At 43.0% G+C, this 114,874-nt stretch overlaps 2 protein-coding genes and 1 long non-coding RNA gene across 4 annotated transcripts; 1 reads left to right on the top strand and 2 right to left on the bottom strand.

Moving 5' to 3' along the window:
* The first annotated feature begins 2,143 nt into the window (after nucleotides 1-2,143).
* LOC120930305 lies at nucleotides 2,144-3,068 on the top strand. 2 transcript variants are annotated; one of them, XR_005747695.1, is made up of 4 exons: nucleotides 2,144-2,285; nucleotides 2,426-2,566; nucleotides 2,657-2,814; nucleotides 3,029-3,068. It is a non-coding gene; the product is annotated as an uncharacterized LOC120930305 (long non-coding RNA). The 2 variants fall into 2 exon arrangements; XR_005747696.1 differs by having other exon boundaries at nucleotides 2,147-2,285; nucleotides 2,698-2,814.
* Nucleotides 3,069-15,485: 12,417 nt separating this feature from the next.
* LOC120931578 (TRPM8 channel-associated factor homolog) lies at nucleotides 15,486-57,983 on the bottom strand. Its single transcript, XM_040343160.1, has 8 exons — nucleotides 57,893-57,983; nucleotides 42,090-42,711; nucleotides 39,277-40,232; nucleotides 39,103-39,197; nucleotides 29,867-30,080; nucleotides 26,023-26,262; nucleotides 22,001-22,335; nucleotides 15,486-15,817 (listed from the first exon to the last, which is right to left on the bottom strand). The coding sequence occupies exons 2-8, from the start codon at nucleotides 42,704-42,706 to the stop codon at nucleotides 15,566-15,568; spliced, it is 2,709 nt and encodes a 902-aa protein (XP_040199094.1). The 5' UTR covers nucleotides 42,707-42,711; nucleotides 57,893-57,983; the 3' UTR covers nucleotides 15,486-15,565.
* Nucleotides 57,984-84,381: 26,398 nt separating this feature from the next.
* On the bottom strand, nucleotides 84,382-110,983 carry LOC120931577 (guanylyl cyclase-activating protein 1-like). The gene is made up of 4 exons (XM_040343159.1): nucleotides 110,359-110,983; nucleotides 105,609-105,758; nucleotides 87,453-87,543; nucleotides 84,382-85,291 (listed from the first exon to the last, which is right to left on the bottom strand). The coding sequence occupies exons 1-4, from the start codon at nucleotides 110,554-110,556 to the stop codon at nucleotides 85,164-85,166; spliced, it is 567 nt and encodes a 188-aa protein (XP_040199093.1). The 5' UTR covers nucleotides 110,557-110,983; the 3' UTR covers nucleotides 84,382-85,163.
* Nucleotides 110,984-114,874: the final 3,891 nt, after the last annotated feature.

The raw sequence follows: 114,874 nt of genomic DNA, 5'->3' as shown, positions 1-114,874 counted from the left end.
TCGATCTCAGGTAATTCATAATGAGCTAGTATGCTATGCATACTAGCTCATTATGCCTTTGACTTGCAGGTTGTCGTGTTTTTTTTTTACAAAAGGGTTTACTTCCTCTTTAAAGTGGTTGTAAACTCTCAAAAAACAAACAAAAAAACAACCTGCAAGACAAAGGCATAATGAGCTAGTATGCAATACTTACCTTAGGTTGAAGTTGTTGCAGTGGTCCCCGTACACCGCTGTGACAAGCGACATGTCTCCCGAAGTCATTTCCGGGTTCACAGGCTCCGGCGTTATGATTTGCCTGAGCCGTGATGACGTCACTCCCACGCATGCACACAGGAGCCGTCGGTCACGGCACAGCTCCTGAAGAAACAGCACGAGCGAGCTGTTAATTCAGTGCGCATGTGCTAATGACGTCGGCACATGCAAATAAAGTGAATATCTCCTAAATGGTACAGGTTTAGGAGATATTCACGGTAACCTACAGGTAAGCCTTATTATAGGCTTAACTGTAAGTAAAGGTGGTAGTACAGTGTTTACAACCACATTAAAAATAGCTGGATACATTCCTAAATGCACAAATTATATCTGGCTTCCATTATTTATAGGTAATAACACGTAATTGATCAAGGGAATATCCTGAGAGATCAGGAAGGAGATCACGCTTTTGTTTTTGTTCGTTTTTTAGTTCCTCTGGATCAATTGTGTGTATTGGACTGTGAATATAGAGATTTTCTATATGTTTGTTTTTTCTATTGGTTGAACTAGGTGCATTTGTGTCTTTTTACATTGCTAATTATGTAACTATTTAACATCTGAAACAATTTAGATCATTCTTGGCAGGGCCTTCTGAGGCTGCACTTCTGCTAGATGGCCACAAGAGGGCTGCTAATTTCCCTGTGTGTTATTATCTTCAGAAGGTTAATTCATGTCTAGGAACTCTTGCATTAATGCAAACGTAATTTTATAAGTAAAAGTAAAAAGATCGGCACAGAGATTAATGCATTGATCTATGTCAATTATTATTATGTTTTACGGACTGTGTTCTTAGTAAATAAATATTTAGCTTTAATTTCACAATGTAATATAATAAATCTGCTCTGTTGTGTAACACAAGTTAAATTTTGCTTTCTAGCTGTAGAGTGACAAATTTTAATATGAAGTTTTTTTGTTTTTTTTTTATCTCTATGGAGTCTGGCACACGTGACTCCTTGGTACTTGTGTTAACAGGCTCTAGCAGGTGTGCTCAGAAAAAAGCCAACTGTGCTTTGATGGAGGGAGTATTAGGGCTGGCCACACATGAACCAAACTGTATGTATATTTGTATATTTATTTTTATTTATTTTTCATCCATTCATTCATTATAATTAATTTCTTTTTCTTTATTTTATTTTTTATTTCATTTTATTATTTTGTCTTCTGTTTTCCGTTTTTCTTCTTATTGAAATCCAAAAATCACTTAGGATATTTCCAGATGTAATAATCACTGTATGTTTATCATACTGTAACTTCTTATGCAATTATGTATGGATTGTCTCTCCAAATAAAACTTTGTGTTTAATGATTGTTGGATCTGCTCGCTCATGGATCTCATAAATACAGGGTGCTATTTATAAATATCAATTAGGATTACTATATGTCAAAACAATTTGCTTTATCTACCTTCAAGTAGTAACAATATACCATATTGTTTTATTTTCATTGTATCATTTCTATCTATAATGACGGCACACCAAGGAATGTTTTTCCCTCATGCCTCTGGGCGCAGGATGGATTCAGGAGACCCATACGGACACGTAGGGAGCTGCAGGGGCTAAGAGGGTTCATCATTCCCCTTTCACTATTGTGATTTAGACCAATCACGCCAGCACATCCATCTCCAGCTTGAGTTTTGTGCTTTTTCAGCGCTTCTGCGCTGTCTATTCCATTTGTCTTCCAGCTATCTTGTACTGGAAACTTTTCCAGCCTCCAAAATGGCGCTGATTGCTTTTGGACCGCCCACAGAGACCTTTTCCTTGGTCTCATGTGTGCCGTCCTACTTTTGGCTACATTGGGACCAGCTGAGCTTGTCAGCTGGGTGGATTGTTTTCCTTCTGCTGACGTCCTGGTCACGTGTCTGCACCGCGGCGCTCTGATGGGTCAATCATCGTCGTGGTGGCAGATTTAAAGCCCAAGCGCTGTGGTTAGGCGCTCCAGCTGAGACCAGACCTAATTTATGCAAGGAAAGGCTGCTGTATGCACAGCTATCTAGGTGGCTCTGCCTTTTCATCTTTGGACTTCGTCCCAATCAGGTATTTACCTCACAAGCTGTTTGGCTTTGTGCTAACACACTGTGAGCATTAGGAATTTGTTGCTCTGTGCATTTTTTGGCAGATAACTATCCCTATTTACTCACAATACACATTATTATTTCTCCCTTTTTTTCCAACAGAGCGGATGCCGCTTTCTGATCAGGTTATTTGAGGGGCTGTGAGAGTGTCCTCCTTCCCCTTTATCCTCTTTTCAATCCATATCTATGGCAAACATCAGACTGTCTCTACTGACAATAGGCATTTTTGCTTACTATTGACAGGTATAATTTATTACATACATATTTTTCATCAAAAATTTTTTGGAGTGTATATTTTCTTCACCCCCTGTTGTATAATACAACTGAGAGTAGTTTGCATATGTGTTTCCACATGTGCTTTCCTGATTTTTCAGATTTATTCCATTAATGGCTTAAAATCCTGCTGTGGTTCTCCTGAACTATTCTGTTTTCCCTGAGGACTCTGGTTCCTTCCTGTATGGTCTGCTGTCTTTTGCTGTTTTACCTTTTTGGTAAGTAAATATTATTGTTTTTACTTCCGGCCCTTGTTTATATATAGTTGAGATCCTTGAGCATGCATTATCTACAATAACTGATGTATTCATGATCAATATTTTTTCTTTCCCCCTTTTTTTGACATTATTTACCAAAATGTATTGATATATAAATGATTGTTTTTACAGTCATTTAATTATATGTCTTGTTGTTTTTTCTTCTGATATTTAGCATTGTATGTCTGAAAGCTCCTGAAGAAACTCGTCGGAGTGAAACATGTAGAGCTGACTTAAACAATGCTTCGTCTTGATATCACGTATTTAATCGAGATGTATTTCAAATTTATCGTATTTATGGCATATTAATTATTTGTGTAATAAATTATATTTTTCAATTTTATAATCATTTTTGTCTGATTATCTATTTGCACCATTCAAAAGCCCCGGGGTCCTTTTGGTTACCCCTTTTTCCCCCCTCTTTTCATGGTTGCCCAAACTATCAAGGAATATATTTAAAAAATCTGAATGTTTAATTATTATGTAAATATGTGGCGGATGCAAACAGCAAATACAATCAGGATCTTAACCACTTCAGCCCCGGAGGATGTGGCTGCCCAATGGCCGGGTCATTTTTTGCGATTCGGCACTGCGTCACTTTAACTGACAATTGCGCGGACGTGCGACGTTGCACCCAAACAAAATTGACGTCCTTTTTTCCCACAAAAAGAGCTTTCTTTTGGTGGTATTTGATCACCTCTGCGGTTTTTATTTTTTGCGCTATAAACAAAAAAGAGACACAATTTTGAAAAAAAAAAAGCAATATTTTTTACTTTTTGCTATAATAAATATCCCCCAAAAATATATAAAAAAACATTTTTTTCCCTCAGTTTAGGTCGATATGTATTCTTCTACATATTTTTGGTAAAAAAATCGCAATAAGCGTATATTTATTGCGTAAAAGTTATAGCGTCTACAAAATGGGGGATAGTTTTATGGCATTTTTATAATATATATTTTTTACTAGTTATGGTGGTGATCTGCGATTTTTATCGTGACTGCGACATTATGCCGGCATAAATCGGACACGTTTGATGCTATTTTGGGACCATTGTCATTTATACAGCAATCAGTGCTATAAAAATGCACTGATTTCTGTGTAAATGACACTGGCAGGGAAGGGGTTAACCACTAAGGGGCGAGGAAGCGGTTAAGTGTGTCCTAGGGAGTGATTCTAACTGTGTGGGGGCTGGGCTACCTGTGATACGACATTGATCACTGCTCCTGATGACATGGAGCAGTAGATCAGTGTCCTGTCACAAGGCAGAACAGGGAGATGCCTTGTTTACACAGGCGTCCCCCTGTTCTGTGAAAAACATATTCTAAAACCCTAAACCTAGTGTAATAAAATATAAGCAGCGCTGTAAACAATGTGAGATGAAATATCAGTTTTCACAGGTATTCAAAAATAATGCTAATGTCCATAAACATCACCATGTGACAAAAGTGAATATGTGCACAAATTTCAAAAAATATATATAAATGTGTTTAAATATTAATTAAAATATCCATAAAACGTCCATAAAACACATCAAGTAGGTTTGTGAAAAAAGAATGATAATAGCTTCCAATCTTCCACCACACCCGGTGTCAATGAATCCACTCCTGTCAGATGCAAAACTCACCAACTCAAATTGCCTTACACTCTTGTGTTTGGCGCGTAAACGTGTACAAAAATACCTCACTGGTAGGTATAGCAGAAAATTCCAGTTCCAACCAATTCACTGCCAGAAAGCTCCGCATGTAAATAAAAGAAGTACTCAAAATAGTGTGATACCATAAAATCAGTTTAACCACTTAAAGCGGAGCTCCACCCTAAAGTGGAACTCACGCTGATCGGAACCCGCCCCCCCTCCGGTGTCACATTTGACACCTTTCAGGGGGAGGGGGGTGCAGATACCTGTCTAAAGACAGGTATTTGCACCCACTTCCGGCCACACGTCTCGGGCAAAAAACTGTTTTTTCCAGACTTCCCGTCCGTCCCCCCGTTGTGTGCTAGGAACACTCGGCTCCCAGCACACAGCGTGTGAGCCAATCGGCGGGCGCAGCGAGACTCACGCATGCGCCGTAGGGAACCGGGTAGTGAAGCCGGAGCGCTTCACTTCCTGGTTCCCTCACTGAGGATGGCTGGGGGAGCAGCAGAGAGACGGGCGATCGCTCGTCCTCTGCTGCGGACGGCGCTGGACTCCAGGACAGGTAAGTGTCCTAATATTAAAAGTCAGCAGCTGCAGTATTTGTAGCTGCTGGCTTTTAATATTTTTTTTTACTGGCACATCCGCTTTAAGACCCGGACCAAAATGCAGCTAAAGGACCTTGCCCCTTTTTGTGATTTGGCACTGCGTCGCTTTAACTGACAATTGCGCGGTCGGGTGACGTGGCTCCCAAACAAAATTGGCATCTTTTTTTTTTCCACAAATAGAGCTTTCTTTTGGTGGTATTTGATCACCTCTGCGGTTTTTATTTTTTGCACTATAAACAAAAATAGAGCGACAATTTTGAAAAAAAATGCAATCATTTTTACTTTTTGCTATAATAAATATCCCCCAAAAATATATATAAAAAAAAATTTCCTCAGATTAGGCCGATACGTATTCTTCTGCCTATTTTTGGTAAAAAAAATCGCAATAAGCGTTTATTGGTTGGTTTGCGCAAAATTTATAGAGTTTGCAAAATAGGGGATAGTTTTATTGCATTTTTATTATATATATTTTTTTACTACTAATGGCGGCGATCAGCGATTTTTTTCGTGACTGCGACATTATGGCGGACACTTCGGACAATTTTGACACATTTTTGGGACCATTGTCATTTTCACAGCAAAAAATGCATTTAAAATGCATTGTTTCTTGTGAAAATAACAATTGCAGTTTGGGAGTTAACCACAGGGGGCGCTGATGGGGTTATGTGTGACCTCAAGTGTGTTTACAACTGTAGGGGGGTGTGGCTGTAGGTGTGACGTCATCGATTGTGTCCCCCTATAAAAGGGATCACGCGATCGATGACACCGCCACAGTGAAGAACAGGGAAGCCGTGTTTACACACGGCTCTCCCCATTCTTCAGCTCTGGGGACCGATCGCGGGACTCCAGCGGCGATTGGGTCTGCGAGTTCCGCGGTCACGGAGCTTCGGACCGGGTCGCGGGAGTGCGCCACGGGCGCGCCCGCGACCCCATGGCTGGGCTTAAAGGACAACGTACATATACGTTGATGTGCCCAGCCGTGCCATTCTGCCGACGTATATCGGCGTGAAGGTGTCCTTAAGTGGTTAATAACACACTTGAATCTTCAAATATAGCACTCACATGAATCTCAAATAATAGAGTAATACACTGCACAGCAAACACTTGTTCAGAGATTAACCGAAAACCGAGTATATTGGTCACAGCAGACCCAAGGTGTCAACTGATCGCTCACCACCTCCCCACTGTTCCTTCCTGGATCTCTGCTTCCTTGATCGACCTTGATATGTCACACGTTCACTTCAGATGGTTGCCGCACAGCCACGCCCCAACATGTTTCGTCATAAAGGACTTAGTCATGGGATTGATCCCCCTGTTCTGCAGCTCCATGACACAATCGCGGGACACCGGTGCCCGCACGCAGGAGGTGGTCGGAAAACGGTTAAAGCATCAATCCAGGCAAATTCATTTAAAAATAAAATAGTCCCCAAGCAGGTGCTTAAAATGCAAAGCAACTCAGGAGGCAGTACCCCCCTTCAATCTGGACATGGATGAGTGAGTTTGGGGTAAAGAAACTTGACTGGCCTGCATAGAGTCCTGAACTCAACCCGATAGAACACCTTTGGGATAAAATAGAGCGGAGACTGAGAGCCAGGCCTTCTTACCCAACATCAGTGCCTGACCTCACAAATGCACTTCTTTAAGAATGGTCAAAAATTCTCATAGACACACTATAGCTACAAAGGGTAGGCAAACCCAATATTGAAACCTACGGATTAGGACTGAGATGCTAAGTTCATGCATGTGTAAGGCAGGTGTCCCAATACTTTTGACAATATAGTGTATCAGGAATATGAAATGTTGAGGTAACATACACTTTAACCGCTTAAGGACCGCCGCACGACGATATACGTTGGCAGAGTGGCACAGCTGGGCATAAGCACGTACAGGTACGTTGCTTTTAAGAGCCCAGCCGTGAGTCACGCGCGCGCTGACGCTGGCATGCTCGCAACCCGGTCCTAAGCTCCGTGACAGTGCCCGCGGGACCCAAGGAACCGATTGCCGCTGGTGTCCCATGATCGGGTCACAGAGCTGAAGAACAGGGAGAGGTAAGTGTAAACAAACCTTTCCCCCTTCTTCCTAGTGGTAGTGTCAGTGATCGTCTGTTCCCTGTCATTTTGGGTTCGGACACTGGATTACTTCTTGCTGCAGCAGTGACAAAGCTAGACATTCTTTCACCCAGGACAAAGACTCAGTTTGGCACCCCCCCCCCCCCAACAGAGAAGTTCAAGTGTAATAAATAAACAAATAAGCCATAGGACAGGTTATTTCACTGTTTTAGCAATAGAGACTCGCTGCACATGTAGCGTTAATGCCTACACAATCACCACTTAGGTAAGGTTTGAATGAGGCGATTTCAAGCCTCACTTCCCTAGCGAACTAGGAGGAAAAGTGAGCCAATCTCCTCTGATCCCCCAGCGCTTCAATCCCTATCTTCTCCATGGACTTCAAAGATCCCTGGCTACTGGGACGAGTTTCAAAACAGGTGCGAAGCTGATCGCTATTCCAATCTATCTTCTCCCCTGAAGCTCCCTTGGCACCCAATCATCTCAACATCACAAGTGCTGCGCAGTCCCATGACTAAGAAAGAAGCCTCTCATTAAGAGGCCTATCATTGAGAGGCTCCTTTCTTATCTCCGTATGAGCCCATACAAGTACCCAGGACCTTAGGAGCAATGCAAGCGATACTTGTCCCGGGTGGTTCATCTCTCTAGAGGAAAAAATCACATATTGCTGTTTTTGACTACCTGTAATGGGGGTCAACATGCTCTGGGGAGTAGGATGCATATATACTTGTCAGTGGAGAGAAGATATACTGAGTAAGAGGTGTTTCTGAACACAGAAGTGTTTGCTGGATTTCACAGAGTATCTATGGTACTTCACTTTTTAACTTTGTTATTTAGATTTTTTCTAACTTTATAGCACTTTTTTTATGGATGCACATGCACTTTATTTGAGTGTGGTTAATTAATTTCCAGTTTATTCAACATGTTATCTTTGTTTTGTTTTTTTAATTCACGTGGATTGGTTTACTGTACCATTGGAGGCTATTCCTTTCTTTTCCATATCAGTTGTGATAACTCACGATGAGCAAGTTGGAGATATGATCCATTGACAAGACGTCTCGGAGGCAATATGTATGTTCACACAATCTGAGTTATGCCAGTTATGAGAATGGGGGGCATTGAGCACCTGTGAGTCTTTTCCTGAAGGGAGAGCAATCTCACATACACTAGCGGTGTGGTGGAGAATTTTGGAAGATACCCAGCACTTTTTTGGACTGTTTGAGGACTGTTTTGTGATGTGTATGCACTTTAGTGATCAATAATTGTTGGCTTTCTGCCCACAGCACCACTGTTAAGTTGGGGTGTTATTTATTAGTAAATTAACTTTTGGTTCATATACACAGATATTTAAACCCAGCCTGACGGTTTTGGTTAATTTTTCCTTAAATTATCTGTCATTTTTGGGGCCTGCAGAGCCAATAGACAGAGAATATTTATGCATATGTAGATGTAGTAAAAAATCAAAAAGTGATATTTAAACCTTGCCTAGGATCCAATGCTGCAATAGTATCAAAATCAATAAAATTACCGTATTGGTTGATCCATTAAAATAGATTTAAAAATATGAATGGTGGACCTATACTGTGACATCTCGTTGTAAGGAAGCTCTACGCGTTTCGTGGTTTATACCACTCATCAGGAGCAGATATACAGTATGAGGATATATCTATAATAGAAAAATTGCCAAAATAATAAAATGGTATTAGACGGTATATTTGTAAGATATGGTATATATCGTACATAAAAGATAGAGGGGGAGCAGTAAAGGTCCCAAACACTCTCACCTATTGGTAGCATGATAAAAAGATAGTAGGTTAGATAAGTTGATGTAAATGATAAAGGGCGACTGTGGGCGGCATTCACCCCGGGAACTGAGGCAGTTGACATCAGAGACACGGCAGGAGAATCAGCAAACAGTGATAAGGAGTGAACGATAATCCAATGCTGATGTCAGCATATGTGATCTTAGTTAAGTTAGATAGGATTTAATATACTTATGATGTATCTCTGATTTGTTTCAGGGTTTTGGAGGATAATGGCGTGTCAAGATGTTTTTTTTTTTTTTTTGCAAATGTGTCTGATTGTTTCAAATCAGGTCACCTCTTATATTTATGTCTTTGGGATTATTATAGGAAACTGTTAAAGTTTAGGTCATGAACTTTAATTTAGGAGTAAAATACCATTGCTGCTAAATTCTGTGGTTAATTACTAGACATGTGCAATTAGTTTCGTTCCGAATTCGTTTTTCAGAAATATTCAAATTAACGAAACCTGTTTAACAAATTTTTCCTAAAATCTGAAAATAAGAACGAAAATCCAAATATTCGGAAACCCGAAAATTCAAAAATCGGAAATAATAACTATTACTAACTATTAAATTACATGTATTGGAATTTCCTTTCAAATTTGGCTGTTTGTGAACATAACGAATACAAATTTATCAAAAGTTACGAATTATCAGAAATAACGAATGTCGCATCTAAGCGAATGGAACTTAATGAATTAATAATAAATAATAATAATAATATAGAAACGTTTTATTATTTTTATTTATTATTATTAATTTGTTATGTTCCATGCGATATTCGTTATTGCGGATAATTCATAATTCATATTCGAATAAATTTGTATTTGTTATGTTCACTAACAGCCAAATTTAAAAAAAAATTACAATACCTATCATTTAATCGTTATTATTAGCTAGTTCGTTATTTTTCGTTTTTTTTCATTTTCGGATTTTCTCATTTTTGGATTTTCGATTTTAAGAATTTCTGGATTTTAGAATTTTCAAATTTTTCGGATTTACGAATTTTTGAATTTCCGAAATTACTAATTTATTTTAAATAATAGCAAAATGTGAAAGAAAAGTATTCAGCGCTGAAAAAAATAGAAAACCTAACAAAACAAAAAATGCAATACTTAAGGTTAGTTCAAATAATACCTCAAAGGAACATACAAAACAAGATAGTGCAGCGCGATAATATAAATTAATCGTCCATATAAATAAATCCAGTATAAACAGTTTAAACAGTTGATGGGTGTGGAGACAGCCTCATAAGGTGCAAATGAACGAGACGATACAGCAGTGATTGTGATCCCTCCACCACAAATATTCAAGCCTGTCACCTCATAAATTCATACTGTAACAGGTCACTCAGCTTGTTAACCCACACTTGGGGTATCGATCATGAATTGGTACTGCCGTTAAAAGCTCCCAAACCATAAGGATAAAAAGAAGAGGACAATCTAGTGCTCTCCGTTTCAAAAGTTTTAATCCAGGTAAAAAGTAAAAAGAATCTACTTACAAAACTTGCACTCAAAACCGAGTGCTGGTGTACAAGCGTGTAATGGTGTTTCTAACCAAGAAAATGGCCACGTGTGACGTCAGATGTGACTCCTCCCCCATACGCGTTACGTCCCTGGGCGGGACTTCTTCAGCGTGGGATTGCAATGGGATTTACATTGTGAGTGTGTATATTCTTTTGTTGCCATTAAATTACGTGATATACTGCACTCAGATGGTGCTGGTCGTCTCCCTTTGTTTGGGAAATTCAAATGACAGACCTAAATATTAACTATGCCTTGGCTTATGCCTCCTTGGGGATGTGTGACCAGAAGGTGATCTTGAAAGTGGTAAATAGCCTGAAGCCTTGAGGAGGTTGTATTTTTTCCCCAAGACTGATGGATCTCTGAGATTCTGAGGGCTTCTTGTCCCTGAAGCACCTCAGGGCTGAATACTGGACCTCATTATCAAGGGGTTAATTCTGAGGAGCTGGCTTCTTTAGGACCTATGAGTAGAGAACCTGGCTGACTCCTCAGCTATGAGACTTTAACTGTTGTGGAGCTATCTCATGATCCCCAGCTGTGAAAAAAAAACTATTCTGAAATATACCTCATGGTCTCCAGCTATGAGACTTTCCCCAGCTGTGAAAATATAGACTGTTCTGTAATATACCTCATGGTTCCCAGCTGTAACAACTAGACTGTGCTACCTTTTACGAAGAGAAGAGTGTTTCCTGCTAACTGTTTTTAAGCATTTTGGAGTATCCCATACCCCTCTTCTGTTACATTTCTTCAGCAATAAACCTTAAAAAGACACCCCTAGACTGTTTAATGGAGCTGAAATTAATGGACTGTTGCTTTTGTGACTGGCAGCCACTAGACCACATAGGAAGAATCCAACTAATTCTCAGCGGCTTCTAGTGCTACATCAGTAAAGAAAAAGTTAAAGATAACTGCAGAGTAAGGTAAAAGGGAAACCAAAGAATTTTAAAATATTTTTAGAGGCCAGTAAGCTTACCGGCTGTCTGAAAGTACCCTTATATGGTAGCTGGTGACCAGAGAAGTTGTAAATCAGTATGGCTGTCTTTGTTAGTAGTATTTATCAGATGACAGCTTGGCTACTTCCTTGGCAGTTAAAGGATTAATAAGAAAAATATAGATGGTGAATCAGCCATCATTGTTTTGGTAGTGAAAGAATAAAGAAAAGAGAGAGAGAGACTACTGTGTAAATTGTCTGTATCACTTGACCTTTTAAAATATGCAGTGTATGAGAATTCTACTTAAACTTACATTGCATGGGAATCCAATGTATCACCCTTTCTAAGGCTGGCTCTAGTTTTTGGCTCTGCTGTACTTAGCAGCAATTTATTTTCCAATTCTGGTCAGGTGTATCCCCAAGACTGTGTCACAGTCAGGGGTCCGACTTGGAGACCAGTAGCTTCAGCAGTAGAGAGGCTCCCATCGCCCATCTTAATAAGTACAGAAGCAGGTCACCCTGGCGGATGACACAGGCTCACCTGTGTGGAGCCTATGGACTAACCAGTGTTTACTAGAGCTCCTGATAGTGGAGGTCAGTTTTGCTGCATGTTAGTATCAGGTCACAGTCCTCAGGATTGCCCCACCAGGAATTGAGCAAGCCAAGGTCCAGTAGCAGATATAGCAGGTAGAGATCAAGCAGAGGCATAGTCAGTAAACAAGCCAGAGGTCGATAACAAGTGGTTTCAGGTTGAGATCATGCAGAAGTATAGTCAAGGAACAAGCCAAAAGTCAGGAGCGAATGGTAGCGAAGATACGGACGGGAGGAGGAGTGACAAGAGTGAGATATTGGCTGGAGAGAGCACAATAATTTGGCAAACAGGAAGTGCAAATGCATGGCTAAAATAGGAAGTTCATGCAAGGAGCTAAGATTTCAAGGTTTAAGAGAAGCAAGGTTCAAGTAATTGTCCATGCTGCTGTCCCAGGTGGCACAGCAAGAAGAGTCACCTCCAGACACAGCAGAGGTTGAAGGTTCAGTCCTGACAAGCCTGGTGGTTGATTGCTTCTGCTTGCTTCTGGGACAAGCTTTGTTATTGTAACAAAGGGTTAAACTTCTTGTTACATTTATTTGTTTGTTACCAGGTAACTATGCTTAGCATTTTAGATATGTGGGTGTAGTGCAATAATTTAACAACTCAAAAGGTAGCATAATAATAAAACAAATTTACTTGGTTGAAGGATGTATTACAGATGATAAAATAGATAAATACAGCATCACACAAGTCCAAGGGAGGCCGTAATTTCAGTTGAAATTCCTCGAAACAACAGTCCTCTTTTTCCAGGCACTCTGTCAAAACCTTGGGTAATCTCAAGTTTGTCTTTCAACCATATATATACCTTTCATATTACGAGGGTTCCTTGTCTGGAAACTAGTTTCACCAAATAATGAAATAATAGACACAAGACTAGGAATGTTAGCACATGGTAAGGTCAGAGGTGACCACGAACAGAAGTACTATATTATCTAACTAATATTTATATACACACACACATGAATACCTATATACTATCTTGGTTAATAATCCAAAAACTATTGCTAAGTTTCTTCTAAATCAATACCTAATAAATAAATGATATTATAGTTATGAATGTGTTTCTGCTGTCAGCCTACTGCATCTGTGGCCTTAGCTTGTTATTAAAGGGGGTTAGAGTAAAATAGAAAGAGTACTATTTGATTGATTACAGGTATTTACAGTGCTGTGAAAAAGTATTTTCCCCCTTCCTGATTTTTTATGTCTCACACTTAAATGATTCAGATCATTAAACAAATTTAAATATTACACAAAGATAACCCAAGTAAATCCAAGATGCAGTTTTTAAATTATTATTTCATTTATTATAGGGAAAAAAGCTGTTCAAATATGCCTGGCCCATGTCAAAAAGTAATTGCCCCCTCTCATGCTGAATCATGAATGAGCTGTGATCAACCACAATTTTTTGGAAAGCTGAGTTAAATTTTGTGACGGATCTCGCATACCCCAGATGGGCACATCTGCCAGACCTGTGTCTCCTGTCCTCCAAACGCACCCGCAGCCTGCAGATTCGCCATAACCAGCCCTTAACCCCTCAATCACGAGTCCACACAGGTGTTGAGGGTTAAACATGCAGAGCATAAACCGTTTATTAAATACAAGACATACACTTTTACACACAGTTAGGGACACTCCTCTTAGCTTTGTCATAGAGGGGAGGGGGTAGGGAACAAGGAACAACCAATGGGAACTGAACACTTGTACATTGAAACAGAAACTACAGATAAACATAAAGGGATTATGGTAAGCAGGCAGCCTCTCAATACACATCCCCTCCGGGATGTTTCATTTACCAACACAATTAGACACAGCAACAAGAGGGGGGGGGGGGAGAAGGGATGTAGCATTACATTACATTATCTCAATGCCAGCTTGTCCCCAGGTCTCCAGTCTCTTCTGGGCCATACTCTGTGGGTAGGAGGCCAGCCCACAGTCCCTTCCAAAACACATAGTGACAGTGACAGTCACAAATTTCACTTGCCTTACCCAGGTCTGATTACTGCCAGACCTGTTGAATCAAGAAATCACATAAATAGAAGCTGTCTGACAAAGTGAAGCACGCTAACAGATCACAAAAAGCCACACATCATGCCACAATCTAAAGAAATTCAAGAACAGATTAGAAAACAAACATGTATCGGTCTAGGAAGGGTTTTAAAGCCAATTCTAAGGTTTTAGAACTCCAGTGAACAAATGGCGATAACTTGGAACAGTGGTGAACCTTCCAAGGAGTGTCCGGTCTACAAAAATTACTCCAAGAGCATGACGACGACTCATCCAGGAGGTTATAAACGAACCCAGAACAACATCTAAAGAACTGCAGGCCTCACTTGCCTCAGGTAAGATCAGTGTTCATGATTCAACAATAAGAAAGAGACTGGGCAAAAATGGCATTCATGGGAAAGTTACAAGGCCAAAGCCACTGCTGACCAAAAAGAACACAAAGGCTCATCTCACATTTACCAAAAAAATCTTGATTATCCCCAAGTCTTTTAGGCAAATATTCTGTGGACTAATGAGACAAAAATTTAACTTTTTGGAAGGTGTGTGTCCTGTTACATCTGGCATAAAACGGATACAGCATTTCATAAGAAGAACATTATACCAACAGTCAGACATGGTGCTGGTAGCGTGATGGTCTGGGGCTGCTTTGCAGCTTCAGGACCTGGACGACTTACCATAATTGATGGAACCATGAATTCTGAGCTCTACCAGAAAACCCTAAAGGAGAATGTCCGGCCATCAGTTTGTGACCTCAAGCCCAAATGCACATTTGGTTATGCAGCAGGACAATGATCCCAAACACAACAGCAAGTCCATCTCCAAATGGTTCAAACAAAGCAAAATTTAGGTTTTCGGGTGGCCTAGTCAAAACCCAGACTTAAATCCAATTAAGATGCTGTATCATGACCTTACACAGGCTGGAAAACCCTCCAATGTGGCTGCATTAAAACAATTCTGCAAAGAAGAGTGGGCCAAAATTTCTCCACAGCAATGTCAAATGCTCATTGCCAGTTATCGCAAATGCTTGATTGCAGTTGTTGCCGCCAAGGGTGGCACAAACAGTTATTAGGTTTAAGGGGCAATTACTTTCCCCCATAAAGCCAGGCAGGTTTGGACAGATTTTTTGCTAGGTTCACAAATATGCAGCTCTGCAAGCCGGGTTTGCACAGACACAGCAGCCCTTTCATTTTGGGTCATAGTATTCCTGGAGTTATAGTAGACTTTAAGGCTAGGTTCACAAGTATGTGGTTCTTCAAGCTGCGTTTTCATTTGAATTGGCTGCTGTGCCTCCATTTCATGCAGGAAAAAGCTTTCTGCATCCGCAACCACCCGCACAAGTGTGAACTAAGGCTAACATCTCACTGCAGGTTTATGCATAGAGGAGCTTTAAACATCTTAACTATTACAACTATGAGAAATCTCAAAAACAAAAGATTATACAGAATGTTTTAGCCATTCAATGCTTCCAACAAGTAAAACAATATAGGAGTGTGGTTTAATATTTCCACTCATTACAATAGGGTACAGGGTCAGTGTGGTTGCTGTAAATGCCCTTATTCACAACTGATGTACTTCTTCATAGGATTTTCCTCCCACATAGGCAATGTGGATAACTTCTGGCTGATTTTCTCTGCAATGGGCCACCCCCAGGACTTGAAGAATGGAGCCAAGTTCTTATTAACAGCATGAGAGAACTTCTCCGCCCAGAGATTCATCTTATCCGAATTATTTCTACTGACATTTGATAGTTTCTGGTACTCTGCAAATAGTTTTTTGAAGGGATCCCATCCGAAGCCTTCTTGTAACTAAAAATAAAAAATGTGGTTAGTTTTTTAATTTAAAGCTCACTACACATGGCTTATTGCGCATGCAATATAGTGCAGCATGTAATATTTACATTACAGGTAAACTCCAGTAGTCAAACAAAATTGCTATAAATTTACATTGCTGAGTTGATCTAAGTTGCAGTTTTGTACGCAGTTGGAGCCCAATATAAATCTAATCTCAGTTGTACATATTTACTGGCCTATGCTTTACCCTTCTCTTTTGCCCATACCCATTGCAGCATGAAAAGGAGGACAAACAGCAAAGATTTATATGACAAGAAGCTGGCTACATTAGATCATTTACAAATGGTGAACTTAATGGATTTTTTGTAGTATTGGTACAATGTTTCAAGTGCGCTCCAGAAATCATGAGTACCTAAAAAAAACATGGAGGTAGCCACTGATGGCTTCTAAAATGGTAGTTGCTTGGCTGTCATGCTGACTCCCTAGATTGTTCCTCAACAAGTATGAAGATAAGAACTTCTAACTTATCTCTGACTTCCATGGTATGCACACCTGTACTTGTCCCAGGTACTCCTTCAGCGGTGACCAGACGAGCTGCGGGAATAGGGTTGCCACCTCATCCCTTTAAACCCAAACATATATGAATTGCACAGGTTCTGAGGCTAATTTAAATGAAGGTAGGGCACTAAGTGAGTTTAATTACCACCTTAGTCATCCACAGAACTAGGGTTGCCACATCATCCCTTTAATCTAGGTAGGACATGTATGAATTACACAGGTTCTGAGGCTGATTTAATGTAGATAAGGCACCAAGTGAGTTTAATTACCACCTTAATCATCCACAGAACCTATGTAATTAAAGGGGTTGCAAAGGTAAAAAATAATTCTCTTAATAGCTTCCTTTACCTTAGTGCATTCCTACTTCACTTACCTCATCCTTCAATTTTGCTTTTAAATGTCCTTATTTCTTCTGAGAAATCCTCACTTCCTGTTCTTCTGTCTGTAGCTACACACAGTAATGGGAGGCTTTCTCCCTGGTGTGGAGAAAGCCTCTTGAGGGGGGAGGGGGCGAGCAGGAGGGTCAGGATGCTCATACTTTGCAGATAGAGAAAGGAGCTGTGTGTTAGTGGGCGTCCTGACACTACTTGCATTACTGTGTGGAGTTACAGGAAGGGAGGATTTCTCAGAAGAAATAAGGACATTTAAAAGCAAAATGGAAGGATGAGGTAAGTGAAGGAGGTCTGCACTAAGGTAAAGGAAGCTATTTAGGGATTTTTTTTTTACCTTTACAACCCCTTTAATGTGTGACCTGAATTAAAGGGATGATGTGGCGACCCTACACAGAATATGCGTAATTAATATGTGTACGGGTTTAAAGGGATGAGGTGACAACTCTATGCGGAAGCTTCGTTCTAAGTTAAGTATTTCATAATGTGCTAGTATTCGAGGCATACTAGCACATTATGCTATTGTCTTGCAGGTTTTTTTTGTTTTGTTTTTCTCTGCAGTTTACTACCGCTTTAACAATTATGTCATAAAATGAAATAACATATGGGTCATTATTATTATGGCTAATACATCTATTTTTTTAATTGACTACCAATCCACAATGTTCAGCACATGCTTGTTGTGATGATGGAAGGGGTTGGAGGGTTTAAAATTTGCACCAAGGCCCTGAGATTTTATACCCCATCAGTTGATGCAGAAGGAGGCTGGTGAGCTACTAAGTACAGATCTTTTAGCTGAAGAAAAGGTGAAAGGTTATATGCCTGCATTAATGCTCTTTCCAGGCAACTTCTTATGCCGTGTACACACAAACTTTTTTCATGTCATAGAAAAAAACTATTAGCTAGATTCAGAAAGAGTTAGGCCGGCGTATCAGTAGATACGCCGACCTAACTCGGAATCTGCGCCGTCCTAAGTTTAAGTGTATTCTCAAACTGAGATACACTTAAACCTAGCTAAGATACGACAGCCTGCGCCGTCGTATCTTAGGGTGCAATATTTAGGCTGGCCGCTAGGTGGCGCTTCCATTGAGTTCGGCGTAGAATATGTAAATGATTAGATACGCAGATTCACGAACGTACGTGCGCCCGTCGCAGTAAAGATACGCCGTTTCCGTAAGAGATACGCCGCGTAAAGATAAAGCTGCCCCCTAGGAGGCGTAGTCAACGTTAAGTATGGCTGTCGTTCCCGCGTCTAAATTTGAAAATTTTACGTAGTTTGCCTAGGTCGTCCGTGAATAGGGCTGGACATAATTTACGTTCACGTCGAAACCAATACATCCTTGCGGCGTAATTTGGAGCAATGCACACTGGGATATGTACACGGACGGCGCATGCGCCGTTCATAAAAAACGTCAATCACGTCGGGTCAGAGTTAATATACAAAAAACACGCCCCCCACTTCCTCATTTGAATTAGGCGCGCTTACGCCGGCCTATTCACGCTACGCCGCCGTAACTTAGGAGGCAAGTACTTTGTGAATACAGTACTTGCCTCTCTGACTTACGGTGGCGTAGTGTAAATATGATATGCTACGCCGCCGCAAAGATGCGCGCCCCTACCTGAATCCAGCTATATGTTTTTTCTCGACGTGATTCCTCTAAAGCCTGCCTTGCATGCACACAATCGTGATAAAAAATGCTCTAGCAAAGCGCGGTGACGTACAACATGTAAGACGGCACTACAAAGGGGAAGTTACATTTGAATGGCGCCACCCTTTGGGCTGATTATGCAAATTTCGTTTCTCATAACTTGCTTCTGAACATTTTCTTTTCCCGTCGTTAAAGCCTACACACGACCGTTTTCACGACAAGAAAAACTACGACGAGAAAAAATAGAGCAGGTTCTTATTTTTTAATGCCCATTTTTCGCATCGAGAAAAATGCTCTGGAGCCTACACACGATTGTTTTTAACAATCAATTAAAAAAATAGAATTTTTTTCGGCATTAAAAATGGTCATGTGTACGCGGCATTACAGTAGTGTACTGACTACGCTGACATTTCCCCTGCAACCTGTCCTTAAAGGGGAACTTAATTGTATCTGAGCACCACAAATTGAAAATGCCATTAAATTAATTTTAAATGTAGCGCCCCCTTACTTTCAGTATGGGCACTACACAGTTAGTGGGGAATGCTAGAGTTATTTTTGCTCCCATTCATAATTTGCTAAATTTGGGCTGCTGTCATTCCTGAACTGTCCTGTAGGTCAGTCTGCGCTCCAGGGGTGCTGATCCCACCCCTGGGCGACAGTTGGCGCTAGAGGGGTTCTGGCAGAGCCGCTATTCCCCAGCAGCCAATTAGAAGAGTTTTCCCTCGCGGGGCATGCTGGGGGAGAGTATATCTGTGGCAGACGCCATTTTGTTTGGTTCTTCGCGGTTTCCAGGTTCCAGGTGCGGCACCCACCCACCTTTAGGGTGTGCGCATCCAACAGACCCCGGCGATATGGCCTACCAGGCCGGGGTCGCATGCTACGCGGAGCTCCATGTTGCTGAAAGGGACCCAGTGACTCACTGGGTCCCTGGCTCTATTGAAGAGATCCCAAGCTATGTGCTGAACAGTGGGGGATTGGCTCAAGGAGAACCCAGAAGCAGGTTATCTGAGGGGCTTGAACGAACCATCGGGGATCTGGTGACCGGGACATTGACAGGTACACTTCAACTGTCACCCGGTGACCCTGACTTAATTTACTGGGAGGATTCGCTCAATCCATTCAGCTCATCCAAGTACTAGGCCTGTGGCAGAGGTCCCTAGAGCCAGGTCTGTGGCAGAGGCCTGTTCTTCCCAGCAACCTTAAAGTAGCGCTTCGACTGCCAAACTCGTGGCAGGAGTTTGTCCGGGGGCACTTCACCCACTCTGGCTAGAGTGGCGACGAACTGTGTTTATTACTACTGAGAGCAGGAATGCTCTTTCTCATATCCAGGCCTGATACTGCAAAGCTCTCTATTGCTTCATCAACCTTTCCTCTCTACCTCATGTTGATGATGGTCATGTTGGGCCGAGAATAAAGCATTCAGAAAACCTTTATTTATTGTCTGGACATTCGCTCACTGGTCTACTCATCAACTTCACCCCTAGACAACGGTAAGAGGTAACTTAAATACGCTGATCCCAAAACAACCAGCGGCTCCTGAGGGGGTAGCGCTACATAAACATACAAAGAAAATTTGCCCATCCTTTCGTGTCTGTATGCTTTATCTTGTTGAGAAATAACTTTGGAAAAACACCAGCCCCCCACCCAGCATTTCTAGCTGCAGCCATCTTGAGTAAGGGCAGATGATTCATGTAAAATTTACTTCCAGGAATCTATGTGCTCCTAGCTTAGGCATGCAGGCAGGAGGGTGTGCTTGACTGAAAAAGTCCATCCTCCAGATGAAAGAAAAAAATGCCCAAGTAAACTGCTGGGATGTAAGATAGCTAGGCCAGAGACCAGGAAGCAGCAGAAGAAATGTAAAAAAATAAAAAGTTTAAAAAAGTTTTATACAAGTAACAATAATATACCTTCCTGTCTACTCACTAACACTAGCAGCATAAGTATTACATGTTGTTAATATTGATTGAGAGAGTTTGGTCTGCTTTAAATTAGACATACTTTATGTTAAGGTCAATTACATTATTGCTCCAGATGACAGTGCTACGTGGCACAGAAAGAGGTCACCAGAGGGGTCAATTACGATTCTGCTATGGAGCCCTATGATCTGTAAGTACACCCCTGACTATGGGGATAGTTTCAGTTTTATAAATATTGCAAATGTTACAGAAACCACATTAAAGCAAAAACCATTCTGAATCTTCTTTGGAGGGCTAAATGTATTTGATAACTTGGGCCAATAATTTGTCAGCAAACATATAGCAAATCATGGGTGAATCAAACGTTTGGCCTTTTATAAACTGACCCAATGTCTTGACTATTGTATAACAGATGCATTTCCCTTTTTTAACCGTAAACCCATTTTAATTACCCAACTTCCACCTTTACCTTATTAATTGAGACCACACCAGGAGATGGGGAAAATACAGGCCGTAGCAGCCTTCTTTATTAAACAACTTTAAATTAACAGTAGCATAAGAAACATCTGTTAGGCCTGGTACACACAATAGAATTTATCCTGCGGATACGGTCCGCCGGACCGTATCCGCGGATAAATCCTCTGAGGATTTGAATCCGATGGAGTGTACACACCATCGGATTGAAATCCGCGCCGAATTCCCATCGCGGTGACGTGTCGCGCCGTCGCCGCGATGATGACGCGGCGACGTGCGCGACGCTGTCATATAAGGATATCCACGCATGCATCGAATCATTACGACGCATGCGAGGGATGGGTTCGGACGGATCGATCCGGTGAGTCTGTACAGACCACCGGATCGATCCGCTGGAGCCGATTCCAGCGGATAGATTTGTAGACATGTCTACAAATTTTTATCTGCTGGAATTCGGAAATATCCGCGGATAAATAGCCGCTGGAACGTACACACCAGGGGATCTATCCGCTGAAACCGATCCGCTGAGATTTTTCAGCGGATGGATCCTCTCGTGTGTACGGGGCCTTATACCCATAAGTCCACCTAGTGTTGATCTCTGCAGGAAAAGACCCTGATCACCATCCATATAAAATATAAATATATCTATATATATATTGCACTGCAGTCTCTCTCAATCCGCTGACAGGCCTCAAGCCGACCGGCTGGCTCAGAGACAACCCGCGACCGCAGTGCCCCATAACCAATCCTTTAAGCTAACCTCCGTTACCTGGAAACCCAATCTCCGGACCCATATCACCGACAGGTCCTTAAATCTGCTTTCCAAGGTATCCTCCTTCCCCCACAGAGACCAACACCCGCTGCCACAACACCACTTCATTGATACCTGTGCATTAAAACAAGCAGAAAAACACGCAACAAACCACAAACCAGACACACATACATGAACCACATTTAAGAGGGGGGTGGGCGGGAACTTGGCTCCACGCTGTGTTGTCCGGGGGCGGGCTCCGTTCCCTTTTCTAACCTCTCTTACTCCGCCCCCCCCATTTTCCTGAGCCAATCCCGATGTCCCTAACATAAAACTAGTCCCCTGTTTACACAGTCATGCCAGCCCTGCACATATTCATTGCATTACATTGTTCCGGGCTTTTCTTTATGAGTTAAAAAAGATAAATATAATTTCATAGGTAGATATCTGGTGTACAATACCTGAAGGTAGGTCTCCAGAGCAGTCCACACATTCCATTGATTAAGGTTGGCTCCATTTTTTAAATATTTCTGGATTCTGGTTTCCCTCTCTTTTGGATTTAGTGAATAATGCGCTTTATCCCTTGGAACATGCAGGACAGTTTCATGTACATATACTGACCAGAGGTTACACGTTGCTTCTGTGGTATGAGGTGGAAGTTCCCAATTGCCTCTCTGCTCATTGTGGCCAAGTTCATGTACAACGCCCCAGCAACTCTTTTTTATTTGCTCGACATCGGTTATAGTCTTTGCTGTTGATGGCGAACACATTATTGGGTATCCAGAATGCATGAAACCTTAAAAACAAGGTAATCTCACTAAGTACAGATCAACATACAAACCATTTGAAAAATAAAGGAATAATATGACTTGGGTCAGTTTGTGAAGAAGATATATAGCACTTAAAGAATCTCTACAGTATCCAGGGCACAATATTATCTCCTCATCTTGTAATGCAATGTACCCATTGTGCCAGGCAGCAAAAGTACAGTATATAACTCAAAGAATTATGTACACTTTAGAAGAGACTGTATTATATCCAACACTGTATCCTGGCCTAGGCCAACAAGGCACAGGCCTAGGGCAGCACGGAAATAGTCCTCGCCGGATTGTGCTACACTGTTAGTATAACGCAAGCTGCTTCTAATTTTGACTGTCCTATCAGTCTAGGCCACAAACCTTCCTCACTGTGCTATATGTTTTCTGTTGCACCATTGGCATTGTTATATCTTCTTGGTCCTCTCCATAAAATTATCAGAAATTATAAGCAACACTTTTTTTTTCCGTTTTGGATAGAGTAAGGGAGGGTTATAGCCCCAGTCAGTTTATTTTTTACCATCCCTGACCCATTGCAGAGATTTCCCTTCACTTCCTGCCCCATAGTCAAACAGGAAAAGAGAGGAAATCTGTGCAAATCAAGGGAATCCACCCCCCCTCCCCCCCAGGCCCTAAGAACTAGTGTCCCCACTCAAAAATTTCAGGGTGGGTCTTAAACAGAAAGGGGTGTGGCCTTGACAGGAAGGGGTGGGTCATATTTAAATTAGGGGGTGCACGAATTTAGTCAGGCCTAGGGCAGCACAAAACCTAAATACACTACTGATTGTATCTGTATACACAGTTGCCTATCCAAGTTCATTATATATAGAGATAAATCTTTTGACAAGCATCAGAAATGTTACAAGCTAAAACGTATGATTGTCTAAATAGAAGTTCTAATAAGTGTTTAAAGGACTGTAAAACCAAATGTCAGGTTTAATAAGTGCATGCTGCAATTTCTAGGACGTGATAGATTAATCGTTTAGGAGGTGTGATTGGTGTATGGGTGTATGGACATATTATACTGTATGTGTAAAAAATGTGTATCTGGAAATTTCTGATGTTTAACCACTTGCTATCACACTTTGAATGACAATTACGCGGCCATGCAACATTGTACCAATATAAAACTTTTTTAATTTTTTTGAGACAGATAGAGCTTTCTTTTGGTGGTATTTAATCACCACTGGGGTTTTTTTTTTTTTTGCTTATCAAACGAAAAAAGAGTGAAAATTTTGAAAAAAATATGTTTTCGTCGTTTCTGTTATAACATTTTGCAAATAATTAACTTTTCTCCTTCACTGATGTGCGTTGATGAGGCAGCACTAATGGGCACTTAGAGGCTGCACTGATGAGGCAGCACTAATGGGCACTGATGAGGCAGTACTGATGGGCACTGATGAGGCAACACTGATAAGAAGGCACTGATGGTCATGGATGAGGATGCACTGATATGCAGCACTGATGGCCACAGATGGAAAGCATTGATGGCACTGATGGGGCTGCACTGATCATCAGGGCACTGATGATCAGAGCCCTGATTATTTGTGTGGATGTCCCCAGTCAGGATTGCCAGTTGCCGGCTCTCCTCTCTTCATGCTGTGACAGAGCATAAGGAATGTACTGTCGATAACCCGCAATTTTGTTTACACTATGATCAGCTGTGAGTGGACACAGCTGATCACATGGTAAGAGGCTGCTGTGATTGGCCCTGTACCACAATCTTTGATCCAAAAGACACAGAGATCCCAGAATGCACCGGATTATACCCCAGGGGGTGCGCAAGGGGCGTGGTTCCCGGAAGACGTTCATGGATGCCCTCCCAGAACAACAGAGCTGCGCTGTAGCTATCTTTCGTCTATGGCACAGTTAGGAAATGGTTAAAGTGTAAGTTCAAATTCCTGTCCTGCTGCACTGGCTCTGGCTGCACGGGCAGTAACAGCTAATCAATCATGTTAGTAAGTGCAGTGGGGACTGGGGGGGTGGGGGAATGGAGGATGTAGAGTGTGCGTACACCTTTTCAGTTTTTGTGAACTACACCATATTTGAGCACCATAAACTGAACATTCTATTTAATTCATTTTAAATTCAAAGCAAACTTACCCATCCATCCATGCCTCTATGCTTTATTTTGCTATGTGATGGTTGCAGTAGGTGATGGTTGTGGCAGGGGGTGATGGTTGCAGTAGGTGATGGTTGTGGCAGGGGATGATGGTTGCAACAGGTGATGGAGGCAGGTGATAAGGGTGATGGTGGCAGGAGGTTTTTACCTTAATATCCACCTTAAATCACATTATTTGCCTAGTGAACTTGTTTGTGGCCTAAATACTGAAATTTGCACTTTAAATTTAATTGTTTTGTAAAATGTCAGTACAAATTTGGTTGTGCCAGTAAATTTTGGGTGTTGTGCCAGTAAATTTCAATCTGGTAGGTTGGCAACCCTGGCATACAGTCAATGTTAATTGAGAGAGAGCGAACTTCTGCCTTAAAGGATTTGTAAAGGTAAAACATTTTTTCCCCTAAATAGCTTCCTTTACCTTAGTGCAGTCCTTCTTCACTTACCTTATCCTTCAATTTTGCTTTTAAATGTCCTTATTTCTTCTGAGAAATCCTCACTTCCTGTTCTTCTGTCTGTAACTCCACACAGTAATGCAAGGCTTTCTCCCTGGTGTGCAGAAAGCCTCTTGAGGGGGCGAGCAGGAGGGTCAGGGCACTCTCTACTTTGCAGATAGAGAAAGGAGCTGTGTGTTAGTGGGCGTCCTGACACTCCTGCTCGCCCCCTCCCCCCTCAAGAGGCTTTCTCCACACCAGGGAGAAAGCCTCGCATTACGGTGTGCAGTTACAGACAGCAGAACAGAAAGTGAGGATTTCTCAGAAGAAATAAGGACATTTAAAAGCAAAATGGAAGGATGAGGTAAGTGAAGGAGGTCTGCACTAAGGTAAAGGAAGCTATTTAGGGGGAAAAAATATGTACCTTTACAACAAGCAAATTTTTGTCAGAAATCGCACCTGAATCGGACCAAAACATGCACAGGACCCTTTTGGAATGTGGACTGTGCCACCCTGGAAATGTGTGAACCGGCTCCATTGAAATCCGTTCTCACTCGCATGTCATGTAAATTGGATGCGGGAAAACCTGCATCCAATTTGCACGTATGTGAACCCACAAAAAAAAGTACTATTTCCATCTAAGCATACAAAGGCAGCCCTGTCCTTTTTTTATCTTTTTCTATACATTCAAAAGATGGTATATGCACAACAGGGGTGTGGAAAGCAAATATACAACAAAAAAACGCGCTACCACAACACAGTCTTTAGGCGGCGGCTAGCGTGCGATAACAGAAGAATAAAACAATATAAAAAAGCCGCATCTATACATTCAAAAGATGGTATATGCACAACAGGGGTGTGGAAAGCATGGCCAGATGCTGTTGCTGGGTGGATCAGTAGTGTGGATTGGAGTCAAAGCCCACCATTTGCAATGCTATCCGATATGAAGAAGATATGTTATAATGAACTCTAAAGCAGTTTTCTACAAAACTTTGTAAAGTACTGTATACGCCTAGGTTGGGAAATGTTTTCTGCACAATGGACAAAACATGTCCTGCAATTAAACCATAAACATTTGCTTCATGAGAAAAACTGAAAAAGGGAATTGGTATACTTACCAATTGCGATCTGTACATCTATCACAACTCTTTCAGGACGAGAAAATTTCCTGGGAATTGCTGCTAGATCAGCAACAGCTGCCATGATCTCTTCCCACAGTGACATCAAAGTTTCTGGATCCTCTAGTGAGCGGATGGCATCAGAGGGCACAGTAAGAACAATGTTTTCTCCGATAAGCTCTGCCCAAGGAGCTGGATAGTTACGAATTGTTTCCTGCCACGAAGAGAGGCTAGTCTGACCTAAACAACAATATAAAAGATTATGTTCTCTATATTATTTTACACATTTTTATTTAATATTCCTGTAAAATATCATTGTAATTTTAATTTATCCCATATAAAATGTATTAAACAACATTTCTAAATGGAATTTCCTGGCATATGTTCTACATAACCAGAAAGCTAGATATGTCGCTTCACATCATGGCATAATTGGTCTCAAATATGTCATATAATAAATCTAACCCTGGAATTGTTCATTTAGGCTGGGTTGCTTGCTGTTGGATTACATTTTTGGGGGTTTGTTTATACCAGTGGTCTCCAAACTGTGGCCCTTTATTTGCCTTTGTCCAGATTTTGGGGCACTGACAAAAACAATGGCGCAATCACGTCTGCAATGACACTACCAATGGGGCACTATTCCTCCCACTGACACCAATGATGGGGCATTAATAACTCCTCTAATACCAATGATAGGACACCGTTTCCTCCGACTGGTCTTGGACCGGCCCCTCTAAAGTCTGAAGCCCAGTAAACTGGCCCTTTGATTAGAAAATTTGGAGACCCCTGGTTTATACTGCCTACCTACCCATGTTTATCCATGGGCAATAGATAGTGGTCTGTCACTAAATAACTCTGTTTGCATACCAATTTGTACCCCCGATATACGTTTGCTAAATGTGTACATGTGTCAGGGGCTACAGTTTACCAATCACTGCAAAAGAACAACCACAAGGTTGGACTTTTGACCAGGCAAAACTCCTTTGGAATTTCCGATGGAAAAATAGAGAACCTGCTCTCTATCTAAAGTCCGCCGGAAATTCAGACGGAAAAAGTCAGATGGGGCATACACACAGTTGCAATATCTGATGGAAAGCTCCCATCTGACTTTTTCCATCAGAAATTCCGACCGTGTGTACGTGGCATAAGATCGAAGCAAAGCAAATATTCCAAGCCTTCCAAGAAGGTAATGTATCTGCTGATTAAATGTCTATAAATACTTTAAGACCCAAATGTTCTTGTTATATAGACTGCTTTTGAACTTTCATATGAAGTTACTTCTTACTATTATTTAGGTTTGCATGTTTTCCAAATGTTTATTTTGAGGCCTCATGTACACTGGGCGTTTGCCTAGCTCTTCAGTACACCTTTATCCTGGCAGGAGAAAGCGTCAAAACCACTCCTAGTCGCATTTTTGTAAGCGCATTTAGGCACGATAAGTGCTTGGGTGTTTATTCATTTCATTAAATGGGTGTTTATTCATTTCAATAAATAATACATTTAATAGAATAAATAATGAAATGAATGAACACCTAAGCTCTTGACGCACCAAGTGCATCTGGCACATTTGGCGCATTTTTTTCTGTCAAAAGGCTTTTGCTTCTAAATGTGCTGACAGAGGTATTTTGGGCCAGATTCTCGTAGAATTACGTTGCTCCACGGCAGCGTAACGTATGTGATTTACGTTACACCGCCGCAGGTTTACAGCGTAAGTGCCTGATTCTCAGAACTCTTACCTGTAAACTTGCGGCGGTGTAGCGTAAATCGGATCGGCGCAAGTCCGCCTAATTCAAATGGGGCGGGCACCATTTAAATTAGGAGCGTTCCCGCGCCGAACGTACTGCGCATGCTCCGTCGGGTAAATTACCCAACTGGCATTGCGCTAAATGAAGTCGCACGGACGTCATTTGTTTAGACGTTAACGTAAATGGCGTCCAGCTCCATTCACGGACGACTTACGCAAACGACGTTGTTTTTTAAATTTCGACGCAGGAACGACGGCCATACTTAACATTTTTTTTTAAAAACAAAATCATAAATTATAATATAATAAATAACTATAAATAATTATAACAAATAATAATATAATTATATTAAAAATTATTCAATAATGTAATCAACTCAAAATCACTGAAATGTGCTCAGTTGCAGAATTGTCGCTGTCATTACTTTTATTTTTTTATGACGAATTTCCCCACAAATCGCTATCGCACAATTCTGCAAGTGATTATAATTTATTATCGCTGTTTTGTAGCTGCTCTAAAACCATTTTTGACATAAAAAGACACTTTTGGTTGGTATGGACAATCTACAGTTTGCAGGGAGAAAGAAAGGTTTTTATTATATAAAAGTACATGTAGGACACAGGGCAGACCACTAGGGACAAGGGGGGTGTGTATTTTTTACATACAGTACTGTAATATATAAGATTACAGTATACTGTATGTATTGTGTTTGTTTACGTTTTTGAATGTGGCGCCGTTCTCCGCTCCCGTGCGTCGTAACGTCGCAGGGAACGAAGATAGGCGGCACAGGAGGACGCTGTGTGAATCGAGCGAGATCCCGCTCGCTCACACAGCGCGGTGGCATCGCTGGCTCCAGGGACAAGGTAAGTAAACCATGCCTGTGGATCTAGCGAGGCAAGCCCGAGTCTGACTCTGGGTTACCGATCGCAGCACAGAAATCTAACCCCGAGTCAGACTCGGGAATACCGCCAGGGGGGTTAAAGGATAAATTCACCTTTTGTAACATGTTACATATTCAGATTATAACATGTTACAAATGCACCAGACCCCGCTCCCCCCCCCCAAGTCCCTGTTTTGACAGCGGATAGGGGATCTTCTCCCCACACTTGCTGTCACAATCTAAACAAAAATTACAGCTCCACCGACCCAGCCACACATGTATTCACAGTGGCCCAGATTCAAGAAGCAATTGCGCCTGTGTAACCATAGGTTACACAGCCCAATTGCTTACTTGCTCCGGCGTTACGAATGCTCCTGATTCAGGAACATCGTAACGCCGACTGCAGCCTAAAATCTGCATGGCATAAGGCTCTTATGCCACGCATATTTTAGGCTGCATTCTTGCGATGACCGCTATGGGGCGCTCCCATTGTGCTCAGTGTATAGTATGCATACTAACACCGATTCACAATGTTGCGCGAGCCCTGCGTACGCAAGTTACGTTGTTTCCGTACAGCGTGTTTAGCGTAAGGCTGCCCCTTCTAATAGTAGGGGCAGCCAATGCTAAAGGATACCCGTCGTTCCCGCGTCTCGATATTTGAAATCTACGTCGTTTGCGTAAGTGATTCGTGAATGGCGCTGGACGCCATTCACGTTCACTTTGAAGCAAATGACGTCCTTGCGACGTCATTTGCCGCAATGCACGTCGGGAAAGTTTCCCGACGGAGCATGCGCGGGAGCGCGCCTAATTTAAATGATTCCCACCCCCTACGGGATCATTTACATTAGGCACCCTTACGCAGGGCAAGTTTACACAGCGCACACGCAATTTACGGAGCTACTGCTCCGTGAATCGCGGGTAGCGCAGTAAATTTGCGGGGGCGGAGGGCAAAAACGATGCCCTGCGCCTCTGCAAATAAGGGGCAAATCTACCTGAATCCGGGCCAGTGTTCTGTGAATGGGAAAAATACAAGTCCCCTGCCTTTTTTATTAACAAAATCACTGCAAAAACTCAACATAAAATACATATATACGGTATATATTTTTAACCCTATAATCTTAGTATCTGTATAATGTTGTATGTTTAATAGCTAAAATGTACTTTTAAAGACAAAATGCAAAACATTCTGTACTCAGTATATTCCTTTTCAATTACTTACCCTTAATGAATGTTGGAGCTTGTTCTGCACCATACACTGTAACTGGAATTAGACCCAACTTGCTTTTTCCTTTAACAACAATATATAGAAGACCTCCCCATATACAAGACATTTTCACTTTTTCTCCATGAACATCTTTCTGATGTATAACTACAGGAGGACGATAAAACTCTTTTGCTCCACTCAAGTTATCTGACTGACAGCCAACCTGGACCTGGGAAAAAATTTAAAATAAATGTGTAAGTCTGAACGTGTACAGTAAGGTCATGGAAACGTAATTGCATATTGAATTTGTTTTGCCCAGCGATTCTAATCTTAAAGGATTTGTGTATAAACAACCAAAACTACCCCCAAACATCCCTTTGACATAATTTCCAAGTGTTCCCTCTCTTTTACCCACAACTTTTATTAATCCTTGTTATGTACTCACCAGGTTTGTAAAATTCTTGTAGTCACACCTACCGGGAGCTCAATTCGAGTCTTTTAATGTGTGACTCAAGTTTCTCACACACACGGATCCTATAATATATTGTACATTGTATACACTAGATTGTCCATTACAAAATCCTGAATTGTATACACTATATTTTACATTACGTACTCCTGCACTATATATATTATATTGTACATTACATACTCCTGCATTATATACACTATATTGTAAATTATAGACTCCTGCATTATATACACTATATTGTAAATTATAGACTCCTGCATTATATAGACTCCTACACTGTATACACTTATTGTACATTACATACTCTGCATTATAGACACACACTATATTTTACATTACATACTCCTGCACTATATATATTATATTGAACATTACATACTCCTGCATTATATACACTATATTATGCATTACATACCTGTCCAAAGTGTTTATTTTCTCAACAGTTGCTGGTAGTTAAGCAGTCCCTGACTATTCTAGTGACGTTGTTCTGTAAGGTACGCTCAGACACAGTTAGCTCTCTGACTATTTTCAGTGTACACAAAATCATATGTAATGGCAGTGTTTCATTTTTTACCACTTGCTTACTGGGCACGTATACCCCCTCCCTGACCAGGTGAAATTTCAGCTTCCGGCACTGCGTCGCTTTAACTGACAATTGCGCGGTCATGCGACGTGGCTCCCAAACAAAATTGGCGTCCTTTTTTCCCCACAAATAGAGCTTTCTTTTGGTGGTATTTGATCACCTCTGCGGTTTTTATTTTTTGCGCTATAAACAAAAAAAAATAGCAACAATTTTGAAAAAAAAAGTCAATATTTTTTACTTGTTGCTATAATATATAGCCCATTGTTTTAAAAAAAAAACATTTTTTTTCTCAGTTTAGGCCGATACGTATTATTCTACATATTTTTGGTAAAAAAAAAAAAATCGCAATAAGCGACTGGTTTGCGCAAAAGTTATAGCGCTAACAAAATAGGGGACAGAATTATTATTAATTTTTATTATTATTTTTTTTTACTAGTAATGGCGGCGATCTGTGATTTTTATTGGGACTGCGACGTTAATTGCGGACACATCGGACACTTTTGACACATTTTTGGCGCCATTCACATTTATACTGCGATCAGTGCTATAAAAATGCACTGATTACTGTATAAATGTGACTGGCAGTGAAGGGGTTAACACTAGGGGGCGAGGAAGGGGTTAAATGTATTCCCTGGGTGTGTTCTAACTGTGGGGGGAGGAGGGTGACTGGGGGAGGTGACCGATGCTGTGTCCCTATGTACAAGGGACACAGATCGGTCTCCTCTCTCCCCTGACAGGACATGGATCTCTGTTTACACACAGAGATCCATGTCCTTGTCCCTGTAACCACCGATTGCGAGTGCTTGGCGGACATCGCGGCCGCCAAGCACGCACATCGGTATCTCAGGAATGCGGCGGGCACGCGCGCGCTGCCGGCGGCGCTCGCGCGCCCTCTAGTGGCCTGGAGGAGCGGAGGATGCATATATGCGTCCTGTTAGAGAATTAGAGCCACCCTGCGGCCGCACATATTCGTACGGCCGTCGGGAAGTGGTTAAAAGAATGATTGTGCTGATGTTTATACATGTCTGTAAGACTCTCATTTTGTTTGTCTGGGTGCCTCTCAATCAATTGTATCTGTTATTGTTTCTCTCTGACCAATAGTGACCATACAGGGCAAACTCGAAGAATTTGAATATCGTGCAAAAGTTCATTTATTTCACTAATGCAACTTAAAAGGTGAAACTAATATATAAGATAGACTCATTACATGCAAAGCAAGATAGTTCAAGCCATAATTTGTCCTAATTGTGATGAATATGGCTTACAGCTCATGAAAACCCCAAATCCACAATCTCATGCCGCGTACACACGGTCGTTTTTTGTCTTGAAAAAAAAACTATTTTTTTATCATGAAAAAAAAACGACGTTTTTCAAACTTCATTTTAAAAAACAACGTTGCCCACACACCATCGTTTTTTCAAAATGCTCTAGCAAAGCGCGTTTACGTACAACACGTACGACGGCACTCTGTTCCATTCAAGCTCCCATCTCATAACTTGCTTCTGAGCATGCGCGGGTTTAAAACGTTGTTTAAAACGTCGTTTTAGCCCACACACGGTCATTTTTTATGACACAAAAAACGACATTTTGAAAAACGACTTAAAAATATGAAGCATGTTCGAATTTTTAGAAGACAAAAAAACGATGTGAAGCCCACACACGATCATTTTAAATGACGTTTTTAAAAACGTTGTTTTATTTCATCACAAAAACGACCGGCATCAGAAGATTAGAATATTACATGCAATCAATAAAACAAGGATTGTACATAGAACACTATCGGACCTCTGAAAAGTATAAGCATGCATATGTACTCAGTACTTGGTTTGGGCTCCTTTTGCAGCAATTACTGCCTCAATGCGGTGTGGCATGGAAACTATCAGCCTGTGGCACTGCTGAGGTATTATAGAAGACCAGGATGCTTCAATAGCGGCCTTCAGCTCTTCTGCATTGTTCGGTCTCATGTCTCTCATCTTTCTCTTGGCAATACCCCATAGATTCTCTATGGGGTTCAGGTCAGGCGAGTTTTCTGGCCAATCAAGCACAGTAATCACACGGTCATTGAACCAGGTTTTGGTGCTTTTGGCAGTGTGGGGCAGGTGCCAAGTCCTGCTGGAAAATGAAGTCAGCATCCCCATAGAGCTCGTCTGCAGAAGGAAGCATGAAGTGCTTCAAAATCTCCTGGTAAACGGCTGCGTTGACCCTGGACTTAATGAAGCACAGTGGACCAACACCAGCAGATGACATGGCTCCCCAAATCAACACAGACTGTGGAAACTTCACACATCTTGCAGTGTGTTCCTCTCCATTCTTCCTCCATACTCTGAGTCCTTGGTTTCCAAATGAGATGCACAATTTGCTCTCATCAGAAAAGAGGACTTTGGACCAGTGGCGGTTTGTCCATAGAGGGCGCTGGAGCGCCGCCCCCTCTGGCTCTCACCGCCACTGAGTCTAATAACATAGATTCATGCATTGCACGAATCTATGTTATTATCGCCGCTGCCGCTGTTCTATTCAGATGATCGGCGCTCATGTCCGGCCATCTGAATAACGGCAGCTGGTTGGCTGTACGGAAGTGCCTATCAGAACAGCTCTGATAGGCTTTTCCGAGTACAGCCCTCGGGTCCCGGAAGCCTATACAAGGAATGCACTAGGGATGCGCTCCTTGTATAAGACTGACAGGCGTCTAAGCCAATCAGGTTGGCCTATTCTGGCTACCGGTAACCTGATTGGCTGAGACGCCTGTCAGTCATCGAGGGCGGTAGAAGACATCGAGGGACGTGGATGGCTGACTCCAGTAAAGGTAAGTGCCGGGCAGGGGGGGGGGAGGGGCACTTTACAGGGCACAGCGGCGACATCAATGGGCACAGTGGTGACAATAGGCACAGTGGGGACAATTAAAGGGCACAGCGGCGACAATTAAAGGGCACAGCGGCGACAATTAAAGGGCACAGTGGCGACAATTAAAGGGCACAGTGGTGACAATTGATGGCACAGTGGCTGTGTTTGATGGCATGGCACAGTGGTTGCGTTTGATGGCATGGCACAGTGGTGACAATTGATGGCACAGTGGCTGCATTTGATGGCATGGCACAGTGGCTGCGTTTAATGGCATGGCACAGTGGTGCGAATTGATGGCACAGTGGCTGCGTTTGATGGCATGGCACAGTGGTGACAATTGATGGCACAGTGGCTGCGTTTGATGGCATGGCACAGTGGTGACAATTAATGGCACAGTGGCTGCGTTTGATGGCATGGCACAGTGGTCACAATTGATAGCACAGTGGCTGCATTTGATGGGCACAGTGAGGCTGCAATTTTTTTTCCGTTTGCGCCCCCCCAAAAATTTTGAGCACCAGCCGCCACTGCTTTGGACCACTGAGCAACAGACTGAGTCTGTTTTTCTTTAGCCCAGTTAAGACACTGATGTTGTTTGTTGTTCAGGAGGCTTGACAAGAGGAATACAACATTTGAAGCCCATGTCCAGGATCCGTCTGTGTGTGGTGGCTCTTGATGCACTGACTCCAGCCTCAGTCCACTCCTTGTGTGGACCACTCCTAAGTCCCCAACACTTTTGAATGGCCTTTTTCTGACAATCCTCTCCAGGCTGCGGTCATCCCTGCTGTTTGTGCACCTTTTTCTTTCACATTTTTCCCTTCCACATATCTTTCTATTAATGTGCTTTGATACAGCACTTTGGGAACATCCAACTTCTTTTGCAATTACCTTTTGAGGCTTTCCCTCCTTATGGAGGGTGTCAATGATGGTTTTCTGAACAACTGTCAGGTCAGCAGTCTTTTCCATGATTGTGATTCCTACTGAACCATACTGAGAGACCGTTTAAAGGCTCAGGAACCCTTTGCAGGTGTTATTGCTTAGTTAGATGATTAGCGTGGGACACTTTGAGCCTAGAATATTGCACCTTTTCACAATATTCTAATTTTCTGAGATTGTGGATTTGGGGTTTCCATGAGCTGTTAGCAAAAATCATCACAATTATGACAAATCATGGCTTGAACGATCTTGCTTTGCATGTAATGAGTCTATGTCATATATTAGTTTCACCTTTTAAGTTGCATTAGTGAAATAAATGAACTTTTGCACGATATTCAAATTTATCGAGTTTCATCTATATGCTATGATTAGAGTATCCGATCAGCTGTGCTCTTTCCGCTGTGGACCTGTTAAATAGCGTGGTTTCTGGCATGGACTTCACACCCCCGATGATGTCAGGTATGACAAAACTAGTAGGATGGGGTCTATGTTAATTCTCACCACGCTAGTTCCTATGTGATCTGCAGACCTTCACAGTTTTATGCCATGTTGGCGTTCTTCTTCTCTTTTTCTTTTATTGGAGCAAGAAACTGAGAGAGCTGCCACCTGTGTTGATACTTCCATCATCCTGTTTATATCCAAAGGATGGATCATATGTATTACAATCATCCAAACTTTACTAGGCTCCTATAACCTGCAGTCTGGTCATCTGGTAAGGGCACAGCCTTTCTGTTTTCATTGAGGAAGGTTCACTTTTTGGTGTTCAATCATTTATCATCTCTGAGACACGAATATTTAAGAACTTTATTTATGTTTGATTTCCTCACAGATTTGAACATTGAGGGCCAGATTCTCAAAGAGTTACGCCGGCGTATCAGCAGATACGCCGACGTAACTCCGAATCTAAGCCCGTCGTATGTTTAAGTGTATTCTCAAACTGAGATACACTTAAACATGGCTAAGATACGACGGCCTGCGCCGTCGTATCTTAGGCTGCAATATTTACGCTGGCCGCTAGGTGGCGCTTCCATTGCGGTCGGCGTAGAATATGCAAATTAGTCGTTACGCCGATTCACGAACGTACGCTTGCCCGTCGCAGTAAATTTACACCGTTTCCGTAAGAGATACGCGGCGTAAAGATAAAGCTGCCCCCTAGGTGGCGTATCCAATGTTAAGTATGGCCGTCGTTCCCGCGTCGCAATTTGAAAATTTTATGTTGTTTGCGTAAGTCGTCCGTGAATGGCTCTGGACGCCATTTACGTTCACGTCGAAACCAATGACGCCCTTGCGACGTCATTTACCGCAATGCACGTCGGGAAATTTTAGGGACGGCGCATGCGCAGTACGTTCGGCGCGGGAACGCGCCTAATTTAAATGATCCACGCCCCCTACCCGGATCATTTGAATTAGGCGGGCTTGCGCCGGGGTAATTTACGCTACGCCGCCGCAACTTTACAGGCAAGCACTTGCCCGTAAAACTTGCGGCGGCGTAACGTAAATGCGATACGTTACGCCGCCGCAGATCTACCTGAATCTGGCCCTAATATTTTAGATGTTCTCATGGAGAATTTGCATTTGGTTTTATCACTTTCCATTTTAGCGCTGCAATTTTGGGTTATATATTTTATTGATACAATAAGGTTTTTGTTCATTTAACCACACCCTTTAAGCCCCTCCCCCTGTTAATACAATTTTCACCATGCCCATTATTGGCATGCGTATTACTACTCCACTACAATTGCTCAAAGGTGTCTGAAGCCTTTTAAATCACCAACAACTCTGGCATAATGAAAACCATGAACATCTTTGCTGTTATGCACTAAGCATACCGTGTTTTTGTTGTTTTTTCCCTTTTTACCATGCAATGGGGCCCAACTTATGATCTTGCACACAGGCCAACTGATTTCATAGAACACCCCTTGTCAGGTCTTGAGTCATCTATCTTCTGTGCAGTGCACCTTCTTTTGGTGTCCACATTGCTGCCAAGGTGACAGACACATCCATTGGTGTCCAGTAGTGCAGTCTGCAACAGCATTGTGACATTATAAAGACACTGCTGGTTGGCACGTGCATAGGCTATATCAGTGTTTCTCAACTCCAGTCCTCAAGGTGCCCCAACAGGTCATGTTTTCAGGATTTCCCTCAGATGACACAGCTGTGGTAATTGCAAGGCAGTGAAACTGATCAAATCATCTGTGCAAAATAATGGAAAGCCTGAAAACATGACCTGTTGGGGCGCCTTGGTGACTGGAGTTGAAACACCCTGGGCTATATCACTGGATTTACAGATCATACCTCCAGGAAGCAGCATCATTTGATGGACACAAGTGACAGAGATAGGTAAGCAAGGAAACCTTTCAAAGGTAATTTTTGAAAGTTGTCAAATGGGTGGTTTGAATGGATTACAGGGAGGAAAGCTTTGCTTTCAGATTGGCTTTATCATTGGATAAACATATTCACACAAAAAGTACAAACAGGTCATGATCAAGGTTTCATACTCTAAGGCCCCATACACACAAGAGAATTTATCCGCGTATACGGTCCAGCGGACCGTTTCCACGGATAAATCCTCTCAAAGATTTCCGCAGATTTCGATGCGATGGAGTGTACACACCATCGTATTGAAATCCGCGCTGAAATCCTCTGCCGATGACGTGTCGCGCCGTCGCCGCTATTATGACGCGGCGACGGGCGCAACACTGTCATATAAGGAATTCCACGCATGCGTCAAATCATTACGACGCGTGCGGGGAATCCCTTTGGACGAATGGATCCGGTAAGTCTGTACAGACGAGCGGATCCATCCGTTGGAATGGATTCCAGCAGATGGATTTGTTGTGCATGTCAGCAAATATCCGATCTGCTGGAATCCATCCCAGAGGAGATTTCTCCGCGGAAACAGATCCGCTGGCGTGTACACACCATAGGATCTATCCGCAGAAACCCATTTGCTGGGATTTATCTGCGGATGGATTCTATCGTGTGTACGGGGCCTTAGGCTTCATGCACACAACTGCAAAAAGGCATACAGCATGTATAGAGCATGAACAGCTAGTGTAAAAGAGCCACAGGCTGGGTCCAAAGGTGTATGCCAACGTGCATGCGCACGTTTTGCAAGCATCGGAATAATTCATCATATAGCATTGTAATAGGAGGCTGTGCACTGCACCTGTGGCTCTTTTATGCCCGTTATTTAAGCTCCATGCATGCTAAATGCATGCTAAATGCCTTCTTGACGCAAAGTGCATGAAGCCTAAATGGTCAAAAAATAGCTTTTCCCCCAAATTTCTGTTTTGGAACCTTTTTTCTGTTATGGTCTTAATGGATCAAACAGAATTCAAGAATAAACATACTGGGTCAGATTCACGTAGAATTCCGGCGGCGTAACGTATTGCATTTACGTTACACTGCCGCAAGTTTTACGGGCAAGTGCTTGATTCACAAAGCACTTGCCTGTAAACTTGCGGCGGCGTAGCGTAAATCCGTCCGGCGCAAGCCTGCCTAATTCAAATGGGGCGTGGATCATTTAAATTAGGCACGTTCCCGTGCCAAACCGACTGCGCATGCTCCGTTTTGAAATTTCCCGCCGTGCTTTGCGCGAAATTACGGCGCACCAACGTGATTTTTTGAACGTCAATGTGAGCTACGTCCTTTCCTATTCACGGACGACTTACGCAAAAAAAAAAAAAAAAATTATTTGACGCGGGAACGACGGCCATACTTTAACATGGCAAGTCTAAAGATAGGCCAACAAATAGCAGCTTTAACTATACGCCAGGAAAAGCCGATTAGCGACAACGTAAGAGAATGCGACGAACGCGCGTACCTTTGTGGATCGCCGTAAACAGCTAATTAGCATACCCGACGCGGAAAACAACGCAAACTCCACCCAGCGGGCGCCGAAGTATTACACCTACGATCCGAAGGCGTACGAAGCCGTACGCCTGTCGGATCGAAGCCAAAAGCCATCGTATCTTGGTTTGAGGATTCAAACTAAAGATACGACGCTGCAAATTTTAAAGTACGCCGGAGTATCAGTAGATACTCCGGCGTACTTCTTCTGTGAATCTGGCCCACTATTTCTATTTTTTCAGATGTGGAATACAGCCCGTGCAAAATATCTCCAGCTTACAAGCTGACATATGCACAGTAAGCTGACATATGCACAGTGAGCTTGTTTGACCAAAGAAGTTTAAAATTTCCATACACTAAATTTTGTGAAAATTCACTTCAGTTATCCAATCACGTGAAAGGCAAATTCCTATTCACTTATTTCACATACACATGACCTGGAATTTAAACTGAACTGTAATTCGCTTTTCACATGATTGGCAAACTGAGGTAAGCAACATGGCAAATTATACTGCAAATAATAGCAACACAATTAAGTACAATTCAGAATAGCATGTATAAAATAAATACCTTAAGACCTTTTCTAACAGCTGATGCTGGAAACATGAGTACTACAGTTTTTCCAGGGGGCAGAAAGAGTCCGGTACTTCTCCATGCATCACCACCTACAAGTAATGCAGTAAACGTTACTCTACCACAAATATTGCATAGATGGAGACAAAGACATACTTTTTAATGTGGTACCTGGATTTGTGGCATCAATCTGTACTGTAACAGGGTGCTGGGACAATAAATCAGTGCCACATTCTCCACTGTCACTCAGACATTGAAAGCAGCTGACTTCTTGAGCCAAACAAATGATAAAAGCCTCTTTGGAGCCATTCTTCACAGGACACTGTTTACTGACAGGGGGTAAATGACCCCCTTGTACTAGATGTGCTAGTTCTTGCTGTAGTGATGAGGCGAGAGGGCTGGCTGGAAGCTTTATGTATGATGAGACATCTTGTCTGAGTCTGTCAAACCAAGAGCTGAGAGGTGGTTTTATCTCAACTCCACTTTTCAAATCCCTTAGCAGCTCGCAGATTGCTCTAGGGAAGTGGTACGTACTATCAACTGCTTTGGGATCCAAAGCCTTATAAACTCCTTGTTTGACTGTCCCTGCTAAAATACTAATTCCAAACTTGTTCAGGATTTTATTTCCTGGGTACTGGGAAAGGACATTTGGGTTGGAGTAAGACCAGTACCAGGCATGGCCAGCTATAAGCAGGCCTCCACCTTCTGCCACAAACCTATGTATCTTTTCAGCTTCTGCATCCTTGTAGGAAGTGCAGCAATACACACTGAGACCAGGATTTAAGGCAGAAGCTACACAAGGTAGACCTTCATTCTCTAACATCTGAAAGAGATCTCCCAGTTTATTGACACCAATCTCTCCATTTCTGCCCATGTCTAGCCAAGAAACAGCATTGAGAATGAAGGTCTCCAGCTCTTGTTTGGCCAGGTGGCTTTCATGTGTTCCTACAACAATGCGTCCTCTGCCGTAGTATGCAGCACCAAAAAAGCACTGATTGTTTTTGCTGAGCCCAACTGGAAATGTTAGAGGTCCATGAAGAAGAAGTTCTGAGGGCAAATTTCCTCCACTGATGTCCAGGTCATTAACACCTTGCATGAGATGCTCTAGATCCGCTGAAAAATCTATACTGTATAAAACAAAATCAGACACTGCAAAAATTAGCTTTGCATACAAGAATGTATTGTGTAAGATTAAAGTGGGGCAAACTGCGATATATTGTCTAAACTGACGGAAATTCCTCGGAATTTCCGATGAAAAAAGTCAGATGGGGCATACACACGGTCCGCCTGACTTTTTCCATCGGAAATTCCGATCGTGTGGACAAGGCATTAGGGGTTTACTTATTAATGTTTCCTACAACTTTTAACCAAGATGTGCACATGTTCCACAAGAGATTTTAACAGAAAATTGTGTGAACTTTGGGTAAAGGTTGTATGAATCTTTAAAGGGGTTGTAAAGGTAAAAAAAAAAATCCATAAATAGCTTCCTTTACCTTAGTGCAGTCCTCCTTCACTTACCTTATCCTTCGATTTTGCTTTTAAATGTCCTTATTTCTTCTGAGAAATCCTCACTTCCTGTTATTCTGTCTGTAACTCCACACAGTAATGCAAGGCTTTCTCCCTGGTGTGGAGAAAGCCTCTTGAGGGGGTGAGCAGGAGTGTCAGGACGCCCACTAACACACAGCTCATTTCTCTATCTGCAAAGTAGAGAGCATCCTGACACTCCTGCTTGCCCCCTCCCCCCTCAAGAGGCTTTCTCCACACCAGGGAGGAAGCCTCACATTACTGTGTGTAGTTACAGACAGAAGAACAGGAAGTGAGGATTTCTCAGAAGAAATAAGGACATTTAAAAGCAAAATCGAAGGATGAGGTAAGTGAAGGAGGACTGCACCAAGGTAAAGGAAGCTATTTAGGGGGAAAAAATTACCTTTACAACCCCTTTAAAGAAAACTTTGTTAAATAGACCCCTAATAATTGCTGAAAAGTACATATTAAAATTTAAATCATGGACATACTAATAATAATGATTTCTCTTTTCAATGCTGGAAGTGAGCAAGTGGGCAGCCCTCGCATACAGTAAGCAGCAGCGCAATTTTTGTACAAAGGGAGAATAAACTGTGAAGAACATCATTAACTTGTGGATCACCCGGTAAATATGGTCTGGTCAGGGGTCCACAACTGTTGTTAACCACCACATCATCCATAACACTTCCACAAAAGTAATCTACACCAAAGACTTCAAATACACTAAAATATGGATATAGTACTTTGCACATTCTTTTAACAAATTGTGCGGTGCAATAATTAAAGTGGCCCTAGTATCATATATTTGTTCATATTATGAAAATACATACCAAGTAATGATCTAGATAAATTGATGAATTTGTTTGAATTCTGTCAATGGGACATGCTGGAAAACTTTTATCAATCAGTGGCTGCTGCCAATCAGCTGCAGCCGTTGATCTGTGTATTCTGACAGCATTGGGTCCTGATGTCAGAATACAATGTCCTCATTTGTGTGTATTGACAAATTTCCCCCCTTTTTTCTATTGCCCACTGGTCCCTTGTGACTTGCTTTATATGAGCAGTCTGGTAACTGTGTGAGAAAAAACAAAGGACATGCTTCCTTCTGCCTGCAGCAGACCGGTGACATCATTTCACCCTAGGCAATGACCCTTAATTTAAGGGTAAAAGTACTTTTTAATAATGAAACCTACATTGCTTTGTATACTTTGACATCCACTGATTCCTGCGGTAAAATGTTTTGATTCTGTGGTAATTGTAAGGACATTATCACTTCACTTTGGCAAAGTTAAAAAAAAATAATAATAAAAAAATCAATCTATGGAGATACTCATATATTATATTATTAGATTTACTTATCTATAAAGATATAATAAAATTAATTTTCTAAACTACAGACACCAGTTTATTCCTTATTACAGCTCTAGCACTGCAAGGACTATTAGTCATAGGGTACTCACCCTTGATAATTTGGAATCCACGATATGTTCTCACCAACAGAGAAGCTCCCCTTCTCTCCATATTTGTCAGTGAAATACACTCCAGCAACTGATGTTATTTTGTTCCCAGGAAAATCACACAGGACATTTTCCTGTTGGTGAGATTGAGACCAGTCCATGGCTTGGGCTCCAATAAGCACCCCTCCACCTTGTCTCAAGAATGTGACAATATCTTCTGCCTGGCTGTCATCATATCCAGTAGTACAGAACACCCCTAAATCATTCTTCAGACCGGAAACTTTTTCTACCCTGTGTCCAGAGGAGGACAGAGTCTGCTCTAGGTGATCTAGATTGTTGCTAACACCAATTTCTGCTTCCAAAGATGGTTTCAGCCAGGATATAGCGTTCTTCAGAAAATCCATGAATTGTGGTTGGTCTAAATACGACTCATGGCTCATGACCACTATTTTACCCTTCCCATACTTGGAGGCAGCCAGGAGGACGTGTTGTGCTGGAGTCACTAGCACTGGGAAGGCTGTGTCACCAGTCAGGAGAAGCTGGCAGGGTCTGCTGTCTCCAGAAAAGTCCAGGCTACCAAGGCCATGGACAAGTGAAGTGTAGTCTTCTTTACCTGTCATATTTCCTATAAGCAAAACATATATGATCAGTTTAAATTAAATTTAATGTTTGTAGTTGTATTTGTTAAGAAGCAATCAAAACCCCCAAATTAATATTTTCACTTTTGGTGTAAACATATTTGAATACTAGTTTGTGTCAGTCTGATTTAGGTAAAAACTAGGTACATCCCCATAGAAGGGACCCAAATGTTATTAAAGTAACTCAAATACAAATATGAAGTGCATTCTATAGCAGAGATGTACAGTATTGTGTTCTTTATACAACAGTATCCTGATATTTGTTCATAGAAAAAGCACTAGATGCTTAAGCTGTAAAAATTTTAAACAAGATGACATCAGTAAAGTACACCTTGCCTCGTCCACGGGGAGCATGCGGTCATGTGATACACGCACGCTGAGGGAAGGGGCTGGGATGCGCCACGCCAGGAGGCCAGGAAGGGAGGACGGAACAACCCGAAGAGCAGCGGCTTGTCGGCAGTAGCAGCGCAGCAAAGCTGCCGGATCAAAGCCGCCGGACCATCCGTCATTCGCCCACCGCTCATGCTCCGCAGAGCCACCGCAGGAGCTTCAACTGCCCCGCCACCCCCCGCCGCCGCCATTAGGAGCCAGCATGGGAGAAAGTAAGTAGAGATGGAGGGGCTCCGGTAACAGCGTGGAACGACGCTCACCCCCTGGATCCACCCGATTCACACCCCCGTCCCCCGCCTATGGGGAGGACCAGGTAATTAAAGCTAAGAACTCTTGGTCTGGAGCTGCTTAAACTGCTTAAACTGACCCATGCTTAGGCTGGAAAGAGCTGGAAAGAGCATCCATATGGATGGGTGGTGAGTCAGAAATATACATTTAAAAGTGTGTTAGTATCTTGGCTGACTGATGTGTTATGAACTACCTGTGCTGTATAATACTTGATTCAGAGAGATACGCTCAGATTAATAATAACAGTGGGACATAGTTTATAGGCTCTACGGGATGAGCCAATACGCTTAACTGCTGGTGTCTAAAAAATAGCTCTCCTCTCCTCTCACGCTCCCCTGGCCTAAACACTGACTTCTGCTTTTGGTCTGAGTATTTGGCAGAGCTGGGTAGGGGGTGTTGTAATCAACTTCTCAATTATAGAGGCGTACGGATACCAAGTGGATTATCTAGCGTATGTGGGGTTGTTTATTATACACCCCCTCTGACTGTCCCTGTGGCCGTTTTTTCTTTACCTAAAGGCCCTTAAGGAGTGGAAATTCCCCTCAGGCGCCTCCTAATTGGGGGGGCGAGTAAGATCTGGGGAACCCCAGGTTGATAATTATAAACAGGTAGGACATCGGAATACCCTACTGTTTCCCCACAACACACCCCTAACCACTGTCGAAACTGGGGAAACGCATAAGAGCTAGGAGAAAAGATAATGTGAACAGGTCAACAAGGGGCTCGGCCCCCAAGATCCCCAAGGACAATGTTGCCACTTCCACAATAAGACAGTACCTAACACAGGAGGGGGGTGTCAAGAGCCCGGGTCCCTTAAAGAAAACAGAAAAAAAGGGGACGGTAAAAAAAGGGGTTGGGGATCAGCCCTCCATTAATACCGACACATCGACAGAGGGGGATCAAGATACGAGCCATGTGGAAGAGTCAAGGTCTGATACACAAGCTCTATCCAAGGGAGAGATGTGCGACATGTTTAGTAAACTGGAGGAATCAATAAACACCCAAATTAACACCCAAATAAATTTGCTGAGAGCGGACTTGGGCCATCTTCTGTCACGGGTAGAGGAGACGGAAGTACAGGTGGAACAACAAGCGGTAGAACTGAGTCAATTAAAAGAGCAGTTCCTTGCAATGAAATTGAACCAGAGGAGATTACAGTATCGGTTAGAGGATCAGGAAAACCGCAATAGGAGAAAAAATCTAAGAATCCGCTCAATCAAAGAAGAAAGAGGGGAAAACCTGAGGGAGGTTATGAACGATATCTTTATACCTTTATTGGGTAAAGACTCCGAAGATCATCTTAAAATAGAGCGAGTTCACCGCATAGGAAGAGCAAAGAATCGTGAGAGCGAATGGCCTAGGGATATAATAGTCCGATTCAGTTTTTATGAAGATAAAGCTGAAATCTGGTCAAGTTTAAGACGTAAAACACCTCTGAGTTATAAAGGAGCAGAAATCCAGATCTTTACAGATTTAGCCTGGGAAACTCTGACACGAAGGAGGCTATTGAATCCGCTTCTTGCACAAATACGCCTATCGGAGATGGTGTACCAATGGGGCTTTCCTGCCTGTCTTATTGGGAAAAAAGATGGCGTGTCGGCCAGGTTAACTTTCCCTGAACATCTGGAAGTTTTCTGCCATAAACTAGGCATGCCGGTCATAGATATACCTGAGTGGATAGAATAGAGTGTACTGTAATGTCATGAACAGATAGGTGCGAGGAGGTGGTGTGGGTGGCACATGGAAGTGGGGGGGGGAGCGGGCGGGGGGGAATGGGGAGTTGGGGGGGTGGGATCTTCTCCCTTATCCCCTGTCGGGGGGAACTGGCGATGGGGGTGGCGCAGCCTAAAACCTACCTCATGACAAGTGAATCGGTGGAAAATGGGAAATGAGACCACCCACGGTTCAGAGGTCAGGTTTAGGCCTAGGGGGGGTGGGAGGTGGGCGAGGGGAAGGGGGCTCTTCGGGACTTTTTATGCTAACTATGGGGAACCACCGAATAGGAAGTTATGGGCGAGTTAAAGTTTTTGTCATACAATGTTAAAGGGTTAAACTCCTTGGGGAAAAGACATAAGATACTAGACGAGGTTGGACGTTATAGAGCGAATGTAGTCTTTATACAGGAGTCACATTTGACACTGGAGTCTAATGTTAAACTATATTCTCCCATGTTTCCAACGTGGTTTTACGGGGATTCTATTTCTAAACGTGCTAGGGGCGTGGCGATCGGGTTTGCAAGAGGGACAGGGTTCGCCCTGGAGGCGAGACTTACTGACCCGGAAGGAAGGTTCTTATTCCTGAAAGGGAAACTGGGGAATACCAGGTATACACTTGCAAACATCTACGCCCCTAATACAAATTCAATAACATACCTTGAAAGAATCCTCGGAAGGTTAAAAATTTTTGCGGAGGGCTATACGATCATGATGGGAGATCTCAACTTGTGTATGAGTCCGGCCGTGGATAGTACGTCACGAGTGAAGGAGACAAATAACGCACAGCTTAAAAAACTAAGACGCAAGCTGCAGGACTGCCAGCTGGTAGATGTATGGAGGGTACAACACCCAAACATACTGGATTATACGTTTTTCTCTCCTCCCCACGGGACATACTCTAGGCTAGATTACATTTTGGTAGATCACAGGCTACTTGATAAAGTTACGGGAACCGGGATTGAAATTATGACTATTTCGAGTCATGCCCCGATAACGATGAATTTAAAGACATCAGCTCAAATGGATCAACATCCCCCTTGGCACCTTAATGAAGATCTGATAAGAGATGAAGAAAGGGTAGGAAGGGTGGAAGAGGAACTTAAACAATTTTTTTTAACTAATGACACGGAAGGGATCTCCAGTGCTACTCTCTGGGAGACGCATAAAGCGTATATCAGAGGGATATTAATTTCTGAGGGTGTGAGGGAGAAAAAAAGAGAGAAAGGGCAAGCTTAGTGCCTTGATTAAAGAAACTGCGACTCTGGAACAAAAACATAAAGAACGGGGTCTAAAAGAGACGTATCTTAATCTAACGTTAAAGAGGGATGAACTCAAGGAGATTTTAGAACAAGAAGCAAACAAAAGATTAAATAGTATCGCCAGAGAGAGATACCTATGGGGTAATAAGCCTAGTAAACATCATGCCAAAATGGTCCAAAAAAAAGAAAACGAGAAATTATATAGAGAAAATTAAGAAGAAAAACGGGGAGTTGGTGTACACTAATAAAAAGATTGCAGAAACATTCAAAAACTATTACGAAGAGGTATATACGATTAGCCAGAATAGGTGGCAAACGGGAGAAAAAGAGGCTAAAATTCGAGACTTCTTAGAAGGGGCATGACTTATGAAGATTGGGGACATTGATAGACTAAGTCTAGACAGACCAATAACTGAATAGGAAATCAAAATTGCCTTGAAAAATACAGCTGGTGGGAAAAGCCCAGGACCCGATGGGTTCACCGTATTTTACTACAAAAAAATCAGTAGTATCTTAATACCGAAATTGTGCAATTACTTTAATGGCCTCGGGATAGAGTTTGACATGAGTAAGGAAGCACTTGCAGCCGCAATCACATTAATCTTAAAAGAGGGGAAGGACGGCTCCTGCTGCTCAGGATATCGGCCAATTTCGCTATTAAATACAGACATAAAGCTTTTTGCCAAAATTCTAGCGGAGCGATTAAAAGAGGTTATACACTTATTGGTCCATCCTGATCAGGTGGGGTTCGTACCTGATAGAGAAGGTAAAGACAACGGTATAAGAGCACTTCTCTTACTCCAGAAAATAAGGGAGAATGAGTCCCCAGGTCTATTCCTGTCAGTGGATGCCGAAAAAGCATTCGACAGGGTAGACTGGGGACTCATGATGCTAACCCTCGAGGCGATGGGACTGGGGCAGAGATTTATTAGCTGGGTTAAAACACTCTATCACTCCCCTTCGGCAAAAATTAAAATTAATGGCACTCTCTCGGAGTCCTTCGAAATGAAGAACGGGACAAGGCAGGGATGCCCTCTCTCTCCTCTACTTTTTATACTATCCCTAGAACCGTTATTAGCCACGATCCCAGGATTAACGGGGTCAAAGCGGAGGAGGATGAACATAAACTATCGGCGTTCGTGGATGATATCCTATTCTATGTGACCAACCCCCTAAATACAATCCCCAAGTTAACTAAGGTTTTATCACAATATGGCGATATTTCAAATTTCAAGATTAATGTACCTATCTTTGTGTGGGAGGGCTCAATCATAGTTCGACCTATGTTAAGGAAAGGCACTATCGTATTCCGTTGAAGGTTATGATATATTGATATATTGATAAAAAAAAAATTAAAAAAAGAGGCAATAAACAAATGCATAACTCTACAGATGATGCTAAAGTGCAAATGGAGACAATGGCAAGCATTTAACCATGAGATGGTCTCTAGTCCTCGGTTGGAAGCTGATGTAGAAAAAAAAAACAAAAAAAAAAACAAGATGACATCAGGGGAAAACATTTCTTAATTCATAACAAGAAATAATAATTTTTTTATACTCATCATAATGTGACTTGTTAATACTGATGTGCTCCATTAACACAATGGCTAGCCCTTCTAGCACATCTGCCTGGCAGCACTAGGGTTATTGGCTCCGATATCAACCATGACACTGCCTGCATGGAGTTTGCCTGTTCTCCCTGTACCTGTGTGGATTTCCTCCCATACTCCAATTGCATGCTGGTAGGTTAATTGGCTAACCTGTCTAAATTAACCCTAGTATGTGTATGTATGAGTGCGAGCTAGGGACCTTAGACTGTAAGCTCCTTGGAGGCAGGGACTGAGTTGAATCCACAATATGTAAAGTATTGTGTACATTTCGGGTCTGTATAAATACCTGTAATAAAATGAATAAATAATCATTTATGTGAAGAGTGAGTTAAATGCTCCCCAGTACTCAAAAGTGCTGGTTATGTCACTTCACATAGTGGGGTATCAAAGGGAAGGAGATTATAGGCTGATGTAGGGTGGCCTTAAGGCGATGGCCCAATCAAAGTTTTATGGTGTGAACTGACACCACAGGAAAAGGGCAAATTGCCTTATCATTGTATTGGAACTGCACTGGGTAAGGCTGCCTAGTGCAGACCAAAGCAAATGATTTCAACCAGCCCTTACTTTAGGGTTTGAGTTATGTTGAAAAGTTAGGCCGCGTACACACGATCGGTTAAACCGATGAGAATGGTCTAATGGACCGTTTTCATCGGTCCAAACCGATCGTGTGTGGGCGCCATCGGTTATTTAACCATCGGTTAAAAAAAAAAGCCAACTTGTTTTAAATTTAAAAATCCACGCATGCTCAGAATCAAGTCGACGCATGCTTGGAAGCATTGAACTTCGTTTTTTTTCAGCACGTCGTGTGTTTTATGTCACCGCGTTCTGACACGATCGTTTTTTTACCCGATGCTGTGTAGGTACGACTGACCATCAGTCAGCTTCATCGGTTAAGCAATGAAAACGGTCCATCAGACCGTTCTCATCGGATGGACCGATCGTGTGTACAGGGCTTTGGGGATTAAAGGCTAAGGTTAAAATAGATTTCAGGGGTTAAAGTGACGGGTAAAGATTTAGGGTCAAGATTAGGGGTTAAGGTGGCCATAGATGGCTTCTGTGACATAGGGGCCGCCATACATGGATTGAAATTGATCTGGTCCCTGCTGAACTGGCTAAATTTCAATCCATTTCTGGCCAACTTTAGTTTTAGGACATATTTTGTTGACAATAGTGGTGAATATGGATTATTCGGCACAAGCAAACTCATGTCAAAGCACATCTACGAGATACTTATTAGTCAGAGCATAGTCAGTGTGTGTAGAGCCTTATATTGTACAATCATTCATCCAACTTTAAAAAATAATATTGATTCACTTCATCCTGCCTCCTAATCTACATAGGGTTGACCTAGAAATGTAAAAAATAGAAAGTCACGTTCCTTAATGTTACCATATCCAGATTGCACCATTGAGAAGTGTTCCAGAGTAACAATGTTTAACAATGTTAAAAAAACTCTTCAAGGATTATTAATCTAGGTGTGGATGAAATGTTTAGACATTTGCTACTAGACTAGCTACTAGTAGCAAATGTGTGCATTGCACGAACAGCTATTTCAGATTAGCTTGTTATACAATTCTTCTTAGAATTCTACTCACTGCTAAAGAGCAGAACAGTGAAAAAATGTGTGCTAAATACCGCGCTGTCCAAAGAAGGGGGGAAGCTGCCAGTACCGCAAATGACAATTGTAAAAAGTAGAAATGGGAAAAGGGTTGGTGCAGTGCTAGTGACAATTTGGGTGATCTAAAGTGCATAGATAACCTGATACACATCTAAATATATCAAAGTTAGAATATTGTGAAGATATCAAACTAACAATATACATGTGCAGTATTGAAATAATGATAGCAGGTGATTAGACCAATGTATACCATACATATAAAACACAATGATATTGGGGGATTAAACCAGTGTATGCCATACATATACTGTACTGTACAATGCAGTGATATCGGGTGATTAAACCAGTGTATGCCATACATATAAAATGCAATGATATCGGGTGATTAAACCAGTGTATGTCATACATATACAATGCAGTGATGTCAGCTGATTAAACCAATAAATACTATACACATACAATGCAGTGAACAACTTATTATAAACTCAAAAGCAATAATAAAGAAAATAAATAAAGAAAAAGTCCACTGAGTGAGAAAGAGTGTTTGATGAAAAGGAAGTGTTCAAAACATTTGTATCTTGACACCCCAAATGGTAATTTTCAAGCCACTGCTGAACGTGCATGCATCATACATGCTAGGGGGAGTACAACTGGGGCAATCAATGTTGGAGAAGGATCTGGGGGTTTTGGTTTTGGTAGATCATAAGCTCAATAATAGCATGCAATGCCAAGCTCCATTTCCAAAGCGAGCAAAGTCCTTTCTTGTATTTAGAGAGGTATGGACTCCAGAGACAGAGATATAATTTTGCCCCTGTACAAATCATTGGTAAGACCTCATCTTGAATATGTAGTTCAGTTTTGAGCCCCAGTTCCCAAAAAGGATATTGGGGACTGGAGAAAGTGCAGAGAAGGGCAACCAAACTGATAAGAGGCATGGAGGAGCTCAGCTATGAGGAAAGATTAGAGGAACTCAATCTATTCCCTCTTGAGGAGGAGATTAAGGGGGGATATGATCAACATGTACAAATATATAAGTGGTCCATATCGTGAACTCGGTATTGAATTATTCACTTTACGGTCACCACAGAGGACACGGGGGCACTCTTTACCTCTAGAAGAAAAAATATTTAATCTCCATATACAGAAAGGTTTCTTCACAGTAAGATCTGTGAAAATGTGGAATAGACTCCCTCCAGACGTGGTTCTGGCCAGCTCAGTCGATTTCTTTAACTAGTAGCCGACCGCGCACCGTCATTATACGGCGGCAGGTCGGCTCTCCTGGGCGAGAGCCCGTAGCTATACGTCCTATCGTATAGCCGCCACTAGGGGGCGCGTGCGCGCCGCCGGAGGCGCGCGCGCGCGCTCCCCGCTCGCCCCCGACTCCCGTGCGTGTGCCCGGCGGGCGCGATCGCCGCCGGGCACACGCGATCGCTCGGTACAGAGCGGGGAACGGGAGCTGTGTGTGTAAACACACAGCTCTCGTTCCTGTCAGCAGGGGAAATGCTGATTTTCTGTTCATACAATGTAGTAGTCTGTTGTGCAAAATGTTTTTTAATATTCAATTTTCTTATATATTTTTCCACCTCAATGAAAACCTCAAATTTGTTGATATTTTTGTCTGGACAGAATTTCATACCTTTTGACAGAACTTCCAGTTCTGCTCTTGAAAAATCGACTCCTGCCAGATTAAAGATGCCCTCGCTTAGTTGTCCCGAGGTCTTTTTCGCCCTGGTTCCCCCTCGTCTCCCTCTTTTTCTTTGCTTGATTGCTGGGGGTAGACTGGGGTAGTTGGGGTTTTCTGGGGAATTTTGTAGGGGATTTTGTAGGGTTCTTTCCATCCCCTCCATTCCCCCCCCTGGGGCGGATGGTTTTGTTGCTGTGCTGGTCTTCCCCTAAAGTTTCCTCTAAATTGGCCTCTAAAAGGTCTAGGTGCATATTGGCTCGGTGGGGGATTATATTGATAATTGTTATAATCCCCTGAATAATTATCCGTAGGGGCAATTCTGTTGTAGTTCGGTCCCCCATATGGTGCCGGATAATACTCATATGGAGCTGGATGATTACCAAAATTAGTTGGATGGGGGGGACCCCTCCCAGGTGGATTGTTGGTGCTTTTGGGTGGTGCAGAAAGCTTGTTTTTTTTCGGGGTGTGAGTTTTATTTTTATGTTTTACTTTATTAGCTGGATAGGGCATTGAATTGGAGACTTCCGCATCCCTGACCATAGGTGGCTCAGTGGAGCTGGCTGGATCAAGTTCAGCTTGCCATCTGTAGGCTTTGTGCTCTTCATAATCCCTAATATCCCTCTGATATTTTTTGAGCTTTTTGTTTTTAATTTCTGCATCATACTTGGAGAGATGCACTTGTAGCCTTTGTGCTCTCTCTTCTGATTATATGGTGAAGGTGGAATACACTGGAAGCACAATCTTCAGTTTTTCCTGAGGATCTCCTTTGGGACGTTTTTCTTTCTGCAATATTCACTTATTATCACTGGACTGATTCACTTGAGCCCAGTTCCCACCAAGTATTTGGTATGGGGATTTGGGCTTGATTTTGCATTCAATTAAGTGCACATGGACTTTCACAATAGATACATCAGTATCCAAAGGTGTTTCACTTATTTATATATTTGCACGGTTTTACATTATATAAATATTATTTTATAGCGCACCCATCCCCCACCTATTTCCATGTGTACATGAAGCCTTAAAGGGGTTGTAAAGGAAAAAAAAATTTTTCATATTAAGCATCCTTTACCTGCAGACATTCCTCTTTTCACTTCCTCATTGTTCGTTTTTGCTCAGAAGTTGCTCTATTTCTTCTCTGTTCTGTTCACTTCCTGCTTGTCTGATTTTACTGACCACTGTGAAGGGAGGCTTTACTGCGGTGGTCAGTGACGTGCTCACCCCCTCCTGGGAACTACATCTGTGTGGCAGGACGCTCTCTACATGTTAGAGACTTCAAGGAGGTGTGAATTACTGGGCGTGCCGCAATGCATACTGGGAAATGTAGTTCTTACATGAACGAGCGATGCAAATCAGGAAGTGAATGAGAGAACAGAAACTAGAATGCCGGAGGTGATATAGATGAAGGAATTTAATAGGTATTTACTCGTTTTTTAACAGAATCATTACACTATTCTGTCTGTCTACCTTGCAGACATTCATTTTAGGCACAATATTTTTTTCCTTTACAACTCCTTTAAGCTGAACTCTGGGATTAAAAAAAAAACAACAACCTTTGTAGCGGAATGGGGGGGGGGGGGGGGAGGCTTCACAAAAAGAGTATAATTGTTAAACTTGTATTAACAATTGTTATTTTTGACAATTCAATATAAACATACTTGAAAAATCTCCTTTCATGTTGTGAGTTCTGTCTGCTGTCCATTTGCAGTTTATTTTAAATTTCTAAGGACTACTTAGGTACTGTGGTACTAGGACCGTCATTATGGGGGGGCAGCTGATACAAATGTAGGGGGCTCAAGCATCTTGAGGGACCCGGACGACCTGCAGAGGCAGGAGAATGCATGAACGGGTAAAGGGAAGGAGTGTTGTGCACTACATAAGCAAACTTGACAGCTTCTGCTGTACGGTGTCATTGAGCTCACCCATCAAGCTCATTACTGCCATCTCTGGCTACTATCTGCATGTGCACCCCTCCTGTGTGATGCTTGTACTGTATTATGTACTGTGATCAGCTGAAGCTCCTCTGTCTCTCAGCAACATGTGTCAGCTTTGTGGAAACAAGATCTGAGACTAGGGAAGACCTCCTTTACAAGTAGGGGCTGTAAAGGAAAGGGGGGCCAGAGCTGTGTGCGTGTTTACAGATGTGTGTATGTGGGGGGGGGGCTGATATATATATATAAAGGTGTTAGGGGGAGCTGCGTGTATACACGTGTGGGGGGGCTGCATGCATATAGGTGTGAGGGGGGCTGCGTGTTGTAACCGACAGCGAGATGACGTCACGCTGTCATATCTATTGCCTATGCTGGGGAAACCCTAAAGATATCTTCCTCAAAGAAGACCCTACACTACAGAAATCCCTCTGCTACTATCGTACTACAACACTCATCGTCTGCAAAGGGATAAGTAGCAATTACTTCTATTGTACTGCTCTAGAATTACCTGTTTCATATATTGCTTCTACTTAGTACTATATTTAAATCTGACTTGCTGAATACTAACATACTGCTTGGGATAAATTAAGGTGTCTTCAGTTTTTCGCTGTGGAATATCTTAAAGGGACATATACTCTCAACTCAGCTGAGCTATACTTGCCTCTCTTGCGCAATTATTACTTGCTTACGGTATTCCTATTTCCTACGTCCTTGACATATGTTGTTAAATGAAATTGGGCTTACCCACTAAATTATTGAACATGTTCGCTTTAACTTTTTTATGCTAAGGGTAGAAGGTATTTAATATACCTACTCCCTTAGTGGCCTAATGCATTTGTTTATGTATGGTGATATGATATAGAGAACCCCCAAACTCCTGTTCTCAGATTGCAGTGACGCCTGGGATCCCGTACTGATAATCACCTTCATAGAGAAGTGCATTGGAATCAAAACGTGCATTGTATGTTTTCCACGCTAGGGGTTGGAGGCATGTTGTAATACCTCCACCCTTAGTAGCTCAACGCATTACTATATGTGAGAGAGATGATGTAGTGAACCCCCAAACTCCTGTTCTCAGATTGGAGTGACGCCTGGGGTCCAATACTGAAATCTCACATACACATAGAGAGGTGCATTGAAATCTTTTGCTAACCGCAGTTGTGGTTCACTCTCATTCACCATAGTTTGTGACATGTGTGTACATGTGTGAGGGGGGCACCGCACATACTGGTGTGAGGGGGGCTGTGTGCATACAGATGTGGGGGGCTGAGTGCGTACAGGTGTGAGGGGGGGCTAAGTGCATAGAGGTGTGAGGGGGTACTGAGGTGGGACTAAGTGCATATAGGTGTGAGGGGGGCTGAGTGTGTACAGGTGTGAAGGGGGTTGAGCGCATACAGGTGTGGGGGGCTGAGCACATACAGGTGTGAGGGGGGCTGAGCATATACAGGTGTGAGGGGGGCTGAATGCCTACAGGTGTGAGGGGGGGTTGAATGCATACAGGTGTGAGGGGGGCTAAGTGCATACAGGTGTGAGGGGGGGCTTAGTGCATACAGGTGTGAGGGGGGCTTAAGTGCACAGAGGTGTGAGGGGGGCTGAGTGCATACAGGAGTGAGGGGGCTGAGTGTGTACAGGAGTGAGGGGGGCTGAGTGTGTACAGGAGTGAGGGGGGCTGAGCTTGTACAGGAGGGAGGGGGCTGAGTGTTAACAGGTGTGAGGGGGGATGAGTGAAACACCTCAGAAAGCAGGCTCACTGAAATGTGTGACACAGCAGTGCATATTAACAGGGCACACAGGGCATAGTGAATACATAAATGTGTGAGGATCTTCACAAAGTAAGTTTACAAACTTCAAGATCATTTGGATTAATAGGAGTAGGTTAAAAAAAACAATTGAAATACAATGTGGAAATGCTTTTGCATTTTGACTGTAGATATCCTTTAAGTCTAGGGGCAGAGGAATAAGTTGTAAGGCTTCAATTACATCTATGCATATTGCTTTTGAGCATTTCTGCTGTGCTATTTGCGTTTTTCAACACACGTTTTCCTGAGACTTTGTCACTATTTGCGTTTTTGCTTTTTTTTTGCTTTTTTGGGGGGGGCAAACAGATTAAAAAAACACTACATGACGTATCCTCCATGGCTGAAAATTCCCGGTGCTCAGGCACGGTTTGCTAAGAGCCGCCAACACAAGAGAAGAGCTGGCACCACGATAATTTACAGTATTGTTTGAAATTTCATTGTAAAGCAGTGTAAACAGCACATAAAGTCAATGCATTTCAGCTTAAAACAGCCTTAATCATGACAATTTAAGGCTGTTATCAGCTGAAACATGTTGACTGTCTAAGCTGTTTACACCAACACAATAACACAATCACAATAAAACGTCTGATTTACCATGGTGCCGGCTCTCCTCTTGTATTGTTGATGAACTGTGTAAGGAAAAGCTTGTGCAATGAGGAACATTTAGATTTTTATGAAAGAGGTGGTATATGTATGGAGTAGGTAAGTAGGGGGTGTGTGCCATGTTCCATGGAAGGTTGTACTTCAATGGATACTAAGCTTAGTTATGATAAAGCACAAGATATTTGGAAATTTAAAAGGTGGAAGGTATTGGTCTATGTTCCTTTAACCACTTGCCTACTGTGCACATACACCCCCTTCCTGCCCAGACGAAATTTTAGCTTCCAGGGCTGTGTCGCTTTAACTGACAATTGCGCGGTCGTGCAACGTGGCTCCCAAACAAAATTGACGTCCTTTTTTCACCACAAATAGAGCTTTCTTTTGGTGGTATTTTATCGCCTCTGCGTTTTTTATTTTTTGGGCTATAAACAAAAATAGAGCGTAAATTTTGAAAAAAAAAACACATTATTTTTTACTTTTTGCTATAATAAATATCCCATTTTTAAAAAAATAAATAAAAATGTATCTCAGTTTAGGCCGATACGTATTCTTCTACATATTTTTGGTAAAAAAAATCGCAATAATCGTATAGTGACTGGTTTGCGCAAAAGTTATATTGCCTACAAAATAGGGGACATAATTATGATTTTTTTTTTTTTTACTAGGAATGGCGGCGATCTGCGATTTTTTTCGGGACTGCGACATTATAGCGGGCACATCGGACACTTTTGACACATTTTTGGGACCATTCACATTTATACAGTGAACAGTGCTATAAATATGCACTGATTACTGTATAAATGTGACTGGCAGGGAAGGGGTTAACCACTAGGCGGGGAAGGGGTTAAATGTGTAGCCTAGTGAGTGTTCTAACTGTAGGGGGAGGGGGTGACTGGGGGAGGTGACCGATCTGTGTCCCTATGTACAAGGGACACAGCATCGGTCTCCTCTCCCTCACAGGACGTGGATCTCTGTGTTTACACACAGAGATCCACAGTCCTGCTCAGTTACTGGGAAATCGCGGGTGCCCGGCGGCCATCGTGGCCACCGGGCAGGCGCACTGTGTTCCCAGTAACGCGACGGGGGTTACCCCCTAGCGGCTTTAGATGACAGGACGTCATATGACGTCCTGTCAGAACAATAGAGTCTTATGCCCGCCGTCATTTGACGGCTTGCGATTGACAAGCGGTTAATTTTTGTTTTATATGTTTTATGTTCATTTTTGACAATATTCTTTTTTTTTTGTACTGATATATATTTTCTTTATTTTTTGGGGGGTGAGAGGAGAGGATCTGTGAAGGGAAGGTATGGAGGGATAGAATAGGAGTGTATTGTGTTTTTGTAGGAGTATAATAGAGGGATTATGTATAGTAGGGATAGTTTTTCAATTTGTGTACTGTATTTACAAAATGTGGGTGGTTGTGGAGTTGATTGTAAAAAAAATGGGACTTTGTTTTTGCATGGGGAGGAGAGGTTGGGACCTTTGTATATATGTGGAGGGGTGTGAGGGTGATACCATGTTTCCCTGAAAATAAGACCTTCCCTGAAAATAAGCCCTAGCGTTATTTTCCAGGAGGGCTGCAATATAAGCCGTACCCTGAAAATAAGCCCTAGTTTAAAATGCTTGTAAAATCCAAAAATCCACTCTATTACAGCAGTATATAATGTACAATGTAAGTGTTTCTGTAATATAATTGCACGGAAGAGTGCTCCGGCGGGTAACAGAAGCACAGAGCGGCGCTATAACAAAGGTATTAGGCACAATTATTTTACAGAAACACATACATATTGTACATTATCTACTACTGTAATAGAGTGGATTAAAGGATTTTACAAGCATTTTAAACTTGGTTCACACTGGGGATTCCTGTCAGGCAGGGAGAGAGAGGGAAGAGAAGACAGCACATTACATGGTAAGACCTACCCCAAAAATAAGCCCTACTGTGTCTTTTGTTGCCAAAATTGATATAAGACCCAGGCTTATTTTCGGTGAAACACGGTATTAATAATCACAGTATGTATTGGATTTATTTTAAGTTATGTCATTTCGTTCTTGAAAATTATAGAATGTGTTATGTAAGTTTTTTTTTTAATGGGAAATTTTAATTAAAATAAATAAATAATTGGAACACATCCAGTACTCCCAACACTAAGCAATGCACATTACACAACTACACCAGTACATAGTAAGCAATCACCAATAGCAACAGCCACCATACCAAAGTATAAAAAGTACACAATTTAAGAAAAGCAATCAGAAATATTTTAAACTTACCGTATCCAGCAACTGCTGTTCAAACTCTGCACTTGTGTCCTGATGCACTCACAATGAACAAACTGCACAGACTATTCTCTACAGATTTGCTACTCCTCTTAAATACCACACCAATTATGATCGCTCAACCCTCTTACATATGCTGATTAGAACACACCCACATACCTCCCAACTTTTTGAGATGGGAACGGGGGACACCTATTAGGCATCAGACACACCCCCCCTGCCATGCCCCCTAAAAGGAGAATTATAATAAAAATAAAAAAGATTTCTTAAATCCAAAAGTACTTTTTTTACCACTACTATTCCTTTATACAAGCTTTTGAAATTCACAAATGCAGCAATTTAGAATTTGGATCCAAGGTTTAGCGCAGGGAAACAATTTTTGATAGATAGAAAGTTCATTTTTTATACAATCATATCGATCAGACCAAAATGAGGGACAAATGAGGAAGAAAGAGGGACAGAGGGACATTTTGTCAAATCAGGGACAGTCCCTTGAAATCAGGGACAGTTGGGAGCTATGCACCTAGTACTCCCAACACTTAGTCAGCAATGCACAATACACCATTACTCTAGAACCTAGTAAGCAATTACCAATACGAAAACAGAATAGTTACAGTATGTGTGCATAGAAAGTCCACTTCCAAAAACACACTTCTTCACACATCTAGTTGTCACTCCCCCCCATACTAATAGGGCTATGCCATGGGGGCAATCCATCTGGGTTAGATGGATGTCTGGCGGATTTTGATAGAGAGGCCACTTTACTTGAACAGAGACTCTGTGATATGGGTTACAACAAATCATGCGTTTAACAAGCCATACTGTCACCTCTTTTTCCAACGGTTTCGCCCTAACATTGCACAACTAGTTCATTGCCATACTAGGTTTGCCATATATCTGATTACATGCATAGAATGCGATATCCGGGAAGGACAGCTAGAACAGCTAGAACACCCTGTGCCAGATTCACGTAGAATCGCGGCGGCGTAACGTATCGTACACCGCCGCAATTTTTCATCGCAAGTGCCTGATTCACCAAGCACTTGCGATGAAAACCTACGCCGGCGGCCTCCGGCGCAAGGCGGGCCAATTTAAATGGGCGTGTGCCATTTAAATTATGCGCGCTCCCGCGCCGGACCTACCACGCATGCTCCGTTTCCAAACTCCCGTCGTGCATTGCGCGCCGTGACGTCATTTTTTCGAACGGCGTAGCGTAATTCTGTATTCCCGGACGGCTTACGCAAACGACGTTGATTTTTAGATTTCGACGCGGGAACGGTGGCCATACTTTAGACAGCAATACACTTGCTGACTAAAGTTAGGGCAGCTAAAACTACGGCTAACTTTGCGACGAGAAACTAGACTTGCGGCGACGTAGTGAACGCGAAAATCTGTCGTGAATCGCCGTAATTCCATTTGCATACCCGACGCTGGTTTACGACGCGAACTCCCCCCAGCGGCGGCCGCGGTATTGCATCCTAAGATCCAACAGTGTAAAACAATTACACCTGTCGGATCTTCTGGCTATCTATGCGTAACTGATTCTATAAAACAGTCGCATAGATAGAAACAGAGATACGACGGCGTATCAGCAGATACGACGGCGTATCTCCACTGTGAATCTGGCCCTATGCACCTAGTACTCCCAACACTTAGTCAGCAATGCACAATACACAATTACTCTAGAACCTAGTAATCAATTACCAATACGAAAACAGAATAGTTACAGTATGTGTGCATAGAAAGTCCACTTCCAAAAACACACTTCTTCACACATCTAGTTGTCACTCCCCCCCATACTAATAGGGCTATGCCATGGGGGCAATCCATCTGGGTTAGATATATGTCTGGCGGATTTTGATAGAGAGGCCACTTTACTTGAACAGAGACTCTGTGATATGGGTTACAACAAATCATTTGTTTAACAAGCCATACTGTCACCTCTTTTTCCGACGGTTTCGCCCTAACATTGCACAACTAGTTAATTGCCATACTAGGTTTGCCATATATCTGATTACATGCATAGAATGCAATATCCGGGAAGGACAGCTAGAACACTAAGTGACAGAATGAGGGATCACTTTTCGAACATTTAAATATATTTAATGTAGCTAGACATTTCAACCAATTTCATAATCAAAATACATAGTCTTTTAAAGTACAGATTGTGGAGAGGGTCAATGGGAGCCACCTTGTGGAAACGATCAATTCTCCCTCCTTTGTAGGAGGGAGGTATACTGAATATTTAAGCTTGATACTCACATCCCCAGAGGTTTAACCACTTGCTTACTGGGCACTTATACCCCCTTGCTGCCCAGGCGAAATTTCAGCTTTCGGCACTGTCACGCTTTGAATGACAATTGCGCGGTTGTGCGGCGTGGCTCCCAAACAAAATTGACGTCCTTTATTCCCCACAAATAGACTTTCTTTTGGTGGTAGTTGATCACCTGTGTGGTATATAATTGTTTGCGCTATAAACAAAAATAGAGTGATAATTTTGAAAAAAACACAATATTTTTTACTTTTTGCTATAATAAATATCCCATTTAAAAAAAAAAACTTTTTTTTTTTTCAGTTTAGTCCGATACGTATTCTTCTACATATTTTTGGTAAAAAAAATCGCAATAGACGTATAGTAATTGGTTTGCGCAAACGTTATAACGCCTACAAAATAGGGGATAGAATTATAAAAAAAAAAATATTTATTTTTTTCACTAGTAATGGCGGCGATCTGAGATTTTTGTCACGACTGCGATATTACGGTGGACACATCGGACACTTTTGACAAATTTTTGGGATCATTCACATTTATACAGCGAACAGTATAAATGTGACTGGCAGGGAAGGGGTTAACACTAGGGGGCGATCAAGGGGTTAAATGTGTACCCTGCTAGGTGATTCTTACTGTGGGGGGAGGGGACTGACTGGGGGAGGTGACCGATGGTTGTCCCTATATACAAGGGACACACCATCTGTCTCCTCTCCCTAACAGGACGTGGAGCTCTGTGTTTACACACAGAGATCCACGTCCCTGGCTCTGTGACTGAGGATTGCGGTTGCCTGGCGGACATCGCGGCCACCAGGCACGTGCATCGGCACCTGTGTGATGCGGCGGGTGCGCACGTATATAGACGGCCTCCCGGCAGATTAGAGCCACCTTGCGGCCGTAAATAGTCGGCCGCCGGATGGCAAGTGGTTAAACCACGAATGGGAACGCACACGTTATTATGAATAGTTTCCATGCTTGTGTATTAAGAGTCACCCATCAAGTTGAGGTCAGGACTCTGTGCAGGCCAGTTAAGTTCCTCCACCCCAAACTCACTCATCAATGTCTTTATGGACCTTGCTTTGTGCACTGGTGCACAGTCATGCTTGAACAGGAAGGGGCCATCCCCAAACTGTTCCCACAAAGCTGGGAGCATGACATTTTCCAAAATGGCTTGGTAAGCTGATGCCGTCACAGAAGCTAAGGGGCCAGGCCCAATGCCTGAACAACATCCCCACACCATAATCCCCCCTCCTACCAAATGATTTGGGCCAGTGCACAAAGCAAGGTCCATAAAGACATGGATGAGCGAGTTTGAGGTGGAGGAACTTGACTGGCCTGCACAGAGTCCTGACCTCAACCCAAAAGAACACCTTTGGGATGAATTACAGCAGAGGCTGCGAACCAGGCCTTCTCATCCAGATCAGTGCCTGACCTCACAAATGCACTTCTGGATGAATGATCAAGCATTCCCATAGACACTCCTAAACCTTGTGGACAGCCTTCCCAGAAGAGCTGAAGCTGTTATCAGGGCCGGTGCTAGACTATTTTGCGCTCTTGGTAAGACCAGCTACACACATTGCAAACTACATAGGGCAACAGCACAGTGGCACATTTTTGGAAAAGACTTAGGGGCTTTTTTTTTGTGTTTCTTTTATGTAGGGTAAAGTGAATGGGCTGCCCAATGAGCGGAAAAACGCATAGAAACATGCCTGCACTTGGTTGCACCTGTAAGTGTGAAGCTCAGAAACACAGGGCAAAGCAGCGCAAAGGCAACCTCAGAACTGGCATCACTAGAAATATAATTGGGAGACTGCTGACTCCCATGTGATGTGTCACGTTAAACTCACTGCATTGATCATCACAAAGAGCTGACAAACAGCCTGATGCCTACTTCATTTTGGTAAATATACAGAACGTACAATCGGATTATATTGCCAGCTTTACACTGGGTTGTCAACTATAGATTCTTATTGTAAAATAAATTGATAATTTAACTCAATATTGAACCCTACGGACTAAGACTGGGATGCAATTAAAGTTCATGTGCGTGTAGGCAGGCAGCCCAATACTTTGGTAATATAGTATAGAAACAGCAAAAAAAAAAAAAAAACAACATAAGTATTTACCTCTTCTAGACTTTTCAAAGCTGAAAAAGGTTTTAACTTTAGATGCCCTGTAAACCAAAATTGAATCTGCTAAAGATGCTGAAGAATTATCTACCGTATTTGCCGGCGTATAAGACGACCCCCTAATTTTCCAGCTAAAATTTTGGTTTTGGTATATACTCGCCATATAAGATGACCCCCTTCCTACTAGTCTGTCTGGAAGCTGAGGGGTAGCCAGAAAAAACGCTGACAGGAATCTCACTGTGCCATTGCATACCTCACTGTGCCATTACATGCCTCACTGTGCCATTACATGCCTCACTGTGCCCATTGCATACCTCACTGTGCTATTACATGCCTCACTGTGCCATTACATGCCTCACTGTGCCCATTGCATACCTCACTGTGCCATTACATGCCTCACTGTGCCATTACATGCCTCACTGTGCCCATTGCATACCTCACTGTGCTATTACATGCCTCACTGTGCCATTACATGCCTCACTGTGCCATTGCATACCGCACTGTGCCATTACATGCCTCATTGTGCTTATTGCATACCTCACTGTGCCATTACATGACTCACTGTGCCATTACATACCTCACTATGCTCATTGCATGCCTCACTGTGCCATTGCATGTCTCACTGTGCCATTGCATACCTCACTGTGCCATTGCATACCTCGAAGATCCCATACCTTATCCCTGTAATGCAGAGTCAGTCAGACTGCGGGCGTCCATTATTCAAAAGCCGCGCCTCCTCCTTGTGCTGTTCCGTGATAGGCGGAACACTCAGTTTCCCAGCAGAGCCTGTGTTCAGTGTTCTGCCTATCACGGATGTCTGAGGCCGAGGATGAGAAGACATGCGTGATAGGAGGAACACTAAACAGAGGCTCTTCTGGGAAACTGAGTGTTCTGCCTATCATGGAACTGCACTAGGAGGAGGCGCGGCTTTTGAATAATGGACGCCTGAGGTCTGACTGAGACAGGTACCGGCGTAAAAGATGACTGTCGAGTTTTGAGGCAAGTTTTTTAATACAAAGGGTCATCTTATACGCTGGAAAATACGGTAAGTGGTCTGTTGGTTGTTATGGTTGAGTTGAATTGATTATTATAGAAAAAAAAAAATTAAGCTGAACTTTGGGGTTCAGTGGCGGTTCGTCTATAGAGGGCGCTGGAGCGCCGCCCCCTCTGGCTCCGCACCGCCACTGACTAATAACATAGATTCATTGCATTGCATGAATCTATGTTATTGTCGCAGATGCCGCTGGTCTATTCAGATGGCCGGACCTAGAGCGCCGGCCACCTGAATAACAGCAGCTGGTTGGCTGTACGGAAGTGCCTATTAGAGCCAGCGGCTCCGAGGCTCTGATAGGCTTTCCGAGTACAGCCCTCAGGCTGTAGTCAGCTTCCGAATGCTTATCCTCTGGACCTACTGGTGGTGCGTTCCTTGGATAAGACTGACAGGCGTCTCAGCCAATCAGGTTCACCGGTTCTGGCTATTCGTAACCTGATTGGCTGAAGCGTCGAGGGCAGGGGAAGACATCGAGACATCGAGGGACGTGGATGGCTGACTCCAGTAAAGGTAAGTGCTGGGCGGGGAAGGGGCATTTTACAGGGCACAGCGGTGACGAAAGGCACAGTGACATCAATGGGCACAGTGGCGACAATTGGCATAGCGGCATTTATGGGCACAGTGGCGACAATTTGGCATAGTGGAGACAATGGGCACAGTGGTGACAATTGGCACAGCGGCATGAATGGGCACAGTGGCGATAATTTGGCACAGTGGCAACAATTAAAGGGCACAGTGACATCAATGGGCACAGTGGCGACAATTAAAGGGCACAGTGGTGACAATTGGCACAGTGGCGACAATTGATGGCACAGTGTCTGTGTTTGATGGCATGGCACAGTGGCTGCGTTTGATGGCATAGCACAGTGGTGACAATTGATGGCACAGTGGCTGCGTTTGATGGCATGGCACAGTGGCTGCGTTTGATTGCATGGCACAGTGATGCGAATTGATGGCACAGTGGCTACGTTTGATGGCATGGCACAGTGGCTGCGTTTGATGGCATGGCACAGTGGCTGCGTTTGATGGCATGGCACAGTGACTGCATTTGATGGCATGGCACAGTGGTGACAATTGATGGCACAGTGGCTGCGTTTGATGGCATGGCACAGTGGTGACAATTGATGGCACAGTGGCTGCATTTGATGGGCACAGTGAGGCTGCAATTTTTTTCTTTTTCGTTTGCGCCCCCCCAAAAATGTTGAGCACCAGCCGCCACTGTTGGGGTTAAAAATAAAAAATAAACTAGCAGTGTTGGGGGGTTACACTGTAAGGATATTCCCATTAAAACTAGTGGTTTAGGGACAAGTTATTATACATACCTTATTCCTCACTCTGGCAGGCTTCCATCGCTCCCCTCTTCTCTCCAATGCCCCAGGATGTGGATGTGCCCTCACCATCCCAACATACAGTGCAGGGCTATTGGTCCCACGTTGTATGTGATGACATCAGTGTGTGATTGCCAGCCTGAGCACTGAACAGAAAACATTTGGGGGGGACTGGTTGCACACTGAAGGAAGCCTGCAAGAGTGAGGAATAAGATAAGTATTATAGCTTGTTGCTCTACCCCAAGACTTAAAGTGGTAGAGGTTTTTCTTGGACTTGTACCTACATGTACCCTGTAATAAGACTTACCTGTAAGTACATTGAACATCTACTAAACTAGCGGTGTCCATTAGATATTCCCAATAGATGCAGCAGGAGACATCATGACAGACCTTCACAACTCTGTGCCGCAGCCGATGGCATGTGTGGGAGTGACATCAATGTGGCTCTGGCAACTCATACAGCCAAAGCCTGTGAGCCCAGAAGAAAGACTGGGTAAAGATGGAAGCCCTGTCATCAGTGACAGCATGCCGCTGGAGGGCTTCGTTCTAAGGTAAGTATTCCATAATGTCCTAGTATGAGATGCATACTAGGACATTATGCCATTGCCTTTGCAGGGAATTTTTTTCTTTGCCAGCTGCGGTTAACTACCGCTGTAAGGAGCATTTAGTCCTTGCAGTACAGAGGGATAGGGGTTTTCACTATAAGGGGATTTTTTCTAGTGCCTAGTGTGGGCCTTTAAGAAAAATCCTGATTGATAACTAAAGGGAACATTTGGCTTAAATTTCAAAAATGGGGTGGAATGGGACTTTTTTTTGAATCAAAAAGGTTTTTATTGCTCACACAACACATTGACATGTAAAGGATGACATTTTACACTTTGTAAATAAAGATGCATAACAACAGATTTACAGTTTAAGCCATTTGAACAGATGCACTTCTTCCCACCACATTATTCCGTTATTGTACTCACACATGAAGCCTGACCCCCAGCCCCGAGCACCCATCTCCCCCCATCCATTTCTTCTCCCCTCACACGGTCTCCAAAACTACTAGGCCACTAGCCTTGCTGGTACTTTTTTCTTATCCTTTCTTTTTCCCTACCTCACCATCCCCCCAAGTAACCTTGCTTGAACTAGCTCCAAGGGGCTTAAACCGGGTGTTGCGAGCCATGGCTCCCAGAGTTTCAGGAATTTCCCTGCGTTCCCCCTGTGCTGGTAAATGTACTTCTCCATAAGCATTGTTCTACCCACATGTTGTATCCAGGTCTGAACCGAAGGGGGCCCCCTTGATTTCCAGTGTATGAGAATGAGTTTCCTCGCCTGGAACAGTGCCCTGGCGAACGCTGCCCTAGTGGCTTCTTCCTCTATCACTCCCTCCAGAATGCCCAGCAGGCAGCACAGGGGCTCCAATGGGACATTGGTCTGAAACACAGAGTTTAGGGTCGCCAGAACCCCCGCCCAGTATCTATGCAGCTTGGGACAGCGCCAAAGCAGGTGGACCAAATCCCCCTGTGCCGCCCTGCACCGCCCACAAAGTGGGTCCGGAGCCCGGCCCATCCTGAAGAGTCTCTCTGGAGTGTAGTGCACCCGAAGTAAAATGTAGAGCTGGGATATCTTTTGTGATACGTTTAGTGAGCAGGTATTCACCGCCTGTAGAGCCTCCTCCCACATTTCCCCCTCAATAGGCCCCAAATCTGCCTCCCACTGTTCAGCCACCCTCATGGGATGTCCTTCCAGGAATGAAGATAGGAGCATGTTGTAGCAGTGTGAGATCATGCCCTTGGTGTCCTGCGCCTGACACAGTGCCCGGAAAATCGGTGTGGGGGACTGAACCCATTCAACTGCTGTCCCCTGAGCCCTTACTGCATGTTGCAACTGCATGTAATAAAACTGCATGGTTCGGGGTAGGTTAAATCTGATTTGTAATTCACTGAAAGGTAACAGGGTCCCCCCCCTAAAGAGATGTTTAAGATGCGTGATCCCAAAAGCACTCCACCTGTGGAATGGGACTTTAATTGTACCTCGGTGGAGTATGGACAAAAAGATATATATAACACAATTATAGAAAATGTGAGAAAAATGTATTTGCCTGCCATGGGCAAAGCCTTTTTTAAAAGTCTGTTATAGTTTAAGACAAAATACAGTCTACTGTTGCTTGAATTGTGCAGGTCCTGGAGATGTCAATAAATGTAGCCTACGCGTTTCGCTGGTACCCCGCTTCGTCAGGGCCTTTAGAATGGCACAAAAGAAAGAGACCATCATATAGCATCATAGAAAGATTGAGAACATTGAATAAAATTGACACAGGTTACAAGTTGACAGTAAGCGAGCAATAATAACAAATAGATACATTTTTCACAGATACCATGAATGACATGGTATCTGTGAAAAATGTATCTATTTTTCTATAATTGTGGTATACCGTATAGATATATATATGTTTGTCCATACTCCACCAAGGAACAATTAAAGGGGTTGCTTTGCTTAATGCATCCTATGCATTAAGATAAAAAAACATCCGATGCTTACAAGCCTCCCGGGTTTACTGACCTGAGCCCTCGAAAGTCCCGCGTCGTGAACGCGCTGGCTACTCGCCCCTGTCTCCTCGGCTGTTCTTGGCTCTTCATTGGAGATTGATAGCAGCGCAGCCATTGACTCCGGCTGCTGTCAATCTAATCAATGGCGCGGCGCGACAGGGGCAGGGCCGAGTGATACACTTGGCGGCTATAGCCGCCGACTGTATCACGGGAGCGTGTCCGCAAGCTAACCCCCTTGGGAGAGAGCTTCCCAGAATGGGGGTTAGCTCTTGCGGGGAGGAGCCGAGACAGCCGCCGAGGGACCCCAGAAGACCAAGGATCGGGGCCACTCTTTGAAAGTATGACATGTTAGTTAATAATAAAAAAAAAAAAACCTTAACAACCACTTTAAAGTCCCATTCCACCCCATTTTTTGAATTTAGCCATATATCATTTGGGGATGGTGCCTCTGTGGAAGTACAATTATTTTACAACTACCCCAACCCCTACACATAAAGGGAACAGTTTATTTTTCCTCAAACCACACTTTACATACATCAGCTGTTGCTATCAGTTAGTTAGTGACAGAGCTTTTTTTTTCAGAAAATAGGTGCAGGAACTCAACCACGACCTGTTCAGATTTCACAAACAGTAGAAGGGTCTTAAAGGGGCATTAAATATAAGGATTGCATTACATACAGAGTGCAGGGTTCAGGGGGGGTTACACACAGAGTGCAAAGCTGTCACTTGTAAACACAGAAACCAGACTTCTGTGTTCACAAGTGATTGTGGTGAGCAGGCACCAAAGGGTCTGAGCCAAAGGTGGTGGAACTGAGTTCCCCCAAGTTCCCCCTGAAAAAAAGCCCTGGTTAGTGAGTCTTTGAAACCCAACTCTAGCTAAAACACTTTTTGTGTAATTTGTCACAGAGTGGGGAAGGGTTACATCTCTGTTCACACTGGTGCCATTCGGGAACCAGAGCAAATCTTGTGCAGGTTCCTGCATCGCATCAGACTCGCAGGCAATTCACACTGATCTATGTGAACTGCTGCGGGTGTCAATGTAAAATTAAAGTGCAGGTCCAGCTGTGTAAAAAAACACTGTAGCTGCTGACTTTTAATAAGCACACTTACCTGTTCAGGGTGCCGGCGATGTCGGCCGCCCGAGGCCAATCCGTCCTCCGGATCGTGTGCCCGTTTCCTACTGCGCATGCGCGAGTCACGCGGCACTTTGTGAATGGGCGGCTGTCTCCTGGGACACACACAGGTCCCAGAAGACAGTGCACCCCATTCCCCAGGAGGCAACGCGAGGAGGAGAAGAGAGAAGATCACCGTGGAAGTGGCAGATTAGGACGATCTGCCTAGCAACAGCCATTTCTGGTAAGTATATAAAAAAAATGCAATTTTTTGGAGCCTTTTTGGCTATTTCTATTTTTTTAGGGTGGACTTCCACTGTAATGTCACCCTCAAATTAGTTTGCAGAATGCAGTGCAAACTTTGAAATCAGATGGAATCGAAATGCAAGGGTCTAAACAACCAATGTGATCTGATTCCAGTGCGGAACAAAAAAGGGTCCTGCGGTGTGAATCACATGCAATGTCTGGCATTGTACTAGTGTGAACCCAGCCTAAAGCCTTTTTCAGGATTTATTGCTGTCCATGTCCCTACTGGGGAGACTTAGCCTGGTGACTACCACACTCCCATATGTTGTGCAGGTGTCACACGGACCGTAATTGAGAGAAAATCTCCTACAAACATGAATACATTTCAGACAATATAAGACTGAATTCACACCTATGCATTTTTAGTGCTTTTTGCATTTTGCAGATTTGTACTTCAGAACGTGTTCCATAGGAACCCATGATAAATGGACTGTAGTGCAAATCAGCAAAATGCAAAAAGCACTAAAAATGCATAGGTGTGAATCCAGCCTCAGTGATGATAGTACTATGACGTTTACAAGACAATATCAGGCTTTGCAAGGGCTTTTATAGTACACACAATGCAAATTTATATCTCGTGTGACTATTAAAGAATATATTTAAATTATTTTTTTGTGCCCACTGCCCAGGGTTCAGTTTTAAAATTAACTTGGTGAATTATATAAGAAAACTTTATAGATCTTCTTTGACAAAGGCGACTCTTCAAAGTCTTTTAGAAAATACGATTTTATATAAATATTTGGTCGGACCTGTTTTAATAACTTAGACCCCATTCACACCTCCGCAACAAAACGCCGGACGCCGGACGCTCGTGCCGCTGGAGGGGAGAATTCCCATTGCTGTCTATGAGATGGTTCACATCTCATAGACGCCGTACGCCTGCCGCCTGAAAAAAAGTCCCGGACCCTTTTTTTCAGGTGGCATTGGCGTTCGCCCATACAAAGCAATGGGAAGGCTTTGTTAAAAAAAAAAAAAAAAGTTACACACTCGCGGCAAAATACGGCGCGTATGCGGCGTATCTTGTCGCGGAGGTGTGAATGCAGCCTTACAGTCTAATGCTGCGTACACGCGATAGTTTTTCATGATGAGAAAAATGCAATTTTTTTAATTGGTTGTGAAAAACGGTGGTGTATATGCTCCAGAGCATTTTTCTCAGCGAGAAAAATGGCGATTTTTTTTTAGAACCTTCTCTATTTTTTTTCGTTGTTTTTCACGTCGTGAAAACTGGTCGTGTGTACGCTTTAACGAGGGATGGGGGGGGGGAAACGCGCATGCTCAGAGGCAAGTTATAAGACGGGGAAATTAGCAAAAGCAGGGTGGCGCCATTCGAATGGAACTTCCCCTTTATAGTGCCGTTGTACGAGTTGTACGTCACTGCGCTTTGCTCGAGCCTTTTTTTTCCACGAACGTGTGTATGCAAGCAGGGCTGTCTTAATGAGAGGGCACAACTGGGCACTGCCCAGGGGCCCCAGCTGCATAGGGGGCCCCTGCACTTTTCCCAAAGCAGCTGGTCCTTGAGCCCATGCTGCCCCAAAATTGGGGGCCCAATGATGGCACTGAGAGTGATGGATATACAGGGGAGGCAGGCTGGCAGCCCCATGCAGCTTGAATGCTCAAGACTCGAAGGAAGGGATGTAGAGAGGCCACAGTGTAGGGGGTATCAGGGATATAGTGGGGTCACAATACAAGGGGTATCTTGTGGTATATGGTTACAGTGAGGGGGGAATATCTAGGGTGTAGAGGGATCAGAGTGCTGGGGGGACATCAGGGGTGTAGAGGGGTCAGAGTGCTGGAGGGATATCTGGGGTGTAGAGGGGTCAGAGTGCTAGGCAGATATCTGGGGTATAGAGGGGTCAGAGTGTTGGGGGGTATCTGGGATGTAGAGGGGTCAGAGTGCTGGAGGGTATCTGAGATATAGAGGGGTCAGAGTGTTGGGGGGTATCTGGGATGTAGAGGGGTCAGAGTGCTGGGGGGGGGGTATCTGGGGTGTAAAGGGGTCAGAGTTGTTGAGGGGGTATCTGGAATGTAGAGGGGTCAGAGTGCTGGGGGGTATCTGGGATGTAGAGGGGTCAGAGTGCTGGGGGGGGGTATCTGGGGTGTAAAGGGGTCAGAGTTGTTGAGGGGGTATCTGGAATGTAGAGGGGTCAGAGTGTTGGGGGGTATCTGGGATGTAGAGGGGTCAGAGTGCTGGGGGGGGTATCTGAGGTGTAGAGGGGTCAGAGTTGTTGGGGGGGTATCTGGAATGTAGAGGGGTCAGAGTGCTGGGGGGTATTTGGGGTGTAGAGGGGTCAGAGTGTTGGGGGGTATCTGGGATGTAGAGGGGTCAGAGTACTGGGGAGGCATCAATCTAGCAGATATATTATATGCACAGGCCAGCTTTGTAACTTATTGTATGTAGTATTTTCCTCACTGTTTTTTTGCTGTACAGAATGATTGTTCATGTAGTTAATGCGGAGCTCCAACTAAAATGGGAAGCTCCACTTGTCTGTCTACCTGCACTGTCTCCATTGTAAGGGCCCCAGAGCATTACTTTGCCCAGGGGCCCATGATGCTATTAAGACGGCCCTGTATGCAAGGCAGGCTTAAAAGGAATCACGACAAATCAAGTTGAGAAAAACTTAGTTTTTTTTTCCATGACATGAATAACGGTTGTGTTTTTTGCATTTTGCAGACTTGCTCTACAGAACGTGTTCCATAGGAACCCATGGTAAATGGACTGTAGTGCAAATCTGCCAAAAGCACTAAAAATGCATAGGTGTGAATCCAGCCTTTATCTCCTCCCCACTCTATCTAAAACTCAAACAATTGCGGGAGTAAGCCCCGGTTCACACTAGTGCGATGCCAGACATCGCATGTAATTCACACCACATTGTTGTGCACATCACATGCGATGTGTGTGCGATGCAAACTATATGGCTGAAATCGCATTTGCACCAAAATGGTGCAGGATCCTTTTTTTTGGTCCACACTGGAATCGTTCACACCTATGCGATCCGATTCCTGAACCATTTCACAGTTTGCACTGTGATCTGCAAACCGATCTGGGGGTGTCATTAACTTTACATTGACACCCCCCGCGGTTCGCAGATCTCAGTGTGAACCACTATGCGTTTCTGGTGCGATGCAGAACCCGCACTGGATTCGCAGGGTTCCCACATCGCACAAGTGTGAACCCAGCCTTATGCCCACATACACACACACACAATCAGATTTTCCATCTGAAAAACCTTGGATGTTTTTTCCGACAGAATTCTGCTCAAGCTTGGCTTGCATACACACTGTCACACAAAAGTTCTCTGAACTATCGACCGTCAAGAACGCGGTGACGTACAACACTACGACGAGCCGAGAAAAATAAAGTTCAATGCTTCCGAGCATGCGTCAAATTGTTTCCGAGCATGCATCGGAATTGCTACAGACTATCGGATTTTCCGATAGGAATTTTTTCCGTCTGAATCTTTTGTTGGCAAAAATTCCGACAGCAAAAGTCAGATGGAGCATAAACACGGTCGGAATTTCCGTTCAGAAGCTCACATCGGACTTTTGCTATCGGAATTTCTGATCGTGTGTACGCGGCATAAGGCTTGATTCACACCTATGCATTTTTAGTGCTTTTTGGATTTTGCAGATTTTCACTACAGCCCATTTAACCACTTCCCGACTGCCGCATGTATATATACGTCGGCAGTATGGCACGTACAGGCACATTGGCGTACCTGTACGTCCCTGCCTTCTAGCGGGTGGGGTGTCCGATCGGGACCCCCCCCCCCCGCTTCATGCGGCGGTCGGGTTCCCGCGGGGAGCGATCCGGGACGACGGCGCGGCTATTTGTTTATAGCCGCTCCGTCGCGATCGCTCCCCGGAGCTGAAGAACGGGGAGAGCCGTACCCTTATATAGGGAGACTCGATCGATGACGTCATTCCTACAGCCACACGCCCCTACAGTTGTAAACACACACTAGGTGAACACTAAATCCTACAGCGCCCCCTGTGGTTAACTCCCAAACTGCAACTGTCATTTTCACAATAAAGAATGCAATTTAAATGCATTTTTTGCTGTGAAAATGACAATGGTCCCAAAAATGTGTCAAAATTGTCCGAAGTGTCCGCCATAATGTCGCAGTCACGAAAAAAAATCGCTGATCGCCGCCATTAGTAGTAAAAAAAAAAAATAATGAATAAAAATGCAATAAAATTATCCCCTATTTTGTAAACGCTATAAATTTTGCGCAAACCAACCGATAAACGCTTATTGCGATTTTTTTTACCAAAAATAGGTAGAAGAATACGTATCGGCTTAAACTGAGGAAAACAATTTTTTTTATATATATGTTTTTGGGGGATATTTATTATAGCAAAAAGTAAAAAACATTGCATTTTTTTCAAAATTGTCGCTCTATTTTTGTTTATAGCGCAAAAAAATAAAAACCGCAAAGGTGATCAAATACCACCAAAAGAAAGCTCTATTTGTGGGGAAAAAAGGACGCCAATTTTGTTTGGGAGCCACGTCGCATGACCGCGCAATTGTCTGTTAAAGCGACGCAGTGCCGAATTGTAAAAACCCCTTGGGTCATGTAGCAGCATATTGGTCCGGTCCTTAAGTGGTTAATATGGTTTCCTATGGAACGTGTTCTGTAGAGCAAATCTGCAAAATGCAATAAGCACTAAAAATGCATAGATGTGAATCCAGCCTTATGCTGGTCATACACTATACGAAAATTTGGCCGAAATTCGGTCGTTCAGACAGTTCTTTCGTTTTTCGAACAGTTAATGGGCACACAATCGATAATCGTTGGGACGTTTTTGAGCCGAAAAAACGAAGGACACATTTGGAAATTTTCTGCCGAACGAACGATAAATCGGAAGGTTAATGTGTTTCCCGTCCGAACTTTCTGCACTAGGTATATGTAAAAAAAAAAAAAAAACAATTTTTTTTTATTTATGTCCACTGAACGATTTATCGGTCATTACATGATGGCACTATCGTTTGCGCTCACGACCGAACGCTCGTTTTTCTAAAGTTCGTTCCGACGTTTTTTCGTGGAGTGTATGGCCAGCATTAGACTGTAAGTTATTAAAGCGGGGGTTCACCCTAAAAAAAAATTCTAACATTACATTCAGCTCACTACCGACATTGACAGTATGTCGATTTTTTTTTTTTTTGCTGTACATACCTCGTAAAGCTATTTTCTTAGCCGGCTTTCGGGTAGTGAATCCTGCGGGAGTGGGCGTTCCTATGCAGCAGTTAGTGATTGACGTGATGACAAACACTACACACCCCGTCGCATAAGGAGCGTCACGAGTTGCCGAAAGAAGCCGAACGTCGAGTCGGCGCTATACGGCGCCTGCGCACCGACGTTCGGCAACTTGTGACGCTCCTTATGCGACGGAGGGGGGGGTAGTGTTTGTCGTCACGTCAATCACTAACTGCTGCATAGGAACGTCCACTCCCGCGGGATTCACTACCCGGAAGCCGGGTAAGAAAATAGCTATACGAGGTATGTACAGCAAAAAAAAAAAAAATCGACGGCAAGAAAAAAAATTTAAATCGACATACTGTCAATGTCGGTAGTGAACTGAATGTAATGTTAGAATTACGTCGGTTCACGAGTAATTTACATAAAACACGCCCCCCTCATCCTCATTTGAATTAGGCGCGCTTATGCCGGCCTATTGACGCTACGCCGCCGTAACTTAGGAGGCAAGTGCTTTGTGAATACAGCACTTGCCTCACTTACTTACGGCGGCTTAGTGTATACGCGATATGCTACACCGCCGCAAAAGTAAGCCGCCCTACCTGAATCTGGCTAATAGTATTATAATCACTGAGCTTGCATTTAGCCTGTGCAGATGGCATGAGAGGCCCCATGCACTGCAGGTTGCCCACAGAAAAGTACAGGAGGGGGGGGGGCAGAGACAAGACCAATCACCCTGGACAAGGAGACAGAGTAGCCGCCCGTGACCAGTCTGTGTTACAGGAAGTTCCTGCACAGAAGGAAAATTGAACACAGTATACAGATCTGGAAGAACCAAACAAAGCATAGCAAGATTGAAATAACACACATACCTTTTTTAGTTAGACAACATTTGCTTATCCCAGACTTCAGCTTTATTGATTCATCAAGTCACATCTTAACAGTACACATATCACTTGTATTTAGACAATATTTGCTTGTCCTCAACTTCAGCTTAAATTATTTATGAAGTTAACTCAGAATCTGCTACAGGGTTGTTCACACAATTGTCCAGTTTGGCTGCAGTGATCCGTTGTGGCGTTTTACCGCGTCATACAGCTCAGCTCCCTTTATTTTTTCATAAAAGTGCAGTGGCATGCGGTGCCTACCTGTATGCTGCAATAAAATGCAGCATGTCTTTATTTTATCACAGCTCACTCCTCCACACCTACAAGTTGTGTTGCAGTGTGTACGGGGTACAATTGTTTTCTATGTGCCCTAGTGGTGACTGGCAATCATTCCAGTAAAGAAAAATGCCAATCTCAGCACATTAGTGTGAACAAGCCCTTAGGTATTTTTTATACTCTAGCACTCAGGGGTAGCTGTTTCCATGGGTCCCCTGTTCCCAATGCCCACAACTACAGGGAGAAGAACTACACTTCCCGATTACCTGTGGCTTCAAATGGGCTTTAATGGACAAGCAAAAGTCCTGCAGAAAAAATTGGAGCAACCAACAATGATAATACAGCTCAAAAGTACATCTAAGCCTAAGTTCACACCATAAATATGTCATTGAAATCGTGCGAGTTCAGCTGAATTCAAACCGGCATTGATGCACAGATGTATATTGAAATCACCCCTAAAGTCGCCAAAGGTGGTGCAGGAACTACTTTTGGAAATCGGTGCGGCGCCGTTATCGGCAATAGGTTCCAATTTGGCATGCGATTTGACATGTCAAATCGCATGTCATATCGGCCCAATGTGAACGGGGGCTCAGGCCCCTTTTACACTGAAGGACCGATCGGGTCACCCTTTTCAGGCAGACCTGATTGGACCCCCCATTGCTCTCTATGGAGCAGTAGAAATAGAAAGGGTTTCACCATGTCAGGTTAATACAGTGCAGTAGCCACATCCCTAAGATATTTTTGTTGTTCTTGTCATATGTATACTTTGTAAGACGCTTGACGTTTTTTAACATCAATCAATATGTTTGATCGTAAAACTTTTATGTATAGCCAATAATTATTTTTTCCTAATACATCAGTGTATGTGGCCTTTAAAGTCCCATTGAAGGGGGATCCTTATCTTTTTTTTTCTCTATGGAGAAGTGGATGTCAGCGGACATATGTCTGCTGACACCCACCGCCATCCGATCCTGTCCACTAAAAACAAACAGATGGGGATCTGTTCCCCACCCGTCCAGCAGATCGGATCGGATGACAGTCAGATGGAAAAGGACAGGTCCAATTTCCATCCAACAATCCCATAGAGAACAGCGGGCTGTGTCCATGTCTGTTCTGCATCTTTGGACCTGTCATAGGCCGGCCCAGCGGAAATCCGTGGGGAGATCCCCTGCTGTGCGGGTGGATCCGCTGGTGGACTCCTAAGAGCCAGTTCACACTACTGCGACCTGGTGTGTCGCCCCCACGTCGGACGACATGTCAAATTACATGTAAGTCAATGAGACCCATCTTAATGCACACTACTGAAGTCGCTCCGACTTCAGGAAAGGTTCTTGTACTACTTCAAGGCGACTTCTAGGCGACTTGTACCCATTCATTTCAATGGAAGTCGCCTCCAAAGTCGGATCCCCTGTCTTAACTGAAGCAACTTTCCAGATGAGAAACTAGTTTTCTCAGGCAAACCCCTCCCTCCCACAGAGCTTAATGTTGTTTGATTGGCCACATCCAAGTCGCCTGTCCTGGAGGCAACTTGAAGTCACCTTGTAAGTCACCCCAAGTCGCGTTGAAGTCATGCTGAAGTCGCCTCGCAAAGTCGCGTTGCTCCTTTGTAAACCAGCTCTTAGGGGCCTAAGACCTGGTTCACATCTATGCATCTTTTAATGCATTTTTCGTTTGGAAGAAACACACTACAGTCCATTTAACATGGTTTCCTATGGATATAGTTCACATCTGTGCATTTTATGGAAAGGGCCAAGGACTTTTTTCTGGTTTTCGGTTCCATAGACTTCAATGGTTTAAAGATTGTTTATTGAAAAAATGCAAAATGCACCTGCAATATGCAAACTGCAACCTGCACAAGTGTGAATCAGGCCTAAACCATCACAAAAAAACAGGAAAGACAATATACAAATATGTTTAACCACCTGAAGACCAGGTTTTTTTCAGACACTTTTTGTTAACAAGCAAAAAAATGTTGCTAGAAAATTACTTAGAAACCCCAAACATTATATATTTTTTTTAGCAGAGGTACTAGAGGCCCTAGAAACGGTATGCTACGAGGAAGGCTGTATATCCGAAATGAAGTGTATACCAGGTGGCCAGCTCTTTTTCTGTTTTAGGCTGGGTTCACACCTATGCAAATTAGAGGTGGGTTTCTCCGCCTCCAATTTGCATAGCAGGAGAATGTGACCGGCTCTCTACGGTGCCGGTTCACATGTCTTCCACGGTGGCTGTGGGGCGCACTTCACAGAAACGCTGTGAGAATTTGCCTCCGTTGCAGGGCCAAATTCAGGCAAAGTTTCTGCCCTGATTCATCCCTGAAATGGAGAACAGGGACGGACATCATTGCTGCGTGATCTGCGGCCAGTTAAGGTGTGAACTGAGCCTTAGAGAAAAGCTTTCCCCTAGCTGCTGTCTTGATGTAGCTGTGCCGGAGGAGGGCAGGGCCACTTGTCAGGGCAAACTGATGACAAGTACAAATATCTATAAAGCCACAGATATATATTACCTTTAGCTGCAGATTGATAGATATACTGTAACTATAAGGTTTTGATCTGTATTTGACAATGTTTATCTCTATGGCATCTAGTGGCAATGGCGTTGGCATGCTCATGTGACTCCCTGGTACTTGTGTGTACAGGCACTAGAAAGGGCTCTCAGAAAAGGCCAACTGTGTTTTTTTGGAGGTGGAGGGATGGTATTAATAAAGTCGTCTACATGTGTACCAAACTGATTGTACAATCTACCAAGGGGTATATTAATAAAATCAAAATATCTATACCAATCATTTGACCAAACTTATTAGCATTCACCATTTGTTAATTATCATGAACTGTAAATCTGTGGCAGATGCAGACAGCAAAGCAAAGGAGATCTTAAATCACAACTCCAGGCATATTTAATTTGAAATTAGAATAGTACCCCAGAAGGTGTTTAAAATGCAAAGCAACCCAGGCAGCATAATTACCCTACAATTTGGTACTGTCTTTTTTGCTTGTCCAGCGCCATTCAGCCCAGAAGACTAAAGACCTACTAAGAGTGCAGAGTGTCATGAGACTAAAAAAGTCCTGCCGTGTGTATGCATACCAAATTCGCGGCCAACGCCCATTCGGAGCAAAATCCACGGAAAAGTCAGTTGGAAGTCCGATCGTGTGTATGAGGCTTTACAGGTGTTGGTTGGACAATAACCCAGGGAGCGATTGGGTATGACTATGATGGACAATTGGAAGACTCTTGTTCCTGATGAACAGTGTGTGTTGTGTGTCACCAGTCATTTGTTTCAGTCTTGGATGCCGTTGGTGGAGAGGCCCCTCATGAATCAACTTGGTGAACCCGCACAGGTATGCTGCTGCAGATAATGAACCCGCTTGCTTTCCCTGGTGTGAGCAAAATTACACGGGCAATAGATGTGGCCATGGTGTTCCTCTCTCTACTGGCGATACCGATACCCAGACCATGTTCCAGACAGAGGCCCTGGTCATCGGAGCATGTTATGATTGGATGTCTGTACTTTACCTACTGCCCCAAACCTTCCTGGGCAGTGCACTATGAGTCTATCCACTCCTCCCTTCATGCTATGGCCCTCTGGGAACTGTATTCGTTCCCAGCAGCAGGGCAATACCATTACCATACAGTGAAACTACATCTCCTACAATCCCAGTCAGCAGCATCTCCTCCTACATGATTCAGTGCTGCCCAATCAGTGGAAAATGCAGAACATCCATATCCAAGATGTAGCAGTAAGACATTCCAGGACTTGTAGTTCTCACAATAACAGTCTTGGAGGTTCCTTTCCTTTTTCTCTCTAAAAGGGACTGATTGTTAGCACCTGGCTACATACACATATGGGAAAAAGGAGTCCAATCATCTTAAATTGAACTATATTGGTTTTGGAACAATATTATTTAATATGCAGATAAACATTTTTTTAAATATATATAATATATATATATATATATATATATATATATATATATATATATATATATATATATATATATATACACACACACAGTGGAACCTTGGATTACGAGCATAATCCGTTCCAGGAGAATGCTCGTAATCCAAAGTACTTGCATATCAAAGCGAGTTTCCCCATTGGAGTCAATGGAAACGAAAATAATTTGTTCTGCATTGACTTCAAAGGCATGCAATACCGCAAGTTGCCAGAGGTGGGGGGGTGCCGGAGAGCTTCAGAATCATTTGGAAAGGCCCAAGGACACCACGGCTGAACTTGGAAAACCTTGTGAAGGCTAGGGAACGGAGTATTTCCACGATTTTCCAAGCATTTCCGAACGGCTCTGAAAGGGGGCGATCGGCTCTGATTGGCGCCGTTTGACTCTGCTCGGCTCCGGCGCCCCCCACCTCAGGCCAAATGCAGTATTGTACAGCGCTTTGGCTTGAATCCTGCTCATTTTGCAAGACAACACTCGCAAAGGGAGTCAGAATTTTTTAAAATACAGTGCTCGTATTGCAAAGCGCTTGTTAACCGTGTTACTCGCAACCTGAGGTTCCACTATATATATATATATATATATATATATATATATGTATATATATATATATATATATATATATATATATATATATATATATATATATATATATATAATGTAATGTGTTTTGACTACAATTTTCATTGCTTTACTAACAAACAATTAATACTGGGTGCACCCATAAAGCAGAATTCACAGAGCACTTTGGGTTTTGTAACAAGAGAACATAGTGGAAGCTGTTTACCTCTCTCTTACTGATTCTTGAGGGCAGTATAAACACATCAGACAGAGAAAGAGGATGAGTAACTGTTCTGCCTTATTTAGTGGTGTAAAAAGTTACACTTATGCTATTGAGCTTTGTTAACAACATGAATTTTCAGCAAAGTGGGTAAGCCTGAAAAACATGTAAATTACACCTATTGCTGTCTCAGTTTGCCTTTAGCCGAAACATATTTTTAATCTAAAATATTACAATTACTTAATACTTCTCATAGTTTGATCTTTAACGCCTAGAATGAGAAGGGGTGATGTTGGGTATAAAAACAAAAAAATTGGCTTTATGGATAAAGTGATTTTTAGTTTTTTTAAATATTTACTTTTATTGCCTGAATACACACATACATCACATTTTTGGAGGTTTAGCAAGACTGGGCACTGGCCAAATAGTCAGACTATTTGCTGTACCGATATCACGCACTGGACACACAAATAGCTGTAGCTAGTGGCCATGTTGTTTGAAACCGTACGGCAGCCATGACAGCTTAGCTAACAGTGTAAGTTCGCAGTACAAATGAACTCACTCCCTCCTCCCTTATTCTCAGGAATTCATAGGCTATATATATATGAAGTATATATTAAAAAAAGACACGTAGGCTGCTATTAGTGACCTCCCACCAAAAATACCAGTTGTCTGGCTGCATCTGACATCAAAACTTCAATAATGGCCTGGAACAAGCATGCACCTATTACATGCCCTATCACCTGATATGCACATGATCAGTTCTTGGTTAGTGATGTATTATGTAGTAAAAAAAAGGATAAGTATGATGGCTCAGTGCCTTTAAAAATTAGAATTACATGTGAATTCATAACTGTAAATTGATTCTGTGTCAAAAAATAATTATCCATTTTTGTTTCTTTTGTATATCGCTAAATACAACAATTATCCAACAATAGCTTATCTGAAAATAGAAAAATGTAATGCTCATCTACTGTATATTAATCTAGTGCATGACTCCTGGGGGAGAAGGACAATGTTGTGAGAGATGGATTAACACCGGAATACCATCAAGCTATTATTAAAAAACCCAAAAAACAAACATATACAGTAATGTATTGAAGCATAACAGTTCTTATGCCTTGTACACATGATCGTAAAAGGAGCTGTAATCTCAACAGAGAAGCAGAACCAAGCAAGGTGTGATAAAGTCGCCTGGCAGAGGTCCGGGCCTGTCGTAAAACTGTCACCCTCTCACCTCAGAGAATCAGCAGATCACGGTTGTAAATGCCTTACCGTCAGTGGCGGTTCGTCCATAGAGGGCGCTGGAGCGCCGCCCCCTCTGGCTCTCACCGCCACTGAGTCTAATAACATAGATTCATGCATTGCACGAATCTATGTTATTTTCGCCGCTGCCGCTGTTATTCAGATGGTCGGCGCTCAATGTCCGGCCATCTGAATAACGCCAGCTGGTTGGCTGTAGGGAAATGTCTATCAAAGCCAACGGCTCTGATAGGCTTTCCCAATACAGCCCTCGGGTCCCGGAAGCTTATTCTCGGAGCGCACAGACTGTACGCCCCTTGAATAAGATGACAGGCGTCTCAGCCAATCACGTTGGCCGGTTCTGGCTACCTGTAACCTGATTGGCTGAGACGCCTGTCAGTCATCGAGGGCGGGAGAAGACATCGTGGGACGTGGATGCCTGACTCCAGTAAAGGTAAGTGCCGGGCGGGGGGGGGGGGAGAACGCAATTTACAGGGCACAGTGGGGACAATTGGCACAGCGGCGACCATTAAAGGGCACAGTGGCTGCGTTTAATGGCATGGCACAGTGGTGACAATGGATGGCACAGTGGCTGCGTTTAATGGCATGGCACAGTGGTGACAATGGATGGCACAGTGGCTGCGTTTAATGGCATGGCACAGTGGTGACAATGTATGGCACAGTGGCTGCGTTTAATGGCATGGCACAGTGGTGACAATGGATGGCACAGTGGTGACAATGGATGGCACAGTGGCTGCGTTTAATGGCATGGCACAGTGGTGACAATGTATGGCACAGGGGCTGCGTTTAATGGCATGGCACAGTGGTGACAATGTATGGCACAGTGGCTGCGTTTAATGGCATGGCACAGTGGTGACAATGTATGGCACAGTGGTGACAATGGATGGCACAGTGGCTGTGTTTAATGGCATGGCACAGTGGTGACAATGTATGGCACAGTGGCTGCGTTTAATGGCATGGCACAGTGGTGACAATGGATGGCACAGTGACTGCGTTTAATGGCATGGCACAGTGGTGACAATGTATGGCACAGTGGCTGCGTTTAATGGCATGGCACAGTGGTGACAATGTATGGCACAGTGGTGACAATGGATGGCACAGTGGTGACAATGGATGGCACAGTGGCTGCGTTTAATGGCATGGCACAGTGGTGACAATGGCATGGCACAGTGACTGCGTTTAATGGCATGGCACAGTGGTGCGAATTGATGGCACAGTGGCTGCATTTGATGGCATGTAACAGTGGCTGCGTTTGGGCACAGTGAGACTGCAATTTTTTTTTCCTTTGTGCCCCCCCAAAAATTTTGAGCACCAGCCGCCACTGCTTACCGTAGTATCCATAAAAGTCTAAACCGTGGAATAAGTATGAAAGTTCCACATATTTCATAACTTCCAAATAAATAATAGCACCGCCATAATATGGACATATTTAGTTTCCTCAGATAATTTGTAACGTTTCAAGTCCAGACATCAATATGATAGGTCATATGGAAAGTCCCTGGTAACCTTTATTCCTCCTAGGTAAACTAGAAATGGGAGACTTGTCATGTCTGTACTTGTTTTAAAGCAAATGTCACGCTGAACAATAAAATGGACATTGTTAGTCTGTAAACATTAGAGATGCAGAGATATGAATATGCATCACAAAGTGTACCTGGAACATGGGCATGGGACATGGGCATGAATGTAGACCCTTCCCAGCAACCAACCCCTAAATAAGATGACCATACGATTGGTCACTGGTCACAGTCAACACCACTTTGATCTGACAGAAAAGAGGAGATGCCAAGTCAATGGGAAGTTGTCCTTTTTCCATCCAAGCAGGAATATCTGCCAAGTTTGAGAACCGATTACCCAGTTCATCGATCGAACTCTGATCAACCCTTGGACATTAATTGCAAGTATTCTTCTTCTACAACTCTACCTTATTACTTTGTGGCTGTATGTCGTTATCTCTTTTGCAACATCTGACGGATTTTTCTGACGGAATTCCGTTCAAGCTGTCTTGCATACACACTGTCACACCAAATTCCGACCGTCCAAAATGCGGTGACGTACAACACTACGACGAGCCAAGAAAAATGAAGTTCCATGCGTCGACTTGATTCTGAGAATGCATGTTTTTTTCTCCGTCGGAGTTCCATACAGACGAACGGAATTTCCAATAGAATTTGTTTTAATCGGAATGAAAAAAATACGTCTGACTTTTTCCATCGGAAATTACGATCATGTGTACAAGGCATAAGAACTGTTAAGCTTCAATACATTACTGTATATGTTTGTTTTTTGGGTTTTTATTTTTTTTTATTTTTTTTAAAGTGTATTTTGTGCGTGTACTCGAGAGAGGAGCCGGACTGCAGGAGTTGGGAGTAGGCAGGCCTCCCCCAGATGCAATCTGCCACCTTTCTCCATGCCCCGGGTGGCAATGGTGGGTGTGTGAGGGGGTCCTCCCACACAGCCCGCCCTACCTGCTCCGCTTTGAAGCCCAACAGGGCAGAGGGACTCCCTATAAGGGAGTGAGAGGATCTAGCCCGCTCAACCAACCCCGTTAGTCCTTCGCCTCTCTTTTTAGAGACCGTGTGGTCAAAGTGCGTGCAAGTTTACCCAATTTCGAGTGCGTGTAAGTGTGGTGGTTTTTGTGGGAGGGGGGTGGGCGTACTAAGCGCAGGCTTACCTCGTATAGCACACCCACCGGGAGCCGGGCTGAGACCACCAAACTCAATTCACATGTAGCTGAGACCGGGATCCGAACCCCTAGCTGCAGAGGTGAATGGCTTGTCAGCGCAGTGCCAATCGCGTTGAGCTACCCCAGCTCCCGGGTTTTTGTTTTTTTTTAATAATAGCTTGATGGTATTCCGGTGTTAATCCATCTCTCACAACATTGTCCTTCTCCCCCAGGAGTCATGCACTAGATTAATATACAGTAGATGAGCATTAAATTTTTCTATTTTCAGATAAGCTATTGTTGGATAATTGTTGTATTTAGCGATATACAAAAGAAACAAAAATGGATATTTATTTTTTGACACAGAATCAATTTACAGTTATGAATTCACATGTAATTCTAATTTTTAAAGGCACTGAGCCATCATACTTATCTTTTTTTTTACTACATAATACATCACTAACCAAGAACTGATCATGTGCATATCAGGTAATAGGGCATGTAATAGGTGCATGCTTGTTCCAGGCCATTATTGAAGTTTTGAAGTCAGATGCAGCCAGACAACTGGTATTTTTGGTGGGAGGTCACTAATAGCAGCCTACATGTCTTTTTTTTAATATATTGTAAACTGAATTGTAGGATTAAAGATACATATGTATTATAATTATTGGATTCCTTTAGACAAAATTGCATTCAGGCACAACCCCATATCTAATATTTACATTTTATTAAATATTTTTATACAAAGCAGCATTTTATATACAGCTTACAAAAGGCACAAACATACAATAAACAAAAATGTACAACTCTGCAGTCATATTTCTTATATATAATGAAAATAAATCCGTGCATTCCCTAATACATCTCAATGAGATGTACACACCACACAGCTGATCATCATATAGCTTCTTGATAACCATTTCACTCCACACAATCAGATTCAGCATCTTCATTTACCTTACAATATTTGTATATTTTAACTAAATTAATATTTTGAAGCTTTGATGATGGTTGTTATTCTCTCTATCACCCGTTTTCAGCCTTGATCTGTTACACAAAGTAATTTGAACTCATATGATCCGTTCTTGTGACTTATCACACACAAATCTGCATATAGTTACCAATACCTTCAATACTTAATTCAATACATAAAATCTTCTTTTGGCTGCCTTGGTTACATAGCACCACATAAAAAAATTCCACATCCATCTTGTAATGTCAAAACATTGAGAACATCTGATACCAACATTTTTTAGCAATGGGCCAATCTTGGTAGAATTAACTGGAATGCTTTAAAGATAAATATGTAACAATGTTTTATAAACTGTGCCTTTTATGTATTGAATATTATATCTTAACAAATTTGTTTGGCATGCAAAATATTTGACGTTGTGTTTTTTACCTATTAGTATATTGGTGGCTAATCTAATGTGGCTGTGTAGATCTTTTCCATGGTGACAATACATCCATGATGTCAAAGTAATTATTACACAACACAATTGGCTGGTCATCTGACTCAGACACTGTGTCTTCGGTTGTTAATCATGGTCATGATGTGAGTCAGATCCAGACTTTTCATCATCAAATCCATAAATTCATCATCTTTACGAGCTCCCTCCACAAACTCTTCAAGAGACAGTTCCCCTATGAAAGACAGAAATCAAAGTCAAAGTTGTCAAAAGCATAACTAGCAATAAAGATTGCAATTGCTCAATGTAACAAGTGAATTAGTCAATGATAATACTTATGCCGCGTACACACGATCGGTTAAGCCGATGAGAATGGTTTGATGGACTGTTTTCATCGGTCCAAACCGATCGTGTGTGGGCACCATTGGTTATTGGTTTAACCATCGGTTAAAAAAAAGCCAACTTGTTTTAAATTCAACTGATGGATTCCTAACCGATGGGGGAAAAAAAGCGGTCGTTAGTAGGCACAACCATCGGTTAAAAATCCATGCATGCTCAGAATCAAGTCGACGCATACTTGGAAGCATTGAACTTAATTTTTTTCAGCAGGTCGTTGTGTTTTACGTCACCGCAATCTGACACGATCAGGTTTTTTAACCGATGGTGTGTAGGCGCGACGGACCATCAGTCAGTTTCATCGGTTAACCGATGAAAACGGTCCATCGGTCCGTTCTCATCGGAAAGACTGATCGTGTGTACGCGGCATTAGAAAACACAGAGGGGGATTTACTAAAACTGGAGCACTCAAAATCTGATGCAGCTGTGCACAGGGCTGCTGTTGTAAATCTTGGGGCCCCTGTACACCCTCCCCCCCCCCAAAAAAAATCTAAAAATTGTAAATTAAACTTTCATTAAAAAACACTATAATCATTAGTAGCAAGCAGCAGGGGGAATCAAATCCCAGACAGGGAAGGGGATGAGTGCGGCGTGGGGGTTTAAGCATTTACAGGAACTAATCCCCTGTGTGTGTCTCCCTGCAACAGCTGAAAGCCGATTAGAGGGAGAGAAAGGAAGCCAGCCTTTAGTTAGCTTCTGCAGGAAGAGACACCAAGGGGATCAGTTCCTCTAATTGCCCCTCTTACTGATCACCCACTCTAATGCCCATATCTGATTCCCCTGCTGTCCAGCCCCCCTGCTGGCCTGGGCCCCGTACAGGAGGACTGGTGCTACCCCCTTACCAGCAACCCAGGCTGTGTATGGTAGCCAATACGCTTTTGACTTCAGCTTGTTCAATTAAGCTTTGACAATAAAACCTGGAAGCTGATTGCTTTTTATGCAGAACTGCACCAGATTTTGCACCATCCAGTTTTATTAAATCTCTTCCACAGTAATTACAATAAAGTTTTCAGAATGTTCACTCAATTTACCAATGTCTGTAATCAGTTGCAGCCAAATACAGAATATGAAAATACATATAGAACTTGAAGATGTCTTCTACCAGAAGAGGAGCGGGCTTATCATTTCTAAACCTATAAGTCACCCTAATCAAAAGCTGGCATTATTTCCTTAGTTCCTCTGATATGTTAATACGGGAACCGGATAAGTAGCTCTGTTCTCTGGAAGGGGACAATTAAAGTGCTAGGACACTCAGGCCCTGTTCACACTTGAGCATTTTGTAGCTTGTAGCTTGAAGCTCAAAAACGCTCAACAAGCAAAAACCTATTAATAGTCCTTGTTCACATCTGAGTAGTTCCTGTCACTTGTAGGAATACACCTGTTACTCAAAAAAGTAGTGTACATGAGCTATTTTTCCAGGTGGAATTTAGCATTTTGTCCCCATAGACTTCAATGGAAACACCTGAAAAGCATGAAATTAGCTTTTTTTCAAGCGTTTGTTGCGCGTTTTTGTCTCAAAAAACAGCTCTCGCCCCCTTTTTTAGCAGCACTCTACACCTTTTAGTTGAAAAACGTCTGGAAAAACTCCTGACAAAAGCTGCAAAAACATGCAATTCTGCTCCAAAAAAACTAGTTTAAAGTCAGACATTTAATAGTTTGAAAGTAGAAAAACCTTTCCTTTAAATTATTTTTTATTTGAAATAATTATAATTCAGACATGCATTGAAGATTAAATTACAGCTACCGGTAGCTGCTGATACACTAAACCTAACTAATAAACGGATAAAATAATGGTTATACCATTTATATATACATACCGGTATTTTCTTTTCATTTTTAACAAACACAGATAACAATTGTTTAAAAGTGTGTTTTTCTAATTAAATTTTTACTAATATTTATGGCTGTATTTTGTAAAATAAGCTAGAACCCAACAATATTTGTGCTGATATTAAAATGTTATCTCGCATTAGAAATAATCCATGTAAATATGTTCTCACCATCTCCATTTACATCAATCTTGTCAAATACACGATTGGTAAAATCTTCTGCTGTTGAGTCATGATCACAGCCGTTAATTGCTCGTACTGCCTAGGAGGATAAAATAGAAAAAATATATTTCACATAAGTGCTATTACTGAGCGTGAGCCCTCCCCCCCATACCCCCTACTTTTCCTCCCTTCTCTTCCCCTCCCCCTCTTTCCTTCCCTCCTTTCCAGCCTTTCCCCCTTCCCCCTCCCCCTCCTTTTCCAATTCTGCTATGCTATGGGTTCCATGTGTTTATTCATTTATGCCTATACCTAGATATCCACAACAAAAAACCCCATGTCCGCCGCGGGGGGAATCATTTGGGCCGCCCGGCTCCGTGCCTTATCAATTTAATCATCGGGTAAGTTATTATTGTTTTTTTGCACTACATACTCTACTGCTGAATTATAGTACATGTTTTTACTCTATTATGCATTCTACAGAATGGCTTTCCTGATGAAGCGGTATAATTCCGCGAAACTAGTCGACCTTGACCAAATATGTACAATTGTTTGTTTCGCAACTATTTTATCAATAAACTTTTTAATACAATTTTGTTTATATTGTTTTATCAGTACCGAGATAGTCCCTCCATTCAACTGGATGGGTAGCTCTAGGTTTAGCCTTCGCAACTATTTCCTTGCCCCCACCTTCCTATTTTCCACTCTCCAGGTTTAGTAAATCAACTACTATGCCTCTTTACTAAGGTGTTTCTGAGTTTACATTTAAAATGTAGTGTGAACATGTTTGAACTACATATATACACAGGATAAAAGCATTACATGACTTGTTTTTCATATCTATGTCAGGTTACTGGGTCACTTCTATAATAATCTTTATAACCACACTGTCCTTGGCAGATAGATTAATGCTCCTAATAGGAGATTAATCATAACTAGCCCCAATCCCATGTAAATTGACAGGACAGCTCAACAAGCACCTTCAGACATGTCTGGACACATAACAAGGAAAGGATACATGCCAAGGAAGACCTGGGTGAGTCAACAAGCAGATTGAAACAAGATAGTGGTGGAAGTGGTAGAGGTGGCATAGTAAATAACCAGATAATTCTAACTGATCTCAGAGGCATCTTAAAGTGATGCTATCAACACAGTCCCAAAACCTGTGGGAACTTAAAATAGCTAAAACTGATATGGATGTGGTGGCTTTATATTTTACAATATGTCCAACTTTACAAAATGTGATTACATCAAAATGAGCACAAAAGATGCTTAGCCCTGAAAAACACTCCAATTTTGCTATAAAGCAAACCCAGCAATATATCCATGTTCAGTCTACAAGGGAAAGGTTAACCAAAGCACAGTGAAATGTGTTTAAGAAGAACTAACAGAAAAATAACAAAAAAAAAGACATACTGTATATACTTGAGTATAAGCTGACCTGAGTATAAGCTGAGGACCTAATTTTACCACAAAAAAACTGGGAAAACGAAACGACTCGAGTATAAGCCAAGGGTGAGAATGCAGCAGCTACTGTAAGCGGAAAAGAGGGTCAACAATGCCCATTTGCACGCCTCACTGTGCCCATTGCAACCTTACTGTGCCATACCTCACTGTGTCCATTGCAGTCTCACTGTGCCATACCTCACTGTGCACATTGCAGTCTCACTGTGCCATACCTCACTGTGTCCATTGCAGTCTCAATGTGCCATACCTCACTGTGTCCATTGCAGTCTCACTGTGCCATACCTCACTGTGCCCATTGCAGTCTCACTGTGCCATACCTCACTGTGCCCATTGCAGTCTCACTGTGCCATGCCTCACTGTGCCCATTGCAGTCTCACTGTGCCATACCTCACTGTGCCCATTGCAGTCTCACTGAGCCATACCTCACTGTGCCCATTGAAGTCTCACTGTGCCATACCTCACTGTGCCCATTGCAGTCTCACTGTGCCATACCTCTGTGTCCGAGTACCTGCAATCTTGACAGGCATCAATTTTTTAAAAGTCGCTGCTTACTCTTGGTGTTCCATTCCGTTATAGGCATTTGACACTGTGTTCCGCCTATCACGGAGGTCCGCTCATCCTCGGCCTTAGTTTCCCAGCAGACACTGTGTTCAGTGTTCCGCCAATCACGGACATTCTTTCATCCTCGAACAAGAGGACATCCGCGATTGGCGGAACACTGAACAGTGTCTGCTGGGAAACTGTCCGAGGATGAGAGGACCTCCGTGATAGGCATTAGACACTGTGTTCCGCCTATCACGGAACAGAACACCAGGAGGAAGCCGCGACTTATAAAAAAAATGGACGCCTGGCAAGAATTCAGGTACTGACTCAAGTATAAACGGTATATGTCACTTGCATTAGCACATCAGTTTTTGTTTATTTGAGTCCCCCCTGTAACATTGTTTATTACTTGTTGATCCTGCTATACATGTTATATTTACCTGCTCTGTGAAATGGTTTTGCACAGAGCAGCCCAGATCCTACTCTTCTTGGGACCCCCGCCAGCACTCCAGGGCCTTCCCGCCTGCCTAGTAGCCCCATAGCAAGCAGCACTATTCACACACAGAGCGTGACTCAGCTCTGCCCACAATCTCTCCTCATTGCTCACTGGCTGTGATTGACAATAGTGGGAGCCAATATCTACAAGCTTCTGTCTCAGCCAAAGCGGAGGGAGAGACCCGGGAGAGCCAAGGCTCTTGTGCGCATCACTAGATCGAGATGGGGCTCAGGTAAGTTTTAGGGGGGCTGGGAGCGCTGCTGCACACAAAAGCTTTTTTACCCTCATGCATAGAATGCATGAGGATAAAAAACCTTGAGCCTTTACAACCACTTTAAATCTTGAGCGGACTCACTGTGTATATGGTAACATATGGCACAGTCCTTGTACCCACAAAATATACCTTACTATGGATTATGTCATATATAGCCCAGCACACAAAGTGTAGTGGTCAGGACTATGTCATGTACAGCCCAGCATACATAGTTCACTGGTCAGTTAAAGCGTACACATGACCATTTTTAATGTCATGGAAAAAACATAGTTTTTCTCAACGTGATTCTTGTCAAGCCTGCCTTGCATACACACGATCGTGAAAAAAAAAATGCTCGAGCAAAGTGCGGTGACGTACAACACATACGACGGCACTATAAAGGGGAAGTTCCATTCAGATGGCGCCACCCTTTGGGCTGCTTTTGCTGATTTCGTGTTAGTAAAAGTTTGGTGAGAGACGATTTGCGCTTTTCAGTCTTCCTGCTTTTCCGTCTGTTACAGCGTGATGAATGTGCTATCTCCATTACAAATGCTAGTTTTACCAGAACAAGTGCTTCGGTCTCATAACTTGCTTCTGAGCATGTGCGTTTTTTCCCGTTGTTAAAGCCTACACACGACCGTTTTTCACGACATGAAAAATGACGAGAAAAATTAGAGCATGTTCTAAATTTTTAATGCCCATTTTTTACGTTGCAAAAAAGGCTCTGGAGCCTACACAGGATCGTTTTTAATGACAATTTTATGAAAAACGTTCATGTGTACGCGACATTAGAATCATCCATACTGAATGATTGGTATGGCAGTCATATAATGCACTAGGTATAGAGCAGAAGTTCTTAACCTTAGTGAGACCAGGGCCCAGTAACTTTCTTCAAGTACCTTCACTGCAATGTGTTAATAAATGTTATGTCAAGCTTTAAAGCAGAGTTCCGGCCACAATTTCACTTTCTAAATATAAATACCCCTGTAATACACAAGCTTAATGTATACTAGTAAAGTTAGTCTGTAAACTAAGGTCCGTTTTTGTTAGGTTGTTACAGCATTTAGACACTTTATAAAATAGAAATTGACTGGGGCCATCTTAAGTGTGGGCATCATGAAGCCAGACTGTATGACTTCCTGGATTTCAGCCTTGCAGATCTAGCACATGCTCAGTGCTGCACAAGCAGTGTAATAGGTGTCAGATCAGGTTTCAGCACCTGTGCTGTCCAAGTCACATGATTCTTTGAGACTGGGGAGTGCACAGACTCCTGGAAAGTTACACCCACTACATTCCCAGGAGTCTGTGCGGTGTAGGTTAGGAAGCATTAAGCACCTAGGTGCAGGAAGTGGGAAGATTAACTATTCTGCCTAGCAACAACACTTTGAAGGCATCTAAAAAAAAAAAAAATTTTTTGTAAAGTACTAATGACATTTTTTTAAAACTACTGATGTAATGTTATATTTATGGGTGGAACTCCACTTTAAGTTAAAGCAGCCCATTGAATATACAATAAAAGTATGGGAATGCATCTTTTGCATTCTCATACACATTTATTTTGATACAATAAATGTATAGGATTGCAAAACATGTAAGAATTCCTATACGTTATTGAATGAATAAAAAACAATAAATAGAGAGCAATGAATGTCCAATAAATATTGTAGTAGCGCTTTTTGTTCGAGTTGAAAAGAACAAAGGGCCTGATCCACAAAAGGGATACGCCGGCGTATCTACTGATACGCCGTCGTATCCCTGTTTCTATCTATGGAACTGATCCACAGAATCAGTTTCTCAAAGATAGGCAGAAGATCCGACATGTGTATGGGACTTACACTGCCGGGTCTTAGGATGCAGTACCGCAGCCGCCGCTGGGGGCATTTCTCGTTGAAATCCAGAGTCGGGTATGCAAATTAGCACTTACGGAGATCCACGAAGCTTTTAAGCTTCGTTTTTTCTCCGTAAGTATTAGTTTGCCGTCGCAAAATTAGGGCTGCTTTTACAAGGTGTAAAGTTAGTACACCATGTAAAAGTAGACCCTTCTTTCCCGCGACGCTGTCAATTTTTTTTTTAAATTTTATTTTTTCCCGCCGCATCTCTTTTTTTCCCCGACGCAACTTTTTTTACCCGGCGCGATTCACAAAACTCGGCGTAACGTAATTTCGCGCAATGCACGTCGGGAAAATCGCGTCGGGAGCATGCGCAGTACGTCCGGCGCGGGAGCGCGCCTAATTTAAATAGGACTCGCCCCATTAGATTAGGAACGCCTTGCGCCGGACAGATTTAAGTTACACCGCTCAAAATTTCTAGGTAAATGTCAAAAGTTAAGTCACGCAGGGTTTTTGTGGATCAGGCCCTATGTTTTTTCCAACTTCATCATTATAACGACATTGCCCACACACGATCGTTTAAAAAAAATGCTCTAGCAAAGCACGGTGACGTACAACACGTACGACGGCACTATAAAGGGGAAGTTGCATTCGGATGACGTCACCCTTTAGCTGATTCCGTGTTAGTAAAAGATGATTCACGCTTTTCTGTCTGTTACAGCGTGATGAATGTGCTTACTCCATTACGAACGGTAGTTTTACCAGAACGAGCGCTCCCGTCTCATAACTTGCTTCTGAGCATGCGCGGGTTTTTAACGCCGTTTTAGCCCACACACGATCATTTTTTACAACCCGAAAAATGACATAGTTTAAAACGTTGTTAAAAAATGCAGCATGTTGGAATTTTTTTTGGTCGTTTTTCAGAGCCCGAAAAATGATGTGAAGCCCACACACGATCATTTTAAATTACATTTTTTTAAAACGTCGTTTTTTACATGCCGAAAAATGATTGTGTGTACGCGGCATAAGGTGTGAATAAGGTGTGAACGTAGCGCATGTGAATATTCTCTACTACTTATGCTGGCCGTACAATGATTAAATTTTGGCTAGTTTTCATTAAAGCGGTTGAAATTTTCCTAAACCCGGCAGAATCGGGAGACATTTGCCAGGACAAAAAATACCAGCCGACATTCTGCTCGTGTGTATGTCGGTCTATGCGACAGAAGCTGGCCATTCGGCTGGCTTCCGTCGGATGTGCATGCTGGAAAACCAGCAGCTGACCGACTCCCGATCAGCGCTCTAATCAGAGTGTTCTGGTGGGGGGAGATTGCTGGACTAACCTCGCTTGGTTAGTACAGCGGCTGTCAACCAGAGCTGATATAACTGTAGTGTGTACCAGCAGGGCCGCTGATAAGCCAGTACAACTGGCCCCGGTGTACCGGGCCCGGCGTCGTCGGCTCTGCAGGGAGGCCCGCGCAATCTGAACAGAGTGCAGAATAAAGAAAAGCCTTTCTGAACCACGATCCGACCCCCGCTCCCCTCCTACTAACTTTGCTTGTGTTTTTTATTTTCTGGGCCCCTCTCTCCCTCTGTAATGTGATAGTGGGTGTGCGGTGGGAGGGACTATTTGCTCTGTTTCAGGCGCATGTCAAATCCGCGCCGCGCACGCTCCGTACGTTGATCCTGGCACAAGTCCTGGCCGCCTGCCTGCATATTGCCTTCCCTGGTCGAGTGATTTGTCTACCTCCGCTCACTGCGCTCAGCTCTGCTCCCCACTCGGCCTGAGACTGGAGAAGCTTTAAGGTGAACGGCGGTGGCGGCAGAGGAGGCAGCTCAGCTGACATTTGTCCAGGAAGCTGGAACAGTGAGGAAACGGTTCGTGGGGCTGCCAGTGTCCAACAGAGGTGTATCCTTGCTTCGGATTCAGACAAGATCTAATGATTACACTGAATCTGTCTCTGTCTGCAGCACATAACATACACATTATGGCATTGGCATGGTCACTGCAGCACATACACATTATGGCACGCTATAATTTTTGAACAAACCAATCAATATACGCTTATTGGGATTTTTTTCTAACAAAAAGAAACAAGAAAAAACCCTAATTTGCATCAAACGTATGGTGATAGTACGGATGCACTGGTACTAGGTCTGCCACCGCCCCGATATTGTAGAATTGAACTAGGGACTAGTGAGTTGGGCTTTAAAGGCACACGATACAAAAATTGTAGAAAACTAGAAAAGATTTATTATGGATACAGAAATATCATAGAAACAGTTATGAATAAAAAATCACAAAGTGAAATTGAATTAACAACTGGTTTACCACACACGGTTCACATTCATTGTATGATTCTAATATAAAAAGCTTTTATAATTATGCTTTCCATTTAAGCTTTTTATGTTAGAATCATACAATGAATGTGAACCGTGTGTGGTAAACCAGTTGTTAATTCAATTTCACTTCGTGATTTTTTTATTCATAACTGTTTCTATGATATTTCTGTATCCATAATAAATCTTTTCTAGTTTTCTACAATTTTTGTATCGTGTGCCTTTAAAGCCCAACTCACTAGTCCCTTTTTTTCAAAAATATGTAGCAGAATACATATTGGCCTAAATTGATTAAACACATTTTTATTGGATGTTTTATACCAGAAAGTAAAAAATTATGGTATTTTTTTTTTTAAATTGTCAGTCTTTTTTTGTTTATAGCAGGCTCTGGGGAGGGACCAGGGTGGGGCTGAAAGAGGGGCCGGGGTGGGGTCAGGGGTGGGGCTGAAGGAGGGGCCATCAGGTAGGCTGTACTGGGCCCCATGATTTCTATCAGCGGCCCTGTGTACCAGGCTTTAGTGGATGGCCATGTTAGCACCCTCCTGTCTGATATCTATGAATTGAAAAATCAAAGAAGCCAGGTGAAAACTGTTGGCAAAACTTTGGCAAACCTGGATGGACCAGTTTGCAGTGATAAGCCCGCCTACCCACTTATTCCCTGGGGTGGGGTGTACCTTCTTTTTTTCTTTTTCGTGACCCTTCCTCCTCTGCTTACCTTCTCCTTTTCTCTTTTTTTTCCTCATCCTTACCATGTTCTTTTATTTTTTCTGTTTTCTTTTCCCTTTTTTTTTCCTTTTTGTTCTTTACCACCAGTTGCCAGTATGCTGAGCACATTTATTGCTCTCTGGTTCTAGTGTCAATCTTTTGCTGGTATTGTTTTATGACCCTATGGTGAGGACACTGCCCTCTCGCACATATGGAGGCCTATAGAATAGTTTTTTTTTCTTTGGCCCCTGAGAGGGCTTCGGGCCCTATCTTTCTCTCTTTTTATTCTTGTATATGAACACAGGTCAATCTCAAGTGTATATTAGTATATTACACATGTTGATCTCTGAGACATTGATTGTGTATGTGTAGCTAACTCTCTAGGCCTTGATCATCAAGAGTTGCACTGATCATTGCTTTCCTAATGGACAGTATTGGTATGGCGGTACCCTCACCTGGTTACCTTTTGTCTTTTTATCTGTTGTTATTGTTTATACCATATAAGAGGCATATTTGTCTGTGGTATGTATGCTTCTAGTTTCAAACTGCTTTCAGTTGTTGGTTGGTGTCTGTTCATTGTTTTGTATGTTTAACTTTTTTACTTAATAAAAATGATGTGAAAGAAAACTGTTGGCAGCAGTTGCTGCTTCCAATCAGTCTACTGTATAGTAATGCCCCATACAGACGGTCGTTTTTTGTGATGAAAAAAAAATGACGTTTGAAGTGATGAAAAAAAAACGACATTTTTGAAACTTCATTTTCAAAAACGATGGAGCATACACACCATCATTTTGAAAAATGATGAACAAAGTGACGGCACTCTAAAGGGGAAGTTCTATTCGCCTTGAGGCTGCTTTTAGCTGGTTACTTGTTAGTAAAAGATGATTCGTGCTTTTTTGTCTGTTAAAGCGTGATGAATGTGCTTACTCCATTATGAATGGTAGTTTTACCTCCCGTCTCAAAACTTGCTTCTGGGCATGTGCGGGTTCAAAAACGTCGTTTTGCCCACACACTATCATTTTCATTGACACAAAAAATGACATTTTGAAAAACGACACAAAAAATTCGAGCATGTTCGAATTTTTTTTTGGTCATTTTTCTGAAGACATAAAACGACATTTTCCCCACACACTATCATTTTAAATGACGTTTTCAAAAACGTCATTTTTTTTCATCACAAAAAACGACCGTCTGTATGGGGCATAAGATTAAAGGAATTTGTTAGATTTGTTTTTGTTTGGCCTGCAGGTGTCAGTGTATGGCCAGCTTCAGTAAGTCAACCACACTGTGTACATAAAAAATTCCGCGCCTTACTCAAAAAAATAATAATTAGTGAACAATATTATATGCTGCTCCTCAAAAACAATAAGAAATTGTACATATATGAAAGTGAAAATAGAGGGCGCTAGGCCCATACAAATAATGTGTATAGTGCCGTGCACCAATCAACTAAGATCGGCAATTAATTAACAATCCCTAATGGGTAAATGTATAACAAATAAAATCAAAATAAAGTCCCATATATTGCAGACAGCGCTGCACATTGAGAAAAAACACAGCGTGAAATTCCAATGTGATCAATGATAATAAATGGAAAAAGTCCCAAACAATAAAGAAAATTTTGCAATCCACTTCGTTAGTTGTGATTTTCTTATAAAGAGAGAAAGTGCCACCACCGCTCTTAATAACTTCAATTCCACCCAAGGTGCTTGATATATAAATTGCTCTTACCAGAGCTCGTTGACCATTTTAATGAAAAGATGGTCACACCAGCTTATGCAGGATTGCGCCTGCGCACATGAGGATATGGACAAACTGATATACAGATCCAGGAGCTCCACATGGGATATTTATGCAAGAGAAGAAAGCCAGGAAGACCAATAGCGTGATAACGTTTATTTAAAAATCTTAAAAAAACATAAAAACAGCCAAATGGCCTCTTACTTTGGGGGGTGCCCACCCTGCACTGAGGCTACGTACTTGTTACCGCCAATCTGCGGTTTCAAATTTGGGATTCGAAGGGGCGTGGAAGCCGCCGCTATCTCACCGCCAATGGATCCTTGCCGACACTCCACAGTGCAGGGGGGACGTCACGTGACCATGACTGCCTCCGACGTACGTTTCGTTATGCTAACGTCATCAGGGGGGCGTGCCTGGTCACTAAAGCATCATGGTATTTGTAGTATGTGCGGGCCGGTAATTGGTTGAATGGAAAATCAAATGTAAGTTCAGCCTCGGTGCCGCGATGACACTCACAAATATACAGCGAACATATAAGTCAACCACACTGACTTCTTAGATAATGCAAGTTCAGCTATAATGGGCATTTACTGTCAAATGATACACCTTCTTCCCCGCCATCTCCTTATCTGCCATTTTAACAAACCACTTTATTCAGATATCTTCAATTGTTCACAGCTTTCTATTTAATTGATAATTATAACCGACATGCCTGAAAGAAGGAAATAATATTATGACTTGGCTAAAAAAAATACCTAATCCAAAACCTCTAAAGCCGCGTACACACGATCAGTCCATCCGATGAGAACGGTCTGAAGGACCGTTGTCATCGGTTAACCGATGAAGCTGACTGATGGTCTGATGTGCCTACACACCATAGGTTAAATACCCGATCGTATCAGAACACGGTGACGTAAAACACAACGACGTGCTCAAAAAAACGAAGTTCAATGCTTCCAAGCATGTGTCGACTTGATTCTGAGCATGCGCGGGTTTTTAACCAATGCTTTTGCATACTAACGATCGGTTTTGACCTATCGGTTAGGCGTCCATCGGTTAAATTTTAAAGCAAGTTCTCATTTTTTTGACCGAAGGTTAACTGACTGATGGGGCCCACACACGATCGGTTTGGACCGATGAAAAGGTCCTTCAGTCCGTTTTCATTGGTTTTGACCGATCGTGTGTACGCGGCCTTAGGCCCTGTTTCCACCTGAACGATTTTCAGCTTGTAAAACGCTCAGCTCTGAAGCTCCAAAAAGCTCAACAAGCAAAATCCCATTCATTTTAATGGCCCCTGTTCACATATGAGCATTCTGTCACCTGAAGCAAAAGGCCAGAAGCTCCAAAAAATACATGAGCTTCTTTTTGGCAGTCTACAGGCATTTTTGGCTCAAATAGCAGTTCTACACCCCTAATTTCCTCTCCCTGTCCTCAAAAGCTAAAAAGCACGCCCGAAAAATGCCAGTAAGTCAATACACTCAGGTGTGAGTGGAGCGTAAATATAGCTGGACATTTTTGTGCTTTTTTTACCTCTCTAAATTAAATAGTTACATTTATATGGCATCCCTTGACTAACTTTTAGAAAATTTCCAAAACATCTGATAGCAGGAAAATGTAGACTTTCAAAAATCGCAACTGAAGACGGCCAATCTGATAGGCCGAAATGCATAAAGGTTGAGTCACGTGATTGTGACACACTTCCACCTAGACGTTCAAACGTCCGCGACAATGGCTTCATGTATTGATCGGGCAGTTTTAATGGATGACCTTTTTACCTGTTGTTCACTCCGGGTGCCAGAATATCAGGCACTCTTACATGTGAGTTGAATACCTTCTTTTAATCTTTTGGAATAAAGTTTTTTAAACGGTACTGCGCAATGAGGCTTTTTCTATTATATCTATCCACATGAGGATTATTTACCATATGCAACCACCGATCTAGAGGATACCTACAGGGGTCTCCCCACAAACGCATCTGATCTAACTAGCGATAGTTGGTCCAATACCATGGGTGTGTGCACATCTACTAGGGGGGCACCCTATTTAAAGAGGAGTTCCACCCAAAAATGGAACTTCCTCTTAACCCACTCCTCTCCCACTTACATGCCACATTTGGCATGTAATTTTTTTGGGGGGGGGTGGGGGCTTCAGGAGAAGGGGACTTCCTGTCCCACTTCCTCCTTCCGCTGAGGGGCTGCAAAGGCGATACTTCATATCGCCTTTTGGCAGCCCCTCCCTGTAGGCGATCGCCTGGGGCATGCGCAGTGCCGCTCGCATGCGCAGTGCCGCTCGCGCATGTGCAGTGGGTGCCCGGCCTTGAAGCCGAAAGCTGTCACGGCCGGGTGCCCACAGTGACAATGAAGACGCCGGCCGGGGAGGGGGGGAGAGGAGCGGACCCCCGGCCGGCGTGTTGCTGGAACGCTGGAGCAGGTAAGTGTCAGTTTATTAAAAGCCAGCAGCTACACTTTTTGTAGCTGCTGACTTTTAATAAACTTAAAAAATGGGTGGAAAACCCCTTTAAGCACATAAGGAGCACAGAATTTTTCATCCATATTTCACGTCACAGCACTGTGACCTTCAATACTGTTTCAACAGCACAAGCACTTTTTTTCACTGGGAAATTTTTCCAGCAATTTTATTTTTTTAGTGCGTTTTATTTAATTGAGTGTGTCATTATTAACTTTGTTGTATGTAGCCTTTAGTGCAGTTCATTCTTTATTGTCTTTCAAAAATCCCTATTCTCTTCTACAGAGAAATAACAATAATATAATCAAATGTGTCTTAAAGTGGTTCTAGGGTCTAGGTGTTTTTACCTTAATACATTCCCTGCATTAAAACACCCCGTTGTTGTCCCCCCCCCCAGCCATTCCTACACACTTACCTGAAACCTCTCACAATCCAGCACTGTCACTACCAGCAGCCCGGCTCTCCTCTCTTCCCTGATTTACAGGCTTCACTGCAGCAATGGGAGCCATTGGCTTCTGCTGTTGCCAATCAAATCATGTGAGGAGAGGGGCGGGGCCAAGGCCATGGACACACACAGTAAGCTCGGGAGCGTTCATGCATGGATACCTCAATAGCACAGGACTTGCTATAGGGGCACTTGGAGAAGAGGAGGAATGGGGAACATCAACAGGTGATCACCAAGGAAGAAGTAAGGGACTACTCTCTGCAAGATTGTTGCACAGAGCAGGTAAGTATATAATTGTTTACCTGTCCTGGAGGTACCGCAATACCAGGTGGATGTGTAGAGTGGACAGAGCAAGTTCTTCTTTGTTCTCGCTGTTCTAAAAGCCATTTAATATATATTGACATGTCACAGGTCCCAGAAGACTGCAGCCCATTCGCAATGCACAGTAGGGAACAGACTGTGAAGCCGCAAAGCTTCTCTGCAAGTTGCTCTTAGTCAAGATGGTGGCGCCACCACCTGATAGCCAATTACAGTATTTGTAACCATGGGCGTCCGCAGGTAGGGGCAAGCGCCTCCCCCTGGAATCAGGGATCAGCAAGGTGTCCACCATAGGCGTGCACATGGGTTGTACACACCTGAAATCTGCACCCTAGGCCTGGATTCTGCACCCTGTACATGGCACACACCTGAAATCTGCACCCTGTACATAGCACAGGCCTGGAATCTGCACCCTGTACATAGCACAGGCCTGGAATCTGCACCCTGTACATAGCACACGCCTGGAATCTGCACCCTGTACATAGCACACGCCTGGAATCTGCACCCTGTACATAGCACACGCCTGGAATCTGCACCCTGTACATAGCACACGCCTGGAATCTGCACCCTGTACATAGCACACGCCTGGAATCTGCACCCTGTACATAGCACACGCCTGGAATCTGCACCCTGTACATAGCACATGCCTGGAATATGCACCCTGTAAATAGCACAGGCCTGGAATCTGCACCCTGTACATAGCAAACGCCTGGAATCTGCACCCTGTACATAGCACATGCCTAGAATAAAGTCTGCCGTTTCCCCTTTAAAAATAAATACTTGCGAGTCGTGGCTAAGCCCCTCATCTTCTTGACATTGTTGAAAGGGGGTGGAGCCTGGGTGACCTTACAATGATGGCCCCCCACGCCCCCCCCCCCCCCCCCGAAAAAAGTTATGCGGACGCCCATGTTTGTAGCTGCTGACTTATAATTTTTGAGGTGGGAGCTGCTCTTTAATTTATCCCAGCTTTATCCCAACTGTTTCCTTGCATCACAGATCTCATCTAATGCAATTAAGTAAGCTGCTTTTTTTTCTTTTACTTTTTTTTTTTGCAGTCACGTAGTAAGACTGTGGGCTTAGGATGGAAATAGAGCAGGTATATGTTTTGATCTATAATGAGAAGTATACCAAGAAGTACTTCATCGTATTTGTGTGAATTTTTTTTTTTTAATATTGTATTTTAAGTTGCTTTCTATGTACAAAAACACATCAAATTTCCCCTGAGATTGCATAGGTTGACTTTAGCCACAACAAATGCAGAAAGATGCATTTTCTGATTTTAGGGCGCTTAGAGCTAAAAGTGCATTTTAAATTTACATTACAAATATCTGCAATATTTTATGTATATTTAAGGAATTTTAATGTAGTCCTTTCTATGTTCACATGATCAGCAAGAAAGAACTGGCAGATTGAAATCCGGTATCAGTCTTCTGCTAACCAGGTCATGTACCACTCCAGCCAATGAGCTTGTCAAGTTCTGGCAGAAATTTTCCATCAGAAAAGCCAGGATTAAACTGTCTATAATCAATATTACCAAAACGCTACTGATATTAGGATTTGTTTGTCAAGGTTCTGCACAAAATATAAATGTTTTTAGCTAACCTGGAATTTCACCTTTTAAAATGTACCACTTGGTCTTATGTAATATTACATGAAGTCAATGAACACATAGATGTTATCGCGTCAAAGTTGAGTATATGAACCAGCCATGGAATATAAAGTACAACAAACTTAAAACACATAGGCCCGGATTCACGTACAACGGCGCATAGTTATGCCGGCGTAGCGTATCGAATATACGATACGCCGACGTAGCGAAGAGCGGCGAGCACAGTATTCACAAAACAAATGTTCCCAACGTTGCGCCGGCGTAACGTAAATTCGTAGGCGTAAGCCGGCCTAATTCAAAATAGGTGGAAGTGGGCGTGATCCATTTAAATGAAGCGTGACCCCATGCAAATGATGGGCCGAACGAACGGCGCATGCGCCGTCCCGTGGACGCAACCCAGTGCGCATGCTCAGAATCACGTCGGAAATACTCCCTAAGATACGTCGAATCACTGCCTACGACGTGAACGTAACCTACGCCCAGCCCTATTCACGTACTACTACGTAAACGACGTAAAATACGATGGCTGTTCCCTGGTCCATACCTTTGCTTGAGTTGCGCCTCATAGATGGGGAATATCTATACGCCGGACGTAAGCTTTACGCAAACCGCATATATAATGCGCCGGGCGCAACTACGTTTGTGAATCGGCGTATCTCCCTCATTTGCATATTTGCAATGAGGCGGCCAGCGTAAATATGCGCCCACGATACGCCGGCGTAGGAAAGTTACGTCGGTCGGATTAAGCCTATTTTCAGGCATATCTAGTTCTGTGGGCATGGCGCACAGATACGATGGCGCATAGTTACACTTACGCGGCGTATATCGAGATACATCGGCGTAAGTGCTTTGTGAATCCGGGCCATAGATGTTATCACGTCAAAGCTGAGTATATGAACCAGCCATGGAATATAAAGTACAACAAACTTCAAACACATACTGCGCATTGTAACTGTTTGCCAATAAGGTTCTGGCATCAATGCCCACTCAGTATAAGTCAGTGCTAGACATGTTTACAAGAGGTGTGGGCAACTCTTAAACAGACCGACGTAACTTTCCTACGCCGGCGTATCGTGGGCGCATATTTACGCTGGCCGCCTCATTGCAAATATGCAAATGAGGGAGATACGCCGATTCACGAACGTAGTTGCGCCCGGCGCATAATATACGCGGTTTGCGTAAGGCTTACGTCCGGCGTATAGTTATTCCCCATCTATGAGGCGCAACCAAAAATGTTATATGTTCCAGGTTACCATTCATCAGATGTGGTGGCTGTATTCCTTTTCTTTTTTAGACTTTTTCCTTCTATTTTTACCTGGTGATCTGGCCAATAGCACACATCCTGTATTATAATGCCTACACTTTGGATGAAGAAGCACAGGGGGCACAGAAGACAGTAGGATTGCTAATCTGGGGGGAGGATGGTGTTACAGTACATATGTTAGCAGATTTAGATATACTTTTTCTTTTAGGATAAAGGTTTTACAGAATTTAAAGGGGTTTTAAATCTTTGGGCCAGATTCACAAAGAGATACGACGGTGTATCTACAGATACACCATCGTATCTCTGACTAACACTGGTCCTATCTATGCGCCTGATTCATAGAATCAGATACGCATAGATAGGACTAGATCCGACAGTGTTACACTGTGTTACACTGTCGGATCTTTTTTTCAATTTAAAAATGGCGCCGGGGGCGTTCCCGCTGATTTACGATAAATAATATGTAAATCAGCGAGATACGCAAATTCACGAACGTACGCGGACCCGTCGCAGTGTTCTTACGTCGTTTCCGTAGCGGTTTTCTCGTTGTATACTTACCCCTTCTTTTATCAGGTGCAGCCAATGTTAAGTATAGCCGGCGTTCCTGCGTCGAATTTGAATTTTCCTACGTCGTTTGCGTACGCCGATTCACGAACACGCGCGTCGCAAGTCCCGCTCACGTCGCAACCACTGACGTCCTAGTGACGTCAGTGGGAGCAATGCACGCCGGGAAATTCCCCGGACGGCGCATGCGCATTTAAATCGGCGCGGGAACGCGCCTGATTTAAATAGTAACTCCCCTAGCCGCGGAATTTGAATTCCGCCGGGGGATTTAGGATCCGCCGTTGCAAGTTTGGAGGTAAGTGGTTTGTGAATTAGCCACTTGCCTCCTAAACTTGCGGGAGCGGATCTTAATTCACGTAGATCGAGCGGATCTATAGATCCGCTGAGCTACGTGAATCTGGCCCTTTGTGTTTTTTCCCCTGAATGCATCCTATGCATTAAGGGGAAAAAACATCTTGCAGTGTCCGACCCCCCGTTTTACTTACCTGAGCCAAAAATTTCCATGGGCACGATCCCGCGTTGCTCTCTCCATGGCTTCTCGGCTAGATAGATTGATAGCAGCGCAGCCATTGGCTCCCGCTGTTGTCAATCAAATCCAATGATACGGGCGCCGGGGGGCGGGGCAGATCCATACACTCAGCGGCTATGGACGCTGAGTGTATGACACAGGAGCGCGCCCGCAAAGTAACCCCCTCGGGAGAGAGATTCCCTCTAGTTATCTATTGCAGGAAGGAGCCGTGAGAGCCACCATGGGACCCCAGAAGAGGACGATCGGGGGCGACTCCGTGCAAAACGAACTGCACATGTTTGTTATTTTTATTTTTTTTAAACTGAACCTTTAGTGTCACTTTAATAAAATCTGCTTATTGTAAGCACGCCTGCCAGTGTAAAATGATTTGTCTCATACCTGTAAAAATATACATTCTGCTGGAGAGCTTGTTCTTTTGAAAAACAACAAATTTACTGGCTGGATCACCAGATGAAAATAAAGGGAACTAAGACTAAAAAAGAAAAAACTAATGTAGCCATCACATCTAATGCCGCGTACACACCATCACTTTATGTGATGAAAAAAAACGACATTTTCTGTGAAGTAAAAAATGACGTTTTTGAAACTTCAATTTTCAAAGACGAAGTTGCATACACACCATCGTTTTTCTCACAATGTTCTAGCAAAGCGAGGTTACGTTCACCACGTTTTTCCATTGAAGCTTGCTTCATAAGTAGATTCTGGGCATGCGCGGGTGAAAAAACGTCGTTTTAAACGACGTTTTTGCTACACACGGTCAATTTCTGTGAAGTAAAAGTTGACGTTTTGAAAAACGACACATAAAATTGAAGCATGCTTCAATTTTTTTTGGTCGTTTTTTAGAAGACATAAAAAGACGTTTTCCCCCACACACGGTCAATTAAAGTGACGTTTTTAAAAACGTCATTTTTTTTCATCACATAAAGTGATGGTGTGTACGCGGCATAAGAATTGGTAAGCTGCAATACAATAAATGTTTGCTTTTGGGTTAAATACTGCTTTAAGTTTACTCTGTAATAAAATGGGGCCGAGACTGGACAGGCAATACATAGTTATATACAGTGGAACCTCGGATTGCGAGTAACGCGGTTAACGGGCAATTTTTTTTTTTAAATCCTGACTCGGTTTGCGAGTGGTGTCTCACAAAACAAGCAGGATTCAAGCCTCTGCGGTGTGCAGTACCGATATTTGGCCAGAGGTGCGGGGCACCAGAGCCCATCTGAGCCATTCCGAAATATTGCGTTCCCGAGTGTTTCCGAGTTTTTTGGAGGGTTTTCTAATGCAGCCAAATGGTCTCCGAGTATTTCCGAGTGTCTCCGCCCCCCACACCTCTGGCCACATGCGGTATTGCATGCCATAGAAGTCAATGTGAAATGAATTATTTTCGTTTCCATTGACTTCTATGGGGAAACTCTCTTTGATATGTGAGTGCTTTGGATTACAAGCATTCTCCTGGAACGGATTATGCTCGTAATCCAAGGTTCCACTGTATATATAATTATATGATATATTTCTGGTTGAAATTGATGGAGGTCCCAAAGTCTTGAAACTACTACATTCAGTACAAATTATTTGTATTAATGTCTATGCAGCAAACTCTAACCTTAATTATATTAAGCAATTCATGTCGATCAATGCAACCGTTCCCATCCACATCATAGAGCTTGAAATACCAACGAAGTTTCTGCTCAATCTTCCCTCGAAGAACAAGGCTGAGTGCTGCTACATACTCCATGAAATCTATGTATCCATCCTGAAGAAAAAAACAACATTATTGTTTCAAATACAGTATAGTAAAATATAATCTTATAAACCTTGATCTTTATGTGATAAAGCAGCAATAAAATTTTAATTCTATTAGTATAGGTGCTAAACGTTTTCTGTTGCGAGTGGTGACTTCAAATCTTAGCTTTCTAATTTCAGCATTAAGAATATTTTAGCAATAAGAAAAATGCTTCTGGTACTTATTCATTTACTTGATTTTTATATTTATATATAAATATATATATTATATTACCTTTTTAATGTCATCTGTTTGTTACCCTTTTACTTTCTTAATTTGAAAAAAAGAGAAAAAATGCTTCTAATTGCCAAATATATATTTTTCAGCATTCAGGGAACAGCTACTGTAGGTCTTTTTATGTGGGATCCAGTTCTTATGTCCTATACCCAAGATTTTTTTAATTATTATGAGTTCTTAGGTTTTCTTAAAGGGGTTGTAAAGGTTTGTTTTTTATTTTCTAAATAGGATCCTTTAAGCTAATGCATTGTTGGTTCACTTACCTTTTCCTTAGATTTCCTTTCTAAATGTTTTTTTTCTTTGTCGGAATTTCTCACTTGTGCTTTTGCAAAGTCCACTGTCAATTTGCCTTTAGTAAATCAACCCCAATGCCTCTCAATTCAATGTCGTGCACCACTATACTGCTGGATTCACGTAGGGCGGCGTAATTTTGAGCCGGCGTAGCGTATCGTATTTACGCTACGCCGCCGTAAGTCAGAGAGGCAAGTGCTGTATTCACAAAGCACTTGCCTCCTAAGTTACGACGGCGTAGCGTAAATGGGCCGGCGTCAGCACGCCTAATTCAAATTGTAAAGAGGTGGGCGTGTTTTATGTAAATTAACCATGACCCGACGTGATTGACGTTTTTAACGAATGGCGCATGCTCCGTCCGTGGACATATCCCAGTGTGCATTGCTCCAAAGTACGCCGCAAGGACGTATTGGTTTCGACGTGAACGTAAATTACGTCCAGCCCTATTCACGGACGACTTACGCAAACAACGTAAAATTTTCAAAATTCGACGCGGAACGCCATCCATACTTAACATTGGCTAGGCCCCCTTTTTTTCTTTCGACTAACTTTACGCCTGAAAACACCTTACGTAAACGGCGTATTTTTACTGCGACGGGCAAGCGTACGTTCGTGAATAGGCGTATCTCGCTGATTTACGCATTCTAGGCGTAAATCAGCTTTCACGCCCCTAGCGGCCGGCGGAACTAGACAGCTAAGACGGCGCAGGCAATCGTATCTTAGCTACATTTAAGTGTATCTCAATTTGAGAATACACTTAAATGTACGACGGCTTAGGCCCCGTACTCACGACCAAACATGTCTGCTGAAACTGGTCCGCAGACCAGTTTCAGCAGACATGTTTGGCCGTGTGTTGGCCCGAGCGGACCATTTTCTGGGCGTATCGGACAGGTTTCCAGCGGACAACTGTTTCCTGGACTTGCTTTAAAACCTGTCCGCCCGGACATGTACGGTCGTCTGTACAGACCTACCGTACATGTCCTGCCGCCCGCCATCCCTCGCATGCGTCGAATGACTTTGACGCATGCGTGGAAGCATTTTAAAGGCGGGCCACATTTTAAAGGCGGGCCGCCCACGGTGTCGCCGCGTCATCGACGCGGCGACACCGCGGACACGCCCCGCGTATTGTTTACGCCCGGACCTCTATTCGATGGTGTGTATAGCCATCGAACAGAAGTCCCCGGGCAGTCCCCGGCCAGACATGTCCGATGGAAACGGTCTGCAGACCGTTTTTATCGGACATGTCCTGCCGTGAGTACAAGGCCTCAGATTCAGAGTTACGACAGCGTATCTACTGATACGCCGGCTTAACTCTTTGTGAATCTAGCTAATAGTCTTCATTCTCTGTGAATCCTCCAAGATAAGTAATGGTTCAAACGACACTTAAGACCCGTACACACGATCCAATTTTACGTCAATAATTGCTTGATGGACGTGTTGTGTCGGATAATCCGACCGTGTGTATTCTCCATCAGACAATTGTTGGCGGAATTAGCGACAACAATTGTTGGCTTTTCATGTTTACCAACTGTCTGGCAATAAATCTGTTACGTTGGATTATCCGATCGCGTGTACACAAATTTGTCCAACTAAAATCCAAAGTACAAACACGCATGCTCAGAACCAATGTTAAACATTAGCAAAAGTTGCCCAAAAACACATATTTAGGTTTTGTTGGCTGAAAATGTTGTGCCCTCTGTATGCATAACAAGTTCACGACCAACGCCCTTCGGACCAAAATCCACGGATTTGTCTGATGGACGTCTGATTGTGTGTACGAGGCTTTATACTTAACTCTGCTGCCCAGCAGTTTTCCTCTGGCCCCAGTATGCGTATTAGAATTGTTTTTATCACATGTTTGTGAATACCCTCTACAAGAAAACACTGCACCCACATCAATATTGAATATAAAACACCTATACCAACACATTTGCATATTTAATGTACTGTAAAGCAATGTGCATGCAACAAATAAATTGTGAAAGGTCATACAGACGCATACTCAGGAAAATTCTTAAGCCTCGTACACACGGGCGGTTTTCTCGGCAAGAAAACTGCTGGCAGAGCTTTTTGCCGAGAAAACCGGTCGTGAGCATGTTTTCTCGTCGAGAAAACTGCCGGGAATCTCGATGAGAAAAAAAGAGAACCTGCTCTCTATTTTCTCGTTGGGATTCTCATCGGCCTGTTTCCCGACGAGAAAACTGTGTGTGTGTATGCGGCTACAAGCTTACCTGTCATCCTGTAAGCCCGCACATGCTCGATGAGACTTCGACGCATGCGCGGTAGCTTACAAGGGTAGTGTAGGGTGAAGCAAGATGGCCCCGACGGCATCGAATGTGACGAGCCCATGCTCGTCGTGTCGATGACGTCACCGCATTCTTGCCATTCGGCGGTTCTTTTGAATGTGCCATGTGTAAACTCGGCTTTGCAAGAAAAGCTTGCCAGGAATCTCGTCAGGAAAACTGACGTTTTTTTTCCCAACGAGATTCCTGGCCGTGCGTACGAGGCCTTACAAATCTGAAATTCTATGAAAATTGTGTCATAAATTAATATATGGTTCTACTGGAAATAATCATCCCCAATTTGTGCCATATAACAGTTTTAGGTCAGCTGACACGTTGTGAAGAGGAATAGGTTCTATCTCATTATTTTGGAACTAGTATGCTACCCATGGCTTGGGGTTTCTTTCATGAGAGCCTTCTCACACCAATCAAACCTGCCCTGGCAGTCTAAATCGCATTAGTGGCTGTTGGTAAACAACGTACCTCTAAGAAAAGTTTTACAAATATATATATATATATATATTGCATTTTAAATTAAGTAATAATTATAACTTAAGTACTGCAGCAGCTGATTTGTATGTTTTGACTGTTAAAAGTATGTGCACACAGACCACTCTTCTCTGTTTTAATGAAAGAAGAAAGATATCTAGCCAACAACTCAAGAAAAAAGGGGAATGTCTTTTCTTAAAGGGGTTGTGAAGGTTTGTTTTTTATTTTCTAAATAGGTTCCTTTAAGCTAGTGCATTGTTGGTTCACGTACCTTTTCCTTCGATTTCCCTTCTAAATTTTATTTATTTTTAGTCTGAATTTTTTACTTCCTGTTCCTCCTCAGTAAGCTGTTCTGGCTGACTAACCCCCAACCAGAACGGCTCGGATAATGGGGGCAAGCTTACTGAGGAGAAACAGGAAGTGAGAAATTCAGATAAAGAAAAAAAACATTTAGAAGGTAAATCGAAGGAAAAGTAAAGTGAAACCAACAATGCACTAGCTTAAAGGAACCTATTTAGAAAATAAAAAACAAACCTTTACAACTCCTTTAACTGGGCATGTGATATTCATTAGACTCCACTTACACACTTGTTCTTGCTGTGTAGATATCAGTGATCTTTATGTGTTGGCAGATTATTAAAGCATTTAGAAACCAGATAATGCAATTTCGGCATCAATATCACAATAATAAGTGTCACAAATAACAACAGATAAGGTTTTAAAATGTTAGGCACCAGTTGTCAATATTTAGACGCACAATATTGGTAACCTGGCTTTTGGATTTTGTTCAAGTATGATTATGTGAAGCCTCGTACACACGCCAGAGGAACTCGACGGGCGAAACACATCGTTTTCCTCATCGAGTTCCTTGTTAGGCTGTCGGAACTCGACAAGGCAAGTTTCTCCATTCCCGTCGAGGAAATAGAGAACTTGCTCTCTTTTTGGCTCGTCAAGTTTCTCGACAGTTTCCTCGACGAAAATGTACACACGACCGGTTTCCTCTGCAAAAAAATATCTCCCAGCAAGTTTCTTGCTGGTTTTTGCCGAGAAACTCGGTCGTGTGTACGAGGCCTGAGCTATGCTCTTTTCATTGGATTCTGGAGAATTGTTTAGTAGTAGAGACAGACAGCTATATATGAACATCCAAAATGGACAATTTTTGAGCGGTGTCTATCAATCTTTATCTACATACATTACCTTTGTTTAGACACTAACAACAAAATTTGTCTTACTGATACCTGTGAATATGCAAAAATGCGAATGCATCTCACCTTATTCATATCAAATGTCCGAAACATTTGCTCTATGTAGCTGTTGGCATCTCCGCTTAGTCCTCGCAAACCAAAGAATTGCTTGAATTCGTGTAGAGTGAGCTGACCAGATGGACATTCCGTCATAAACTTCTTGTACCAGTGGTGAATCTCTACTGCTTGCAGGTCATCCACTGTGCTGCTGCTGGTATTTCCCATTGTTGGTTAGCTTTTAGTGCTCTCCCAAAAATAAATGTGTTTAACCCAAAACACTGTCTTATTCACTGACGGGCAGAGAAATTCTAGAAGACTGCAAGATAAGATGGTAATCTTGGCACAACTCTTTGTCAAGGTTTGTGAAGAAAATCCACTTGCAAAAGGGTTGTTTTTTTAAATCAAATCTTTGATATCTATATACCTTACTTCTCCCTTATTTATAGGTTCAATTTTACCGTTCCTGGGTGTTCTGTATTCTGGGGTCTCTCCGTTTACAGGCAGTCCCCTCAGCACAGTTCCCCTCTAACAAGTCCTACTGTTGCATTGTGTCAATGCTTTTAAAGTGACCCTTGCACCTCTTGGCAGTCAGAGGGTGTGTAATCCTGTTTGATGCCAACTAAAGAATATCCTGAGCCTGTATGTCTCAAGGTTAATCTTAGACTTGAGAGATTATGGTTCTCATATCAGAGTCTCATTGGGACAAAAACAACGAGCCATGGCTGTGTCTATAGAATTCTCCATATACTGACAACATTAATCAAAGCTTTTTATTATGCCACATTATAATAATAAATGCCTTGGTGCAATATGAACCCCTAAGGATACTCAAACATGCTTATGAAACAAATCTATACAACTCAATATGAAATAAATATGAATTATATATTTTTTTCAAGGCTATAATGTACATTATATTGTTCATAAAGGTTAAAAGCTCATTTTACAGAACGGCATTGAAGATGTACAGATAGGAAAAACTTGTAATAATTCTACTTAAATGTTTTATATGCCAATGTAGTAACCATTGTCATTATGGCAAATCTACTTAAAGCGGAGGTTCTGTGGGAAAACGTTTTTTTTTTTAAGACAAATCTGCTGCTGTTCCTATACTAATTATTTTACTCACTAGTGCCGTTCTTGCAGCCGCCAGGATCCTCGTTTCCAAGAAAAGAATATTTTTTAAAATATTATGATGGACATTGCCATCTTAATTGTGGGCTGAAGCCATCCTGTACCCTCTTCCGGGATGCGGCGAATGCTGATCTCCCAGCATTCACCGCGTAATCCCACGCATGCGCAGTGTTGACGGCGAGCCGCGCCGTCAACACTGCACAGTTACCATCACAACGGCGGGCGGCGTCCTGAAAAGGACACGCCCCGCTGTGTCCATCACACTAGTGGTTCTCTATCAGCGCTTTGCGAGTCACGTGACCCGCCTCCCGCGTCACGTGACAGCCCAGCTAGCGCGAGACCAGACGCCTAGCTATTTCTGAGGATGTGCTGTGATTGGCCTGAACGTCACTCCCTGGACACCATACAATCTGCTCCCACAATGCACAGAGCGGTCGGGGAAAAGAGCAAGACGCCCACTCCCCGTAGGGATGAATACCCGGAAGTGGAGCAGATTAGACGTAAGGGAGCATCTTGGACAAAAAATGTAAACAACATCAATCTTTAATGGCCTGAAGTGTATAAATGCAGTAAACTTCGTTTTGAGGGTGAACCTCCGCTTTAACCAAAACAAATGTAAAGATGAAACAATTATAGTAATGATAATAATAGATTAATAATAATATATATTAAAAATTTGTGTTGTTTTGAATGGGGAGGGAAGAATTAGAAACATTGGTTTTAATTGCAATTAATTTAATTAGAGAGGTTCATTCTGTATTTCTTGTGTTGGCCTTCACTGGAACTGAAAGTAAAAATATAAAGTCTTGTGTTGCCACTGTTGTGTATTTGTTAAGGTATGCGTATTGCCATTTTAAGAAAATGTTATGGCATTCCTGCTTTCTGTGCCAGTTCACACTTGAAACCCACATTCCGTGCATATTTCCTGCACCCTCATTCCAAATGCACTGGGTGTGCGATGTGCTTCAGGTGCAGTGGCAGCCCGTCCATAGGGACGCCCGGGCACCGCCCCCCCCCTCCCGTAGTCACACACAAAAAAAAAAAAACGGGCCCTTTAAGAACTTTTATTTAGCTAAAATGTCATTTTTACATTTTAACTGCAGTTCTGGCAGCCGTCTATAGAGGGCGCTGCAGCGCCACCCCCTCTCGCAAATAACATACATTCATGCATTGTATTGCACGAATGTATGTTATTATTGGTTGCCAGCTGCCTGGTCTATTCAGATAACTGGACATAGGGTGCCGATTACCTGAATAACAGCAGCTGGTTGGCTGAGCGGAACTGCCTATCAGAGCAAGCTGCTCTGATAGGCTTTCCGAGTACAGCCCTCCAGCTCTCGGATGTCTATCCTCGGACCGCAGCCCCCCCTGCGTACCTTGGATAAGACTGACAGCCATTTCAGCCAATCAGGTTCCCAGATTCTGGTTATCAGGAACCTGATTGGCTGAAGCGTCACCAAGGCGGAAGAAGACATCGAGGGAGGACATGGAAGCTTCAGGTAAGTGCATTTTACAGGGAACAGTGGCGAAAATTGATGGGCACATTGGCAGCATTTTACAGGGCACAGTGGCGAAAATTGATGGGCACAGTGGCTACAATTAATGGGCACAGTGGTGACAATTGATGGCATGGCACAGTGGGGACAAGTGATTGCACAGTGGGGACAATTGATGGCACAGTGGGGACAATTGATGGCATGGCACAGTGGGGACAATTGATGGCATGGCACAGTGGTGACAATTGATGGCACAGTGGCTGCATTTGATGGCACAGTGGCTGCATTTAATGGGACAGTGGCTGCATTTGATGGGCACAGTGGCTGCATTTGATGAGCACAGTGGCGACAATTGATGGGCACAGTGGTGACAATTGATGGCACAGTGGTGACAATTGATGGCACAGTGATAACAATTGATGGCACAGTGGCTGCATTTGATGGCATGACACAGTGGCTGTGTTTGATGGCACCGTGGCTGCGTTTGGCATGGCACAGTGGTGACAATTGATGGGCACAGTGGTGACAATTGATGGCACAGTGGTGACAATGGACACAGTGGTGATAAATGATGGCACAGTGGCTGCGTTTGATGGCATGGCACAGTGGCTGCATTTGATGGCATGGCACAGTGGCGACAATTGATGGCACAGTGGCTGCATTTGATGGCACAGTGGCTGCGTTTGATGGGCACAGTGGCTGCCTCTGATGGGCACAGTGGCTGCGTTTGATGGGCACAGTGAGGCTGCAATTGTTTTTTTGTTATTTTTTTCATTTATTTGTGCCCCCCAAAAAATTTGGAGCACCAGCCGCCACTATTCAGGTGTCAATAGATTCTTAACGACACCCCAATCGCAGATCGTTTTAAAAAGTAGTGCATGCATGATCCAGTGAGATTTCAACCCATTCAAATGAATGACCTGAAAATCATATTGCACTGAATCACACAGGAATTGTAAAGGAATGCACTGCTGGTGTGAACCGGCACTAATAATAATAGAGGGCGCTCGCTTGTCTCCCACTTTCCTGGACTGCTGGGCTGTGTGCTCAGATAAGGGTCTGGTATTGATTTTGGGGGGGACCCTACGCCATGTTTCTTTAAAATTTTGGCTTGGGGTTTCCCTTAAAACCAAACAAGACCCAAAGAGCCTGGTATGGGTTAGAGGGGGACTCCATGCTGTTTTTATTGCCGTCATTCTTTTGTTTACATTTTAGCTCTCAGTGGGGAAGCTAGCATTTTTCCAGGGTCGGTTCACACCACATGCAGTCCAGTGCATTTTTTTCTGCATCAAGAACGCATAGAAAGTAGGTTATATGGTTTCCAATGGCATAGTTCACACCAGTGGGGCCAGTTTCAGGGCCTTCCATTTCCAGAAGAAAAAAAAAGAAACTGTTGCATTTTTTCTGCACTGGACTGTACTGGAACATAGTAAAACACATCGAAAATGCACCAGAAAAGCATCTGGAATGCACCCAGAAATGCATTAAAAAGGCACCAGGCAGGAGAGGGAGCTAGGAGAGTCACTGCCAATGGAGGCCTGGCAGGCCGTTTGGAGGCAGGCTGCTAAATCATCCCTATGTACCTTGTATAAAGAAAACTCTTATAAGATCCTGTTTTTTTGGTACCAAACCCCGGACATACTCCACAAAATATTTCCCTCCACTTCTGACCGATGTTGGCGCTACCATCAGGACAGAGGCTCTCTCTTCCACATCTACTGGGCGTGCCCCCTTATTACCCCGTTTTGGCAGTCCACGCAACAACTGCTTACCCATCTCTTTGAGACGCCAATCCCCCTATCCCCTAAATTATTTTTGCTAGGCATCTCCCAACCCCGATTGGCCAAGCCGTACAAAAAACTACTTAGGCACATACTAACGGAGGCTAAATGCTTGATAGCCCTCAATTGGAA

The sequence above is a fragment of the Rana temporaria genome, chromosome 3 (genome assembly GCF_905171775.1).
Source record: "Rana temporaria chromosome 3, aRanTem1.1, whole genome shotgun sequence".
Classification (NCBI taxonomy): Eukaryota; Metazoa; Chordata; class Amphibia; order Anura; family Ranidae; genus Rana; species Rana temporaria.
The sequence above is the reverse complement of the archived record's forward strand: the minus strand, read 5'-3'. Positions and strand labels throughout refer to the sequence as shown.

Coding starts and splice junctions, on each gene's coding strand:
- LOC120931578 (XM_040343160.1), bottom strand. CDS start 42,706: ATGACAGGTAAAGAAGACTACACTTCACTTGTCCATGGCCTTGGTAGC. Junction 40,233..42,089: donor TGGATTCCAAATTATCAAGG/GTGAGTACCCTA, acceptor TGTTTTATACAG/TATAGATTTTTCAGCGGATC. Junction 22,336..26,022: donor AGATGTACAGATCGCAATTG/GTAAGTATACCA, acceptor CTTGTTTTTAAG/GTTTCATGCATTCTGGATAC.
- LOC120931577 (XM_040343159.1), bottom strand. CDS start 110,556: ATGGGAAATACCAGCAGCAGCACAGTGGATGACCTGCAAGCAGTAGAG. Junction 105,759..110,358: donor GGACATTTGATATGAATAAG/GTGAGATGCATT, acceptor TTTTTTCTTCAG/GATGGATACATAGATTTCAT. Junction 87,544..105,608: donor AATTGCTTAATATAATTAAG/GTTAGAGTTTGC, acceptor TTATCCTCCTAG/GCAGTACGAGCAATTAACGG.